The 101601-nt window shown below is 55.9% G+C and overlaps 5 protein-coding genes across 11 annotated transcripts; 1 reads left to right on the forward strand and 4 right to left on the reverse strand.

Moving 5' to 3' along the window:
• On the reverse strand, nt 930–34385 carry SAP30BP (SAP30 binding protein). 5 transcript variants are annotated; one of them, XM_005694130.2, is made up of 12 exons: nt 33659–34385; nt 32340–32449; nt 29975–30022; nt 13408–13450; nt 8694–8782; nt 6572–6663; nt 5731–5791; nt 4998–5049; nt 3966–4024; nt 3126–3206; nt 2757–2841; nt 930–2540 (listed from the first exon to the last, which is right to left on the reverse strand). In XM_005694130.2, the coding sequence occupies exons 1-12, from the start codon at nt 33762–33764 to the stop codon at nt 2359–2361; spliced, it is 1008 nt and encodes a 335-aa protein (XP_005694187.1). In that variant the 5' UTR covers nt 33765–34385; the 3' UTR covers nt 930–2358. The 5 variants fall into 5 exon arrangements, with proteins under 5 accessions (XP_005694187.1, XP_013827917.1, XP_005694188.1 ...); XM_013972463.2 differs by having other exon boundaries at nt 33622–33777; XM_005694131.2 differs by lacking the exon at nt 3126–3206.
• Nucleotides 33986–63829, forward strand: RECQL5 (RecQ like helicase 5). Its single transcript, XM_018063805.1, has 20 exons — nt 33986–34114; nt 34627–34764; nt 35764–35885; nt 36878–37396; nt 38337–38439; nt 39140–39251; nt 40393–40555; nt 42104–42183; nt 59314–59532; nt 59771–59870; nt 60002–60038; nt 60160–60218; nt 60305–60378; nt 60906–60999; nt 61226–61360; nt 61608–62158; nt 62302–62392; nt 62588–62806; nt 62985–63054; nt 63144–63829. The coding sequence occupies exons 2-20, from the start codon at nt 34638–34640 to the stop codon at nt 63242–63244; spliced, it is 2976 nt and encodes a 991-aa protein (XP_017919294.1). The 5' UTR covers nt 33986–34114; nt 34627–34637; the 3' UTR covers nt 63245–63829.
• SMIM6 (small integral membrane protein 6) lies at nt 44482–46009 on the reverse strand. Its single transcript, XM_005694137.3, has 3 exons — nt 45880–46009; nt 45726–45801; nt 44482–44765 (listed from the first exon to the last, which is right to left on the reverse strand). The coding sequence occupies exon 3, from the start codon at nt 44757–44759 to the stop codon at nt 44580–44582; it is 180 nt and encodes a 59-aa protein (XP_005694194.1). The 5' UTR covers nt 44760–44765; nt 45726–45801; nt 45880–46009; the 3' UTR covers nt 44482–44579.
• On the reverse strand, nt 49396–57995 carry SMIM5 (small integral membrane protein 5). Of its 3 annotated transcripts, none has more exons than XM_018063808.1 (3): nt 56989–57995; nt 51585–51744; nt 49396–51167 (listed from the first exon to the last, which is right to left on the reverse strand). In XM_018063808.1, exons 2-3 carry the CDS (start codon nt 51709–51711, stop codon nt 51058–51060), a joined length of 237 nt encoding a protein of 78 aa, XP_017919297.1. In that variant the 5' UTR covers nt 51712–51744; nt 56989–57995; the 3' UTR covers nt 49396–51057. The 3 variants fall into 3 exon arrangements, with proteins under 3 accessions (XP_017919297.1, XP_017919295.1, XP_017919296.1); XM_018063806.1 differs by lacking the exon at nt 56989–57995 and adding an exon at nt 53267–56220; XM_018063807.1 differs by lacking the exon at nt 56989–57995 and adding an exon at nt 52634–52791.
• Nucleotides 63832–94613, reverse strand: MYO15B (myosin XVB). Its single transcript, XM_018064023.1, has 64 exons — nt 92290–94613; nt 91797–91860; nt 91521–91630; nt 91275–91349; nt 90858–90954; nt 90502–90605; nt 90275–90338; nt 90008–90121; nt 89706–89867; nt 88673–88786; nt 88502–88560; nt 88294–88426; nt 87195–87290; nt 86817–86948; nt 85745–85870; nt 84549–84626; nt 84226–84344; nt 84092–84137; nt 83828–83952; nt 83313–83430; nt 82915–83078; nt 79718–79811; nt 79007–79063; nt 78641–78698; nt 78309–78439; nt 77229–77324; nt 76891–77126; nt 76627–76805; nt 76326–76398; nt 75688–75849; nt 75301–75401; nt 75129–75205; nt 74930–75014; nt 74651–74740; nt 74381–74484; nt 74016–74282; nt 73706–73787; nt 73225–73332; nt 72888–73146; nt 72681–72771; nt 72348–72567; nt 71783–71895; nt 71503–71562; nt 70685–70760; nt 70433–70551; nt 70179–70297; nt 69952–70093; nt 69636–69747; nt 69375–69532; nt 68823–68968; nt 68590–68650; nt 68421–68493; nt 67982–68058; nt 66688–66764; nt 66471–66586; nt 66284–66378; nt 66105–66182; nt 65877–65973; nt 65548–65693; nt 65291–65406; nt 64892–65037; nt 64647–64780; nt 64425–64565; nt 63832–64256 (listed from the first exon to the last, which is right to left on the reverse strand). The coding sequence occupies exons 1-64, from the start codon at nt 94344–94346 to the stop codon at nt 64197–64199; spliced, it is 9189 nt and encodes a 3062-aa protein (XP_017919512.1). The 5' UTR covers nt 94347–94613; the 3' UTR covers nt 63832–64196.

Below are 101601 nucleotides of genomic sequence, written 5' to 3' on the forward strand. Positions count from 1 at the left end.
GTGACTTTGTAAGAGCTGGGGGGCAGGAAGATGCTGGCCAGACTGGAGCTTGGATGGAAGAGTTCCGAGTCAGCAGATGAGGCGGGAGCAATTGGGGGCCGGGGCAGCAGCGACAAAGATGGGGAGGGGTTCCTGAAGTGACCCACAGGATGCGGGGAGAGCACGGGGGACCAGGGTGCAGCAGTGAGCCCGGGGTAATCCCGATGTCATCACCCAAGATGGGGACCTTGGGGAGAGGGTGGGGATGTGTGGGTGGGCGGGAGTAGAGTTCAGCTTGGACAGACTGTGAGCAAGGACAGGGCACTTTGGGACACCCAGCCTTCAGAGAAGGCAGAGAACCTGCCCCTGTGGCTCCCTCAGTGGGACTGCGGTGGGCAGGCACTAAACCTCATTCACAGGAGAGCTAAGCGAAATTCAGCAGGACTAATGGCCTTCACCCACTCACCAGGCTAGTACGTGGAGCAGCTCTAACTCCGGGCTGTACAACTCCCAGACTTCTCTCCCCAGGGCCCTTGCGACTCGGGCCCTGAGGGGGAATAGCCATTACTGATCGGATGGCTCGGTCTGGGAGTGCCTGGAAGAGTCGAAGGCCATGATCCAGGTTGATTTTATCATCTCTAGAGGGTGCTTCCCTCCTTGATCTAAAACAAGGAGGAGCTGGACTGACCAACAGCAAGCCTGGGGAGAGTACTCTATAAATGTATCCCTGGTGGCTCAGTGGTAAATTAGCCACTAGTGCCTGCTAATGCAGCAGACACAAGTTCAATTCCTGGGCTGGGAAGATCCCCTGGAGAACAAAATGGCAACCCACTCCAGTATTCTTGGCTGGGAAACCGCGTGGACAGAGGAGCCTGGTGGGCTATAGTCTGCGGGGCTGCAGAGTCAGACATGCCTGAGCAACAGCAGCGATGCATAAATCATCTCGTAGATTGCTCACAACCAGCTCAAAAGGCTTTATTACCATGATTTGAGAGAAGAGTTACAGAGCAAAGGGCCTGAGACACACACGACTCAAACACAGTCTGTTTTAACCTGGGCTCCAGAGCAGAGGTGCTGATTCCGAGGTCCCAGCTGCCGCCACATGAGCTCCCTGGGGCCCTGGCGGAGGCTGCAGGCAGGAAGCCCTCTCTCTCTCTCTCTCTCTCTCTCTCTCTCTCTCTCTCTCGGGCTGCGAAGTTCCTCAAAGGACAGGGAGACCTGATCTCTTCTGCAGCTGAGGATGTGTTTGGGGGGAGAGCGCAGGGGTGGCTCCATCTCTGCTCTGGGGGCCACAGGGCTGGGTTGTCACACTCCCCCAGTTATGCACCAGCATCCGGTGCCTCCTGGGGACCACTTTTCTGAACCCCTGCCCGCTCCGGGGAAGCAGGTCAGCTCTTCACAGCCTGGCTTCCTTCTCTGACGCGCGGCCCTTCCGCTGGCGGGGAAAGAGCTGCCCAAGAGCAGGAAAAGCACTCTTTCCCTCCAGACCTGGGACTCCAGGCCTGCCAGCTGCTGGGAAATCTGTTCTGGCCCCAGAGGAGCCCAGCAGCCACTGGAGCTGCCCGAGGGCTGCTGTGGGGCAGAGATAACAGGCGCAGGAAGGGTGGGGTGGCGGATCCTCCCAGGAGCTGGACTTTACGTAAACAATGAATGGCTGCCCAGCCAGGCCAGGAGGTGATTCATCTCCCCACTGCGACCTGCCCTCTCCCTGCGTGGGCCAGGGGTCAGCTCCCGCCCTTCTGGTGACTGGTGATACTTCAAAGGCCAGGGTGTGTCCAAGAGGTGGTTGGAGGAGGGCTCAACTGCGCCCAGGGGAGGACAGGCTGGGCTCCTGCCTGACAACTGGTGGGGTTCAGAGCTCCAGAACCAGGGCAGCGGGAGCCCGGGCCTTCCCCCCTCTCAGGACCCCTGCCTGCCCGCGCCAAGAGACATTCACTGGGAATGACCGAGGTGACTTCTCGGGCCACCCTCTCTGAGCCGGCTGCAGGCTGCGGTCACCCGCTGTGCCTGAGGTGAGGATCCCAACCAAAAAGATGAGAGGACACTTGAGTTTTCACATTCGCCTGAAAACAGACTGTAGAAGAGACCAGGGCGTCCGAGACGCCGAGATGTGAGGACGCAGCACTTTTAATTGGGCGCAGACCCCGCGGGGGGCGCTGTCCACAGAGCCCTGCTCCTGTGCAGCCCCGTCTCTTCCAGGCCAAACGCCACCTGGAGCTCCTCGCAGGCAGGAGGGAGGGGAACGGGTCCCAATCCTGAAACGTACAATGGGGAACCTCCCAGGAGGCCGAGGTCTCATCAGGTCCCAGAGTGGCTCCTCCCCTCCATGGAGGGGAGACTGTCCGAGCCACCCTACGCCGGTCCCTGGGGTCCCTTGCGTCACTGCTTGGCCTTCTTCACGATGGTGCCCACGGCAGAGATAACGGTGGTCTTGGAGCCGCTGGCGCTGGTGGTCACGGTGACAACAGCTGGCAGGGTGGCCGTGGTGGTGAGGATGGTGGGCTGGGCTATCGTCGTCACCGGGATGGCTGAGTCCCACTTGCTCTTTCTCTTCTGGGCGTCTGGGGACGAGGCCAGAGAGAAGTCAGGACCCACCTAGGCCAGTGGTCTGAGACCAGGGAGCAGAAACGGCAGGCCACAGCCCCAGGAAGCCGAGGGCAGCCGGGGAGCCAGGACCCACCCCAGGCCCGCAGCGCCATGGCCCTGCTCCCGCAGATACGGCAGGGAGGCCCTGGCTGTGTCTGCGGGAGGTGGGGGGGGGGGGGAGCCGCCCATACCTGCGACGGCTGTGCTGGCCGTGGTGGTGGTGGTGGCCGGGGCGTTGGTCGTGGTACCCTTCTTGGTGCCCGTCACAAACTCAATCTGGGGGCAAGAGGGATGAGCGTGCGTTAGGACCTGCGCCTAACGTGCATCCACGTCTTTTTGCCAGCTGTCTGCTCCTGGGGGGACAGGAGGCAACCTGGCACCGCACGAGGGAAGCACTGAGAACCAGCTGTGACTGTCGAGCGGGGGAGGCACTGGAGAGGCGCCTGGAGAGGACGGTTACTCCTCGGAAGAGAGCTTCCCGCAGACACCGGGCCCCTCCCGCCATGGCCATCTCTGTGCGTGCTGGGGCACCCCTGCCCGCCCAGGCCCCGCCCTCACACCTCGGGGGAGGCGGTGCCCGTGCGCACAGGGGAAGGACAGCTCCGGCCCCCAGGTGCTGCAGACACGTCCCTGCAACAAGCCTGGGGTTTGGAAAGGGGGAAGGAGAGAGAGTTGGGAAATTCAATCAAGGGTTAAGACTGAGGACCCCTGATCGCCCCAGCACCATCTCCCAGAGGGATCAACCCTGTGGCCCCGGGGAAGGGGGTGGGGGACACACGTCCTGGAGGCCACATGTGCTACGGGAGGAGGACCAGGCTAAACTGCAGGTGGAAGGGCGGGCGTCCTGCGGCTGTGTTTTCTCTCTCAGACTCCAGTCAAAAAGGGCACAGCCCAGAGGACTTGGTCTCATGGCCAAGTCTCCATCCCCTGAAGGACCCAGGCCAGAGGCAAGCAGCATGCTCAGGGTCCTGGCGTGAGGGTCCACCTGGCCATGGAGACACACAGAAACGCTCAGGCGGGCTGCAGAGGCCAGTGCTGGGAACCAAGGACGGCACAGACCAGAGCGCCCGTTCTCTGTTCAGGCCGAGGAGACTGCCAATGGGCCCAAAGGGAGAAAGCCCCCAGGGCTCGGCAGCAGTAAGGGTGTGTATCGGGAGGGGAGGGGACACAATGCAGCCAACATTAAGACCCCGAGAAATCAAGTGGAAGCAGCCCGGGAAGCGTCTTCAGGCTGAGTCATGGAGGCTTAAAATCCAGCACATCTAAGGCTGCTCAGAGCGTGGCTGGGTGATGAACCGCGGTGGGGGGCTGGGGGTGAGGGAAGCCCCCTGGCTCAGCCTGCAGGACCCGTGTGCCCCAGACAGCTGCCCGCTTCATCAGGACATCCACACATCACTTACTTTGGTTCGCTCCTTTTTGGCCTTTTCCAACTTGTCCATTTCAATCTTCTGGGCTTTGGCTATGAAGACAGGACAGGCAGTTACAGAGCAGCTGATTAAACAAGGTAATTCAGGCCAAAGAACCCCAGACTGCCGCCTGCCACTCTCCCGGGGCTGCTGTTTGCAGCATCTCTTTGTGATCGGCAGAGTCACGAGCCAGCACGAAGCCGGGCCTCACAGTCCAAAGGCCCTGAAGCTGGGGCTGCGCACCCCGTCTGGAGGGGTGAACTGCTCCTGGGCTCCAGCAGGCTGCAGCCACGGGGTAATGCTGGCCTAGAGAAACCACCTTCTCAGCAACCGGGTCTTAGATTTGCATCGTTTCTTTCCTGGCCTGGCTGCACGGCACGTGGGATCTTACTACCCCGACCAGGGAATCGAACTCGAGCCCCCTAGAGTGGAGGTGCGGAGTCTTAAGCACCTGACCACCAGAGAAGTCTCTGGACTTTTAGATAAAACACTAGCGGTGAATTCAAATTAAAGCAAGACAGAACTTACAGGGGCCCAACCACACATGCCTGCGGGCCAGATCTGGTGGTCCACAGGCCACTGGTTTGGGACCTGGCACCCGAGGGAGTGGGCCCCTTGAAACTCCTCCCAGTTCTCGCAGCCAGGCCCCTGCACAGAGCGCTGCACTCCTGCCGGCCCCCTGCCTGGGACCCGTCCACACCTGCTCGGCCAGCCTCTGTGCACCTTCAGACCTCGTTCAGACATGGTGTCCTCCACGAGGCTGCCCACCCTGCCCCGGGCCCCGGTGAGGTGGCCCAGCCTGCATCCTCATCACTCCACTTGTTATTCCCGGAATCTCTCCTTTGATCCTGTCTTCTTCGCTGTGTTGCAAGCTTAAGTCAGGGACGGGGGTCTGGATGGTTCAAGGCCGCATACTCAGCTCCTCAGACATGGCCGAACACGGAGGTGACCCTGAAACCTGTGTTGCCTAATGACTGGAGAGACAGACAGACGGATGGGTGAGCGGGCAGATGAACGGCTACCCACCTAATGCCTCATAGTAGGAGTCTTCAGACCAGCCATGGGGGTCAAACATATCCTGAAAAAGAAAAGTTCAAAGTTGCTGCTGCTGCTAAGTCGCTTCAGTCGTGTCCGACTCTGGGCGACCCCTGAGACAGCAGCCCACCAGGCTCCCCCGTCCTTGGGATTTTCCAGGCAAGAACACTGGAATGGGTTGCCATTTCCTTCTCCAATGCATGAAAGTGAAAAGTGAAAGTGAAGTCGCTCAGTCATGTCTGACTCCTAGCGACCCCATGGACTACAGCCTACTGGGCTCCTCCGCCCATGGGATTTTCCAGGCAAGAGTATTGGAGTGGGTGCCACAGCCTTCTCCATCAAAGGTGCAGAAAGGGCCAATAAATGGAAATGACTCAGAAACCACATGCTTCTCCCCACGTCTTTCCACGGATCTTCCTGGGCTGGAATCTCTGGCCTTCAAGGGCCGGGAGGCTCAGATGCTATCCCGTCTCCAGCCAACCCTTCTTAGGACAGTGAGGGCAGAGAAGCACTGTGGACAGGCTGATCTACAGGGCACGGCGAGTCCACGCTAGCCCCTAACCAAGCAGAGGCCCCGGGGCTCAAACAAGAGAGATGGGGACGGCTCTCCTCTGCTGGCAGCGTGCCACACGGACCTTTCAGTGGGTCCAGGTTGAAGCCAGTGGGGAGGGCACAGGGCCCTGGGTCCCCTCCCTCACCCACTGCCTCTGCAGGTGGCGCATACCTTTGGATAGTTGGTGCCGAGTTCATCAATAGCACAGAACTGGATGAGCTTCTCATAGATGCTGAAAGAAGAAGGCCACAGGGTGCTGAGTGGGCCCGAGCCCGAGGCCCTGCGCAGCACCGGATCACAGGAGGTCAGAGCCACTTAGCACTTGTGTGCAGACCAAGTCTTTAGCCCAGGTGAACTGTTCTAAACAAGTTTCCAAATGGGAGGGCAAATGTCCGCTGACTTGACATTAAAAGTCACTTCTGGCCTTCCAACCTTCCACAGAGAGGGACTGGGGCCAGTGGGCAGAGCGAGTATGGTGTCAAGATGAGGTTTCAACTGGACGTCAGACCTTCAGTCTGTGGGGCTGGTTGGAGCATCCCCACTTAGGCCCACAGGGGCAAGGGCAGCTCTCGCCCTGGGCTCTTTCCTGGGTGTGTCACTTGCTTGAACGTTGGAGAGAGTGAGACCCAGACACAGGTCTGTTTGTCAACCCTGCATAGAGTCGACACCTTTCTAGAGGTAGGAGGACCTGGGGTGACCATCTAGACAATCTCCTCCTCGTACAGCTGAGGACACTAAGGCCTCAGGTCATGCGCTCCAGGAGGAGAGAGGGAATGAGAGCCCAGGCAGGCCCCACCCAGCCCACGTCTTGCGGCTTCCCCTCTGCACCTGCTGCCTGGCTCTTCAACGGCAGATGAAGCCTCAGTGAGGTTAACGCAGTCCGGGTGATGGTCTCTCTGGGCTCAGATGGGATCTGAGCCAGGCTTCTCCCTGCACCTCTCTGGAGGCATTCTTATCCCCAGTCCAACATCACTCCTCCCTCCGCCCCCCTGCTGGCTCATGGAAAACTCACCTAGGATTCCGAAATTCCTTCTTCCTCTGGATAATGTAGTTCATGTCCATCCCCTCCTTTATCTTCCGCTCATACAGCTTCTGGATCTTGTCCTACGGAAGGGAGACAGAAAGACGATGGTGACGGAACCTCTTGCAATCCCAGCCTGTGGTCACGTGCTGTGGACACGAGGACCTGGAGGAGTCGCGTGAAGCCCTGCTCCGGCCAGATGGTCTTCCTCCACCCAGCGCAGACGAGACAGATGGAGACCAGCCTGCTTTCGCTGTGCTTTCTCCTGATCCCCTCTGGGTGGTCAGCAGCGGGAGGAATAAGAAGGTGGAGCTAGAGAAGCCATGGCGAAGACAGTGAACAAACCCTCACTTGGGGATCAGCTGCTGAATCATCTGAAGAGGAGTTTCAAGAGTTAGTGTTGACAGGTGGGGGCTGAATGCTGGATTTTAATTTTAACACGGGGTTAGTCAGACCCAGCAGGAGACCTGGGAAGGCAGGAGGAGAGGTGTCACAAGCCTCCCCAGTGTCCTCTGAGGGGAGGCTCACTGCTGGCCGGTCCTTGCCACTTTACCAAGAGGCATTGCTGGGGGTCAAGAGCCAAGCCCTGCTCTGGCTCAATGGGAAACCAGAGAACCACCTGGCGGGGTCCAGGCCAGTGTAACAGGTGTCCCCAGGCCCACAGAGATGATGCTGGCAACAGATGGCGTCATGGCTGCCCAGGGAGTTGAAGAGGCCCCAGGAATCCGAGCCTCAGGGCAGGGCCACCTCTGAGGAGGGGCAGGCTTACCCAGCGAGGCTGGCGCTAGCCCAGGGCAGGGTCTCTCGGCAGCCTCCCCCACCAGTGGCAGCTAAACAGACTGTCCAGGAGGAAACCACTTGGAGTGCTCTTCACCTGCAAGAGGAGGTGGGCGGGGGGCGGGGGGGTGGCGCGCCTGAGCGAGGTCCTCTGGAACATCAGGAAAGGTGACTCACTCCTGTCAGGAGTCAAGACTGCCCAGGGAAAGCACTGAGCTGGGGAGAGAGGTCTCTAACACGCTTGCCAGGAAGAGAAAAGCCGAGCGCATGCCTCCGTGTCCTCGCTCTGTGGGTGATGGAGGCAGGCCTTCCCGGGAGGCTCAGCAGGTGGAAGCACCGCTGTATCTTACAGATGACTTCTGTGTGTGCCCTCGGCCGTCAGGCGGGTTCTCCTACCTCGGGGAACTAAAACCTTTGCTCATGGTTTCTGCCACTAGCAGGATCTAAAAAGGAGAAACATTTTGATCTTGAAGGCTGGGGCTGGCTATCTCTGCCTGGTGGCTGCTGGACTGTCCTTACAGGCTGCGGCTTGCTGCCTGGAGTGTGAGCGACACGGGGCCGGGGGTGGGGTGCTATGTGGTGGTGATGGGGAGACGACTCAGCACAGGGAACGGATTTCCAGGAAGAGAAGGGACTGTGTGCTGCAGCCCTGCCCCGCTCGGCACCCACCCAGGTTGCCGCATTTCCAGCCCCAGGCCCCGTTAGTCACCCCTCCGTCAGCGTGTGTGAGGGCTTGCGGCGTAGCCAGAGGCCCCACTTGGGGGCAGCTGTGGGTGTCTGCCCTACTATAAGGTCCCCTTCAAAGGGGAACACGCAGAGGGACAAGGAGAAACCGCCACTGAGGCTGACAGGGAGGAGTAAGGCCAGCTGTTCCCTGTGGGCCTGCTCCCGAGGTGACCGCACTCCACACTCCATCCCCACAAGTCAGGGATCATCAGACAAGAAGCCCATGAACCGCCATTTCCGGAAAACGAGGGCTGAAGTGTATGCATTCACATGCTATGCATTTGCATTCCTACTTGTTTCCTGAACATTCTGATGACCCCTCAGGTTCTTAGCCAAGTTCCTTCGGAGACATTCCCTGAGCTCAGGGATGCCCAGAAAAGGCATGTTGTTTGCTCTGCTGGCAGTGTCCCGGGGCAGCCGGGGGCCCGGCTGAGGCTGCAGAGGCAGCCGGGGGTAGGGCGCCGGCTGCTGGGAGCGGCCTAAGCGAGGTCACCAGGACTGCAGGCTCCTTCCCACTTGGGCTGTTTCTTTTCCAGAAGCCACTTAAAGTCAGACCCAGCCAGACACCCGCCCAGTCTGCATGGGCCTCAGCAGCTGAGCATGTGCGTACCTGTAAGTGGTTTGAGCACCGGCCGGGGGGTTCCGGAGGGATCTTGATCTCATCAGGTGACATGTTCCGGACTCTTTCAGAAAAGGAGGCTGTGGAGAGAACAGAGGAGTTCTGTGGGTGCGCGGGAGGGTCAGGGTGGGGGCCCGACATGGACAATAAAAAACCCTTCAAGACAAGAAAGGCACAGAAAGCATTTTCAAGGAGGGATCACACACTATAAAATAGTAAAACAGGGCATGCGGAGTGGCTCTCAGAGGGTGCATCTGAGTTGAACTTAAATGACCTGAAGGAACCGGTAGGTGCAGTGGGGAAAGAAGTTCAGGCAGAGGGCATGAGCGGCCACATCACAGCCGGGCCCAGAGGAAAGACTGTGTTCTGGGGGTGCTGGTGAGCGTTTAACACCAGCTGGGAAGTTGGAGGGGCAGACCCACGACCTGAAGCATCTGCCCCTTTCTCTGGTGTAAATTCTCCCGTCATGGCCAATCAATTTCAAGCTACCAGTGTGAAGTCATGAGCTCAGGGCTGGGAAGACATGCACACACGGCTGTGCCTCCCACGGGCTCTGCCCCTGCAACACCCTCCCAGGATCCCGGGGACTCAGAGCTGCTTGGTGCTGTCCTCCCACCTCAGGCTCTGCTACCCAGGGTCCACCAGAAGCTCAGGGTTCCCTGGGCTTCGGGACTCAGCATTCAAAACTGCTTTGTACATAAATGACATCTATTCAATACAAAATGACCCGCTGGTTATTAGCTTCAGGTCCTTCAGCAGTAAACCAATCAACCCTCCTCACTCGGTCCACTTCACTCCTGGGAACAAAAGGCCTGATTCTGCAGTGAAGACCCACAGCTCCCAAGGGACAATTCCCTTGGCGATGTGCCCCTGCCCACCCAAGTTTCTCTCTCCCTCCATTCCCCTCCCTGCTGCCTCCGGCTACTCTGGCAACTGCAGAGTCGTGCTCTGGATCACCCAGACAATATGCTACTTGTTGTAAGATTCTGTCTGTGCTTTTTAAGACATTCGCTCATGAAAAGGACTATACAATGAGCAAACAGCAGGCGGAGCAGGGTGGGGCAGGATGAAGGCAAAGAATGAACAACCCAGCACCACTAACACCCAGCAAGTACTCACTGGGTACCCAACATGTGCCGGCCCTGGCGGGACTCTCTCAGCCCCCAAGCGGCCACCTGGACTGCCAGCGGATGGCCGGGTGAGCCTGTCCCTTCTCTCCCGGGGCTGGATTAATATTTTCTTAGCAGATAAGGTGCTTTGATTTCTGCTTTGAGCTTTACTTCTCAGCTGCTGCCAAATGAGCCAGCACACACTGCGGCTGGAGCTCAAGCCCAGGGACCATCTCCTAACAAGTCGACAAGCGCCGATTCTCACTGTTGGAGGAGCCTCCCTGAATGTGCCCCAGGACAGGGCATCGGTGTGTCATCCTGCTGTGGACCAAGACACCAGTGCAATCTGGGAGCACGTTCCACCATGGGACCGTGTGCTTCTCTTTGCTCAGCCCCTTCTGTCTCCTGTCGCAAGGGTGACACCTTGATCTCATCCTAACTTCCTCCTTCCTCCCAGCCCTGGGAAAGGCAGGAGTCCTAAGCCCGAGGCTCAAGCAGGCTGCAGAGGCCGGCTGAGAGTGGGATTACCTGGGCTGTGCTGGTTCTTGCGTTTTGTAAGCATCAGCACCAAAAGCCAGGAAGGCCAGGGCAGGCTCTGGGTGCACAGCAGTGGGAGACGGCTTCCCTGGGGTGGGGAGTGTGTCTGTGCACGTGACAGAGAGACAAAGAGTGCCCTTTGGCATTTGCCAGGAAAGCCTTTTGGAAAAACAGGGTGTGACGCTGTTGCCATTAGCAACCCAACCACCCAAGTGGTACAGTGTCACGGGGAGGGGAAGAGGTCCTCCCAAGCTTGTGGGCTAGAACTGGGCTGGGAACAGGAGAGTTCCTCTCTGGAGCAACAGCGAATGAAGGGACACATTCAGGAAACGCGGTAAAAGTTTCTCTTGCAGATTTCAGGAGCAATCTTCCTGCAACTCTGTTCTTCCTCTCAGAATGCATCTAAAGCAGAAGACATCAGACCCGCACATAGGGTGGTTGGAGCCGCCACAGAGCCTCAAATCAATCTCCCTGGAAACACATCGAGATGTGTGTCCAGGCCCTCAGGGGCAGCCCAGGTCTGTGGCTGCTCTGGGTCTGCTGGGGTGTTCTGGGCGGGCACCATACTCAGGCTCTGAGAAGGGTGACGTCAGGGTGATTCACCCTGGGTGCACGCCCACCTCACAAAGCAGCGCAGGTATCCACAGCTGCCAGGCATGGATTTGCACAGGAGCGGCTCGTCAGCGGGGCGTGTTTAACGGTGGGAGTGAAGGCACGCCTGGTGGATGCTGTGGGGCTGGAAGCAGGAGGCAGTGGAGTGTCTCTGCCTCACCAGAGACACAGAGAACTCGAGTGGATGACCGCCCATGGGGATCCTGGAGGGGAGGACTGGGTGTCCGCTCACCTGTCAAGCAGCTACAGTGCTGGGGAGCCCTCAGCCAGCTTCTCTGCTCCCCTTTGCTCCATTAAACCTGGGCCTGTCTACACAAGTGAAAACGCTGTCCACACCAGCGGAGCAACCTGAGTCCTCCAGCCAGAGGCACGGATGGAAGGAGCTGGGCCCAGAGAAAGGGGGGACAACCAGGGCGCCATGAGCGGAAGCCACTCTGCAGGTTGTCCACCATCTCCTCAGTGAGAAATGGGAACAGGAATCCAAACTATGAGGCTTCAAGTTTCACCCATGTTTTCTATGGGAGAATGGATCCAAGAAACTGGTGTAACCCCACAATGAAATATTACCAATCAAAAAACAAAACAAAACAAAAAACTACGGATATGCTCAAAAACATGGAAGGGTCTCAAGAACATTATGGGAAATGAAGAAGCCAGACAAAACAAACAAACAATGAGTCCGTCTGTATTAATGGTTCCTGGGCAGGGGCAATTTTGCCTCCAAGCTGACATTTGGCAAGATCTAGAATCATTTTTTGTTGCCGTACTTGGCAGGGAGAGGAGATGCTATTGGCCTCTAGTGGGTAGAGAAAAAGGAAGCTGCTAAGCACTGCGTAGCTCACAGGCCAGGCCGCCACGACAAAGGGCCACCCAGCCCCGAGGGCCCAAAGCGCCGAGGCCAACAAAGAAACCAACGTATGAGAAACTCTAAAGAGACAAAACTATACTGATCACTGCTGCCTGAGGCCAGAGGAGGAAACGTGTGCAAGGGACACTCTACAGTCAGAGACCTCTTCAGGACTGCGGCGGGGGTTCCATGCTATGTAAGCGGCACCTCACAAAGCTGCTTTCAAACAGTGACAAGGAGAGGAAAAGTCAAAGCTGTTTACGGGTGACTTTAGGGCCGAGATGGCTGGAGCCCACGCACATTCCTGCCCAGCAAGTGCCGCTAGGAGGAGCAGAGAGTGCTGCCTGGCTGCGTTCCTGGGGGGAGGCTCTGCCCCGACCCTGGCTGCAGTGAACAGCAGGGACAGGCAGCGGGGAGTGCGAGGCTGCAGTCCAGGGCCGCCCCGCAGACCGCCTGCTTGGGGAAGGCCACAGGCTTCCCGGGGGGCTTGCTCTGCTCCCTCTGCCTGTGAAGCCAACTGCGCCACCCCTATGGCACCATTTTCCCAAGATCAGGCTCTTTGGTTTTAGGAAAATTTGTTGTTTTTTTTTAATAGGAGAGGAAAGACTCATACCCCATTCATCAGAAAACCCCGGGCTGAAGGGCAGAATCCCGCTGAGCATCTAGGCTGCTCCACGTGGTCAAGGTCCTACCCAGTCCTTCCCTCAGGAGACAAACATAACGAATGACGTTCAGTTCTTTCAGTCACGATAACCAGAATGAGTCCCCACCTGCCATCCCTGCTGAAGGCATCTTGTCCAGAAAAAGGACAGGTCGGAGGGGCTGCCGGATACAGCATTTCCAGCCTGGGGCTCCCCCGGGCAGGGCGAGTGAGCCGCAAAGGCGCCATCTGGGAGAGGGGAGCAGGAACTCCGCTTTGTGAGGATTAATGGAGCGGGAGGGAAGAGACGGGCAGTCTTGCCACGGAGGGGGAGGGCCAACCCCCCAAAATGTGAGGCTGGGCCAGGCCTCGGGGGAGCCCTGACAAAGTCCATGGCAGAAATGAAAGGAGTCAAGAGACCTTCTGAAAGGCTGCAGAGGGTGGGCTAACCCAGGGCTGGGATGACACGTGGGCTGTGTTCCAGAACCATAACCGCCCTAGCCAGTTACACAAAGGGCCCCAGGCTCCAGGGCTGGGAGGCATGCTCCCTCCCAGGGACAGAGCAGCATGCCAGCAGAGGCCACATGCTTGCATCCTGAGCCCGTGAATATGCCAGCGGGGAGGCTTGGGGGGTCCAAGGCCGGAGGCCAGGCGCAGAGCACAAGGAGAACAAGCTCCCAGCTAGAGGGGCCCGAGTCCCTCTTGACAACACTGGCAACTTACCAAAGCTCTGTGAGATGCACCATAAATACGGTTTTCAAAGAACTGTTCCCTGGGTGTCTCACCCAGACGTCTTAGGAAATGCCAAAGGCCCTGAGAGTTAAGGTCCGGAGACAGGCTCGCAGCTGAGCTGCTGCCTCGGCAGCAGCAGAGAGAAGCCACCTGCGTGGCTGGAAGCCAGCTGGCTCTGGGTGAGGCTCAGAGACCTGCCCCTGGCACCTTCCACCCCAGGGTACTCACCAACTAATTCCTGGGGATCTCGCTTTTCTACTTCCGGGTTATCCTGTAAGAGAAAAAAGAAAAACACAAGGAGTTAAGTGTGGGGCTCCCGACCCAGAGTCACTCTCCTTACTGACACCACTCAGAATTATTTTAGGAAGGAGAAAAGGTGGAAGCATTGCAAGGAACCTGGAGAGCGAGCCGACATTTTGGGGGTCCTGAGACCCCTGAACCTCCAAATATCCCTTCTTCCTTCATCAGAGCAGCTGGGATGCTTGAGCCACCTGCTTCAGTCTCTCCTCCACGGCCTAAAGCAGTGACCAGCACCCCTAATGCCAAGGAGAGCAACCAGCAGCCAGCCAGCCATCACCTGCAAACCCGCACCATGCCCAGGGCTCCCCCGGGCCTGGCAAGCCGCCCCAGAACACAGCACCTCCGCCTGGCGCCCAGGAAGCAAGAGGTGGCTAGAGAATCTCAAGACCAAAATGCAAGACACTATCTCCTCCCAAGAGATTTTTCTCACTTTCAGGTTCAGCAAAAAAGGGAGGCTTTATCACAAGGGGGCAGTTCACGGAACTGGGAGCAGGCAGGCAGCAGACCTTCAGGGAGTCACACACCGCCCTCAGGACAGCCCAGTTCAAGGCACATGGCTCTGTCTCCCAGCTCACCTGCTGGTTCTCTTTACACTAGCTCAGTCTCTCCAAAGAAAGCTCTCTCTAACCCTTCATGCAAGCCCCTGCCCCCAGCACCCACTTCCACGCTGTGTCCTCTGTTCTGGAGGTATACAGAGCCCTAGGGGCAAAGTTTTCTCATCAGACCACTCCGGATCTCACTGCTCAAAGGCTTCCCTGCTGATCCAGTCGTTCCAATGCAGGGCGCACGGGTTCAATCCCTGGTTGGGGAACTAAGACCCCCATGTGATCCAGTTCTGGCCACGGTCACATGGCTAGGCACCTACTTTCCTTGCTTCTGCTGCCCCAAACACACAATGGTAAAAACATACCTGCTCTCCCCATTTCTGGAGAAACCGAGCCCCTCAGCACAGGTCGGGGTCTCAGGTGCCATGACATGGTAATGATCACAATGGCAGAAGCTGTGCTCTCGAGGCTGGACCTTGTGTCCCCTCCCTTTGGTCAGCAAGGGAGGAGATAAGACAGCAACAATCGTGGACCCGATGAGCACGTGGAGGGGGCTGGGCAGTGCTGTGTATGCCACTCACACGATACGACTTGACACCAAGGTGACGTCTCAGAAGGCAGGCACAGGGAGGCCACCAACTCCCCACCCCCCAGGCTCTAAGACCAGAATAGCAGTTCTTAACCCCCTTCTCCAAAAAGTCCCTAGGATAGGCCAAAACCCCCTCATTCTTTGGAACACTGCAGCTATTCATTCGACCTGGATGGGCATAACGTCCAGGCCAGGCTGCTTAGCAACGATCGCCCCCAGTCACCCGCCCCCTGCCAATCAGGTGGGCAAAGTGGAGGCAGCCCCAGAGGGCTGCCGCACCAAATTCAGGTTGGTCATCAATCAGCTGCTCCACAGAAAGTGGGTCTCGGCGGGCCCCACAACGATCCCTTTGTAGCTGTGACTCTGGGGGAACCCATGCTGAAGAGTGTGGCACACTGGGCTGTAAAAGGCCCTTCATTCTCCCTCCAGGGGACAGCTGTCTGGGTGCTCACTGTGGGAAAACATCACTTGGACACATCCTACCTCCCCTCTGGGGCCATCTGGCTGGTCCCACAGGCCTGATGCATTAACCCTTCAAAGGCGTCCTAGGGCTCTTTCCCAAAGTGCTGCCCTGGGCCCTTTGGAGGCCAAAATGCAGAGCAGCAAGGAAGGAGGCAAGCCAGCCACGTGGGAATTCTGCTGCCTACTCCGGGGGCACAGGAAGTTAGTCACAAGTGAGAAGTCTCTTCAAAGGAGAAAGGACCGGTTCCTCGTAAGATTAAAAGGTGTGAGGTTCCTGGGCCTGCCTTTGCCCGGTGATGGGAGGTGGAGTGGGTGGGCAGAGGCGGGGATTCCTGCATTTCACAAGGGCCTGGGCTGGCTTAGCTGAGCTTTATTTAGTCACATCTTGGGGAGAAAAAGAGATGATGGGGCAAAATCACACACAGGAAGTCTTTTTTCTACTACTTTCAGGCTTTCCTTTTTTGACCTGGCTCCTCATTTTCTCCTAGATTTATCTTTCTATACATGTTCCCCTCCCCAAATTAACCTGGTAGTTGGTTTCAATAGGACTAGTCTCTGCTTTTCTACTCTCACAGCGTGCACTTCAAGTCCCATGAAACTACGGCCTCTTATTTAATTCCAAACCAGCACCCCCGGAAAGAAGTTCTGCACCCTCGCCCCTTCCCAGCTGGACTCCTGCTCCACATTTTCTGCAAGCACAGGGACCCGACGGAAAGCAAAGACCCTCCTGCCTTGAGACAACCCCAAAAGCCAAACACCTAACTGAGCCTCCGCAGGCTGGGAGCCACAAACTACAGCAAGGCTTTGGAATCTCTGCTTGTTGAGATCCCCAACTTGCGTCACAGGCACCTGTGTGATTCCTAAGGCCCTGGAGAATCCGACAATGGGACTCTGTGCCTCCTGGTGGCCACACCTTGTTACACTTCAGCAGGGAATTCCTCTGCCCTCTGACGTGGACCAGAGGGCTGTGGGTTTGCTGAGCTCCTGGGCATTTGGCTTGGTACCAAGGTGCCCCGGAAGAAGAAAGCCGATGACCCAAGTGCTTCCAGATCCGAAAGGAGCCTGACCCCCCGCTGCCCCAACGTGAGCCTGAGAGGGGCTGTACTAGATGTCATAAGGACCTGGAGCCATGGCAACACATGTTCTCGGAATGGAGTTGGCTGCAGGACATTAGGGGATGCTGAAGGAAGTCCAGCAAGGAAGGAGAGTCAGGGCATCCGGTGAGACCACTGAGGACAGGCATCAAATACCCCAGAGATGCTTTTTAGAACCACGTATGCTCAACTGTCCATCGAGGCAACTTTCATCCAATGAAAGCTGCTTTAGGGGTGAGAACGGGGCTCCACATTCAACCCAAAGACCCATAGGGACAGTCATGCCTCAGATACCAGGAATTTAGCACAAAAATGAACAAAGTGCAGGATAGTTATCTTGGAAGCCAGCCATGGTGCTGGAAAAAACAACTGATGAAGTATTTAAAAGGGCTATCTCCTTAGGAGATTGAAGGAAGGTTCACACATTAAACTGCCAGCAGTTCAAGAAACCGGTTTGACAAAACCTGCTAGCGAGAGACTTGGTATATCCTTAAAGAGGCAGGAGGGGAGCAGGAGAGGACACGAGCAAAAAGCAACAAAAACCCACTGTTCCTTTCCTTCCCTCAAAGCAGGGTTTCAGAAGGCTCAAAAGACACCTGCCTTGACTTGCACGAATCCACCCTCCCTGGCCTCCAGGTGGATATTCCGTTGGCCACAGAAATGAACTCAGCCTGGAGATCCAGTTATCAGACAGATGACTGTCTGCATCAGCCGGGAGGCATGAGTCTCAGAGACCTGGACAGACCTGGCGTGACAGCACACGCCCCCTCAGACACCCTGGGGGGCTTTTCACCCGGTTCCTCAGGAAAGTGGAGACAGGGCGTCCTGCCTGGGAGAGCACTGCACACAGCAGTTCCCAGGGGGAGAGGCCAGGCAAACCTGGTTTCTGCTCTCCAGTTCAGGTCCGGTTCAGAAAAACAAAGCAAAACAAAATCCGCATCATCCCGTGGAGCCAAGTGAGAGAGGAAGGAGAACCCTGACGCCTCTCTTCAGACCATCTGCACCCCCTACTCTCCCAGGGCTTAAGTCCCTCTGACCAGGGTGTGAGGCAGCTGCCGTGGGCTGGGGCCGTCCCGGGAGGGCTGTGATCTGAACCTCACAATTTTGGTTTTGCAGTTAATCGTGTCTGAGACTTGGAAGAATCTAACAGCCTTGTGGCAGGGGCTGCATTTTTAGGAATTACGGAATCTGAGATGTGGTTCCCCCTGCAGAGAATGTAAAACTCCAGCCACCAGCAAAACTGTGACCAGAGCAGAGGAAGGAAGTGAAAACAATATGGCTCCATGACGCGCAACAACCAGCCACAGGAGCTGGAGGGTTTACTCAGCAGAGGAGCGGCAGCTCCTGGTGACAAGGATGGAGGTTTATTTACAGCCAACACTTCATGAACCCTTCTGAGAGCCAGCCCCACAAAGTGCACTCGAAGCTCTGGGGTCCAGCCTGAGACAAGGCAAGCTGGCAGCTGGATTCCGCCAAATCTAAACTCTGCCTCTTCTCCCCACGTTCGGGAGCACTATGCACAGAGAAAACCCTCTGAGCAGAGGGCAAAGGACAGCCGCGCCCCACTCCAGGGGAAAGAATGTTCCAGACTAGGTTTTCTGGCCGATGATGAAATGTTGCATCTTAAAAGTAGGGGGCAGCTGGGGAGGCAGATCAGAGAAACAAAGCCTCCCAAATCTTCTGTCCTCTCAGACCTGGGGCTCCTGAGCAGTTACAAAGCCCTGGTGACGTCGCACTCCATGAGCAGAGATCCCACTTAAAAAGAACCCTCACTGTGGCCTGAGGCCCCGGGCACGCTCTGCTGGCCATGTTGGCCTCCTCCCCTGCACCAGGCTCCCGGCAAGGCAGCTCCCTGGATCATCCCATCCCCCACTCCAGCCTAGGAAGCCCCCTTTAGACTTCAGACCTCCACTCAAGGAAGCAGGCCTCCACCCCACCCCCATCTGGCCAACGAGAGGACACCTGCCCAGTTCTGTGTTCTGTCTTATTTACCACTGTGTTCCCAGCACCTGCAACAGTCAGTGCCCTGCCTATAACAGGTGCTCAAACACTGATCACACACACACACCCCGCCACACACCCTCCCCTCCTCCCCGCCGCCACCCACGCGTAACCAGCCAGTGGTCAGTTTTTCTTCAGTCCAGTTTAGGGTTTCAAAGCAAACATCACCTGCAGTGCTTGAACCCCCAGACTCCAAACCTGTTCAAGTCCACAGGGGGTTTCAACGTGTGGACTCGACATCAGAAAGAAAGGTAGCAGAGGAGCTAAAGGAGCAGAACTGCAACAGAGGCTGGCGACGGGATAGGCAGGGAGGCGTGTGTGTGGCGGGGGCACGCACCAATACCGAATTTAAAACACCTCAAGTCTACCTTGTTGCTTCTGATCTGAAGGCAAAAAAAAAAAAAGAATTACTGTAAAATTAATTCATCTACTTATTCCACAAATAACTTATCAAGCATTTATTACATACCAGGCAATGGGCCAAACACTGGGCATGTGAATCGAACAGAACTCAGCCTTGGAGAATAATGTTAGGTATCATGCTAAGCACTTCAGTGAAAGATCTCATTTAGTTCTCATGACAGCCTCGTGAACTTGTGGGCAGACAATCCTGCTGTTTCAAGAGCCAAGGAAGCCCCGAGAAGGCTGCCTGGAGGCTTCAAGCTGATGGACAAACGAGGTTTTCTGTGACACCTGAGTCACTTCAGGATGCCCAGAAAGCAGCCATTCCAAATGGCTCCAAGCTCCAGAATAAAATCATCGTGGTCTGACGGTGTTGGGGGCATGGACCGAGAGGCAGGAACCCCAAGACTCAGCGGCCGTCACTGAACCCAGCGCTGACTGGGGGCAGCCCCCTGAGGTGCAGACCCCCTGGCAGGGGTTGCTTTACCTACACACCCAGGAGAGCCCAGGAGAAAGCCCATTTCCTTCAGTTGTATCCTGATGGTTAGGATTGGGCCACTGCCACGGCAGGCTGCCTGCCTGCGGATGGAAACACTCAACTTATCAGAAAAATGGGCGGAAGCTAGTGGGGCCATTTCGGATTCAATGGACTTGCCTTCACCCCCAGCTCACTGCTGGGAAGGCTCAGCTCCACAAGCAGAGAGGTTTTTACAGGAAAGGGTTAAACAGGCGTCTGCCAAGACAAACTAAGCCAGCTCCAGGGCTGGCCTTGGAGATGGAAGCAAAGGCAGGGAAGGGGGAGGAACAGGCTCTCTGAAATCCTGGCTTTGGCAATGCCCATGGCTCCGCATGGTGCTGAGCCTCTGTCACGTGGACCCACGCAGGCTCCATGTGAAGGCAAGCTCTGGCTGGAGCCACCTCCCAAGGGGAGACTATGCTGACTATTTCAAGCGAAACCACAGATCTGATTCAAGACACTTGAAGACGCAGAGGGGGGATTCTTTACCACCTAGGAAGCCCAATTTTAATACAAATGAGTAAAATCCTATCAAACCCAGGAATCCTACAGTAGCACCTCAAGGGACATGGACTGAAGCAATAAACAGAGGTGAGAAGTGCCGGATCCCTAAAGACAGGCAGCTTCCCTTCTACAACATAAATTTCGAAAAGCTAAGTCCTCACTGGGGAAGGAGGCACCCAGCCACACCTTGGTTAGAAATCCGTGGCATGTGGCCCCGAAGGGAAGGAAGTCTGCTGGGGCCTGCTCGGCTAATGGGCGGGTGGACCGGGCATGCAGCGGCTCCTTGGATGCAGAACCGCGCAGGGGCAGGGTGGGGCTCCTGGGAGTCTCCACTTCAGCTGAGCGGGGCAAGTGCAGTCAAGAAGGTCCTGCTGGCAGCTGCAGGGCTGCCAGGATGGGGGGTGAGAGGGACAGTAGTGGTCCTTCTTCCCTTTGCAGGAGATCACAACTCCCAGCAACCGCAACGTTTCTCCCAGAGGTGTTTCGGCTACACATGTAGCCAAGCTGCCTTCTGAAGGCGGCGAGACAAAGGACCTACCTTGAATTTCTTTCAATCTGGACAACAGAACTATTTGCACAGCTCGCCCTGCCTCTGTCCTTCTGTCTGCTGCTCAGATCAGATCATCACCCAAATGGACTTGCAGACCCTAGCCTGGGGTGGGTGGGTTCTCCCTGGTGTGCAAATTCTGTCACTTACTCTGTGAAGACCACCCCTGCCTTGTTCAAGAGCAGCCCAAAAGAAGGCCAAATGGCCACTCACTGTGGTGAGAGCAAGGCAATGCTGGTGGTAAATAGGCCTGGGTATTTTCAACAGTTCAAAGGCCAAATACAACAGCCAGAAGACAAGACTGGATGGCTCACAAGCCGGGAATGGTCAAGGGCCATTTCCTTCTCTGCGCTTAGGTGAGTCATACTTTTTTTTTTCTTTCTAATCAGTACTTAAAAGGATCATGAAGCCACAACACTGGGGCAGGCAGGAAATGAAAACCAAGAAGGAGGGACCAAGCATATATCCTCCTCCTCATACCCTAGACAGAACTCACCAAACATTAACATACATCCATCAAGTCTCATAACACCACCGTAAGGCAAACTATTATTTCCATTTCACAGAGGAGCAAACCAAGGCAAAATACAATGAAGTAGTTTCTTGCCTGTAAATGTCAACGTTGGAATTCAAACCCCAGACTGACTGCAAAGCCTACAAATACCATTTCCCAACTTACTGCCTCCTCCTTTGAGACTAGGAGGCTGTGAATAGCCACAATTTCTATGAAACCCTTGGTTCAACCATTGGAAAAAGTGAAAGTGTTAGTTGTTCAGTTAAGTCCGACTATTTATGACCCCATGAACTAGAGATAGCCAGGCTGCTCTGTCCATGGAATTCTCCAGGCAAGAATACTGGAGTGGGTAGCCATTCCCTTCTCCAGGGGATCTTCCTGACCCAGGGATTGAACCTGGGTCTCCTCCTGCATTGCAGGCAAGATTCTTACTATCTGGGCCACCCAACATTGAAGAGCCAGGAGGTGAAATTCCTCTCCAGCAATGACTCCACAGCAGGTCACAGGCAGGCAGGTATTACACCCTCCACTTAAGGAAAAGACGGCCAGATCTATTATCTTTTAACTACAGTGATCAGGGGAAACAGCTCAAGAATTCATGGTGCCCCAGTGAGTAATGTCTGAGTTTACGTGAACGGAAGGGCAGGTCCTGAGGACTTAATCACCTACACACTGGGTGCTGCCACCCCGTCCTTAGCCTAGAGACTTCCTGGGCGCTTACAGAAGAAATGCTACTAAATCCTAAATCCTACTGAACCAGCCTCCCTTACTGGGTGAACAATCCCGCAGACTTCCAACGAGAACTTACATTTTAAAGAATGAATTATTTCTTGAGACTTGTGTGAAGAGCACGGCACATTTCCTGTCTGTCAGGGACTCTCACTGAAAAGAAATTGCCTATACAACACTTTAGCCAACAACTACAAAAATACTTTCATATTTTGCTATTCTGATGTGCCATTTCTGGATTTTATCTTAGCTGAATATATGAGAAGGACTAAGAGAATTGGTGTGAAAAAATGTGTTGTTACTACTAGAACAAACGTTGGTGAATCTCAACCTCGTCATCATTCTCCACTTGTTGAAGGTATTTAGAAAACTATAAAAACAATCTTTCCTAAAGCAGTTCTATTGAGATATAAAACCCACCTGAAATTCTCAGGTGTAATTTTTCATTTATGTCATGCTATTATAGAATTAGGTTTCCCAGGTGGCTCAGAGGTAAAAAAAATCCACCTGCCAATGCAGAAGACACAGGTTCGATCCCTGGGTCAGGAAGATTTCCTGGAGAAGGAAATGGCAACCCACTCCAGGATTCTTGCCTGAGAAATCCCATGGACAGACGAGCCTGATGGACTAGTCCATGGGGTCGCAAAAGAGTCAGACTAAAACAACATTATAGAATTACCCAGACTACTGCAACACTGAAGATGTTTATAATACAAACGAGAACAAAACCGGATACAAAATAGTTACCCTATTACACAGGCAAACCAACAAAGATGGAAGAATGAAAATGGCTACACTGTCAGGATCATGGTATTAGGTGATTTTTTTTCTTTCATTAAATATTTAGTCTTGCTATTATGATAGTCTGACAACAAGATACACACAAAAACAAAACCCTGACAAGATAACCACCAGAAAAAGTGCCATATGACCCTTTCCATGTCAAAGACCTCTAAGAGGCCCACATTTAAACTCTAACAAGATAACCTTTGCTCTCCCATCCTGAAAAAGAATTCTCAGTAGAACAATCCACAAGGGAGGCTTCCCCAGAAGCTCACCAAGCAAAGGCACACAATGGCCCATCTCCGCTGGCTGCAAAGACCCTCTGGTTCCTCTGCCACCCCCACAGCCTGTCTCTGGAGTATCCTTCAGGATGACTAGAACCCTATGCTGCTTGTTCATGAAAAGTCTGGCGTCTCCCTTTCTGATTCCAGAGGTATAGCCAACAGACCCAAAGCCTAGGGAGGAAAGCATCTTGCTCTGCACAGATCCTGCGGAAGCTGGCGCCTCTTTCCTTGCGTGGTCACTAAGAGAATGCTGGCAGGCTCCTGAAGTTTTTCCTAGAATGGGTGTCAACAACAAACTCCTGGGAAACAAGCTCTGTGGGCAGCTTTCAGTCTCCAGGCCTTTGATTCTGCCATTTTCAAAGATCATTAATAATGCTGGGCTGGGGAGAAGTGGCTGGAGAGGACAGGAAGAGTACAAGTTATTGAGTCAGTTCTGCCCTAGGCAAATCCTTCATCTCCATTCCAGGTCAATTAATAACACTTGGTGACGAGGACGCTGGTTCTTCTTGAGGGAGTTCAGGTGTGTACATGCAGCCACTGAAGGCAGAAGCCCACTCACCCTGCTGAGCCAGGCCTCCACCAAGCCCCACCGCTCTGAAACTATGAGTATCCACCAACGCAGCAGTGCCACACTGCCAAACTGTCCATCAAGGCACCCCAGGAAGTGGCCATGAAATTTATAAATTTCAAGGGAAACAGCAATTACTCGACATCTTGTCTGATACCACACTAATTTATGGGTTGTTTTTCCAACGAGGCTACACTAAATTGTGGGGCTTTCCAGGTGGCTCCGTGGTAAAGAACCTGACTGCCACTGCAGGAGACACAGGTTCAATTCCTGGGTTGGCAAGATTGCCTGGAGACAGAAACAGCAACCCACTCCAGTATCCTTGCCTGGGAAATCCCAGAGGAGCCTGGCGGGCTACAGTCAAGAGTTAGCCACCGAACAGTAACACATTAAATCACGAGGACACTGATGCTGACTGTTTGGAGAACATTACTTACTGAACAGAACTGTTATTTCTTTTGGCCTACGAGTTCTGTGAAAAATTCCCGTGACACCAAGGATGCTGTGAACTGAGAAACTATAGTAACTTCTGACCTCCAGGATGGGGACGTAGAATCAGACTGCCGAACATTGCTCAAAACTCCATCTTAGGCTGAGAAAGAAGACATTCCTACACATTCTCCCCTATCGCTGCCACCACTGCCTGGTATCACAGCCCTGACTTCAGACGTGCCCAGAGTGGTTGAAGTTTGCCTGTTGGCCCACAACTGGATGGAAGCCACGCCAGTGCTCAACCCAGGTCTTCCGACTCCAAACCCACTAGACTGGCTCTGGGTTGTGAATTCCCCATTTTTGCACTACTTTTGGGGTTTAAAGGATTATTGAAATGCTTTCTCTGAACTGGGGTTGTTCACGCCTTTTAAAAAATGCTGGAACAATTTTTTTCTCCACCCAATGTCACCTTCTTGACCCAGAAACACTATTTTGTTTTGACAGATGTTTGCTCCTTGGGCTTGGAGGATTCCTTCCCCGGGTCAAAGCCTGGACCAGCGCGCCTCGCCCCGCAATGGGAGGCTGGGCCTCCCAGTGAGTTGCCCACAGGCTGCTCCAGCTCACCTGTGCCAGCTCATCAGTGCCCGTGTTTTGTTTGCAGAGGAAGACAGCGTGTCAGGGACAGTGGGTTGAGTGGAAATACCTTTATCTACAGGAACAGTGGGAGTGGGGAAAAAATAAACAAGGGGAAAAGTTCCAGGGCAACCAAGGTAAAACAAGGACAAAGGAGGGTGGAGAAAGGGAAACTTGTGGGCCAAGGGCAAACAGATGGAGGAAGCACTTGAGCTTCGGGGGCCCACCCCTGCGGTGAGGAGCCAGAGGGCTGCCCCGCCCAGTCTGCCTCTGTCTAGGACAGCAGCGCCACCTTCTGTTCAGTAACCAGAACACCTGAGTCTGGCTGCTTGCTGAGGCGAGGTGAGAACAAGATCTGATAAGTGCCCGTGTCCTGCTTCCTGCGGGACACTCTGCCACCTCCTCCAAGCCCCTCTTCTCTGGTTTGGGGCCAACCCCAGGGCCCGATCCCTGCCACCCTGGGCTGATGGATCAGGAACACATGCTCCCTCTGTTGAGGGAGTACGGGGGTGGGGGGCAGTGGGACCTGGAGAGTCTCATTTCTTCCTCAAACTCCCAAATATGGGATTCTGCACTCATAGGTCAGAGAAAGCAATGGCACCCCACTCCAGTACTCTTGCCTGGAAAATCCCACGGACGGAGGAGCCTGGTGGGCTGCAGTCCATGGGGTTGGTAAGAGTCGGACACGACTGAGCGACTTCACTTTCACTTTTCACTTTCATGCACTGGAAAAGGAAATGCCAACCCACTCCAGTGTTCTTGCCTGGAGAATCCCAGGGACGGGGAAGCCTGGTGGGCTGCCATCTATGGGGTCGCAGAGTCGGACACGACTGAAGTGACTTAGAAGCAGCAGCACTCATAGGTAACTCCAAACATCAGCGGGATAAAAATGAGGGCCGTTTCCAGTCTCCGTATTCTACTTTTGTATTCCCAAAGTCAACAGATAATAAAGTTGGAAAATACGCAACTTTGCTTATCCACAATGCCAAGTCCTTTCCAAAGAAGCACCTTGGGGGTTTACTCCAACTCAAACCCTCACATTTCTTTTAGGGCACTGGTGACTAGTGGTTTCATAAAAGGCCCAGAAATAGAGTTCACTACCTCCTGAAGCAGCTTGACCCACTTTTGGCCTGAGAAGATGGGTGGTTCTTTGTTCAGTTCAGTCGCTCAGTCGTGTCTGACTCTTTGCGACCCCATGGGCTGCAGCATGCCAGGCTTCCTTGTTCATCTCTAACTCCAGGAGTTTACTCAAATTCATGTCCATTGAGTCAGTGATGCCATCCAACCATCTCATCCTCTGTTGTCCCCTTCTCCTCCCACCTTCAATCTTTCCCAGCATCAGGGTCTTCAAATGAGTGAGTTCTTCGCATCAGCTTCAGCATCAGTCCTTTCAATAAATATTCAGGACTGATTACCTTTAGGATGAAGTGGTTGGATCTCTCTCTAGTCCAAGGAACTCTCAAAGAGTCTTCTCCAACACCACAGTTTAAAAGCATCAATTCTTTGGTGCTCAGCTTTCTTTATGGTCCAACTCTCACAACCATACATGACTACTGGAAAAACCATAGCTTTGACTAGATAAACCTTTGTCGACAAAGTAATGTCTCTGCTTTTTAATATGCTGTCTAGGTTGGTCATGACTTTTCTTCCAAGGAGCAAGTGTCTTTTAATTTCATGGCTGCAATCACCATCTGCAGTGATTTTGGAGCCCCCCAAAATAAAGTCTGTCACTGTTTCCCCATCTATTTGCCATGAAGTAATGGGCCAGATGCCATGATCTTAGTTTTCTGAATGTTGAGTTTTAAGCCAACCTTTTCACTTTCCTCTTCATCAAGAGTCTCTTTAGTTCTTCGCTTTCTGGCATAAGGATGGAGTCATCTGCATATCTGAGATTACTGATATTTCTCCTGGCAATCTTAAATCCAGCTTGTGCTTCATTCAGTACAGCATTTCTCATGATGTACTCTGCATATAAGTTAAACAAGCAGGGTGACAATATACAGTCTTGACGTACTCCTTTCCCGATTTGGAACCAGTCTGCTGTTCCATGTCCAGTTTTAAGTGTTGCTTCCTGACCTGCATACAGATTTCTCAAAAGGCAGGTCAGGTGGTCTGGTATTCCCATCTCTTTAAGAATTTTCCACAGTTTATGGTGATCCACACAGTCAAAGGCTTTGGCACAGTCAATAAAGCAGATGTTTTTCTGAACTCTTGCTTTTTCGATGATCCAGTGGATGTTGGCAATTTCATATCTGTTCCTCTGCCATTTCTAAATCCAGCTTGAACACCTGGAAGTTCACAGTTCACGTATTGTTGAAGCCTGGCTTGGAGAATTTTGATCATTACTAACATGTGAGATGAGTGCTACTGTGTAGTAGTTTGAGCATTCTTTGGGACTGGAATGAAAACTGACCCTTTCCAGTCCTGTGGCCACTGCTGAGTTTTCCAAATTTGCTGGCATATTGAGTGCAGTACTTTCACAGCATCATCTTTTAGGATTTGAAATGGAAGCCCAACTGGAATTCCATTACCTCCACTAGCTTTGTTCGCAGTGATGCTTCCTAAGGCCCACTTGACTTCATTACGTGAAGGCAAACATCTTCCCTGAAATTCTCTGCATTCCTTGAGTTCCGCATGGGGCTGCCACCACCCTGCCCTCATCAGACCTTCAAACAGACAAAACTTCCAGCAATGCCCTGGTCTTCCCTCTCCCAGCTCCTTAACTTTCTCCACCTGACGTCATTTTAAGTCCCCTCACCTCTGCTCTCCTCAGAGAGAGCACACTCCGGTTTAAAATGCGGCTTCCAAAATCCCAAAACAAGCCCAGTGACACGTGCGGCTGGCCTGGGAAGCGAGCCAAGGGGGCGCTGGTCATCACAACTAACTACTGAAAGCTAAGTGTTACATTTTGTTAATCCTCATGAAACAAATGAGGCAGATTTGATGATGCAGGTTTATCATCCTTGGGATGCTCTGCTGCCCTCAACATGGCTCAAGACCCCCATGAGGCTAGCAGCCAATGGACACGCAGAGGGCAATGAAAGCAGCTATCAGTTAACTAACATTACCCACCTCAGATTTTTGGTTTTGAAGAACAGTGGTTCTCAAAGTTGATCTGTGGACCCCTGGGGGTCTACAGGGTCAAAACTCCTTTGTATAACACTGAGTAAGATATTTATTTGCCCTTTTCACTGTTACAGGACTTCCCTGGTGGCTCAGATGGTAAAGTGTCTGCCTACAATGAGAGACCCGGGTTCAATCCTTGGGTCAGGAAGATCTCCTGGAGAAGGAAATGGCAACCCACTCCAGTATTCTTGCCTGGAAAATCCCCTGGATGGAGGCGCTTTAGTAGGCTAAAGTCCATGGGGTCGCAAAGAGTGGGACATGACTGAGCAACTTCACTTTCACTGTTACATTTACAGAAGTAACAATGTAACTTGTTGTCCCTTTAGAATAAACTGAGGCAGCGACACAGAGTTAGTAATAGTTAATTTTCGATTAAAAAAAATCAATTTTATTTAGGAATATCCCTGGTGAAGCAGTAAAAATGATTAACCTTGATCCTTGACCTGAGTTGTTTTGTTTTTTTTTTTAACATTTTGTGTGACTGGGTTACAAGCTGAACAAGCTGCTTTCTTCATGGAACATCATTTCCGCTTGAAAAAGTAACTGACAAACTAGTTATTCAGACTTACGTAGTTGGCAGGCATTTTCTTAAAGACTAAATCTGTCACTCTCTCATGGTTATTTACTGGCGATAAGATTCACATTCTCTAGCAAAGACTAGAATCTGAGAAAATACCTACTTCCCACTGTGAGCATGATCGCTGTCTGATATTTATTGACTTGTCTGATGAGATCAGTAACGTTGTTAACAAATAAGCATCTTTTTTTGACACTGTAGAACAAAATGTGTCAACATTTAGGGGACCCACATAATGCAGTGAGCCGACACTGTCCAAATCACCAGTGTTTAATGATGTGATATCAAGCAGGAGAAAAACAGGCATTTATAGTGGGAGAGACCCAAGGATTTTAACGAAGCAGAGAACGAACAGTTCATTGATAAGGATTCACATTCCTGATGCAACTAATCTTTAGGAAACTACCATCTGCTGAGTTTTGATGAAGCGTCAGAATATACCCACAAGGACTTGTAGGGCTACCAAAATACTGTTTTCCAATGACCTGCCTGCATCAAGCCAGAGTTTCCTCAAATTCTTCAACCAAAACATAAGGCAACAGACCGAACACAGAAGTAGCTATAAGAACCTATTAATAGCTGCCTATTCAACTAGACATTAGACATTAAGGAGACTTGTAAAATGCTAAAATTTTGTTCTTTTTTTTGGTGATAATTTCTCATAAAAATGTTACTTATGTTAGTATGTAATAGGTTTGTTATTTTAAAATTAAAAAAATGTATTTAAAACATCAAAAGATAAAACCAAAATGAACAGAAGTTCTTTGGGATTCTTGCTTTTGACTGTGTAAAGAAACCAAATTGGTGGGTGGGTGGGAGGTTCAAGAGGGAGGGAATATATGTATACTTATAGCTGATTCACACTGTTGTACAGCATAAAATAACACAACACTGTAAAGATTATCCTCCAATTAAAAAAAATACTTTTGAAAAGTGCTATAGTAAAAAATTAAAAGCAGATCTTAAAAAGCCAATGTAGGAAGAAGGGCCATCTAGTGGAAAAGAGAGTTATGACATCAACTCATTTGCTGACAGAATAAAATGACATCTCCAGTGACACATCCTAACACTAGAAACTTCACATACTTAGGCAGAAATATGCAAAATGGTTTGAAAAGCAAAAGTATTGTTAAATATTGACCGAAATAAAACTTAAATGTGACAGAAAAATTCCTGAAGAGGGAGGGGTGGGAAGGGTTTGAGGCGGAGACTAAGACCTGGAAGACAGTGTGACGCCAGCTTAGGCAGAAGAGGAAGCTGAGCAGGACGAAGCACAGGGAACACAGGAAACGCATGCTGGGGACCGTCTCTAGTCCTGGGAGATGCCACAGGGACTCGGTCTTTCTGCCCCACCCCCATTCCGGGGCCTCTGCTGGCCACTGGGGACCAGAGGACATCTGAGCTGGTGGAGCTCAGTCTGGTTCCGACGCTCACTCTCCACGAGGACTGCGTCAGATCACCCCGAAGGCTGGGTTTTGTGTTGTGTCTGAGCTGGTGGAGCTCAGTCTGGTTCCGACGCTCACCCTCCACAAGAACTGCATCGGGTCACCCTGAAAGCTGGGTTTTGTGTTGATTTCCAAGGGCTCCCTAGCATGGGGGATGGGGGCAGGCTGTGTGTCTGTGTCTTAACCTTTATCACAATGGGGTCAAAGATGTGTGAATTACTCTCAGCTGCTACTGGGATGAAAAATAAGAAATGACCATGCTGTTTCAAAACAAACCATTCTGTATGGTTTACTGGAGGGTGGAAGGGCACTTGCTTGGAAAAACAAGGCTTAGGCTCAACATCCCCAATAGCTGGGAGAGGTCTCATTTTGTCTGGCCCTCTACGGCCCTTCTTCACATCTGGACAACTAAAGAGAACCCACAGTGCATGAGGCAGCCCTTGTGGCTTCCTGACTCTAAAAACATTCCCACACCTAACCCACCTGATGGGGCACAGACCCCACAAAGCCCGCCTAGATTTGGAGAACAGGTAGGGGGCTGCAAATTAAGCTGCCTCAAGACAGTCCAGGGTGGTCTCCAGTTCTCTTAAAGCTGGGTTGATCCCCACCCCCACCCCCTCAAATCACACTGGTTGCATGGTATGTTAGTGGGACAGATCTGGAACCAGACATATGAACTGAGCCATAATGTTAAAAATGCCTTGTTCATATCCAGCCACCCCACCACAGCCAACACCAAATACCTTTGGGTCATCAGCCTCAGGTTTTTCAGTCTCTGAATCGTCATCTTCCTACAAGACAAAGAATTTAGAGGATTAAGCTTAAAGGAGTGGGCCTGAGGTTCTCACATGCACAACTAGGGTATGGAACAAATTTACCCAGCCTGGGTCGTCCCACCAAGAATCCCTCCCCTACCATATGACCCAGGCTCCAGAGAAAGAGGAGGGGAAAAAGAGATGTTCTGGGTAGGAAAAACAGAACATCAGCCGCTCAAAGTCCTTAGTCCAGCAGGGCCATAGTCTATATCAATGAAAATGCCTGAGATTAAAGACTACACACACAAAAACGGAGAAAGGTTGTAATACACTTGAGAAAAGAAGATCAGGCCCCACAAGATAAAGCAGGCATGGAGCTGCCAATGAAATACCCATGATTTCAAAGTACAGGAATCCTTTTTTCCTTCTTTGCCTTTCATGTACACAAAGACATCAGACTCTGAGATCCCGGGACAGCACCTCCCTGAGTGCCATGACCTTTCACCTAAACGCTATACCCGAGCGCGTCAACCCAGCAATATCTGCATCAGCATGAACAGTAGGAAGGCAGGCATCAAATGACCAGGGCAAGTGATCTGGGAAAGGCAGGACTGTCCTGGGATCCAGCTGAGGGGACTACGCCTCCATCCAGGCTTTTGGAGAACTAACCCATTCTAGGCAGCCTTGTTCCTTATCCAAATGGCCTGCCTGACACGGAGCACCATGTTGGCATGACATTTTCCAATGTGTGCCCCAGCCTCACACAAGCTAGTCCACCATTCCACTGAAACCCAATGAAGGTCAAAAATCAGCTACCCTGTCAGGCAGCTGTCTCCTGTGTCTGTTCCACCATGAGCACACCCCAATGCACGGGAGCTGTAATTTCACATCCAATGGAAAGTTTCATTTGAAAATGCTGTTTTCAGTCACTCTAAATGACCCCCTCCCCATATGAAAGAGCACACCAGATGTGAATATAACCACCACCTGAGAGACTTCAACTAGCCTGATGGTTCTGAGATTGAATTGTTCTGCAAGGTGTCAAGAGAGCCACAGCTTTTAAATACAATCTGCTGCAAATGAAATCCATCAGGCCAAATAATCAGAGATGTAGCTCAGCTAAATACAGGCACGTTTTAGAATTATACATTGGGACTGGATGCGAGGATTTTACTAAAATGTGAAATAAAGCTTAAATATGGTGAAAATTCTATGCAAAGTAAATGCAGAAGAACACCTCAAAAACACACATCATGCAAATTTCCTGAAGAAAATAGTTACTGGATGTTAAGCCAGTATGTACTCACTTAAGAGCAGTCAGGAAAATGGAACAACTTACAAAGCTTTTCTAAACAACTTTAGTCAATTCTGAATTATCAGCAATAATGGGGGAGGGGAAACCTCAAGGGATAAAAATATCTTCCAAAAGAACAGAATATACAAAAGGTGTTTTTTGTTTAATTTGTAAAGCATTTTAACTCTAACGTTTATGTAGCAATGCGTAACATTTTCAAACAAATAATACAGAACATTCAGTTCAGTTCAGTCGCTCAGTCATGTCCGACTCTTTGCGACCCCATGGACAGCAGACGCCAGGCTTCCCTATCCATCACCAATTCATTAGGTGTTTTAATTGAAGCTGTTGCTAACCAGCCAGATTTTAAACTGAGATACAAGTTTGTATGTCTGTGTTAAGCACCAGTCTGAATCCTTGTTTTTCTCTAGAGTTAAGTTCTCCAAACTTTTAAATTTTAGGTGACAGTGTATCTAAAGTCTTTCTGGTTAAATTAAGATGCAAGTTCTTTTCTTTGCTAGTCAGCACATACTAAACTTTAAGCAAGATTTGATGATCAAGAACACTCTGATAAAAAGTGCCAAGTAGAACATCAAGAAAGGATTTAATAAATATCAAATCACAAATAACGGTCCTTCCCAGTCTTTTTAATAAACTGAAAGATTCGAATGAGCCCCAACCGAGATTACAAATAACACAGAATTGACTGCAGATATAAATGATACATCAGTTGGAATGAATGCACTGTTTCAAATGGAATAAATTATCTAAGCAGGGAAAACCAACATTAAACACCTATTGATATCTGGGTTAAATAAAACTGTCCACAATTGTTGCCTCCAAGTTTCAATACAAAGGCTAATACAAAATGGTTCAGGTGAAAAAAATTAGATTTTCAAAGAGAACTACAGATATCCAATCCAATTCTCTCAACTGATACTAAACACACCAAAAAAGGAGGGGAGGGGGAAATGGAACACTGTTGGTACAGGTCAGAAAGTTTCCGACAAATGAAATGATGCTTTGAGCAGCTGTGGATCTGGGAACAGATTTACCTACCGACGGTTTGCTGTTCTCATCCTCCTCCTCTTCATAACCATCTTCATCACCTGCAAGGCGAGAGAAGTCATCCTCTCCATAGGCTTCGGATACCAAGCCGCCTTTCTCCTCTTAAACAAAAGAGAAAAATTAGATGAATGACTGGGAAAAAGAATGGAGAAAAACACTTGAGTCATTTGAGTGGCCAGGACTATCTCTTAAGAGACAAGGAAAACCTAAATCTCATTTAAGTGACCTCTGGCCCAGATTCCGTTTTGGGGAAGACTACAAAATTTAGTGTACAAATTCATTAAAAGAACAGGAAAGAAAACCAAGTAATATTAAATTTCATTTTTAATGCTTCCAATCCACCTATGCCAACTGAAGCATACTTTCCTCTCAACTGTTATATCGCTTTGTTTAAGCCCCTCTTTTGATCTGCCTATGTCTACTTTGTATAACAGGCACCAATGAATTAGTCTTCTCATACAAGATGAGGACTCTGTCATCCTCATTTTTGTGAGTCCTCCCCTAGGAACTGGATCTTAAAACAGGGGTGCCTTGAGAGGTTCCCAATCATATCTACTTGAGAAACAAAATATTTTTCTATGTTTAAAACAAAAACAACAACCCCCGCCAAACAATGCAAATTACCAGCAGAGAACTTCCAGACAGGCCAAGACCACTTGCACTGAGAAGCTAACAGTCCAAGCCCCTCCATCACTTCCCGATGAGGAAACCAAGGCTCAAATATGTTGGGTAACTTGCTGCCTCTCTTCACTCCCATATAAATCTGTTCCCACTTCTTACTACTGTTATTCTCAACGTGAGTACGGTAACAAAATATTGATGGGCTTTGAACAACTCACAAAGTAACGGAATCGCCAAGAAGCCTTGGAAGGATCACAAACGCTCAGGTCCTTCCCCAGATTTACTGAATTAAGACTCTCTCGCGGTGGAGACCGGAGGTACAAAGCTCCAAGGTATGTCTAGGGCATATTATCAATTAAAAGATTCCTTCTTCCCCACAAACAAGCCCGGAGAAAACAGGTAGTGGTTCAGTAGCCTTGGATCCTCTCTCCCCTTTGTCCATCCTTCTGCCCAGCACCATGCCAAGCACGGAGACTTTAAGTAAATTACGGAAGGATAATCGAATCCAAGGAAGGAGACGGTCCATTAGTGCTACAGAGCGTATAACGCTCGGTCTAGCCCAGGATCCTGAGCGCCCTTTAGGGCTCCGGGGCCCGATACTTGGGGTACAATGACCATCTCTTTCCCTCCCGCCGGCTAGGGGAGCAGTAACCTGATTCTCCCTTTCCGGTTCCCTTCTCGGGCCTCACCAGCCGCGCTGCCTGCCGTTTCAACTCCAGCCTCTCCGTCAGACTCGGGCTCTGAATCTTCCGCGTAAACTGCCAGAGACGACAGAACATTCTTCTTCCCCGCCATCTTATTTCCACAGCCCCGGTGTGGCTCACTTCTATGACTCCAAAGAGCCGACTTCCGCCCAGAAAGGCGACTTCTTCCGGATCCCAGGAGACCCCGCGCCCCTTCCAGACCGGGAACCAATCAAAACGGCTCTTTCGGCGCCTGGCTCCGCCCCTCGTGCCAACGCTTGCATGACGTCATCACTGCGCGACGGACACAAGCTTCTGTGGGATTTACCTGACACTGCTTTCCCAGCAGTTTGGCTTTTCAGTTACCTGAGGCGTATGAGGGTCTTCGAGTAGTTCCCGAGCCAGCGGGCATCAGCGGCCCGACAAGAGCCCTTCGCTTCTCGGAGCCCACGGCCGGCTCTGATATCTTGGGGTTAAGAGAGGGAGGCTTTCGCTGGGGAAGGGAGAAATGAGCAGATCTGAGGCTGAGTAAAGGGGAGAGCTGCCCTCCGGGGGGTGGGGGAGAGGGTGATGGGAAGAAGGGGTCAGGTCCCAGAGGAAGAATGGTTGTCAGTGGCAGTGCTTATGGAGTAGAGGGTGGATCTTAGGGAAAAAATTCCATCTTCTCCAAACTGTTCCTGACATTTGTGTTTCTTCTCGTGATCTGATTTCTAGCTCTGCGCTGTACGGTGCCCTGGGATAGTTCGAAGATTTTATTTTCACTGAGCATAAAAATAGAGATGTTAATTACTCAAGAATGTATTGCTCCAGGCTCTTCACCTGGAGCTATATAACTTGAAAATAGTGCATTGTTTGAGTATAATAAAGCAAATTTATACTCATAGAGATTATAAAATAAGCAGTCTTTTAAAAGCAGAACAGAGGTTTCTAGTTGCAACCATATGATCATCACCTTTGCCTTAACCTTTGGCCACTGTTGGTAAAGATGAGTTCCCACCCTTCCTCTCCTTTTGACCCTGAGCGTCGAGTCCGGAGCATGTTGAAAAAGGTCTTTGGGTTTGACTCTTTTAAGACGCCTTTGCAGGAGAGGGCGATCATGGCTGTAGTGAAAGGTAACGTTACCAAACTACCTGTGTTTACATTTGTGCTGCTGCAGAGCACTTTCCTTTTTTAAAAATATTTATTTTTATTTATTTGGCTGCATAGAGTCTTAGTTGTAGTTGTGGCACATGGGAACTAGTTCCCTGACCAGGGATCGAACCCAGCCCCCCTGTATCGGGAGTACAGAGGCTTAGCCACTGGACCACCAGGGAATTCCCTGCAGAGCACTTTCCTTCTGACCCTTCCTACCTCCCCGCCTTTGGGCCATATTTGGTTTTGGAGATGTAGACGTGTCACCCTAAACTTACAGTTTTATCGGCAGAACTACCCAACTGTTCTGATTCTGATAGTTCATAGTCAGAGCTAAGGTTGTCTTTGAAAACACTATAAATTTCCATTCTCTTTTGTTTGGTGTAGACAGCAGTATGTGTGTGTGTGGGGTGGGGGTGTAGTTGGCAGGAATAGTCTTAAGGCAGTCATCTTCCAGGTAATTTTTTTGTTGAAGATAGAGTGGCTTGGGTCCCTGGTAGGGAAGGAGTAATAACATTATAAACCGGAGCTGTGTTGATAGATGAAGATTGTCAAGGGGGGAGCAGGAATGTAATGTCAGTGATACTGTAACATTTATAAACAAAATCCCTCTAAGTGATGTTGTATCCATGTCTACACAGATACACTCACCCATCCAGAAGGATTCAGCTTTCGTTGAATCCTGATTCAGCTCAACCTGATTCAGTGCAGCCATCCGTGTCCCAGCAGACTCCGACTCCTTACCCTTGTAGTTGTTACCGGTTCTGGAAATGATTGGCTGGCATTGCTGAATCTCCCTGGATCGCTGCCCTTTTCCTAGAAAGGATGGGAAGGGAATTGCAATTATATTGAGACCCTTCCATGTGCCAGACACTCTACTAGGGGTTTTTCTTACATTATCCTTTAATTGTCAACAGCCTTGATGAGGGGAATATATAAAAGGCAGGAGCGTTGAGATGTTGTCCTCTTGTCTTTTGCAGGTGATAAGGATGTCTTTGTGTGCATGCCCACTGGAGCAGGAAAGTCCCTCTGCTATCAGCTCCCTGCTCTGTTGGCTAAAGGCATCACCATCGTGGTCTCTCCTCTCATTGCTTTGATTCAGGTGAGGCTCAGGTGAATGAAGATGGCAGGCCAGAAAGTTTAGGGGACTTTTTTCTTTTTTGGTAGCTGGAAGTTTTACTTCTTTCACTGGTCTTTTGCCTCTTGCTTTTCTTTGATTTGTCTTTGTCCCTCTGTATTGGGTTTCTGAATTGCCTAAGTGTGGGGTTCTCCACTAGTGCATATCACTCTGGTGGGTTATGATTGAGTCCTCTCTGTTTTGATGGCCTGAGGTTCTTACCTTCCTTTGTAACTTTTTGTCTGGAGGAACATGGAACTGTATGTGTATGTACACATACATTCTCATATGTATACACGTGCACTGTTGATGTTCTAGAAGATATAGATGGGTAGAGAGGTAAATTGATATGGGGGAATCCCTGGTATGTTCTGCTTGCTTCTGGTGGGCACACAGCTGTGAGACAGAAAAACAGATGAGAAACTTGTTGGGATGTTGTTAACTGTACTTCTGGCTATATTTAAAGCCTGCAGCTGGGCTGGTAGAATCAGAAATGAGGAAGTGTGGCTGTGTGGGTAAGAGCCATCCACCATGAGGAAAAGGAGAAAGAGAGCAGGCAAGACAGAGAACAACAGTGACCGTGCTTCGTGAGTGTGCCCTAGTCTCAGGCTTTGTGCTAAGTGCCTTCGGGGTGTCAACTTCCCTCTGAGGCATAAAAGTTCATTTAATCCTTGCAGCAATCCTATTAGGTAGTTTAACTCTTTTTATAGTAAAGAGAAAGAAAATGAGAAAGTTGAAAGTTTAAGGACCAGCTGAAGACCATGCGGTAATTGAGCTGGGATTAAAGCCGTGTCTGTCTAGCTCCACACTTCCACGACTTCCTCTTTACCTCTTTTATGCAGAGAAGACACGTTGGAGGGTGGAAGGAGGATAATTTATGCCTGTGAACTACCCTCAGGGAGTCACGGAGACATTTACCTCTGAGTCCTGAGGGCCACTTACTGTCTGCTCTGGGCCTCTCCCCCTTCTGCCTTCAGGACCAGGTGGACCACTTGCTGGCTCTGAAGGTCCGAGTGAGTTCCCTGAACTCGAAGCTGTCGGTGCAGGAGAGGAAGGAGCTGCTCTCCGACCTGGAGCAGGAAAAGCCCCAGACCAAGCTTCTGTACATCACGCCAGAGATGGCGGCTTCCACCTCCTTCCAGCCCACCCTGAACTCCCTGGTGTCTCGCCAGCTGCTCTCCTACCTGGTGGTGGATGAAGCTCATTGTGTTTCCCAGTGGGGGCACGACTTCCGCCCTGACTACTTGCGTCTGGGAGCCCTGCGCTCCCGCCTGGCAGACGCCCCGTGCGTGGCTCTGACCGCCACGGCCACCCCGCAGGTCCGAGAGGATGTGTTTGCTGCCCTGCACCTGAAGCAGCCAGTTGCTATCTTCAAGACTCCCTGCTTCCGGGCCAACCTCTTCTATGACGTGCAGTTCAAGGAACTGCTTCCTGATCCTTATGGGAACCTGAGGGACTTCTGCCTTAAGGCTCTTGGACAGAAGGCTGATAAAGGGGTGAGGGCACCGAAGTCAGGGGTTGAAGGGCCAGCAGGGTGCTAGCAGCAGCATAGAGATAGATTCTCGTTTCTAAAAACTTTGTTTTTTTCCAGCTTTCTTAGCCAGGACTAGCTGTAGCTTCTTTTTTTGAGGGGTTGCACTATGTGGTGCAGAAGGCAATGGCACCCCACTCCAGTACTCTTGCTTGGAAAATCCCACGGATGGAGAAGCCTAGAAGGCTGCAGTCCATGGGGTCACTAAGAGTCGGACACGACGGAGCGACTTTACTTTCACGCATTGGAGAAGGAAATGGCAACCCACTCCAGTAGTCTTGGCTGGAAAATCCCATGGACGGAGGAGCCTGGTGGGCTACAGTCCATGGGGTCACTAAGAGTCGGACACTGAGTGACTTCACTTTCACTTTTCACTTTCATGCATTGGAGAAGGAAATGGCAACCCACTCCAGTGTTCTTGCCTGGAGAATCCCAGGGACGGGGGAGCCTGGCAGGCTGCCGTCTGTGGGGTCGCCCAGAGTCGGACACGACTGAAGGGACTTAGCAGCAGCAGCAGCAGCAGCAGCACTGTGTGGCATGGAGCATCTTAGTTCCCTGAGTAGGGCACAAACCTGTGCTCCTTGCGGTGGAAGCCCCAGCTGTAGCTTCTTAAAACTCTCACACAAGCGTTTTGGTTTCCTGGCATTGTTTCACCTACTGGGGTTCCTGGACTCCTCCTTTGCAGACCTATCCAGGGCTTGAGGGGAGGAGGCAGAAAGGTTGGAAAGGTTGAGTTCTGAGCCAGTGTGGTCCCGCCTTGTTAGAAAGTGGCGGGGCTGTGCTAGGTGGTCTGCCTCAGAGGAGACCATGAGGCTGAAAGAGCCACTTCTGAAGTGGCCATAGTGCGATGGGCTGAGTGTTTTGTTTTCCCAATGCTTGTTTTCTCCCTGTGTCTCCACATTCAGTTGTCCGGCGGCGGCATCATCTACTGCAGAACCAGAGAGGCCTGTGAACAGCTGGCCATAGAGCTTAGTTACAGGGGCGTGAACGCCAAGGCATACCACGCAGGTAAGGGGCGCCTGGGCTCCGTGGCTCTCCTCACTCAGAGAAGCCTCTTAGCCAGTCTCTTATTCCTTAAGAATCCTGGCTGATCAGACGGTCCATCATCTAGTTCCAGATACCCAGGCAGAGCTAAAATGATTCACTTAAATCCACAAAAAGGTGCCTAGACATGAATGAGATGTAAAAGGACCTCCTGAACTCTTGTCGTCACCCTGTGCCCACCCAGCAGCAGGTGATGAGTTTTTTTAGTCCAGGAATTGGTGCTGTGGCAAGAGCACAGGCTCTGGAGGCCAGCAACGACGTGGGTGTTTGGGGGTTGCTTTTTGTCATATTTATTTGGCTGCACTGGGTGTTAGTCGTGGCACTTCCTTGTGGCATGCGAACTCTCAGTTGTGTCATGTGGAATCTAGCTGCTGACTAGGATCGAACTCAGGCCCCCTGCATTGGAAGCACAGAATCTTAGCCACTGCACCACCAGGGAAGTCCCTGGACTTGGGTTTGAATCCTGGCTCTCACATTTATGAGAGAACCTTTGCCACGTACAGGCCAGGGTCTTTATGTTGACTGGCTCAGGCTCGGCGGCTTAAGTGCCTGACCCAAGGTCATACACCTGGTGGGTGATGGTTTCACAGTGTGTGTGCAGGTAGGCCCCAGGGGAAACCCACAAGAGATGCACCCTCCCTGTTCCTCACTCTCTCTGTTCTAGGGCTGAAGGCTCCTGAAAGAACACTGGTGCAGAACGAGTGGATGGAGGAGAAGGTCCCTGTAATTGTGGCGACCATTAGTTTTGGGATGGGAGTGGACAAAGCCAATGTCAGGTGAGTTCTGGTTCTTGTCTGACTCTGCCATTCGGGCCCTGGCTCAGGGTAGGGGCAAGCCACCTGGTGCTCTGCCTGGAGGACCAGGACTCTGTGTCCTTCTAGGGCCGGGGGGAGGGTGCGGGGAATGGAGGCCCCGGGACAGCATCCCTGGTACATAGTCCAGATGCTGACAGTCCTTGTGTGGTCTGCCGCCTGGCGGCAGAGAAGCATGGCCAACCCTCAGGCTCACCCTTTAACACAGTCCCGCTCACTTTCATCTTAGCAACTGGAGCTTGTGAGAGAGTGGAATGAAGTATCTTAAAGCCACTCCCTATGGGAAGGCAAAGGCAAAGATCCTGTTACTGTCTCCCCTTCTTGCTGCTTACTGGACAGTCCAGCAGAGATGGGTGCGTCCCAGCCTCCTAGCCCCACACTGGCCACTGTTGGGGTATCTTTTACCTCCAGCCACTCTTGACCTTCTGGAGACATTATGAGCTACAGCCCCAAGTCCTTTGCTCAGATTAATACCAACAGCAATGCCTTGTGTGCTTACAGAGCACTTCTGCACATTTGGTCTCATTAAGCCTCACAGTGACCCTGCCTTGGTCAGGGTAGGAATTAGACCATGAACTACACTTGAGAGAACATGGACTTTGGAATCAGGGCTTGAACCTTGGGTCAGCTGTGTCTTGTTAGGGGCCAGCTTTGGAAGCAGACACCCCTAGACTCAAATCCTAGCTCTACCATCCCCTAGTACGAATTTACTTTTCTGAATCCCAAGTTTATTGTCTATAAAATGAGGCTAGCTCACGTGGTGATGACTGTAATGATTAAACAAGACAAACATGTACACTGGCTCATAGTAGGTATTTAGTAAGTGTTATCTTTTTTGCTCTTCAAAGATGTTGTCGAGGACTTATCCAGCTCCTAAGTGTCCTAATCTTATTTAAATCCACCACTTTTTCTATGGGCTGCTCCACGGCAGGGAGGCCTGCTGGCAGGCTGCAGGTGTCCTAGCCTTGTTACTCTGGGGTCCCCTCTCTCCCTGCCAGCCTCCCCACTCCTGGTACCTGTGAAGGGCCCTGCTCAGCCATCCCAGAGTCTCTCCTCCCCTCGGCTTCCCCACCACATCTCATGCTGGTTGTCCCTTGGATCCTAGGTTTGTTGCCCACTGGAATATTGCCAAGTCTATGGCTGGGTACTACCAGGAGTCTGGCCGGGCGGGCAGAGATGGAAAGCCTTCCTGGTGCCGCCTCTACTACTCCAGGAGCGACCGCGACCAAGTCAGCTTCCTGATCAGGAAGGAAGTCGCAAAACTCCAGGTGAGTCCTGGACAGTAAGAGCCCTTCCTGCCCGAACCCACCGCTCCACCATTTCACACAGCGTATTTCTGAACCCAGATGGAGCTTCTGTAATCTGGAGGGGTGCTTCTGAGGCTCGAAAGTACAAGGGGGCGAATGCGGTGTTGTTGGTAGATAGCTTGTAACAAGGTTAGACTTTTTTCTTTATACTTAGTTTATCTTTGTACAGTCTGTTGTGTGTGTGTTATTTTATATAGAAAGAAAGTGAAGTCACTCAGTCGTGTCCAACTCTTTGCGACCCCATGGACTAGTAGCCTACCAGGCTCCTCCCTCCATGGGATTCTCCAGGCAAGAGTACTGGAGTGGGTTGCCATTTCCTTCCCCAGGGGATTTTCCTGACCCAGGGATCGAACCTGGGTCTCCCGCATTCCAGGCAGACACTTTAACCTCTGAGCCCATAGTCAGGATCAATCCTGCCTTGGTGGTCCAATGGTTAGCACTTGGTGCTTTCACTGCCATGGCCCCAGGTTCAGTCCCTGGTCAAGAAATTAAGGTCCTAAAAACTGTGTGGTCCAAAGAAAAAGGATTAACATTAGTCCTGTGTGTCACCTGGGGCTGGAGATCCGGTGAAGATACTTTTGTAATGTAAATTAAACATCCACAAAGCTACCTTTTCAAAAAACCAAATACTTGGATACATAAATAATCTTAAATTTTATAAATCCTGAACCTATGGAAAAATTCTGTGTGGTGAAGGTACCATCAAGAGAGGCAATAGATAAATAATAGACCTGGAAAAATATTTAATGTAAAAGGTAAACCAAAGGTTAAAGTGGGCAATTAATAGAGAGCTTTCCCCAACTGACAAGAAAAAATAAAGGATATGAAACAAAAATTCCCAGAAAAACTTATGAAATAATATATCCAAAGATGTTAAAATCTGGTAGTAGTCAAGGAGGTGCAAATCAAACTTAAGTCTGACACATGTGTAAAGAGCTCAAACCCTGCTGCTAGTGGGCACACGTAGGAAGGAGTGTCTACACTTTGCCAGGAGAAAAATGCAGGGTTACAGTCTTTTGCAGAGGGAAGCAATCTGGCAATATCTATTTAAATTTTAAAATACAGGTCAGGAATTCCCTGGTGGTCCGGTGGTTAAGACTCTGGTCCAGTGGTTAAGACTCTGTGCTTCCACCACAAGGGGTGAGGTTTGATCCCTTGTCTAGGAATTAAGATCCCACATGCCAAAAAAAAAGATAAAGAGTATATATACATATGTACATACTTAGGTATGTATAGGTACCCCTTAAGCGAGATAGCCTATTTCTGGAACTGAGTCACCTGAAATTGCTTTAAAAAAGTGACTGGGACCTGCCCTGACTAGAGCTGGAACTTTGGGGAATTTCTGTTTTCCAAAAGCTGCTCAGGTGATGCGTGGTCAGGTGTGGAGGAGGCTGTTTTGTGAATGTCTTAATTAGTGTCCATTGCTGTTTTTCTGTCTCATCATTTGTTGGGCTGTGTGGTCATCCAATTATGTGAGACTTTTGCTGAACAGTTGTTTCTTGTCTCCAGGAAAAGAGAGGGAACAAAGCATCTGATAAAGCTGCAGTCTTGGCCTTTGATGCCCTGGTGGCCTTCTGCGAAGAGTCAGGGTGAGTGACGTATCTCATGTGTGGAGCCAAGTGTTGAGACCTTTCCCTCCCCCATCACCATGCGTTAACCAGCTCATGCAGGGAGCTCCTGGGCCAGCAAGGGACCCCTGCCTGCTGAAGGCCGTCGTGTGGGATGTTTCCTGTCAGGGAGCATGGAAGGTGGTACCGCCCACTTTTCCATGGACAGCCTCAGAAACTCTGGCCCTGTGAGGATTCGTTGCGTAATTTGGGCGGTCACCCATCCATCCCACTCTACCCACTTCCAGAGTGGCTGGCCCCGTGAATGACTCAGTTCCAAGAGATGCGACCAGTTCTGCGCCACTGGCGTTGTGGTTGTCACGTGCCGTGGAGCTGGACCACTGGCTTCACTTGTAGGGTAGTCAGTCTCATCCCAGACCCAAACAGAAACATGTGGCTCAGCTTATCTCTTAGGGGGTGGAGGGGGCGGTATTGTGCTTGGAGAGACACCATATTTCTAATGTAACAGCAGCCTGCCCACTTTGGAAACCACGTATCTGTTTGATCCACATCTTCTGCCAGAGGGGCTATAAAAGAGCCTGATAGCTGCTCAGGGTGGGTGCCGGGCACGAGCAGCTGGGGGCACACTGTGTGAGGGACATCCAGGAGCATTCGAGACAGGCTGGGAGCCCTGGCATTTGTATAGCGCTTGGCTCAAGAAAGCTCTTTGATTCCTCTGCTCACTGGTTAGATCTCATTGGACAACCTGTAAGGTAGATGCAGAGCTGATGGCTTCAGACTTCGAGTGGACCAGAGAGGTCGTGGTCACGAAGCTCACAGTAGGACAGATGCTAATCCCCATCTTCTGATTGTCAGGGACGCGCACGTTTTCATATACACACGCCATCTTGGAAGCACGGAGCTGATTAAGTGCACGATACTCGTGTCCAGCAGAGGTTTGAGGGTTTCCTCTGGAGACCAGAGAGGCTCTTACTTGGGCCATATGTTCTGACTCTCACCCTCTCCTCCTCACTGATGAGTTGGTGGCCCCTGGGTTGAAGCTGTTCCCTTCTCTAAGCGGCCATTTCTCATTTGGCCTCGCAAGACCACGCCCAGCAGAGGTGGTCAGGACCCTTGCCCACAGCCCCTGTGACCAGAGCCCTTTGTAGGCACCCATACTATGAACTGCTAAATTAGGCCTCCTTCAGCTTCTTGAGTGAAGCGCTTGTCCTGAAAGGGCTCTGTGTCCTTGCTGGGTATCAGAGTCCCCTGTGCTGGAAAGCGCCCTGGCTGGGTTCTTGTTGGGGATGAGTCTGAGGCTCTGCAAGGCTGTCCGGAGGCTTAGCTCTGCCACCTCTAGGTTGCAGCAGCTCACCACACAAGAGGCCAGGTCCTCCCAGGGGCCTCTGCCTTCTATCTCAGCCCAGGGAAGTGGGGCCTCTTAATGTGTCAGGGGCCGGGCATTGGGGGGCTTCCTGTTGCCCTGTAAGCCGCCTTATCTCCTGTCTCTCTTGTTGCATGTGAGGGTGTCTGATGCCAGGACTTCCAGGCCCTGGGATGGAGTCAGCATGGCTGGTGTGGCTAGATTTGAAATTGCTCTTTGAATGAAAGAGAATGTCTCCTTATTTCACAAATGGTACATAGCACAAAGGCAAAGCCCCTTCTCCACCAGACATTTGCCGCTTTTCTAAGAATAGCCTGGTTTGAGGTTGACATTGAAGCAGCTGTTTGCGAAGGGAGGGCACCTGGCAGCAAGGGGCAGGCCAGCCTGATGGCGTCAGCAGAGGCGGGGACATGTCTACAAAGGCTGCATTGTAGGGGGTGCATGGGGGCTGGGGGGCTCTGCGAGGGATACCTGGGCGCCTCTGGGACCAAGAGAAAAGACATGCAGGCCATATGAAGGCCAGTGTGGGGCATCCAGCCGGCTGCTTCCTCTCTTCTGTGTGCAGCTACTTTCTCTGAGCACGACCATGAAATGCATTTGATTACTGATGACGTGGCCAAATTTACCTTTGAGTGTAAAAAGGAATAGTAATTAGGTGGAAAGTAACCTCTGGCCTAGAGGCCTCTGCACCCTGAGATAGGAAGAACTGCTTTGGTTCAGGCCTAGATTATACTGGGCTCTGCTGTCTCCCAGGGTCTCCAGACTCAGAGAGCCAACAGTTCAGGCGTTCCTCTGTTTATCCATTCCTTTGCTCGTTTGTTCAACCAGCAAACATTGATTGGTACTGACTCTGGGCAAGGCACACCAGAAAAGGGGGTACAGTGGGGAACAGAAAGAGACCCAGCCCCTGCTTTCCGGTACTTGAACCAGTGGGGAAGACAGGTATTTATCAGATAATCATATGAAAAATGTTTAATTCCAGACTGTTAAAGGGCTTTGAAGAAAGAGTACATAGTGTTTTGAGAGTGGCCCCCTTGGCCTGCAGAAAGTCAGGTCACGACTCTTCATTCTGGTTGGTCGTTTTGGTCATGGGGAGGAAACCAAAGATAATAGCAAACAAGATGAGAGACAGGACCGTGGTGAAGAACAGGATGATCACTGCCAGGCCCCCCAGGTCCCAGGGGTTCTGCCAGAACTCCATCTTCCAGGAGTATTTCGATAGCATTCTGTCCATTTGAACCTGGAAGGTGGGGACAGACGCCCTGAATGCCGGGGCTTCTCCACAGCCCTCCCCATGTGCTACTCCCTACTCCCCTAACTTCATTCTCTGGTGCCATCTCAGAACAGCAGCCACCTCTGCAGTTAGTGGGCATTGAAGGGACGCTGGGTCATGGGGCTCGGTGCCTCCGGCAGGCAGCAAGTGGACTTTCCTCCTCCGCAAAAGCGAAAGCAGGGACTGGCACCAAGGGCAGGGGTGGGGGTGGTCCGGTGCGCTCTGCCTTCCCCAGGCCTTTCCTGAACAGCCCTGCTGTGATCAGGGACTTTCTCTCCCATCCCTGAGACCTGCTCAGTCAGAACCTGAAAAGCACTGCTGTAGGGCCTTCCCTGGTGGCCTAGTGGTTAAGACTCTAATCCTGACCCCAGTGTAGGGGGCACAGGTTTGATCCCTGGTCAGGGAGTTAAGAGTCTGCACACCATGTGACATGGCCAAAAAATAAGTGAAAAGCACTGATATAGACCCTTCCCGGTTTTCCTGCCTCAGTTGTGAACTGAGAGGTCTGCACTGGAGCCAAGGCGTGGACAGACTCAAGCTGGGAGCTCAGCCGGCTTCCTCAGAGGCAGGACCAACTCGTCATCTTGAAACACGGCTGAGCCGGGCAGGCTACAAGCTGGTAGCCAGTTGAAGGGAGTGAGGGCGGAGAAGGGAGGTGCCATTACCCGGCTCTGCTGCTCTCGCTCTGTGTCTTAAGAGAGGGTGGGTCAGGGGAAGCCTTCAGAGCCACGCTTTGCGGGGCCTAGCTGAAGACACTGCCAGGAGACTAGAGCTCTGCCCCGACTCAGAGAAGCAACTTTTGGGAGGAAAAGGGGTCACTCTGATGGCTGGCCCTGACCAGACCTGCCTGCTGTCACCAGAGCAGACAAAGGTGGCCTAGGGCCTGTTGCCGAGCAACCGCATTCCCTTTCAGCCTTTCCCACTTACCCCTTCTGCTGTGTTCTGCCCTCTTGCGATGCTGTTTTGGAGGGCTGCTCAGGGCGTGTGGGTTGAAGTGTCCTGGCTGAGACAAATCAGAATTGGAGTCGGGGGGAAGAGAATGGCTCCAGGGCCCTTGCCCCAGGCCACCTGTCCCCCTCACCTGTGTCCACTGAAAGGACCTGCCCAGGAGGCCCCAGGGCTGGGGCGCCACCCATGGCTGCTTGCTTTCCATGGCACCAGGTAGATGATTAACCACAGCTCCTGCTGGCACCTCCTGGAACCAGCATGAGGGTGTTTATCACCAGCGAGGCCCTGGCTTTCTGCGGAGCCCTGACTTCTCCCTTGGTATCTTTGCCTCTCAGGCCTGGCCTCAGCTGTTTCTTGTGGGTTCCCACCCATGGTGTGATGGAGCGGCCAGGAAGTGGGAGTGGGGCCTGTGCCCTGGTGCGTGGAACCTGGTGGCCGCCATCCCTCCTTAAAAGACGGGAGTCAAGTGTCCACAGTGGCCAGGAACTGCGCTGGGCACCTTGTGTCCAGTTGTGAGCAAGAGAAACAGGCTCTGCCCCTCCAGGGGTTCCTTTCTACGGCCTGTTAGAGTCATGTGGGAGTATTTCTGAAGGCCTGTGCCCAGGCCCCTCCTCTGGGTGTGTTAGAACCCTGTGCTTGGTAAAGCTCACCAGGTGATTCTCACGTGCAGCTGGAGCTGGAGAAGGTGGTGGCCGAGTTCCGTGAAGTCCTTCTTAACTTTCCTGGCCTCATTGACCCGGGCTCACCTGCTGCCTCGCATTTCCTTCTATAAAACACACTGACTAATGAATGCCCTTGGCCTGCCGGGGTCTAAGCACACCCTTGGGCTTCCACTCCATCAGCTTAGTTGGATTCTTATCAAGAGTCAGCTATTTGTTCCCCAGCCTGTTTTGTGGCAGCTGTAGTTGTTATTATAATTACATAATTGCACTTAACATTACATGAAAAGGAAGCAATGGTAATAGCCGAAACCCCAGTTTTACAACCAGGGAACAGGCACGGAGCAGTTAGGTAGCTTACCCAAGGTCACACAACTAAGAAGTTACTGCTCTGAGGGTTGGACCCAGCTGTTCCACTCAGCTGCACAATCTGAGCTCTGAAGCACTATGTTGGACCTCAGAACAAGCAGAGAGGGAGCGTATTTCTTTCTGTAAATACTACTTGACCACTTTAGAATCATTCAGATGGCATTTCTGTCAAAAATAGATGTGGACAAGACAGCTGTAAACAGTTCCTGAAAATGCAGAAGGATTTCACAGTCAGGGTTCTTTGCAGATGCCTGTTTTTAGAAAGCCGAGTTTTACTTTTTTAATTTAAAGCGTTATTTGCTTGTTTGACCGTGTCGGGTCTTAGTTGAGTCACATGGGATCTTTTGCTGCAGTGCATGGACTCTCTGGTTGTGGTGCACAGGCTCAGAAGTTGTGGCACGTGGGATTAGTTGCTCCGAGGCAATGTGGGGTCTTAGTTCCCTGATCAGGGATCGACCCTGAGTCCCCAGCATTGCAGGGTGGATTCTTAACCACTGGACCACCAGGGAAGTCCCCTTATTCTGCCTCAAAGAAAGAAAAATTAGCAAATAGACAAGTCAGGAGACCTGATCAGCAAACCCACACTCAGAGAAAAGATGTGTGTGTCTGTGTTTCTTTCCATCTCAAATGAGGAGTGTAGAGTATGTATGTCTCATATACGCAATCATTGCTTTAATTGACTTTTTCTATTAATTGCTGGCCCAGGTCAAAAAATTCTTCTGAAATAATCACCAGGAAGGGAGTGATATGATAGGAAGAGGTAGAGAATGCTGTTGGTGCCCTTGGCATGGCCTGGGGCCCAGGGGACTCCCCTGGGAGGAGCAATGATTAAGTTGAGATGTGAAGATGATGTAAGAGTTAGAATTAGGGGACAGCAGCCAGCTGCTTCCCAAGGAGAGTGAAGAAACATTTTCTAAGTACAGAATTATTTTGTTTTCGGTAATTTTTTAAATGATCATTTTGTTGTTGTTTATATCATGTGGCTTGCAGAATCTCAGGAACCTAACCCAGGGGGTTAATCAGGAACTGGATCTGGACCACGGCAGTGAAAGTCCAGAATCCTAACCACTAGGCCACCAGGGAACTCCCTGTCCTCTGTTTTTTAGGCTGTGGAATTTGTTGTTACCCACAAGCAAATATATTGTCCTGAAGGTTGTTATTTGTAGATTGCTTTCAAACATTAAGGTTCAGGAAAACAGATTTCAGAGAAAACAGTGTTGTGTGGCCTCTGCTAATGAGATTCTTGCACTGGTGGCTTGACTGTAGTTTCTGAGGTGTGATGTCTGGACAGTGAACTGTGCAGATCCGAAGCAGGGAGTGAAAAACCCTTGTGAGACACTGAGAGCACAATCGTGGGCATTGTTGGAGCAGAGGCCACAGGCAGGGGCTGCGGCATGAAGAGGCGCGGAGATCAGCGCCGAGACGGCGGGGACGCTGCGGCAGGGACCAGGGACCACAGGCAGATGCGGCTGGCAGCCTGGTCCAGGGTGGCACGGCGGTGGGAGCGGAGAGGTCTGGTCACCAGCATCAGCCGGGTGTTCTCTGGGCTTGGACGGCCTGACAGCGCCTCTTTCCTGGCCCCCAGCTGCCTTGTTGTACCTCCTTGTATATTCCTTCCTACAATAGAGGGGGATTGCTGTCTCCTCTCCATGCCTATCTTCCCCAGAGGGCCGATCAGAGTGTGTCAGGCTGCTGTTGTGCGCAAGGAGGTTTGGTTGGTTGAGCCGTGGGGGCTTGGAGCCTGCTTGGGACCTGACCGGACAGCTGCGGGGGAGCCACTGGTGGCGGGGCTGTGCTCCTGGAAGCCCGCGAGGGCGGGGACGGCATCTTATTTGGACTCGGCAGTTAAGTGCTGCCTGGCCTGGAGGAGGAAAACACGAGTGAACTTCCTGTCCACCTGCAGGTGGCCAGGGCTGCCCATGGTCCCCAGTTCTTGGCAGCTGCACCCAGGAGCCTGAATCTTTTCTAGAAAAGAGGCTCAGTGTCAGTTACCCTGACGAAGGATGTTCTCGATGCTGATGAACCTGCTGAAGGAAGATCACACTGGGCTGTGTCTTCTGAACCGACGCCTTCCTGGGGAGCCTCCAGCTTCGGGTGCTAGGCCCCGAAAAGGCAGGGCTTCACATGTTCCCGCCTTCCCTGTGTTTTTCTTCTGGGAGGGAGCCGAAGGTGGGCCCCACCCCAGCTCTTAACTCCTAGGCCACACCTGCTCACAGGGAAGGGTGTGGGGTGCGGCTCTTTGGGGCCTGAGATTGTTAGGTGGTGGGTGATGGAGTGGAGCCTTATCAGCGCTGCAGCTGGAGGCCTGGGTGTGGTGAGCCAAGGCCCCGGAGCCAGACAGGCGGGTCCTGCCACTGTTCAGCTGGTCCAGTTTAGGCAAGTTACCTACTTCCTCACCTTTGAAAAGGGGATCAGAATGGTCCCGTTGGCATTAGGTTGTTGTGACAATTAAATGGATTTATCTGTGTCAAAAGGCTTCAGACACGCCTGCGGGTGGGATGAGCCCTGGGTGCATTTTAGCTGCCTCTGTCCTCACTGTTATTGTTGTTACTATCATCACTATTATTCTGACCCCATTCTTTCCTGATGGTGGTAGAAGGGTAGAGTGCACAGACAGATTCTTGCATTTCTTTTATTTTCTGTGGAACCATTTCCTCTCTGGGACTTCCACCCAAACCAAACCCGTTAGACAAGTCCCTGGACACTGGGGAGGGAAACCAACCAGGGAGAGGGCTTCTGCCGGCCTGCCATCTGGAGATGGTGGAGTGGCGGGGGCTGGCATCCCCTCTCCCCTCCCTGTTTCCCGAGTGGCTGGGGCTCTGCCTCCAGGCAACCAGGGCAGGCTGCACAGGCCGAGACGATGGAGGTGTGTAAAGAACACGGGGCTCTTCATGGCTCTGATGGACCGGTATTGGGGGAGGGCAGCAGGTACTGTGAGAGCCTCTGCCTCCCCTACGCTCATTCCTGGGTTTGTAGCTCTACCTGGAAAGTTCTGTGGAGAGAAAGTAAACTGGAGGGCAGGAGGCGGGCAGTGCTGCGTGTCAGCAGGAGCAGTCCTTTAAACGGGTCCACGTTGCTCTGGCTCAGCCCCCCAAATGGAGGGGCAAATAAGGATGCTTCATATCGGTGGAGCTCTTAGGATATGCCCAGTGTTGGGCCAGGTCATCGTGCCAAGGCCATCTTGGTTTATCCTCACAGGCTTACCCGAGGAGGAGGGTACCAGGATTGTCCCCATTTCACAGGGGAAGGAAACATGGCCTTGGAAGGTCGAGTCACATCTGTTCATGTAGCTGGTCGGGGGTGGGGGGTGGTGGTGAGGATTGGAACCCAGACCGTCTGGCCCACTGGGGAGAGGATGTTGCGGTCGGGAGGCAGGTTATGGACGACAGTAGGGACCTCACCTCTCTTATTCCGGAAGTTTGAGGGGACCTGCTAGGACAGGGCATGCCGCCTACAATTAATAGCCGTGGTGACTGTGGCGTGGCATTCTTGAGCCCGGCACCTGCCTGGGGCGGATGCAGCCTCCGTCGCGGCCGACCAGGCATCTGGGAGGCGGCGCTCGGCAGGAGGGCAGCCCTCCCCTGGTTCCTGAGTCTTGCCCCCTTGCCCCCTTCCCCCCAACGTGGCATTCTTGCCTGCGTGTTTCTCCAGCTTCTGTGGGCACAAGGAGAGCAGAGGCTGCAAGGAAAAGTCACTGGCCACACCCCGGGGCTCCTGGCACGCTGCCCTGCCGATGCACAGGGCCCAGCCCAGGGAGTGGGGCACCGCAGAAAGACATAACCAGAAAGCCTTTACTGGAAAGAAGCAGGCAAACACTGAAAAGAAGCAGGCAAACCCTGGAATAGAACACTGACATGTTCCCCACTCTGGGGGGCGCTTGGGACCCAGTAGCTCCTGCACAGAGCCCCTCTGATTGGCCTGCTGCTCTCTGGCATGGGACCCCCGAGGGCCAGCTCCCCACAGATGCGGGCTGTTCTCCAAGTACGGGGACCACGCTCTGTGCTTTGTTAAAAAACTCAGGTTGGCAAAGAATCCCTGGTGGTTTTCTATCTTCGAAACCATCGATCCCTCCTGGGCACCTTGCAGGTGAGAGTTCTGTGGCTGAAACAGCCCGTTTCCTTGCTGAGGCTCCAGGTCTCTCAGTCAGCGTCCGGGTCCCTGGGATCAGCCAGGGCTGAGCCGTGGGTCTTTGTCTTGAGGGGTGAGGGCTGCGGGGCCAGGCTGACACCTGGGTCGAGGCGTCGGCAGTCTCCTCTCCGGCTTCTCGGCCATCTCCCTGGCCCTCAGGGTAGGGTCATGGGTCCCACCTGGGTCCTCCTGCCTCTCCGCCTGGGCCAGCAGTACTGACAGCAGCAGAAGCCGCAGGCAATCAGTAGCAGCAGCACTACAGTGGCTGGAGAGGGTGGGGAGACAGCAGAGAGCACGGGAAACTCAGACCGGGTAGGGGAGAAAGCGCGCACCTCACTTCGGAAGAAGCCCCCTTGGGGGCCTGGAGGACCTTCCCCAAAGGTCTGCTAACGGGTCAGAAGCACCGAGAATCTGGGGAGAGGAGTGACTGTCCCCACGCCGGCCCCCAGAGCTTTTGCTCCCTTCACCCCTGGGCCCTGGTTTTCAGCACACCCCATCCCCAGGCACAGCATGTCGGAGAATAGGGGGAGATTCCCTGCCCCCCACCCCACCCTCTGGAGACATCTGCTGCTCCTCCTCTGTCTGGGGAACCACCCAGCCCTCCGACTGGCACCGTGGTTTCCTCTCCCAGACGCAAGGAAGAGCCCTGGGTGCCGAGGAGACTCCGGGAGCCCCGGCTTACCTGTGAAAACCACCAGGACCGAGAAGGCCAGGACCTCCACGGGCTCGGCCTGCGGCAGCCTCTGCAGCTTGAGCAGCAGCCTGTCCCCGATGGAGTGTATCTCCTGCATGAGCTTGCTGGCTGCCATGCTGCGCCGGGCCCCTGCTGGGTGCCTCCTGGGCTGCAGAGCAGAGAGAGGTCCTGGCGTCCCCGCAGAGCTGGCTCCCGAGAGTCCGCCCTCTCACCCACCCCGGCCCGCAGAACGAGTTTGTCAGGTCTCGCCCATCAGAGTCCGGTGGCTCACCAGGGAGGAAGCGAGCCGTGGGGCCCCTCGCTCAGCGCTGGCACTGCTCCGGCCAGGGACACGGGGGAGCCTGAGGCCCCGCCGGGCACAGCCAGCCCCAGGAGGGCTCTGCCAGCAGCCAGGGTCAGCCACACTTGCTGGCCGTGAAGGTGACTGCCCTGTTCCACTCCTTTGTTTTGAGACACAACTCCTAGGTGTTGTCAGGGTGTCTGGTATGGACACAGCTCCCCGGATGGTTTCCCGGTAGGGACACGGGGCTCTGGGATCCCAGCCTGGCACCCTTCCCTTTCGTCACTTTTGGGGATAGCGGGTTGGCTTCTCCCGGGAGCAGGCTGTTGGGGGCTGCTGGCCAGGGTCGGCCAGAGGTGAGCGCTGACTGAGGGGGCGGTCTGAGGCCCCCTGGGGTCCCCACCCCTCTCATCAGCCCCGTTTCTTTCCTCATTCGGTGTCTTCCTGTGAGAAGGTGGGGTGACACCGTGCTCCTCCAGTTTTCCCCAAGGAGTCTTCTTTCAGGATGGGACCAGGCGTCCCAGGGAGGGTGTAAGCACCCCGCTCTTACTGGCTGGGACCTGCTCTTCTGGCTCTCAAGAGGGTCCTCTTTCCCCCCCACACCCCCCGTCCCCCTGAGTGGCTGGTCAGCCTCCAGGCCCCCTGACCCAGGGCTTCCTCCGACCCGTCCTGCCTGAGGGGCCGAAGGTGAAGGCCCAGGCCAAGTCAGTGAGTCAAGGCACGTTATACCCGAGACTTTCTTCCCCTAGCGCCTTACCGGTGGGCATGAGGGAGCCAGTGCCTCTTGAGAGAGGGCTCAGAGACAGCCTGGGCCAACCCAGCCTCAACCTGTTCACCGAGGCGGGGCCTGCGCCAGGCCTTAAGCTCTTGTTGCCACCGCCCCGTCCCTGATCTCTGCCTGGCAGGTTCTCCCAGTGCGGGCTGTGGTCACCCCCGGCCCTGCCACTGCAGCGGAGCGTCCTTAGAGCCGCCTGGAAGGTCGTCCGCCGGGCCCTCCGCGCTGCCCTTGGCTCCTTGCCCTCTCTGGCATGCGGCCTTTGCTCGAAGAGGGGATTCCCCCTCCTGCCCAGCCCTTCCTTCTTGGGCAGCTCTGGTCGTTAGAGGGTGGGACCTCCTGGAGGCCTCATAAGCCCCACCTGTGGTCACTTAGGCCACTTCTGCCCCCCCACCCCCGTCCGCCTCGTGGTCCTTCAGGGCCTGGATGGTGGCTGGCACAGGTGCCTCCTCCACAGGGTTCCTGCTCCCGTCTGGCCAGCCGGCCCTGTAGCACAGCATTTGAATCATCCTGGGTTTGATGCTGCCGGCCTCCTCCCTGCTTTTGTGACTCGGAGTCACTTTGTCTCTCTGGGTCTATTCCTCCCCTCATTTTACATGAAGACGGGGTGCCCACCTTGAGGCTCTCAGGAGGGAGGGTTGGGCCCAGCGCCGGGCTCCGGGAGTGCCCAGGGCACGTGGTTCCGTTCTGGGTGGGGAGAGGCCAGACGGCCTTTGGGTGCAGTCACGGCTCCCTCCCTGCGCACGCCTTCCTCCAGCACCTTTGGGGAGTGTCGTCTGCGTCCTTCACACCAGGATGTCTGTGGTGTGTGAGGTGAAGGAAGGTGGTGGGGGCCGGCTGGAGGCAGGGAGCTGTGTTGTAAGTGATGATGCTACCGCAGGCAGGTGGCGATGGCTCCGTGGAGGACTGGATGGTGTTCTGTCAGAGGGCAAAGCTCCTGGAGTCAGAGCCCCCCAGCTTCTCCCATGCCGCAGCCCAGGGTCTGCACCTTTCTACAGAGGAGATCAGGAGCCCAGTCTTCCAATGTCCTGGGAGGCATAAGATTCTAGAATGCCATGCGTCATCCCCTTCTGCCTCCTTTCTTTTGCACCTGGGGACCCTGAGACTGGAGAGAGGAAGGGACCTCTCCGCGGTCACACTGTGCCTCCCTGGGCGCCTGTCCTGGGAAGCCTGATCTTTGCAGACAAGATCAGGAGCCGTGCACCGAGGGCCTGGCCCGTGTGACAGGCTCAGCACAGGACCAGGGCCGCGGAGACCAGCCCCACCCACACATGGGAGTCTGGAGCACAGCGTCTTCACTCACCGGGCCGCGCCTGCTCTTTGAGAACCTCCTGTGACTTGTCACCAAAGGGCAGATCTTTCTGCGAGTCTTTCTGTGTCAAGTTCACGAGGACCCCTTTCCTCAGGTCACGCCGAGCAGACCTCCTCCCCCTGACCCGTGGAGCAGGTGTGCACAGGAGCGTGGTCCTGGGCCCCTGGGCATCCCACACCCCGGGTTTCCTGGAGGATGAGAGGCTGCCTGCCTGGCCCATTCCAGTGGGCCGACTGAAGCCCTCAGGGAGCGTGCACCAGGCTCCAGGGCTGGGCTGCTCTCGCCTCCCTTCTTTAGCTGCACGTGGCCTGTCTTTCTCAGCTTGATTGGCCCAGGGCCTGCATTGCCTAATGGAGCCATCAGAGACACTCCTTCAGAGGAAGCAGGGAGCGCAGGCTGGCAGGGGGGCTTTTCCACTTGTGCCCCCACGCCTAAAGGCTCAGGAGGGATTGCAGAGGGGGTGGCTCCGCTTCTGAGCGAGAGGTTGCCTGGAGACCCTGGTCAGTCGGGGTGCAGAGGGGGTGCAGGTGTGATCCCCAAAGCAGGGAGGAGGAAGGTGGAGCGGAGGCTGAACTGCTGTGCAGGAAAGGCGGGGCCTGTTGGCCCTTCAGGGCTTAGGAAGTGAGAAAGCTGCAGACTCATGCCCTGGGGGCCCGGGCCCCACTCTGGGAAGAGCGTCCGTCCACGCCAGCTGCGGGCCACAGACTCGCACGGCCGGGGCCTGTGGGGACCGGAATCAGCCAGCTGCGCCTGGGTCAGCCCCGGGGGTGCCCGTGGGATCCCGTCTGCACTGGGGACAGGCGTGGATCTGCCCCGAAGACCGGAGCCCCCTTTGCTCTCCAGTTGCTATTTCATCCTTTCCAGCTTGGCCTTGAGTGAAAGGAGCCTTAGTGGGCCCCATGGGGGAGTTGGAGGGGGCTTGTACTCCTAGAGGGTGGAGGCACATTCCAGCAGGTCCCGGGCGGGCTTCCCAGCACACTATTTAAAGCAAGGCCAAGGGTGCCTGACGCCGGGTGCCTGATATAACCAGCCGTCGTCAGGTGACCGTGTGGCCGTGGCCCAGCTGTTGCTCAACAGGGAGCCCTCAGCGTTCCCAGGTGTGGCCCGGGAAGAGGGGGCCCTCCAGGGAGGGCTGCCTCTTGTCCCTTTAACCTTCCTCCCATGTTTGGAGGGAGATGGGAAGGGAAGCCCTGTGGGCCTCTCTCTATGTTTTGCCAGTCTTCCTAGCTCAGTTCCACCACACTCCTTCCCAGACTGTACTTCCTGCCTGTGAACCAAGGAAGCTAGAGTATCTCCCAGCCCCACGCCCGGTAGCACCTCAGTTAGGAACAGCCAGAACAAGTGGTGGCTTTCCCTGGCTCTCGGCCCGTATGGCCCTTCATGGCCCTGCCCCAGCCAGAGGGGCAGCCTGCAGAGCAGGGAGATGTGCCAGGCTGAGGGAAGGCTGGCAGAGCTGGAGGGACTAGGACACGTGCCTTTGGGTGGCATCTCCTGGCACAGAGGGCCTTGCAACTGAGCAGCAGGCGTCCTGCAGGCCAGACAGCTGCCACCTGGTACTGAAGTGGCCCTGTTTCCTTCTTGCCAAACTGACGCTCCAAGTCCAGGCACAGCTGTTTGGTGACTGATAAGGGCGTGTTGGTGCCTCAAGGGTCCAAGGGCTTCTTGCCCTGCCTCGTTATTTTATCAAGGTGGGTTCATCCACCCTTACTTGTTGGAGAAACAACCGGAATGAGGCATAACTGAAGGCCGTGGGTGTCTTAGCAGATTCCCGAAGCCTAACCAGCGAGGCAGAGGTGCCCACTGTGTGCTGCGCTTCCAGCCTTAGCCCCACCTTGCGGTGGAAGGGAGACACTTGAGCCCTCAGCAGCCCAGGGTCTCCAGCCCCATAGCTCTGCTTGCTGCTGCTGACTCTTCCCAGTCCCAGAGCTGGGCATCACCCTTGTGTCCCTGCTCAGGGACTTGTGTTTGAGGGGCCCCGTCCACTTGCGTCCTCTGGGCCTGCAGACTCTAATCCCCACCTGCCTGCCTGGGCCATCTTGCGGTGGCTCACCGCTGCGTCCCTCCCTCGCTCGGCGTCTGTCCCCTCTCTCTGTCATCACTGCCCATCGCTGCAGGGCTTTTAAGCCTCCCCAGCCTGCAGCCCAGGCCAGTTCCTACAGCCTCAGTGGAGCCAGGAACACACAGGCTGATGTTTGGTTTCCACCATAACCTGGGTGGTTGTTTTCCTTCCTAGGTAGATGTGGGCTTGTTTGCCTTGGGGAAGACATCTGGGGGGTAGGGGTGGGGGTGGCTGGGGAGGGAGCCTTTAATGCTGCTTGTGTGAGGACAGGGGAGGCTGGAGCAGTGTGTGTGGAGGGGTCCGCACTGTGGGCCCAGTACTGGGGTAGGGCAGTCCCCCCCCCCAGCTTCACTTCTACCCCACCCTGGGGTTAGGGCCCTCAAGCACTAGCCTGGTGCTCAGGGAGATTTGGGGGCTCCTGAAGATCTCAGTGGGCACTGGGAGGAGGACCTGGGCCTAGCCCCCGCCAGCCAACAACACCAAGCGTCCCCCTATAAGAGGTGGGAGCTGCTGCTCTTGTTCAGGACATCCACATCCTGGGTGGTTTGAACTGGCTGGGCCTCAACTGGGAGAAAGCAGGTACTTGATCCCAGGGGAAAAGGGAGGCTCAGTGGGCAGGCGAGAGCTCCCTCCCCGGCCAGGCCAGCCAAATCCCTTGTTTAAGCCCCCTGAATAGAAAGAGCTTAAACTAACTTTTGTCGAGTAAGCAGGCTCCCCAGGGCCCTCTGCCTGCTCAGCAAACAGAGAAAACCACCCTGCGACGAGGGCTGTAGCCTCAGCCCCGGGGCCGTGCTGGGTCCCAGCGGGAGAAGGGAGAGCCCAGGCTCGAAGGGGACGCTGTCTGGAGACTGTGCCCTAGTGTGTCCCCCAGGACCCTCTTCTCCGTGTTCGTGGTGGATCCACCCTCGAGGCAGGGGACCCTGGCGGCGCCCTTCCCTCCTCCCCACTCTGTGACCGGCCACTCACCTGCGAGTCAGGTGCGGCGGGGGGCGGCCACAGGTGCAGGGCAGCCCAGCGGCCTCGAGTGTCTCTCCTCCCTGCCTCCCCCGGCCAGCCCCGGCCGGGCTCACACCTCTTCCTTCCTTTGCGGATGCGTCTTTCCTGACCCGCGGCTGCGCCCCGGGTGCCTCTGCTCAGCGGAGCTCCTGGCTGTTGACAGCCAGCTGCTGTCTCGGCCTCCGCTTTTTTGTTGTTGGTCGTCCTGGAGATTCAAGTGTCAAATTACTCGGGGCGGCCGCTCAAGTGGGGAGCCAGTGCCCCTGCTGTGCCCAGAGGGAATCCCTGCCGGGAGGGCGTCCTGCAGGCTTCCTCTGCCTGCTCCCTGCCCCGAGGTCTGCCCTCCTGTTCCTCCTCCTCTTCCTCTCCTCCCTCCTGGCTGGTGTGGGCTGGGCCTGGGCTGTGAGCTGATGAAAGAGGAGGGCGACTCGCACGTTCCCTGGCAAGGATGACCTCTGGGAGGCTCCACCTGAGCGGCGAAGTCGGGAGGGAGGGGGCTTGCACTTCTCCAGCCGTTGGCACCCCACGGCCCCCTTGGGGGACCCATGTCCCTCAGCCCCCAGTCTGTCCTTCAGGCGACTCCCCAGCAGGCCCCCCGTCCTCTCTTCTCCTGGGAAAGAGAGAGGGGGAGCTGCCGGACCACCCAGGCTGTCAGCCCTCTGGCGCGACATCTCGGGGAAGGACTCGGGAGTCCCGAGTGACCGGGGAGTAGCCCAGGCTTAGCCCGTCCCTCGGGAGGTGGCCCCGGAGGAGAGAGGACGCTGCTGTTCTTTTCTCGACAGTGTCTGCTGGGGCTGTCTCCACACTCCCGGCCCGGCCAGCAGGGATGGGCTCCACAGAAGCCCAGTGGCCAGCAGGGCCATTTGACATTTGGCTGGTCATGCCACCCCAGCAGACCAGGCGGTGCCCAGAGCAGGACAGGGGCCGACCCTAGCCCGCATCTGCGAGCTGTCAATGGAGCCCTTTGAGTGTGAGCACAAAACACCAGTGAGTCAGGGCTTGGGGGAGGGTGCGGGGAAGGAAGCCAGGCTTGTGGCCTCACCACTTGGATGCCAGAGTGTCCCAGAGGCCAGGCAGGCGGCACGGACTTGGGCGGCGGGGTGAGCAGCGTGGGTTTGGGTGCGGCGGGGATGGCGCCCTCTGGTGGCCGTGCAGCCAGCCCACCTTTCCTCGGGGCGGTGTTCTCCGAGCTGGCCTGGGGTCTCCGCTCCTCAGCCTGTTCCTTGCAGCCCCAGGCAGTGCTTGTGTTTAAGTCGTGTCCCAGCTAGAGCAGTGGTGCCAGCTCTTCTTGTCTTTGGGATGTAGTACCCGGATGCCCTTGCCTCTGCCCTGGCCTCTCCAGAGGCTTCGCCCACCCTGTGCTGCACGCCTGCTGCAGGGACCATTGTTTGTAATGACCCGGATGGAGCTGTGCCCTCCCCCCCACCCCTGGTCTCTACATCTGCCCCAGTGATCCACTGGGCCCCCACAGGAGAGACTGCTGGAGGCTGGCACCCCAAGGGGGCTGTGGTGGGTCAGGGCAGAGGAAGATGTGAGGAGGAAGACCACAGCCAAGGCTGTGCTCACCAGTGCCCGGCATGGGATGCCAGCCCAGAGCTGCCTGGTTCCTGTTCTCAAGCAGTCTCTCGGTTCCGGGCCGTGTACACTGGGTCAGGCAGAGGCTTGTTAGGGACAACAGGGAGGAGTCGCCAGGAGACAGAAGCAGAGCAGAGCGCCAGGTGGGGTAGGGCTACTTCCTGCTGTTCCCTCTCCCACTCAGCAGAGAGTGAGGAGCGGTAATAAGAGCCCTAAGTGCTGAGTGCTGTGGCGCACTCCGCAGCGCTGTCTTGGCTCTTACGCTGCCCGAGGGGCCAGGGCTCTCCTTGTACCATGTTGTAGGCGTGTTATGCTCGAGGTGCCTAAGCTTCATTTCAGGAGGTCAGACGCTTTCCCCAAGGACACAGCCTCAGCTGCAGAGTCAAGAGTCTGCACCCAGAGACGATGCTCCTCCCAGGGCGCCCCACTACCGGAGGATGGAGAGGGTGCCGGGGCCTGGAGCCCAGAGGAGTGCCCCATGGAGAAACAGAGCGGGTTCGTGCCCTGGCTCCCCTGGGCACATGTGTTACATGGCTTTGAGGAATCTCCTTCAGCTCGTTGTCCTCATCTATAAAATGGGCACCCCACCCAGCCCAGTGATGCCTTGTGAGGCTTGCCTGAGATGCTGGCCGCAGTGCCAGACAGCCATGCTCAGGCAGAGTTTGGGGGCTGGGTGAACAAACGCTGGCCCGAGCAGGTCCCTTACCACCCCTGCTCCAGGTGCCGCCATGCAGCTATTGCCAAGTACTTCGGGGACTTGCCCCCTGCCTGCACCAAAGGCTGTGACTGCTGCCAGAACCCCGCAGGTGTGCGGAAGCAGCTGGACGCTTTGGAGCAGAGAAGCAGCTGGAACAAGACCTGCATTGGGCCCTCCCAAGGGAACGGCTATGACCCCGAGCTGTACGAAGGAGGCCGCAGGGGTTACGGGGGCTTTAGCAGGTAAGGGGCCATGAGGCCAGGGCCCCCCAACCCACTAGAAAGAGTCTGGCATTCTCTCCTTGGGGCCAAGGCCAGATCAGAAGTGATGCATGCCCCCGCCCCGAGGGCCACACTGGGGCCAGGACATCAGCGTTGCCCCCAAGCATCCAGGGCATCAGAGACATCACTGCCCTACCAGACGTGTGATGGGAGGGCAAAGCCCAGACCCAGGACGGCTCACGCCCAGCCTGTCGCCTAGGTATGACGAAGGGTCTGGAGGCAGCGGGGACGAGGGCAGAGATGAGGCCCAGAAGCGGGAATGGAATCTCTTCTACCAGAAGCAGATGCGTCTGCGCAAGGTGAAGGGGGCAGGGTTCAGGTGGCTCTGGGTGGCCCCTGTTCACACCCTCTCAGCTCCTCGCTTATGCTAGACTCGGAGCTGTGTTGCTATGGGATAGGATGACTCACAGGACTTCATGTCATCTTCCAGGGCAAAGACCCCAAGACAGAAGAATTCATACCCCCAGGTCAGTACAGAAACGTCCCCTGGGCTGGTCCCAGGGTGTGGGTGGAGGATAGCTCGTTGGGGGGTCAGGGACCCGAGAGAGCAGGCAGTAGGGTGGAAGGACTCGCCTCTCCTCCCCGCAGATGAGGACTGTCCCCTGAGAGAGGCTGCCAGTAGGAAGATCCCCAGGCTCACTGTGAAGGTAGGAGGTGGGCAGCTCCTCACACCTGCCCTCAGGCTCCTCCCCCCACCTGGGACCTGTGTGACCACCTTCCTGCCCTGATGCAGGCCCGTGAGCACTGCCTGGGGCTCCTGGAGGAGGCGCTGAGCAGTAACCACCAGGCCGCAGGTTCCGCTGACGGGTGAGTGTTGTCAGCCCCCCCGGCTTGTTTGGGCGTGCGTGCTCTGTCCCTCAGTCGTGTCCAACTTTCTGCGGCCCCATGGACCGTATGTAGCCCACCAGGTTCCTCTCTCCATGGGATTCTCCAGGCAGGAATACTGGAGTGGGTTGCTGTTTCGTCCTCCAGGGGATCTCCCCGACCCAGGGATCAAACCCGCGTTCCTGTGTCTCCTGCATTGGCAGGCAGGTTCTCTACCACTGAGCCACCTAGGAAGCCCAGTTTATTTGGGCACCTCTCCCCAAACTGTGACTCATCTTCTTCCCAAGGGGGTGTGGGTCTTCACACAGCCCCACCGGGGGCAGGCTGGGCCATGACAGGCTGCCAGGAACTGCCGAAGGACAGTAAGCCACAGCGGCCCAGACAGTCCAGGCTGGAATCCCTGTGCTCAAGGCCATTCCCACCAGGCCCTGAAGCCATCTCCAGGGTCCCCTGCAGGAATCACAGGGCTGACCTCAGGCCTGACACCTTAATCCCATTGCTGCCCTCAGACTTGACCTCCAGGCCAAGGCAGTGGAGCTGGAACACGAGACATTCCGCAGTGCCAAGGTGGCCAACCTGTACAAGGCCAGCGTGCTGAAGAAGGTGGGCGCCAGGCAGGGGCCGGGGGGGGCGGCTCCCCACCCAGGGGGCCACTCATGTAGGGGGAAGCCCGGCTCCCCCCCTTCCCTGGCTGCAGGGATTTCTAGCCAGCCCTGTGGGGCTAGAACTTGTCCAGTGTCCAGTTGCCTGCAAGCGTGAGCCACAGAAGCCGCTCATGGGAAGCCTGGAGCTAGCGGGTGCCAGCCAGGGCGTTCCCCCCCTGCCCCAGGTGGCTGAGATCCACAGAGCCTCGAAGGAGGGGCAGCTATACTGTGTGGGAGGCAGCACCAGCAGCTGCAGCGCCCAGGCCGAGCCCCCGGAACCCACCGAGCACGACATCCTGCCTGCCTCCCAGGTATACTCGGTGAGTCTACCACGCCACCAGCGCCCCGGCCCCTCGCCCTTCATATTAGCACCGTCCTTGCTCCTCCTGGCATCACAGCCCTGACCCTTGCTCTCCCCTGCCCTGGAGCCCCCCAGCACCTCTCACCAGCCCAACACCCAAGCCTTGGCCTGCCCAGCCTTGCCTTCCCCGGCCCCCGCGGCCACACCTGGACCTGCCAGCGAGTGCTGGAGGGACCTGTGGTCAGCAGCCTCTTTCCTCCTTGCAGCTCAAGCCCAAGCGGGTGGGAGCTGGTTTCCCCAAAGGCTCCTGCCTGTTCCAGACGGCCACAGAGCTGATGGAGAAGACGTGGGTCCCGGAGCAAGAGCCCCGGCCTGAGCAGGGTGGTGAGCAGGGTGGTGAGCAGGGGGCCCCCAGCCAGCCCTGTGACCGCCAGGGTACGGAGTGCGCCGAGCCCCTCCCCGGGCTCCGAGGAGAGGCCCCCAGGAGCGATGCTGTTTGTCGGGGGCCCTCCCCCGAGGAGGAGAGAGGCCCTGCCCGGGGCAGCCCCACTGCCAAGGTCCGGGTCAATAAGAAGCAGCAGCTCCTGGCCGCCGCGGCACTCAAGGACTCTCAGAACATCACCCGGTTCTTCTGCCGAAGGACCAAGAGCCCGCCCCCACTCACTGCAGCCCTAGGGGCAGATAGTGCCAGCCCCTCCCGAGATGGGGTGTGGAGATCCCTGACACTCCTGGAGAAGGGCTCAGGGCAGGAGGATGGAGCCGTGGGGCGTTTGGCTGCCCGCCCCGATACCAAGGAGTGCGCTGAGGAGGGGCCGAGGTGAGCATGTGGGCAGTCTTGGCATCCCCTTGGCTCCCTGGGCCTCTGCAGTGGGGCTGGCTCCTGCCACGGGCTTCGCGGGGCTGCCCGGGCTGAGGGGGTGGAGGCGACTGGACCCTGATGCCTGCTCCCCCTCCGGCCAGTGCCTGCCCGCTCAGAGACCAGAGGCCCCCCGAAGGCCAGCCCAGCCCCACAGAGGAGGCACAGAGAGGCAAGCGGCCCAGACCCCAGCAGGTACCGAGAGGCACGAGGCTGCCATGCTGGAGCCTGCTTGGGGGCCCCGAGACAGTTGTCTCCACTGTCCACACCCCAGGGCAGATGGGCCGGGCCAGAGGGAGCCAGCGGACGCAGAGGCCCCGTCTTCCAGAAGGAAGGAAGGGGCCCAGAACAGGGGACCCCAGAGTGACCCTCCGCTGTGGCCCTGCCCAGGAGAACGCGGGGAGCCAGGCTCAGAAGAGGCCACGTCCCTCAGCCAAGGCCTCCATCCTAGCTGAGGCAAAGGGCAGCGTCTCAGCCAGCGACCAGAGGCCCCCTAGCCCCCAAGGCTCCTGCCAGCTCTCAGCACCCAGCATTTCCCTGAAGGAGGCTGCGAGTGTGGTGGTCAAGTGTCTGACCCCCTTCTACAAGGAGGGCAAGTTTGCATCCAAGGTATGGTAGGTGGATGGGCCCTGTTCTCCCCTGAGTCTGGAGCACTGGGGTGCAGACGGAGTGGGGGAAGCGTGAGTCCAGGACAAGAAAGGTGGAAGCCCGCGGCCCCCTCCAGGGTCTGCCTTGCCCTGGGTCCTGGCATGGGTGCTCCTGGCTTCTCCCCACCCTCTCTCTCCAGGAACTGTTTAAAGCCTTCGCCCGCCACCTCTCACACTCACTGACCCAGAACCTCTGTCCAGGAAGAAGCGGTGAGTGTGAGCGGCACCGGCCGGGAGGGACTTGTGGGGGCTCTGCCGGGAGGGGACTGGCCCTCACGCCCCCTCCCCCCCAAATCTAGTGAAGGAAGAGGCACAGGACGTCATCAAGCAGTTGTTCCGCGGCCGAGCCCGGTGCGAGAGTGAAGCCGACTGGCACGGCCTGTGTGGCCTGCAGAGATGACCGATGGGGCCCACGTTCCTGCCTGCCCCCCAGACTCCAGCGTGGCCCACCCCGGCCTCGCTCAGGACCAGGGAGGGTGGGCGGCCTGCTCCCAGGCTCTCCCCGCTTCCAGCCACACCTCACTTTGGAAATGGGCCTGGACACCTCCCAAAGCGCGGTCAGCCCACCTTTCTTTTTGCTCGCAAAGCCTGAGGCCCTCTTTCTCCTTGCCTGCCTGCCTTCCTGGCCCTCGCAGTTGGGTTTTCTGGGCCAGATCCCCAGGTGAGAAAGGGGCATATGGTGTGGTGGCTGCCAGAGGAGCAGAAAGAAAACAGTTCCTCCACCTCTTAAAACACTTTAAACTCAGGGCGAGGCCCAGCAGGCCAAGGCCATGGAGCCAATTCAGGAGGAGCCCCTGCTGCCCTTGGTCCACCCCCACCGCCCTCTCCCCCCACGATGCCGCCTGCAGCCCAGCCCAGAGGCAGAGCTCATGCCAAGAAGGGCAGCAGCCCGTCCTGCCCCTGCTCAGCTCCTGGTCAGGAAGGCCGGGCGGGACATCAGCATTTACAGGAGAATAAAGTGTCCAGTTGGACACGCACGCGTGCAGCCCCGTTCTCTCAGGAGTTTTATTTCCTCAGCAGCCGCTCCTCCCAGGTCTGGGCACATGCTGATGTGGGGCCAGGGCCCAGGTGGACATCTCTCCCAGGCTGGGTGACCCCCCAGACACCCAAGCCGAGTTCCTGCAGTCCCCACCACAGGCCCACCCCAGAGCGAGGCTCGCAGAACTTCCCCATTTGAAGTCCCTGTAGCAGCCCCACTCTGGGCCATGCTGCAGTGGATTCCAGGACAGCCAGGTGCTGAAGTCCAAACCAGACTGGCCTCACCACACCCAGAGGAGATTGTCGAGGTGAGACATGGGCCGGGGAGGGGTCCCGTCTCCATCTCTGCCCCCGCCTTGGGTGCAGCACGGCCCCTAACTGGAAGGAGGGTTGCCGTCCAGCAGGAAGGTGATGGTGTCCTTCAGCTCCTGGGCCTGTGCAGGTGTGGCACATGAGGGCAGGGCTCCCCTGCCAGCCCCCGCCTTTGTCCCCCAGCCCCGCCATGCCAGAGCCCTGCGCAGCAGCCTGGGCCCAGGCGGCCGGGCACACCGGGCCTGGGTGAGGCACTTACCACCTTTTCAGGGCACGCGGAGGCCACCCACCTGTGGAAGCTCAAACCAGATGGTCTGGGGGTTGTCCGCTGAGCCGTAGTTGAGTTCCAGGCCAGGGGAGCCCTCTGGCTCCAGTGGGCTCAGCAGGTGGAGCCGCTGCAGGTCCCTCAGGGCAATGGAGCAGCACAGTTCCTGGGGGGCGGGGTCAGTGTCGGGGGGAGCCCAGTGCCCCGAGGGTGCCCAGGCCAGCACGGGGGCAGGAGCCCGGCCCACCTGGGAGCTGGGGTCCACGAGGACGAGGTGCTGGCGGTTCAGCCCCAGGAGGCCGGGGCTGGGCAGGGCCGGACTGCTCACTCGCTGCACCGGGTAGACCGTGAACCCGAAGAGCGGCAGCTCGCTCACGGCCTCTGCAGACGGAGAGCAGGGCTGGTGGGGAAGCTGCTTAGCCCCTCTACCCTTGCCCCTCCTTCCTGGGTGCCCCCTTCCCCCTCCCTGGCCGCCCCCTGCCCCAGACCCACTGATGAAGCTGATCTGCGCTTCCTGGGAGCTGTATCCTTGTAGCTGCCTCAGTTCCCGGCCCATCAGGCTCTTCACGGTGGCCACGTTCATCTGCCATTGCTGCTGCCACTGCGGCTTCCTCGGCAAGTAAGCCAGGAGGTCTTGCCTAGGACACAGCCTGGTCAGGCGAGGCTGGGCAAACAGCTGGTGCTAAATCAATGAACCAGTGGCTACCGTGGGTGAGACCAGGGATCCAGACACATGGATGAGGTGTGGGCCCTGCCCTGGAGGAGTGTGGGGTAGGATGGGGGACAGGTGTACACAGCCCGCTGGGTTAGGGTCATGAAGGGCACCAGTGGCCTTGACTTTGGAGGAGGGGGTAAGGGGGTGACAGGCATGGGGGCTGCGTTCATGCTCACTCTGAGGGGGGCTCCTCCTTGTTCCTGCTGAGCTGCTGCAAGGCAGCCAATCTGGCAAGTCGGGTGTCTTCCTGGGGGCTGAGCCCCAGCTTCCCCTGCAGGTAGTCCCGCAGCACCTGAGCAGGACGGGGGCAGCAAGGGGGTTGCTCCTGAGCCTCAAGCCCACTGCTGGCACCCTCCCTTCTCCTTTGAGGGCAGGGATTCTTGGAGGGCCCCTGCCCAGTCAGCTGAGGCTGGTACTACTGTGCAAGGCAGACCTGGCTGTAGTGGGTGCTGATGTAGGTGGGATTGTCAAAGTGCAGCCGGGTCTCCCAGCCGAGCCGCCGGCTGTGCAGGCTCACGTCCGGACCCCCCAGCACACTGTTGAGGTACTCCTGGGGCCACAGGGGCCGCACCAGCTCACCTGCACCGAGAGTCCAGGTTCCCAACCTGAACAGGCTTACCAGGGCCAGCCCAAGCCCTGCCCACGGCCCGCCCAAGCCCCGCCCATGGCCCGGCCAGCCCCAAGCATGGGAACTGCCTCCCTCAAGGCCACAGCAGTGGAATCCACCCTGACCGTGCTTCCTCCCTAGGCCAGGTGGCTCACTGTCCCCTTTGATGAGGAAGAGGGCAAACTCCTGCACTTCCTGGGGGTCCGTGATGCCCATCTGCCTGCACAACTCCTCCAGCACCTCTGCTGCCACCTAGACATGTGGACAGAGCCGTGATGGGGGTGCTGGGGAAGGAACAGGACTTTGGGGGTTGGGGGGGTTCCCAGATTTGAGACCCACGGCTTCCCCTGTCTCCCCGCCCCCTGCTGTGGCCCTGCACTCACCGTGAAAGTGCGGATATTGGTCTTGTAATCCACACCCCCAGGCAAATGAATTAGGACCAGGTGGACTACTTGTCCTTTCTGCCAGGACAAGCGCAGGGTCAGTCCACCCGTGAAAGAGGCCCCAGCTCCTGCCACCCACTGGGAATCCTGGAAAACTGCCCGGCCTGCACCCCCAGTACCAGGAAGGCCTGCATCTCGCCTGGGGAGGGCAGCCGCCGGCGACCCCCATACTTGACTGTGCGCTGGAGGTGCTCTTGGCTGCTCTGGGCCAGCTCTGCAGAGAGGAGCCAGGCCGGGCTGTGAGCATCTCCCTGCCCCTCCCTGAGCAGCCAAGACCCCAGCCCAGAAGCCCCTCCCTGCCAGCACCTTGGTGAGGACCCCAGTCCTGCAGAAACTTGGTCACGTAGGGCATCAGCGTGTTTGACGGGGGGACGCAGCCCGTGAGGAGGCTGAGGAAGCGCCAGCCTCTCGTGCAGAGTTTCCTGCAGGGCAGAGAGCCTGGGCCTCAGGCTGGCCAGGCCGCGGTGCTGTGCTTTCCCTGAGAGGCCCACCCCTGCCCCCCCCACCCCCATCCCCCACTCACGGCCGGGGGTGTCCTGTGACCTGCTTGATGGCCTGGCAGTAAACCTCGTCCCTGAGATCCTCCTTCTCCTGGCAGAGCTGTGGGGACAGGAGGGGCAAGGCGGTGGGGCTGGGATGGCGTGGAATCTGAGGTCAGAGAGATCCTGCTAATGGCCACGGGCAGGGGCCAGGTTGGGGTGACAGCGACAGTCCTCTTTCAGGCTTGGTCTCACTCGGCTCAACAGCATCTGTACCGCTGGCCATTCACCAAGTCACCAACTTCACCCGCTTCCAGGCTGAGCTGGGTCCTGTCCTCTTTCTCTGGTCCCTCTGTCCCAGTCATCTCAGCTGACTCCCCTCACCACCGGGACCTCTAGAGGCTGCAGTGACCTTGGGCCTCTGTCTGCACTCATGACACCCTGGGCCTGCCTCCAGCCCAGGCATCTCCCCTGAAGCCCAGACCCTCCACTTGAAGGCTGGGACTTCAGACTTCAACAGATTCCGCCACAGGCCAGCCCTGCTCCCTCACTCAGGCATCCTTGTGGGAGACCAGCCAGTGCCCTGACCAAAGCCTTGGTGTCATCCTTGGCCGCTCTCTCACACCCCACATGCATTTTATAGCAAACCCTTCCTGCTGCCTCTGGGCTTGAGCCAGCACCATGTCTAACCTAGGATCATGGCAGTAACCCTTCCCTTGCCCTTAAACTCCCAGAATCACAGACAATAGCCAGAGCAAACCCATGAATTGTAAGACACGTCTGTCTTTCAAACTCTCCAGTGCTTTCCCCAATCTTGAAAACTCAGACGTCCTGACAGTGGAGGGCAAGGCCTCCACACTCTGGACCCACCGCCCTTCCCGGTTCTCACTCCACTCCCCCTCACTCGCTGGCACCAGTCTCCTTCCCCTCCCCCCCCAACCCCCCCGCCACCCACTCACACGCATTGCCCTGAGGCACGCAGGCCTCACTCCCTGGCCTCCTTCAGGCCTCTGCTCCAGGATCACCTTGTCACCAAGCCTGCTGCACCACAGCAGTCCCGCCCCTGCTCTCTCTCTCTCCAAGGCACTCTTGGCCCCGGGCATGTTGCATGATGGTTTACCAACCGTCTCCTCTGTAACTAGGTTGTAAACTCTGTGGGGGCTTGACCAACTTGGCCCAGTTGTCCTGGGCCCAGCATGTAACAGCTGCTCGATGAACATTACTGGATGATTTGAACATGTAAAGGGGATGCCCTGGAGGCCCAGCAGGAAGATCGAGAGGGGCCCCCAGGGCTCACTGTCTCCCCTGCAGCTTCCGGCACATTCAGCCCGTGCTCACCTTCAGCAGCCCATAGAGGAGATCCAGCTCGTTCTTGCCCCGCGGCTTGGACAGGTCCCCCATAAACTGCATCAGAGCTGTGGGCAAGACAAGATGCATGGTGAGCCATGGCTGGTGCCATCGCTACATGGGGCCATCTCGTGCCTTGCTGTCAAGATGCATGGGAGCCAAGCGGGGTGGCAGTCCCAGCCTTACCAGTGAGACAAGGTTCAGGGATGCTGTGGGCCCCAGGGCTACGCAGAGCGCATAGTGAGCTGGACCCACCACTGCCTTCCAGCGCAGACCCCATACAAGCCACAACCCCTTGAGCATGAGTGGAAGTGGGGAGGGCCATGCGGCGCAGGAGCCACCAGTGCGCCTCCCTGAGAAGGCAAACTCAGGAAGGCGACTGGACTCCTAGGTCACAGGCACAGGGACCCAAGAGGCTGTGGCCACTCACCCTGGAAGCTCTCCACAGCTTGCCTGTTCGTGTCCTCGTCACTGAAGCTGATGAGCGATTTCTGGATGGGAGCCTGCAGCCAAAGAGGCTGGGCTGTAGGTCTGGGGCCGGCGGGGCAGGGCCAGAGGGCAGGTCCGCGGGCTTGGCTGCCCCCCACCGTCCCCTTTACCTTGCTGTACTGCACCAGGCTGGCCGTGGCCTTCTCAGCATCTCCACTGGTCTGGGCTGGCCTGAGGGGGGATGGGGGAGTACACCCCTGCTTGCTCAGCCCTCCCACCCCCCAATCCCAGGCCGGGTCTAGAGGGTACAGAAAGCCCTGGCTCGGGGGCTTCAAGCAGGGAGGCCCACTTCAGGGGGACTGAGGATGGGCTGGCGCGGGGTGGGGGCAGGAAGGGCACTCACAGGGTCTGGGGTTTCCGGAAGTAGCGCAGGGCAAACTCCTGCATGGTGTAGTCAGAGTCCGTGGGCAGGGCCACATAGGCCACGGAGGGGGACAGGCTGGTGGCCGAGTTGTCACTGCGCGCCTGGCTCCAGGGGTGGGTGGGGAACTTGGAAACACAGGAGACCTGGTGCCACCTAAGGGTCCACTGGCCTGTCCCGAGGCCCTGCCCCAGCCCCCAGCCCCGCCCACCCCAAGAGGAGCAGGCAGAGCAGCTGCAGTGAGCACACCACCAGAAACCAGAAGGTCAAGAGCCATTTATTGAGCATTTTTCAGGCGCCACCGTACTAGGTACCACGAGGGCCGCATGAGGGGCGGACAGCCCCGCCCTGGCCCACAGGGAGCTCAGTCTTGCTGCGGAGTGGCAGGGCAAGAAACCAGGAGCGGGCGGAGGGGCGGCACCAGGCCAAGCGCTGCCTGCCAGGCAGGGGGGTGGTCCTTGGCTGCCTGGGGCCACGGAGCCCTTTCCTTGGCTCCTACTGAGGCCTTGCCTTGGCCTCTCCCGTCTTCCTCACCTCCGATGCCCTATCCCACTCTCTGCGCTGCAGCTGACCCTTGTGCCCCTGGCTGCTCCTCTGCTCCGTCGAGAAGAAAGAGTCCGGAGCAGCTGCCGGCTGCACGACGTCAGCAGGGAAGAGTCCAGAGCGGCCGCCCGTGGAGCCGAACTGCCAGCCTAGAGACGCCCAAGGACAGAGACTCATCCACGCGCCACCCCGCACCGTGCCCACTGGAGGCGCCGCCTCATCTGCCTGCCACCCTGCTTGCCCCGCAGATACCTGGCTCCAGGGTGGCCACCGGCAGCAGCTTGATGAGGTCCCCACGTTGGAAGCTGAGGAGGCTGTGGTCATCGGTGATGTAGCTTCGCAGGGCGATGACATAGCCAGAGTCCTGCAGGTGGGCAGGCAGGTGAGGGGCCAGCCTGTTGTGACCCCTTCCTACCTGTCCCCCCTGCTCCCTTGCTGGCCTCACCCTCCACCCAGCGTCCCCGGCTCCAGGCGGCTCAAAGGAGCATGGCTGACAGCCCCGAGACCAGCCAAGGCACGCTGGGCAGCAGGCAGCAGTGGTGGAGGCCCCCAGCCAGCCCACACTTGCCTTCTTGAGCTCGCTCAGGAAGAGCTCGACCATGGCCTTGATGGCTCCCGCCCGAGCCGTGTGCAGCACCAGCTGTTCACTCCTCAGCGACAGCTCCAGGGTGGAGCCAGCCGGGCACTCCACGCCCAGCACCTCAGCAAAGCTGCACCCAGGGTGAGGGCATGAGCCAGGGGGCCGTCTCACCAGCCCACCCCCGCCCCCAGCCCCAGCCCTGGCCTCCGCTATACCTGTATGAGCAGAGAGTCTTCAGCTGGTCGGGGTGCAGGCTGGGGCCCTGGGTCATCTTGAGCAGTCTCAGCCCCCGGTGGGACACAGCCAGCAGCTGCACGTCGCTGCCGCTCTCGCCCTGCTCGGAAGGCGGTTGGGTCACAGCCCGGCTCCCAGCTCTAGGCCACCGTCCACCCAGCCCGCCCCAGCTCTCATCCTGCTCCCGAGGGATCCAGCTGGCACCCAGCCCGCTGCCATCCCCAGCCTCACTGACCGAGACAGGGAAGATGCGGGAGAAGTAATTGGCCCAGTTGTCCCTGGCGGCCACCACGATGCGCTTCTTGACACCGTCCTCAGCCATGTCCAGTGAGTCCAGGCCCACCTCCAGGTCTCCTGTGGCAGGAAGAGCCCCAGCCTGTCCCCAGGCTCCTTCACAGTGGGGACCCCAGGGTTTACTCCCTCCCTCTGGACAGGCCCAACCCCCGTCACCCAGCTCTCTGAGCCTCCTGCAGTCCCTGGACCCTACCCAGCAAGTCTTTCATCTTGCGCCTCTCGTCCTGGGAGATACGGATGCAGGACTCAGCAAAGGTGTCCCTCAGGATCTGGGGGGCAAGCCAGGCAGTCACCACCCGGTCCTGAGGCCTCAGCGCACCCCAGATGCAGCCATGCACAGAGGAAAAGCTGCAGAGCCCCGTGGGCGCGACACTGAGGGACGCAGGGGCTTCCAAGCTCAGGGCCGTGTCCACCCAGAGCTCCCACCTGCCCCCCCAGCTGCCTGCACTAGTCGAGCTGCTATTCCTCCTTCAGCTAAGCATTCCTGAAAGAACAGACCTGGGGGAGGAGGGGTGCTGTAGAACTGGGGGGAGCAAACCCGAGCCTCTGGGAGCATCCACAGGCGGCAGGCAGGCGCCGGCAAGCACCTGCTTGTGCCTGGCCTGTGCTGGGTGCTGCATACGCTTCATTTTGAATCCTCGTTATGAGTCAAAAAGGGGTTTCCCTGCTGGCTCAAACAGTAAAGAGTCTGCCTGCAATGCGGGAGACCCGGGTTCGATTTCTGGGTTGGGAAGATCCCCCGGAGGAGGGCATGGCAACCCACTCCAGTGTTCTTGCCTTGGAGAATCCCATGGACAGCGGAGCCTGGCGGGCCATGGAGTTACAAAGAATTGGACAGGACTGAGAGACTAACACACAGAAGTCAAAAACGGTCCTCATTCAGAAGGATGTTGTGAGGAATAAATAAAGGAAGGCAGGGCTTGAAGCATGCCAGCGCCCCACGGTGGTAACCTGGCCAGGGGTGGGGAGCGCGGTCTGTCTGCACATACCCCTGTGGGGCGGGGTGCTCACCTGCTCACAGAGGAGCCTGAGGCAGTAGGGGTGGCCGAAGTTCTCCCGGGGGTAGAACACCTGGATGGGGGCACAGGAGACCGAGAGTGGCCGGGGTGGTCCCACGCCAGCCTGGCTCCCACCCCACCTCGTCTCCTGGGCTCAGACAAAACCAGGCCAGGAGGTGGGCAGTAGGGAGCTGACGCTGGGGTCCCAGGCTGGCTCCTCCACAGCCTGTGCCCCGCCCCCCACCCAGAGCGGCTGGATTGAAGCCCACCCTGGTGCCCACCCTGGTGCCCACCTCCTTGCGCAGGAACAGCCTCCAGGGGGCGCTGGCGTAGGAGAAGCACACGCTGCCGGAGGGCGCGAGCAGCTGGGTGGAGACCCCCTCGTCCCCCATGGGCTCCACCAAGCCTGGCAGATGGAGGGGCCGAAGAGCATTGGGTGTGGACCTGCCTGGGGGCATGGGGTGATGAGGGCACAGGCAGAGAAGACCCTCCTCCCCAGAGCCCCGCACGCCCGGCCAGCTTCACCTCTGCCGCTTCCCTCCCACTCGCCGTCCCAACTCTCGCCTCCAGCTGTCCCAGATGTGCGTGGGGCCTCCCTAACCACATCAGCAGGGCCACTAAATTCCTGCCGGGGCCAATGCCCTGTGTGTGACAGTCCATCTGTGCCAGACAGGCCCCGGGGGTGCCCCGGCCCTGCCCCCCGCGGGAACGCGGAAGCTGGGGCTTCTCGCCCACGGCTCCAAAGTCCAGAAGCCCAAGCCGCTGACCTCGGCGCTGTGAGCTCGGAGAGGTCTTTGGAAATCCCCCCCCCACCGCGCCCCCCCAAAGCCCACCGCGCAGGAATGTGGGGTTTCTTACTGCGGGGCTCAGCTGGAGGGCTCGCTGGCTCCCAGGGCGGAGGCAGTGGAGGTGCTGGCGGAGGGGGCAGTTTCTGGGCAGTGGGTGGGTTCTGGCCAAACAGCTCTTGAAGGGGCCCCTGCTTCTCCTTGATGGAGCTGGAGGGCATCAGCCGTGGTCGGGCCCTGGGTCGAGGGGCCACGGGTGGTGGTGGGGCCTTCCCTGGGCTGGGGGACAGTGTCTGGGGAGGCAGGGAACACACAGAGGCTGTGACTCGGGGCCAAGTTTACCCCGGGGAGCCTCAGGAGGATTCCAGAATGGAGCGGCCATGCTCTGGACCAGAGGGCACCTCACCTGAGGGGGCGAGGAGGCACCATTGATCCCCAGCTTAGCCAGAGCCTCATCCTTAGGGTTGTTTTTCTTTAGAAAACTGTGGGGGGGCTTCCTGAAAGAAGGAAGAGGTCATGAGTTCACAGGGTGACTCTCTGGGGAGCGGTTAGCCCCTCCTCCCCCTCCCCTCTTTCCTCTCCCCTCCTCCCTCCCCTCCCCTTCCCCTGGCACCTCGCCGGCTGCACGGGCACAGGCACGGGGCCGGGGCGGCTCTGGTACATGCGGATGATGTTGCGGATCTCCCTGCTGGGTTCTGCCCGGCAGGGCTCAGGGTCCGAGCTACGCACCACAGCTTTGCCCCCGGCCGGCCTGTGCCCCCTGCCAGGCCCCAGCTCCGTGGCCGGCTCAGCCTCAGCCTCCTGGGCAGCTCTGGCTGCACCTCGCGACGGTGGCAGCTTCTTCAGCACCGGGGGAGGCGGAGGTGAGGGCCCTGCCCAGGAGGAGAGGAAAGACATGAGACCCTGGGCAGAACCCCAGAGGCCCAGCCTGCCCCCCGCCTCCTCACTACCTGCTCTCTCTTCCTCCTCTTCTGGCTCCTCGTCCTGCACCGCCTCTGCCTGGGGGATCGCCACCTTGGCTGGAGGCTTCGTGGTCTTCACCTTGCTCGGCTGCTGCCCTGTAAATGCCCCCCAGTTGGTCCTGTCTATTACCTTCCACTTGGCCCGCCCCTCTGAGCTTCCCTGGTGGCTCAGATGGTAGTGAATCCTGCCTGCAATGCAGGAGACCTGGGTTCAATCTCTGGGTTGGAAAGATCCCCTGGAGCAGGGCATGGCAACCCACTCCAGTATCCTTCCTTGGAGAATCCCCATGGACAGAGGAGCCTGGCAGGCTACAGTCCGTGGGGTCGCGAAGAGTTGCACGTGACTGAGCGACTAAGCACATTGGGCTCCTGGACAGGCCACCCGGACCAGAGGGCAACCCCCATCCCCTGGCCAGTCTGGGGTGGTGTCTGAGTCTCTGTGTCTGATTGCCTCCCCAAGGGCGCTCACCCAACTTCTGGAAATAGTCTCGTTTCTGTTGGAAGCTCCTGGGCCGTGGGTGCCTGTCTTCAGCCTCCTGCGGGGCCTCCTGCTGGCAGGAAGGGGAACAGAAGGAGCAGCCTTGCTGGCCAAGTTGCCGCTCGCACAGCGCACCCACTCGGACCTGCGGGGCTGAGGCCGGGCAGCATCTTTTCTGCATCGCCCTGCGGCCCCATCCCCAACCCCCTGTCTCCCACGTCTGCAGCCTTGAAGCCAGCTGTCCATCCCAGGCCCTGCCATCTCCCCAGCCTTGGCTCCTCACTGTCAGGCGGGCACCTACCAACTCCAGGCCACTCTCTGGCTCCTTCTGCCGGGTGGGTGTCTTCTTGGGCTTGTGGGTGATGGCCGGAGGAGGTGAGGTCGGGGAAGCTGCTCTGGGGGCTGGGGCCGGGGCCGCGGCTGGGGCTAGAGCTGCGGCTGGAGCTAGAGCTGCGGCTGGAGCTGTGGCTGGGGCTGGGGCCAGGGCCAGGGCCTGACTCTGCTTCTGGAGTTGCTTTGCCTGCTGCTCCAGGGACAAGGTCATGGCCTGGGTGGTCATCTGCTGGGCCTGATGGACAGGGCGTGATGCGCCGGATGAGAGCCAGCCTCGCCTCTCCCTGCAGGCTGGTACCCACGAGGCAATCCGTGGGCCCTGCCCATCCTCACCAGGATCCGCGCCTGCTGGTTGATGAAGTCCTGCTGCTGGGCCGCCAGCTGCCTCGCGTCCACGCTGGGAAGCACGGGCTGTGGCTGTGGTGGTACCACCATGGCTGGGGTGTGGCGGGCAGGCAGGCAGTCAGGGCGGGTTAGCGCCATGGCCGAGCTCCTAGCCCCTGCCCACTGTGCCCTCCAGGTGGGACCTTCCCTCCTCCAGGCCCGGTCCACCACACCCCCACCCCCCGAAGAAGGGACCGGGCGGCCACAGTCCATTCTTACCTGGGACTGGCCCCATGGCTGGCATCATGGGCATGGGTGCTGGCATCATGGCTGGCTGGTAGCTGGGCATCTGCACCATCCCTGGGTACACTGTAGGGACAGGGTCCTCCCACGTCAGTGCCCACCTGGACAGCCTCCCTCTAGCCCCAGGCAAGGAGATGAGCACAGGCCACCGGGGTGTGGGCTGGAGCTCTGACGGCAGCTGCGTGGGAAGCCCGGGCCACGCCTCGCCCCGTCCGTGGGCAGGGAGACCCCAGATGGGCTCAGCCCCGCACTCACCCATGGGGTAGCTGCCTTGCTGCATGGGCCCCATGGCACCCCCTCCCTTCATGCGGCCAGTCAGAGCCCTGCCTTGCTCCAGATCCTGTGAAGGCAAAGGTCACAGGTCAAAAGGTCAGAGCTAGAGTCCTAGGAGGGCTGGGAGGGGCAGCAGAGGCCCCGGGAGGGACTGGGCTGGGCTGGGGCGCAGGACACTCACGCTGAGGCCGGGGGATAGGACGGGTTCGAACAGGTGGTCCAGGAAGCCATCCAGGCTCCCTGAGGTCCGGGACTCACCTACGGAGGGCTGGCGTCACCTGCTGGGGGCAGGGGCTTCCTGCAAACCCATTCTCATCGCCCTGCCCACCTGAGTGTGCCCACACCCACCTTACCTGTGCGCCCCCTGCTGGGCAGTGTTGGGGCTGGACCCGGAGGTGGGCCTGGGGGCAATGAGGGGGCCTGGATGCTGGGGGCCAGGGGGATGTTCTCGGCTCTGCAGGAGACAGTGGGCCCAGCTAAGGGGTTCACGGGGCCACCTCCAGCCATGGAGGCCCAGCTAAGGAGGTGGGGTGCCCAGGCTGAGGCAAGGTGTAGAAGCTGCTGTGGAGAGGGGTGGCGGGGGGGGGGGGTGTCGGGGTCATCCCCGCAGGATGGGAGGAGGCTTGGGGGCTGGACCTGCGGCAGCACCAGGGAACCCCAGGGTATGACAGGGTGGCGGTGGGGTCACCTACGACAGGATAGGGACAGGAGCAGGCCAGGGGTGCTGGGGTGGCACCTACAGGCCACGGGGGGCGATGGGGTAACTATGGGGCCTGGCCGGGTCCCCCGGGTCCTCGGTCTGGCCGATCAAGTCCAGCACGAAGTCGCAGCCGGCCAAGTCCCTCCAGGAGTCCCTGCAGTGCAGTGACACAGACCAGCCGCGCGGGGGCGGGTCCAGGCCTCTGGGCGAGACAGGGGCAGGGAGGACAGGGTGGTCAGCCAGGCAGGTGACCATCCAGAAGCGGCAAGGACCTGGGGGTGCGGCGGGGGGAGGCGCTTGCAGAGGGGGGTGAGAGGACCCGGTTTCCGTTCTTTTTCTGCAAAAAAGGCCCCCTACCTCTGCGTTGGCTCTCATGTATTTGTTTTTGTTTGTTTTTATGTATTTTTCTCCTGTATTTATTTTACCAATTTGATCAGAATCTGGGCCAAATCTAGCAGGAATACTCCCTACTCACTCTCCATCTGGAATCTGCTGTCTAGACCCTGCCCGCCAACCCGCACACCTCGCCCCCACCCCTTGGGCTGCAGGCCTTGGCCTGCAGAAGCAGCCGCAGAAGGTGCTCAGTGGGACAGCAGGCTGGGAGGGTGAGGAGGACTCAGAAGGAGGATGGGACAACGGTCAGTGTCGGCCAGACTCCCACATCCCTGGCCCCCAGACCTGCTCTGTAGAATCCACCCGGCGAACTGCTCCCCCGTGGTCCAGGACTCCACCTCGGCTGAGTAGCACTCCTCTGCAAGGAGAAGGGGCAGCGGTGAGAGTGAGGGACAGCAGGGTCCACCCTGACGGGGAAAGGGGTGCTGTCCCATTGGGGTCCCACCAGCAGGATGACAGGGAGGTCAAGATCACATAGGGAGGTCAGGATCACATCGGGAGGGCTGAGGTGGGAAGGGGGTCAGGGGAGGGCGAGGGTGCTGGGCAGACTCTGTCGTGGGAGCCCTGAGCAGGACGCGCGCCTCACCGCTGAAGGTGGACACATCCAGCGCCATGCGGCCCCGCCTCCATCCAGCTGTCCACTCGAGCTGGGTGGGTGGGTGGGCACGGGCAGACCCAGGGTCCAGCTGCGTCTGCTCCAGGGCCCCCAGCAGCTTGTGTTGGCACAGCGCTGCCATGCCCCTGGGGGCCTGGTCAGAGACAAACCTGCGGGCACAGCAGAGGGCCGCTGTGAGCCTGGGGTGGCCTGCTGACCCCGTCTGCGGGGGCCCCCACCCACTGAGCCCCCTACTTGAGCAGTGGCTTCTGCAGAGTGTGCATCGGAGGGAAGGCGCTGAGCAGGACGGCCATGAGGGCCCAGCCGCGCTGGCTCTGCTGCTCGTCGGGGTTGCGCCAGAGCTGGGCCACCAGCTGGCTGAAGAGCTCGTCGCGCAGCCCCGGTCGGCGCTGCCCCTGCCGCACCAGGTACTGGCCCATGGTCTGCTCCTGCCAGGGTGCCAGCGACCCGTCCCCCAGCAGCCACAGCATCTGCGGACACCAAGCCAGGGGAGGCAGGTCGTGCAGGGCTCCCTGTGCCCGCCAGCACCCCGGCACAGGCCCACCCTGTCCCCTCCCCGCTGGGTCACTCACCACCTTGTTGATATCCAGGGCATGCTGAGGGTTCTCACCGTCCAGCTGGGTGAGGGGCTTGGTCAGCAGCTGCCCAGGGTGGGGCAAGGAGGGCTCCTGCAAGGAATGGGGGGTGCCACGTGCCTGAGCAGAGGCTGATCCGTGCTGACCTGCCAGACACAGGGCAGGGGGAGCCCTGAAGGAACCTACGAGAGGAAGATGGGCTGGAGAGGAAAAGTGCCTTAAAAATACACCTTGATTGGGCTTCCCTGGTGGTCCAGTGGTTAAGAAGCCACTTGCCAATGTAGGGGGCACTGGTTTGTTCCCTGGTCCAGGAAGATCCCACGTGCCACGGGGCCACTAACCCCATGGGTCACAACTCCTGAGCCCGCGCACCGCAACTGCTGAAGCCTGCACCCTAGAGCCTCTGTTTCGTAACGAGAAGAGCCACCGCAATGAGAAGCCTGCTCGCTGCAACCCGGGAAAGCTCCCTCAGCGCCAAAGATGCAGCACAGCCAAAACAAAAATAAATATTGAAAACCATACACCTAAATTACTCTTTCTGATTAGAAAACTAAAGCCCGTGCATATGGAAAACTCATAAAACAGGGAAAAGGATGAAGAATAAAAACCACCATCAATATGCCACTGCGAGGTATAACCAGAGTTAACATTTTCACCTCTTTCTTCCTAGTCTTACTTCCTGTGTGAAGGTACACACATCATCTCCCCACCCACCCAGCTGTTGCCTGGAACATCGGGACCGTGCTCGATGGGCACTTTTGAATCTTGCTTTTGTTTCCAACTCTGTTGCCTGGACACTCTGCTTTGTCATTAAACACGCTTTAAAGGCACAACTTCAGCGTTCACTGGCAGGGCAATGCCGCAGGTGTAACAAAGGTGTGGCATCACTAAGCAACAACAGACTGAGATGTGGGTTCAACGGATTTTCCGAGCAACGCAGTTGCATCCACAATCCCCACAACAGGAGATGGAGGGGAAGGTTGGAGAAAGGACAAACACAGCTTTTGCCTGTGTTTGGGGGCTCGTGTCTGGGGAAATTTGGGCAGCAGCCAGCAGAGCTGAGGCCTGGAAGCCCACCTGAAAGCCGATGGAGATGAAGCTGGAGAAGGGGAACTGGTTGATGTCAGGTGGGAGGGTCAGGCTGGGCCGGGCGGGAACTTCCGGGGGCATGGCCTCGGTGATGCTCTGGACCCGGGTGTGCTGACAGCCTGGGGTGACACGGGAGGCAGCCCAGAAACGCCCAGGTAAGGCGACTGGCTCTGGTGTCGCCTCCACCTCCCAGCATCAGCCCCTGGCTCCAGTGCAGAGGGAGCCGGGCAGTGAGCTGGGGGCACCCAGAGAGAGCATCAGAGGGAGTGGCTACCGGGAGAGGAAGGGGTTGTGGAAGAATGAGGCCCATCACGACTCACCTTCCGCTGTCTTCAGCATGGCAGCGAGCTCAGCCGGGATCTCCAAGCGCCCCAGCTCCTGGTGGAGGGGAGCAATTGACCAGAACTCAGGGAGGGGCACAGGGACCCAGGGGCCCTCCTCACCCCCGGGGCTATAAGCTTCCCCTCCAGAGACCAAGAATTCTAGTCCTGGGCACTCCAGTGGGGCCCCTTGAGCCCTCAGAGGGAAACCAAGGGCACCCAGGCCTCTTCTTGGGGGGCACAATGGATGGGCCTGAGGACAGGACCCATCTCGGCACCCCTGGGACCCCACGCTCCCCCTCAAGCCAGGCCAGGTTCAGCAGGCTCACAATCTAGCAGACACTCTCCAGCTTCCAGGCCACCTACCATGCTTGGCACCGTCTCGAAGGCCCCGATGCTGTGCCAGCTGTGCCGACGCCCAAGCTGTTGGGGGAGATGTGGGAGGAGATGGTGTCCCCGTGAAGCGTCACCCCAAGCTCCCTCGATGTTCCCTCCTTGCTGGGCAGTTCAGCTGACCCCTCCTCCTCCCAGGAGGCCTGGGCACCAGCAGAACAGGTGTGGATGGACCCCAGGGGGCTGGCGTCTGCCCCTCGCCCTCCAGAGCCCTCACCAGCTGAAGCGCTGTGGGTGTTGCTGCCCGTCTGCCAGGACCGGGAAGAGGGCAGCAGGAAGGGAAGAAATGGTCCCTGGGGGACAAAGTCCAGGCAGGGAGGGGCAGGAGAGAGGGCGGCGTGTAGGCATTGACCTTCGAGCTGCTTTATGGCCCTCACGTCGGAGTCATCGGGCAAGACAGGGAGCAGCCCAAGGGGCCCCTGGAGGGGATGGAGGCACCCCAGCTGGCAGAGAGAGTCAGGCCCTGGCATGAAGGAAGGCGATGAGCTCCCAGAGGCCCCAGGCTGCCCCAGCCAGGCAGCGGGGATGGGACGCTCCACCAGCAGTGGTCCCTGAGGCCTCGCCCCTTGTGTGGCTGGGCATGGACGGTGGTCACTGTCTTCATTCGGCCAGCTTGACCGGCAAAGGCTGGCTTGGGTTCTCCCCTGAGCACACCCCAGGCAGCACCCCACCCGTGGGCTTCACCTGTGGTCTCCACCGTCTCCAGAGCAGGGGCCGGGCCGCCAGCACGATGGTGTTCAGCTGCCCCAGAGCTGCCCTCCGCCGGAGGTAACGCTTCCTGGAGGTCGGGAAGGGGGCTAGTGAGGAGTCCGCGTTCACACCCAATACTCAGATCCTCCAAGTCAAGACATGAGTGTAAAACCAGACCCCAGTGAAGCGCCCAGCTGCCCAACAAGCAACAGGGAAAGGACAGGACAGAAGAGCAAGTGAACCCAGAGGCTGCTGTGCACAGGGGGTTGAGGCCTGAGGCTCTGGAGCCGGCCACCCGGGCGCGTCCCTCTGCTGTTTCGTCACAGCAGTCTTGGATAAGGTCTTTACCTCTCTGGGTTTTGGGATTTTTTTTGAATATGCTCGTGGCTTGTAGGATCTTAGGTCCCCAACCAGGGATTGAACCCACACCCTTGACAGTGAAGTGCTGAGTCCTAACCACTGGACCACCGGAGAATTCCCTACTTGACCTCTTTGTGTTTTATTTTCATCACCTCTAAAAGGAGAATTATTGGATTGTCTGCTCCACAAGAAGATGAAATGAATTAAGAGGTGTGTTTGGAATAGAGTCTGACACATTACTATTTAAGAAGCAGAACTTTTTTCCCCTCCCCACAAGAAGAACTCCTAAAAATGAAAAAAATTACACCTCGGGAAGTCTAATAGATCCCTGAAGAGACAATATCTTTGAGAATTTTCCAGATATAAGAAAGATCAGACTTCTCAAGGAAGCAGCCCTGAGCATCATAAATATTTAAAAATTAATCTATATACACTGCTGCTGCTAAGTCGCTTCAGTCGTGTCCAACCCTGTGCGACCCCAGAGATGGCAGCCCACCAGGCTCCGCCATCCCTGGAATTCTCCAGGCAAGAACATTGGAGTGGGTTGCCGTTTCCTTCTCCAATGCATGAAAGTGAAAAGTGAAAGAAGTCGCTCAGTCATGTCTGACTCTTTGCAACCCCATGGACTGCAGCCCACCAGCCTCCTCCATCCATGGGATTTTCCAGGCAAGAGTACTGGAGTGGGATGCCATTGCCTTCTCCACTATATACACTACTAGATATGAAATAGATAAACAACAAGGATCTTATTTTTTATTGAAATATATTGGTTTACAACATTGCTGGTATATAGCAAAGGAATTCAGTTACAAATGTATACATACATATATATCTATATAGAACATATAATAGAATAATATTCACTATCTTATAATTACCTATTGTGGAAAAGAATCTGTAAAAGAATATATAGAGAGATATATGTGCATGTATATATTTGTAACGGAATTACTTTGCTATATACCTGCAACATTGTAAACCAATATACTTCAATAAAAAATAAATCTATAGCTTTTTTTTTTACATCAAAGTACACTATCAAGAGAGGAGACTAAAGAGAATAGATACATAAAAAAGAGAGAGGAGACTGCTTGTAAATCAAATATTTAATAAGAGTTCAGTATCCATAATATATAAAGAACGCCTACAACTCAATAAGAAACAAACCACCCAATTAAAAATCAAGCAGAGGACTTGAGTAGTTGTTTCTCCAGAGAGACACACAGATGGCCCAGGAGAACCTGAAAAGACGCTCAGCACCACTAGTTGTTAGAGAAACGCAAATCAAAACCACAAGGAAATGCCACTTCATATCCACTGCTGCTGCTGCTGCTAAGTGGCTTCAGTCGTGTCCAACTCTGTGCAACCCCACAGACAGCAGCCCAGCAGGCTCCCCCATTCCTGGGGTTCTCCAGGCAGGAACACTGGAGTGGCTTGCCATTTCTTTCTCCAATGCATGAAAAGAGAAAAGAGAAAGTGAAGTCGCTCAATCGTCTCCGACTCACATCCTCTAGGTTGGCGATAATTTAAACTGCAGAAAATAACAAGTCTTGGCAAGGATGCAATGAAACTGGAAGGTGCACACACTGCTGGTAAGAAGGCGAAATGGTGCAGCCACCATGGAGAACAATCTGGCAGTTCCTCAAAAAGGTAAAGACAATTACCAGATAACTTGGAATTCCACTCCAAAGTAAAGACCCAAAAGAACTGAAAGCAGAGATTTGAACTGTACCTTGCATGCTCATGTTTATAGCAGCCTTATTTTCAATAAGCCCAAAGGCAGAAACAACCCACATGCACACTCAACAGATACATGGATAAACGGCTGTGGTCCACTCACACAATGGAACAATTTCCAGGTGTAAAAAAATATATGATGTTCTGACATACGTTATAAAAGGGACAAACCCTGAAAATATGTTTAGTGCAATAACCCAGATGTAAAGGGAGATACTGTATGAGTCAACTTAGGTGACATGTCTGGAATAGGCAAATTCACAGAAACAGAAGGTATACTGGGAGTTACCAGGGGCTGGAGGGAAGGGGCCGCGGGGTATGACTGTTGAACAGGTACAGAGTTCTTGCTGGTGATGAAACGATTTGGAGGGACTTCCCTGGTGGCTCAGACAGTAAAGAATCTGCCTGCGATGCAGGAGACCTGGGTGTGACCCCTGGTCAGGGAGCTATTAATAGATTCCACATGCCACAACCAATGATTCTGCATGCTTCAATTAAGACCCATTGCAGCCAAAAAAAAAAAAAAAAGAGAGAGAGAGAGAGTATTCTTGCTGCAGGGTGGAGAATGGACAAGAAGAAAGGACAGTTGGACTTCCCTGGGGTCCAGTGGTTAAGAATCTGCCCACCAGTGTGAGGGATATGGGATCAATCCAGGAAGGAAGATCCCACATACCACTGAGCAGCTGAGCCCATGAGCCACAACTACTGAAGCCTGCGTTTGTACTCTAGCCCGCGCTCCGCAACAAGAGAAGCCGCGGCCACAAGAAGCCGTTGCAGCACAACGAAGAGCAGCGCCTGCTTATTGCAACCAAAGAAAACCCACATGCAGCAATGAAGACCCAATGTAGACCAAAAAAATGCAAACCACTAGTCAAGGAGTCAGGACAGCAGGTTTGAGTAGCCTCAGCAGGTAATGAGCTCCTCGTGGCTGGGGGCATTCAAGAAGAGACAGCAGAGGTATGGGCAGGGGTGTCGGCAAGAAGAGTCCAGTGCCGATGGGATGCAGGCAGACAGACTTGCGTCGAGGCCCTATGTCTCCCAGAGCCTGCCCTGCCACGTTGAGGAGGCCTACAGTCTCAGCGCCCCCCGCACACCTGGCCTGGAGCCCACGCACATGAGCCTGCTTCCGTGGCAGGAGGTGGAGGCGCTGGTGGGAGATGCAGACACGGAGGCCTCGGTGCAGGGTCAGCAGGGCCTGGGCGCGCTGCTGGGCCCGGCACTGCTCCAGCTGCTGCCAGCCCGGCTCCCGCAGCAGTACCTGGGGGCAGAGGTGTGGGCTGGAGGCAGGCCAGGTGTGCAGGCGGGGACCACCCTGCCCTTCTCCCGAGGCCTCAGCCTCCTTCCAGGCAACCCGTTCTCCTGGGGTGCCCGGGACACCCAGCCCACTCTGTCTCCCCACCACCTGGAAGGACCACTGGATTCTGAGAGGATCCCAGAATGCTCCTCCTACTTGCCAGCCCTCCCTGCCTCTCTGCACACACACACCACCCACCTGGGTGGCTCCCAGGTGACAGAGGGGTGACTCAGCCGCTAGCACCTGGTTCAGGATGATGCCACACCTTTCCCGGTCAGAGAGCTCGCCCTGCTCCTCAGTCCCCAGGGCCCGGAACCTGCCCAGGGATAGATAACTCAAGTCAGAACAAGCACACGAGCACCTCTCCCCACACTCATTTGATCCCCGAGCCCCTTGGGTCCATTCAGTCTGTAAGTCATTCAACAATGATTATGGAAAGCACCTACTATGTGCCAGACACCCAGGAGAGTTTTGCTAAGAGGAGGAGAGATACCTGAATGCACAGAGGCATGCAGAGGCGTGGGGGTGACCGATGAATACTGGAAGGAGACACAGATGGAGGGAGAGAAGGAGAGAGAGAATGGAAGAAGGGTCCCTGGGAAAGTGGGTCCGTCTTCCCCAGAAGGAGCCCCAGGTCTGGCAGCCACTCCAGGGGGGCCTGCCTAGTGAGTCCTGGCCCTGAGGTGCCTGCTTCCCCCCATCCTGGGCCCTACCTGTCCAGGAAGGCCTGGAAGGGCAGGCGAATGGGGAAGTTGGCGCTGCGGGTACACACTGCCTCCAGGATGCCCGCCTGGCGCAGTTGTTCTGCCACATGATCCACGTCGAAGAGGCCTGGAAGCTGTGGCCACACAGCATGGCAGAGCCAAGGATATGGAGTCGAGGGGCTCACAGCCGTGGGGAGCACAGGAGGGGCGGGGGTGCTGAGAGGGCAGGGCAGGGACTGGAGGGCTCTGCAGCCAGGTGCTGGGAGGGCTCACCTTTCCTGGATTGGGGTTGAGGCACTGGATGAAGTAGACATGGCTCCTTGTGGGTGGAAAGGGGAGTCACGTGAGCACAGACTGGCCCCCTATTCAAACTCCCGGGGGGTCAGGTATGGGGGCACTATTCTCACCTGCCAAGCTGGGCTAGGAGGTCCCCCAGGGACTTCTGGAAGTGAGCGGCCAGCGTGGGTTTGCCCGGTCCTCCTCCGAACTCATCAGGCTCTGCTTCCTGGAACAGGCGGCTCACCAGCTGCGGGGTGAGACAGGGACTGCGCCGGCTCGCAGGGCCTGTTGATAGCCCAGCCTGCCCCCCATCCCCACTCCCTGGGGCACTGGGGTGGGCCAGCCAAAGGTTCAAGGTGCCAGGATCTTGAAGGCCAGCCCCTTGGGCAAGACTGTCTGGGCGAGGAGGACAGAATAGGGTCGGGGGATATAGGACGGCCAGCAGGGGCACCTGGAGCTGGCTCTGGGCAAGCATCTCCACCACGGCAGGGTCAAGATGATCCCGGTTTCTGTTTAGAAACTTGTGAACCTGCGAGAGACAATGTGAGGTGGGGAGGGGAAGTCAAGGAGAGAAGGCGGTGGAAGCCAGTCCCTTTGGCAAGTGACCCAGCCTCTTCCCTCTGTTAACAGTCCAACTTCAAAGGTGGCCTTTCATCTCACACCGTGTACCAAAATCAACTCAAAATAGAAGGATCAAAGACCTAAATGTAAGACATGAAACCATAAGACTCTTAGAAGAAAACAAAGGGAGAAAGCTTCATGACACTGGATTTGGCAATGATTTCCTGAATAGACACAAAAAAGCACAGGGAACAAAGGAAAAATAAACTGGATTTCATTAAAATGAAAACCTCTTGTGCATCAGAATACAGTGCTGAGAGTGAAAAGAGAGCCCACAAAATGGAAGGAAATATCACATATCAGATAAGGGATTAATATTTAGATTAATATCCAGAACTCCTACAGTTCAGTTTAAAAAAACAACACAATTAAAAAATGGACAAAGGAATTGAATAGATATTTCTCTAGGAAAGATACACAAATGACCAAGGAGCACATGAAGAGATGCTCAACATCATTAATCACTAGAGAAATGCAAATCAAAACCACAATGAGATACCACTTCCCACCCACAAGGATGACTTCCTCCACCCCAAACCAGTCACCCGAATATACCATTTATACCAGGCCCCCACCCCCTTGAAGCTCTCCTCCTAGGTAGGTGTGGAGTCATCATGAAACTCAGAAGGGGGAGAGGATGTCCCTTTACTGAGTACCCGGATGTGCCAGGCACCTGTCCCACCACTTCCATGTAATTACATTAATCCTCAGGACAATGCTATAGGACAGGTTCCCCTTCCCATTTTACAGATGAGGACAATGGAGGCACAGAAGGAGAAGCAGACTCCTTGAGGTCATCAGAGCCAGGTCCCATGCATATGCTCTGCCCCTCTGGGTCTGGAAGATCCCAAGGCCTTGACTCCCCCATCCCACAATGCTTGCCCAGAGCTCAGTGAGTCATGCACTAGGTGAGGCAGAGGGGCCCAGGCAGAGAGAGATGGTTAAAGCCTTGGAAGAGGTCTCCCTACACTTACCCCACTCACCCATCAGGTGACTCCCCAGGGTCACTCTGCCCTCACCCGATACCTGGTAGGTGACAGTCCCGGCATAATGTCGCACGGTGAAGATGGGAAGGGGCAGCTGGGGCTTGGTGTAGCACGGGTGGTCGCCGTGGTGATAGTGGCACTTCTGCAGAAAGGTGTGGTCCGTGGCCTGATGAGAGGAAGAGATGCTCAGGCCTCTGCCGGTGCGGCTCCCCTGGTGGGGCTGTGCCTCTCTCCCCTGCCCCCCAAAACCACAGACACTGAACACACGGCGAGCTTTGGTTTGGTTCCCAAGCTTTTTTAGAAAGTCGCTCCATATCTGAGTCTTTATAAAGGGCACAACCTCTTTCCCAGGGACTATTTTGAACAATCAAGAAAAAACATGGAAGACTTGCACACCTCAGTCAATAAGATTTGGCGGCTTAGAGACGTTTGATAAAATAATTTAAAAGAAATGGGGCTGGGGGACTTGAAGGCAGTTTTGGCAATGACTCCTGGGAGACTGGTCTCACAGTTACAGGTGTTTCTGAGCAAGTTTTTTAGATACTTTTAAGAACCCATCCAGGAACTTCCCTGGTGGGCCAGTGGTTAAGAGTCTGTGCTTCCAATGCGAGGAGTGTGGGTTTGATCCCTGGTCAGGGAAGTAGGATCCCACATGCCTTGTAGTGTGGCCAAGAAAATAAAAACGGGGAAGGATACAGTACATTTAAGTGAAACATTAAACAGATGGGATGTGTTTTTTTTTTTAAAGATTCACATATATAAAAAGTCATCCAGTAAGAGGCTATTTTATGGAGTTTAAGAACTTAAAACAAGACTCTTGATGAAACCCCAAGCCCCTCGCGCAGCCTGCACAGTCCGCACCACCCAGCCCCTCAGGCACGATGGTCCCCCTCCTGCAGTGAGGCCTCTCAGAGAGGTCAGCACTTCACTCAGGATTATCCAGAGACTAGAGATCTGAACCCAGTGTGGCCACTGCCTTCCCAAGCTGTGCTGAGGGCCTGTGGGCAAGGTCCCAGGACCTCAGACTTTATTTCTCCCCTGAGAGGCCCTGCTGGCCCTGGCCTGGTCACCAGGCACCCCCCACTCCTTGTCCCCCAACACGAGGGGCTCACCTGGGACAGCCATGTCTGGGCATCCAGGATACTCAGGAGGCTGTGTGGCTGGTCTACCAGGAAGTCCAGGCAGGACTCCTGCAGGGCCTGGGGGATGGGCACCCAGGGCAGCAACTCCCTCCGACACTCCTCCTGGGAACAGCAAGCACTTGGTTTGTGGAGACCACCCGTGTCCATGGGGGGCCTCACCCGAGCCAGAGCAGGGCTGACCCTCCCATTGTACAGATGAGTAAACTGAGGCTCGGAAGGACTGAGATGGCCTACAGCAAGGGGGCTCTGGGGCGGGCTCTCAGTGCAATGCTCTCTCTCCCCCAGGGATGGCTTCTGTTCTAGGAAACAGCTGGGCATCCTCGGCCTCCTCCAAGCCCAGTCCTGTACCTCCTCCTGGGCGAGCAGCAGCCGGTTGTACCACAGCTGCAGGCGCTCACTGCCCAGGTTGTTGTACAGCTGCTCCAGACCGTTGACCCGCAAGGCCTGGGGGCACGTGAGCAGTGAGGTGGGCACCAACATGAGGTGGGGGGTCCGGGGCAGCTAGGGGGGCCAGCACACAGGCCTGGTGCCCTTCTCCCCGCTCCCACCGCTGCCCACATTCTCCCAGCACCAGGCAGGATGCTGCCCCAGGGCTGATGCTGCCGCCTCCAGGGTCAAGTCCAAAGACCCTGGCCCAGGGTGCGGCCGCCTCAGTGCTGCCCCAGCCCCAGCCGGGCCTCCCCTCCAGCAAGCTGTCCCCCTGCCTTCTGCCTCAGCACTGCTGTGAGCCTTCGGGCCTCTGATCACAGCCGTCCTGTGGTCTGGAAGGCACCTTTTCGTACAGCCTAGCTCAGGGACTATCCGAATGCCACATTCTCATAAGCAGAGTTCCAGGCTGCCGCTTCCAAGAAGCCTTCCAGGAGTCCTCCTGTTAGAATTCCAGGCTCCTTCCTCTGTGTCCCCAACACCTGGCCAGCAAGCCTAGCAGAGCCCCTGCTTCATGCAGCTTTGTACAGAGTTTTGTACATGCTCGAAAATACACACAAGTGTGCATATGAATATACACACACACACAGGTGCCGTGGAGAGGAGGCAAGAGCAGAGGACAGTGACTGGTGCCCATCTCATCCCTCTTCCCTGGCCTGATGGGGCCGGATATTCTGGGAAGGGGTGATGAGTTTATGGAAACTCAGGGTGATTTGGGGGAGTCCCCTTCTCCCCCCACCTCTTGGACACAGGAAGTGAGGCTGACTCATCCTGAGGTCTTTCACCGTCTCAAGGCTCCATGAGACTCTGCAACAAAGCCAAGCAGGCAGGGCTCTCCAGAGGTGACATCACGCCTGGACAGGGCAGGCAGCTGTACCTACGAGCGCACAGCTGTCTCATGGACCATCGTATGGTCAGAGAGGCAAGCAGCGCATGAGTGTGCCCCACAGAGCTGCTGGGGTCCCCAGGAATATCCAGGATGAGGTGGACACCCCTTTCTGGACCCCACCCCCGGGGTGACCTCAAAGCCGTAGACATCAACGACAGAGATGGTAACCGTGCTGCCTGCCTCCGCAGGGGACGCCAGACGCGCGTTGGCTGTCCTCAGAAGCCAGGTGAAGAGCCGTGCGTACAGGGCCTTGGCCAGGGTGTCCCTGGGAGCGTGGTGAGTGAGCCCCGTGCAGCAGGGGCCAGGCCCACTCCCGGCTCTCTCCTGTCCTCAGGGCTACCTGGCATCGATGGCGCTTTCCATCGGTAGGGATCTCGAGACGTGGCCATAGGGCGTCTCCTGAGGGCGGAGAATGCGCAGCTGGTGCGCCAGGCCCAAGGCCCACCCCGGGGCTCCCCAAGCCTTTGGGTGGTCTGCTCAGGCCCCCCTTGCCTAGGACCCCCAGGCTCACCGTGACCCTCCGGGTGACCGCTCCCTCCAGGCGCTCGGGTGGCACCCGCAGCAGCCGGGCTGCAGCGTGGATCTCAGCCCAGCTGGACACGGCGGCCACCTCCTGGGACTCCCTCTGGACAGAGGCGGGAGGGAGCAGGGAGCGCTCTGCTTGTGGACTGGCTGCTTCCCACGGGCGGGGGCAGAGCCACGCTCAGACCGGCAAGGTGCCCATGACCCCCTCCTCCCGGGGGAGGAGCTGGCTCTGAAGTCTGAGGGCCTAAGTGTGAATCCGACTTTACCTCTGTGCTAGCTGGTGGCCCCGACAAGTCTTTTCCCCTCTCTGAGCCTCCACTGTCTTGTCGTTAGAGGGAAAATAATAAGCTTTATGTGATGGTGTTCTCTGGAGCACTAAATGGACTTCCCAGTGGCTTAGACTCCATGCTCCCAATGCAAGGGGCCTAGGTTTGATCCCTGGTCAGGGAACTAGATCCCTCATGCCATAACTAAGACCTGGTGCAACCAAATAAATATTAAAAAAAAAAAAAAAAAAAGAAACTCTATGTAGGGAATTCCCTGATGGTCCAGTGGTTAGGACTCTGCTCTATCACTGCTGAGGGTGTAAGTTTGATCTCTGGTTGGGGAACTAAGATCATGCAAACTGCTCGGTGTAGACCCCCCACCCAAATACACACACACACACACACACACACACACACACATATATGTGAAGCCCCAGGTACATCATAGCTGCTCAGGTAACACCAAGCACCCGTCTTAGGGTGGTGCCTTAGTGGGATGGGATTAGTATAGAGGCAGAAGACCCTAGTCTCAGTTTTCTCATTTATAAGATGGAAATCCAAAACCATTACAATATTGTAACGTAATTAGCCTCCAATTAAAATGAATAAATTTATATTTAAAAAAAAAGATGGAAATCCATCCACTTTCCGGGACAGCGGTGAGGCCCTGTGGGTGGCCTCCCACACTCTGAGGTTACTGCTGATGATGCAGACGAGCCAAACCACCGATCCAGCATCTCGGCGGAAGCTCACCTCTGACGAGGAGAAGCAGATGTTGCCCAGCTGCAGGATGGAGGCCAGCACAGCCCAGACGGCGGTCAGCTCCTCGGTGCACAAGCCCAGCGCCTGCAGGGCGCTCACCAGTCCTCTGAAGTCCTGGGCATCGTCCTTGTCCTGGAGCCTGCAGGCGCGGCCCTGCCAAGCACAGCAGAGCTCAAGGGTGAGGGGCCGGGGATGAGGACGGGCCTCCCATGGCCTCCCTCACCTACACCCCGAGCGGGGACCCCTCCCTAGGCAGGCCCTGTCGCCTGGCACCAGGGAGTGCCTCCCCTCACCTGGTTGAGGTAGTAGTAGGTCTCTGGCCCCTGCAGGGAGAGCTGTTCCCGTTCCACAGGGTCCAGCCCCGCCAGCAGCTCATAAAAAACATGGAAGCTCCGCTCAGCCTGGGCCTCGGGGGAGAAGGACTGGCTTAGGGGGAGCGGCAGCCTGGTCTTGTGCCCCGGGAAGCAAGGACAAGCCCCCAGGGGAAGGCGGGCCGGGGGAATGAGGGGTCACAGCGCCTCCCTCTCCCCCGCGCTGGGAGCAGCGGGCCGGGGTCATACCTGAAACACCACCCTCGAGGTCTCGAGTAGATGATGTGACACAGAAGCGCCCACGATGACCCCACTGTGGGCACAGGGCACAGTGAGGGTACCCAGGGCACACATGGCCCGGGGCCCCTGCTCGGGTGGGACCCACCAAGGGCTGGACCCAAGGGTGGCAGTCTCAGGTTCCCAATCTGGGGAACCAGCCGTGGGTGCCCCTGCCCACCTGGACCCCCGTCACTCACCGCTGCAGGCAGAGGCACAGGACCTGGCCGAAGCGGCTGGCATTGGCGTTGAGGACTGTCTTGGCATGGCCAAAGCTGCTGAGCAGGGGCAGCACGGTGTCCAGCTGGGTGGGAGAGGGGGACATTCAAGTATCTCTGGGCGCAGCAGCCCCTGATGAGGCATCCCAGACGAGGATACTACGTAGGGGCTCTGTCAGGCCACGGAGGGGTCAGTCTCCCCAGCCCACCCTCCCCGCAGCAGGCCATGGCTGGGGCTGCCCCTGAGGAGAAGCCAGAGGCCTGAAGACCACTCTCCTGGCCCAGAGGAGTGGGAAGGTCCCTCTTGGACCCCTGGGCAATGGTGAGCTGCCCCTCACCCGACACCCTCTCTCCCTCGTCTGCTCCCACTCCAGGCTGTGTAGGAACTGCACCATCTTTTTGGCTGCCTCCGTCTTCCCAGAGCCGCTGTGCCCACTGCAGGAGAGAAAGGCTGGCAGGGCCTCCAGGAAGGGGCACATAGGGTGACCCCAAATGAGCCCCAAAGCGGGGATGTGCCCACCTGGAAGTGACACCCACCCTAAGAGAGGCTCCCAGAAATGCAGAAACACAGATCCAGGGCAAGGAGCCCAAACAGAAAAAAAAGGTACCAAGATGCCTCCCTGTTCAAGGGGCACGGTCTTAGCAAGTCCAGAGCTCCTGCCCAGCAGTGGACCGGACGGGCAGTTTCAGATACGGACCTCACATAGCCCTCCTCCTGGCCCTCAGCGTGGCCTGAGGGCTCAGCCACCACTCACCCCAGAAGGATGCAGGTGGCCTGCCCCGTGCTCTCAGACAGGCTATACGCCGATGCCACAACAGCAAAAATGTGTCTGGGGGAGGAGAGTGGAAGCAGATGAGAGAGAAGGTTACTAGCGATGGGCACCCTGCGGTCTCCTGGGTGTAGGCAGGTCTTGCCCACAGTCCCCTGGACCTCAGTCAGTGTGACGTGCTGGGGTAGCCACCCGGTGGAAGCAGAGGCCTGGTGGGGCAAGTTCACATACGGGGTGGTGTTGGGGGTCTTCCCAGGGCGGTAGCTGGCTAGGACCTCAGGTGCGTAGAGAGGCAGGGCCCGGTGGGGGTTCAGAGCTAGCAGGAGGGGCCCCCCGAAGGTCTGGGAAGAAAGTGAAAGCTCTCATCAGAATGTGGAGGGAGCAGGGTTCAGGACCCAGCCCAGGGAGGATGGAGGGGGACACTCTGGGTAGGGTATGCCCAGAGGGCCCTCTGACCCCAGGGGAAAGGGAATGCCAGCCCACCACCCCCTGCTGTGTCCCCCATACGTAGATTCGGCCCAGGTGAAACCTCTTCTTCAGACACAGCAGCACGGAGCTGTCGCACACTGGCCTACGGGGCCGGCCGTGGGGTGGAGGAGAGGGGAGTTGGGAGCAGAAAGAGGTTCTGGATTAGCGCCCCCGCTGGCTGCAGAGACACCTCCACCAAGTCCCGCACCCTCTCCAAGCTGGTCCATACCACAGCCCTCCCCACCCCTCCAAGCCGGTCCATAACACAGCCCTCCCCCCGCCGACCCTGCTGAATAAGAGATCCCACCGTGGGCGCAATAGGCAGGACTAGGCTGCTGACTCAGAAGGAAGCTTTGTGCCAATTAGAGAAAAAAAGGGCATCTGGATTCTCACCCCTCTCCTGCCCCTTCCAGCCTGACGACCCTGTATGGCAAAACCCCTTCGAAGGAGACCCTCCATAAAAATCGGAGGTAAGGTGGGATAGGAGAAGGTGTGACCCAGGCAGGGCAGGTTTGGAACCGCGCCCACTCACCGCAGCCGGGCCAGGTCCTCGGTGTCTTCCAGGCCCTCCCCCACGCTCCAGCCGTCGGCGCAGCCGGGAAAAGGAGGCTCCTCCGGGCCGGGCACGAGGCTCAGCTCCAGGTCCCTCTCCAGCGCCTCCTCCACCTCGTCCTCTGGCTCCCACCGATCCCTCAAGGACCCGCGGGGGCCAGGGCTCCCCTCCGACCGCCGGCGGGTCTCCAAGGTGAGTCGGGGCAGCAGTGTTTCGGTGCCAAGCCCGGGGCCCTTGTGAGGGCCAGAGCCCTGCGCCCAATGCACCGGAGCCGCGGCTCCCAAGCTCTCGGGCTCCGCTTCGCTGGTGGAGCCCGTCTCGTCGAGCGGGGGCTCTTCGTGGGGATTCGGGCCGAGAGAGCCGCGGGGAGACTCCGCCACCCCTTCGACACTGGCCCTGCGCCCTGCACTGTCCGCAGACGCCCCCGCACAGGACCAACCGCGCCCCTCCCCGGCGGGGGCGTCCGCGAACCCTTCCTCTGAGCTCCGGCGGCTCGAGGTCCTCCCTGCCCCGTGGATCCTGGGGAACACGACTGCGAACTTGGGATCTGGAGTCGCGTGCTCGTCCTCCGATGGATCGTGAGCTGGGCTTTCTGCAACCTGCGGGGAACTCGGGCCGCCGCCAGGGGGAGGCCTTGGTCGCCCCCACAGCCCCGCGACGCCCGCCAGGCTCAGCGCTAGACGGCGGCGGCGCGGCCCCGGCCCGCGGCTCGTCCCCTCGCTGCTCCCGGGGCCCCGCGCGCCGCCCGCGCGCCCCTGGAGCCTCAGCCGCAGCCACCGCAGAAGCCCCAGGGCCCGCACTACGCGCACGAGCCGGTCCTTGAGGCTGCCGCGGCGGGGACCGGCGACCTGGGGAGCAGGGCCTGGCGGGGGCCTCGCGCGGAGCCTGCGGAGCGCCACTAGGGCGGCCAGCGGCGCTGGGGCCCGCGGCCCGTCTCCCCGAGACCCCTCGTCCCTCACGCCCACCGCCTCGTGCGCCTTCCCCACCACCTTTCCAATCTGGCGGCGCTGACCCCGGGCGGTCGAGGCCTCGGCTCTTTCGGGCGGGGCGCCCCTCGGCTCAGCTTCGGACTGCACCCCATCGTCTCTTGCATCCCCGCCCTGCCTGGGGTCCTGAGAACCCCACGAGCTCCGGGGGATGCAGCTCTCGAGGAGGCTGGAAGCTGCGGCTTTTCTACCCTGGTCAGCCTCGCCAGCCTCGAGGGCCCCGCGGGTCGTTGCTGGGGCTGCTCCTGGGCTCCGGCACGGCCCGGCTCCCTCCTGACTCGAGTCTGGGTCTGTCCCGGAATCCTCGGTCTCTCCTTGGGGCCTCGCCTCCGACGATCCTGCTGGGCTCTGGGGCCGCGAGGGGGGCTTGTCACTGCCTCTGTCGTCGCTGCTGCTCGGCCTGTCGCTGTTCCGGGGAGCTCCTGGCGCCTCCAGCGCTGACTCTGCACTGGTTTGAGTGCCCCCCGAGGCCATGTCCGTTTGCTCCAAGTTGAGCCTCCGCTCTGGGGTCCCACCACCTTGGCTGCGGCTCTCCTGGGCCTCGTGGGCTTCGCTGTCCAGGCAGGAGCTGGCCCCGTCTCCGCCCGACGTGTCCCTGTCGAGGCTCCGTGTCTCCCGGCGGCCACGCTGAGCCGAGCGTCCCCGTCGTTTTCCTCTCCTTCTGCTGCGGTCCTGCTCCCGTGTCCTTCCTCCTCTTCGGAGACCCTTCTGCTCCAGGCGCCCCCCGTGGCCGTCCCCCAGCTTGCTGCTCTCCTTAGTCTGGCATCCCCCATGAGCATGCCCGCTGCCTCGTCTGCCCTCGGCCTCCGGCGGCGGCCCCACCTCTGCTTGTCTGCAGTCCCTGTTCTCCCCTCCAGTGGGCTTCCTTTGGGCACCGGGAGGCTCCTGGCCTCGCCCGGCGCTGGGCTCCCTGTGTGCCTTACGATGGCCCTTTCGGTGTCCCTGGCTGGGCACGCTGTCTGCGCTGGCAGACCCGGATTCCTGCTCCCCCGAGGGGGGCCTCCCGGGTCCCTCCAGGTGCTGGGGCGCTTTGCCCTTGCTCCTGCCCATGGCTTCCTGGTGGCTGTCTCCTCTTCTTGCCCCAGGAGCTGGCTGCCCACAGGCGTGCCCTCAGCAGCACACCACACAGGCTCTGCGCTAATGGGGGCTACAGGCTCCATCTACCCGCCCCCCACATCTCCCGCCTTACCCGAGGGCATCAATAATGCAGGTGGCTGCCGGCCCTGACCTCCAAGGCCAACAATAGCGAGGAGGCCAATCAGGAAAGAAGAGCTGCAGGTGCGGACAAAGGCCGTGGACAGGGCAACCGTGTGGCCCTGAGTTGCTGCCAGCCTGGCACCGGGCCCGACCGAGGGGGCCCATGCTCTGCTCCTGCCTCACTACTTTGGCATCAGGGGGTGGGGGCGGGTGCCAAAAGAACCTGTTCGGGTCATCCTCCTTGTCCTGGGGGGCTCTAGGGGACCCACCCTCCTCCCTTAACCCCTTGGAGGCTGGAACCAGGCTGACCTTGGTGCAGGGCCAGAAGCCAGTGAGGGTTGTTAGTTTTGTTATTGTTCTAGATTGTGAAATATAATTTAAAGAAAACTGCCTAAAACATAAATGTACACCTCGGACTGGTGTAAAGTAAGTAAATGCTTCTTAGTCACGGAACATAATCGGACCCCAATAAATTCCTGAGCACCCAGATGTGTGTGTTGCTCTAATATTTAATTTTTTTTGAACAGGTAGTCCAGAAGATGAAAGTTTCCCATTCCTGACCCACAGCTATTCATTGTCCCCTGAGGTTACCCATTTCTTGTATTTCCTTCCAGAGCTATCCAGGCAGAGAAAAGCAAGTATTATTTTTCCCTTTGAGAACAGGTGGAAGCTCTTCTAGCTCATGGTGCTCCACTCTAACAGATTAACTTGGAGATTTCATAATAGTAAAAATCTTCTTTTTTTTTTACAACTTTGTAATATTCCAGCAGATGAATGTGCCAGAGTTTAACCAATTCTTTATTGATAGTGCAAAAATTAATAAAGGAAACGCTCACTAAATGGAGGCCAGAGGCCAGAAGGGGGAGTCCTTATACACTTAACCAGTTCACCTCGATATAGAGCCCAAGAGAAAAAAATGTACTTTGGATGTCAGGCAGGAAGTGACACGACTTTACTACTGCCAGCTGGAGGAAGAAAGTTTTTCCCCTTGCCTGCCAATAGCTCAGCCAATGAGAAACTGTCAAACTAAGCCAATGAAAACCTGCTATACTTCAAACTCCCAATTTCCTCCTATGGACTTTTTGTTTATAACAGCCTCTCCCAGCTTCCCCTTTTCCTCTATAAGAGAGCTTCCTTTATAAAAAGTTTTCCTTCCTGCAGAGGTGTGTGTAGTTGGCATTAATTGCTGTCCCATGTTGTAATTCGTTGCTGGAAAAATAATTGGCTCTTAAAATTATTTTAGGTTAACAGACTTTTACGACTGAAATGGAGGCTGCCTTCATCTAACCTTTTGCTTCAATTACAGACAACATTGATTCCCTCTGTGTCCAGGCCGAATCAATTCCTAGAAGTGGAATTGCAGGGGTATAGGGTGTGTGCTTTTGTATAACTTGGAGTGCTCCAAATTTTCCTCCGTGGAGGCTGTACCAGTTTACACTCCCACCAACAAGAGAGGAGACCACCCATCTTCACATGGCACCAAGGCAGGATATCATCCAACATTTTTTCCCCTCTGAAACATGACAAATCTAAGTGCCCCCACAGGACTCCTGTGCCCCTGCTGACCTCTGACCTCTCCTCAACCGGCAGCCCCACCCAGAATCAAAGTGGGGGAAGTTGGCATTCCAGGTTGTGGCGCTTTCCTTGGAGGGCTCTCCAGTTAGCTCCTACCTACCTCACACCACTAGACCATGCAGGTGTGACCTAAATCAAGTCCCTTAAGATTATACAGTGAAAGTGAGAAATAGACTTAAGGGACTAGATCTGATAGCCAGAGTGCCTGATGAACTATGGATGGAGGTTCCTGACATTGTACAGGAGACAAGCATCAGGACCATTCCCAAGAAAAAGAAATGCAAAAAAGCAAAGTGGCTGTCCGAGGAGGCCTTACAAATAGCTGTGAAAAGAAGAGAAGCGAAAAGCAAAGGAGAAAAGGAATGATATACCCATTGAATGCAGAGTTCCAAAGAATAGCAGGGAGAGATAAGAAAGCCTTCCTCAGTGATCAATGCAAAGAAATAGAGGAAAACAACAGAACGGGAAAGACTAGAGATCTCTTCAAGAAAATTAGATATACCAAGGGAACATTTCATACAAAGATGGGCTCGATAAAGGACAGAAATGGTACGGACCAAACAGAAGCAGAAGATGTTAAGAAGAGGTGGCAAGAATACACAGAACTACACAAAAAAGATCTTCATGACCCAGATAATCACAATGGTGTGATCACTCACCTAGAGCCAGACATCCTGGAATGTGAAGTCAAGTGGACCTTAGGAAGCATCACTACAAAGCTAGTGGAGGTGGTGGAATTCCAGTTGAGCTATTTCAATCCTAAAAGATGATGTTGTGAAAGTGCTGCACTCAATATGCCAGCAAATTTGGAAAACTCAACAGTGGCCACAGGACTGGAAAATGTCAGTTTTCATTCCAATCCCAAAGAATGCTCAAACTACCACAAATTGCACTCATCTTACACTCTAGCAAAGTAATGCTCAAAATTCTCCAAGCCAGACTTCAGGAATACATGAACTGAGAACTTCCAGATGTTCAAGCTGGTTTTCAAAAACGCAGAGGAACCAGAGATCAAATTGCCAACATCCGCTGGATCATCAAAAAAGCAAGAGAGTTCCAGAAAAAAACGTCTATTTCTGCTTTATTGACTATGCCAAAGCCTTTGACTGTGTGGATCATCACAAACTGTGGAAAATTCTGAAAGGGATGGGAATACCAGACCACCTGACCTGCCTCTTGAGAAGTCTGTATGCAGGTCAGGAAACAGCAGTTAGAACGGGACATGGAACAACAGACTGGTTCCAAATAGGAAAAGGAGTATGTCAAGGCTGTATATTGTCACCCTGCTTATTTAACTTCTATGCAGAGTACATCATGAGAAACGCTGGGCTGGATGAAGCACAAGCTGGAATCAAGATTGCTGGGAGAAATATCAATTTCCTCAGATATGCAGATGACACCACCCTTATGGCAGAAAGCAAAGAAGAACTAAAAAGCCTCTTGATGCAAGTGAAAGAGGAAAGTGAAAAAGTTGGCTTAAAGCTCAACATTCAGAAAACGAAGATCATGGCATTTGGTCCCATCACTTCATGGCAAATAGATGGGGAAACAGTGTCAGACTTTATTTTGGGGGCCTCCAAAATCACTGCAGATGGTGACTGCAGCCATGAAATTAAAAGACGCTTACTCCTTGGAAGGAAAGTTATGACCAACCTAGACAGCATATTAAAAAGCAGAGACATTACTTTGCCAACAAAGGTCCATCTCATCAAGGCTATGGTTTTTCCAGTAGTCATGTATGAATGTGATAGTTAAAGAAAGCTGAGCACCGAAGAACTGATGCTTTTGAACTGTGGTGTTGGAGAAGACTCTTGAGGGTCCCCTTGAACTGCAAGGAGATCCAACTAGTTCATCCTGAAGGAAATCAGTCCTGAGTGTTCACTGGAAGATCTGAGGTTGAAGCTGAAACTCCAATACTTTGGCTACCTGATGCAAAGAGCTGACTCATTTGAACACACCCTGATGCTGGGAAAGATTGAAGGCGGGAGGAGAAGGGGACGACAGAGGATGAGATGGTTGGATGGCATCACTGCCTCAGTGGAGATGAGTTTGAGTAAACTCCAGGAGTTGGTGCTGTACAGGGAGGCCTGGCGTGCTGTGGTCCATGGGGTCACGAAGAGTCGGACACGACTGAGCAGCTGAACTGAACTGCCTCACACCCACCTCTCTGCACATCTGGAGCCAACCTGGGTGGAGCTGCCACAAGAACTCATGTTACCTAGGAGGGCCACTCATGCCCAGATGCCTGGTTTGAGCAAGGAGTTGAAAGTGCCTTGGCCTTTGCCAAGGAAGCAGCTGTCCTGAAGGAACACAAACAAACGGGTAACATTGGTTACATTTGACTCATAAAACTGGAGTCTTTAAAAGTCTGTACACTCTGCTTCCCCACCACCAGTGCTGAGCAAGGCAATGGCCAATCAGGTTCAGAGGGCTCCTTTCACCTGCCAAAAGCAGATAACGATTGATCAGTTGTCACATTGATAACGGCATACCACTGTCAGCAATATACCTGGGTTATTTCACAAAACATGATGGTGAGTGAAGAAACCAGTCGTGAAAGAGTTATAGAATTCACTGTCTGATTCTATTTATATAAAGGACAAAAAGAGGAAACTGAGCTAAGTTAGTTACAGGGCGGTGCCTGGGTTAGGGGTTGGGAGGTTGGTAGTGACTAGGAGGGTCACAAGGAAGCCTCCGTGGGTGCTACTGTTCAGTCTGTGAAGATTTTTTGGGTTGTACTCCTTTGACTTGTGTTATTCTGTATGTGTTTTATAATAAATAGCATAGAGAAAGAGCTCTGTTTTGTCCTGGACTAATAATGATGATAATAATAAAAATAATAAAAAATAGCTAACACTTCAGGGCTTACTGTATGACAAGCATTGTTCTACATACTTTACTACAAATTCAATTAACTCTTTGTTGCTGTTTAGTTGCTAAATCGTATCTAACTGTTTTGCTGATTGTAGCCCACCAGGCTCCTCTTTCCATGGGATTTCCCAGGCAAGAATCCTGGAGTGGGTTGCCATTTCCTTCTGCAGGGGATCTTCTCTACCCAGTGATTGAACCCAAGTCTCCTGCATTGGCAGGAGGGTTCCTAACCACTGAACCCGCAGGGAAGCCTTTGTTTAACTCTTAGGAGCACTCCAAGGGATGGGTGGTATACGGATTCCCATTTCATGGATGATAAGACTGAGGCACACAGCTGAGTGTCAGAACTGGGATGCCCACTCAGTCTGGCTCCCAAGACCTGGCAGGAGAGCTACCAGCTATACATGGAACTTCAATTTGTCCAACCCATTACAATGTGTCCTGTGAGCACTGGAGCAGACAGAGAGCTCCATACTCCCATCTCCAGTCTCCAGCCTTCTCCTGGGCCCTCCTCTCTCTCCTGTTGATCCAGGTCAGCACTTGTTTCTCATTCAGCTGGGACTTCCTGGTGGCTCAGAGGTTAAAGCGTCTGCCTGCAATGTGGGAGACCTGGGTTCGATCCCTGGGTTGGGAAGATCCCTTGGAGAAGGAAGTGGCAACCCACTCCAGTATTCTTGCCTGGAGAATCCCATGGATGGGGAGCCTGGCAGGCCACAGTCCCTGGGGTCACAAAATGTTGGACATGACTGAGCGACCAGCACATAGCTGGGAAGGCAAGGCCGCCTCTGATCCCTTGAGCCTCAGCTCCCTTCCCAAGCTTCATTTCATCCAAACCTCCCCAAACCTTAGGAAGGGGATATGGTCTCATTTCATAGATGGGGAAATGGCTCAGAGAGGTTAAGTGGCTTAAGGACATGTAGGCAGTAAGTGAGGAACTGGGGACCCAATTCGAGGGTCCTGCCATGCTGCTCCACGGCACTTCTGCTGGGATTGGCTTTGGAACCAGACAGGCTTGGTTCCCCATGCCCTCCACCTCCTGGCTGTGTGGTTTCCAACAGCCTCCAGGGAAGCCCTCAGACAAACCAGGGGAGAGGGGCGCAACCCCCGCCTCCTCCTTCCCACCTGTCCTCCTTCTGCTTTGCTCACAAGGGCTGTGACCACCTCCTCCACCTGTGCGAGTCCTCTTCTGGCTCCGCACACACTCCCTCCCTCCCTCCTAAGCGACCTCCTCCTCTCCTGGCCTCACTCACCTCACAATAACCTTCACCTCCTTTGTTTAGGTCTTAACTGGGAGCCCAGTCCTGCGGGATGTTCCAGATTCTCATTGAATCCTTACCGTCCTCTGAGGTCCGCCCTATTATTACAGCCCATTTTAAAGATAAGTAAACAAAGGTGCAGGAGTGAGGCCAGATGACCTGCAAGGTCACACAGCCAGTCACAGACAAAGCCAGTGATAAAGGGTAGGACTGGCCTGACTTTCAAACATATAATGCCGAAGGCCCTCAGAACTAAGTCTCCAGACCAACTGTGTCCAAGGCCCTTGGAATTGGCAGTGACCCTCCCGCTCATGCATCCTGTCCATCTGGCAGCCTTCCTGGTCAACTCACCCTCTCAGTGACTGCTTCGCTCTTTCTGGACACCCCACTCCTCCACCGGGATTAATCCCCTTTCCAGAGGGCACCAAGTGCTTCCGTGTGTGCCTGCCTAGCCACACAAATTGCCGCTCATGTTCCCAAGATGACAATGTTTTCTTCGGAACTGAAAGTTGAACCACCACCATAAGCTCACTCTTAGAAGTGCTTAAGGCCAAGCTTATCCTTAATGGGCACAGGGTTAATCCATTTTCAAAATTTCCAAAGAGATCTCTAGGTATTTTCAGGTGTGTGTACTTGCTATTGACTTCCTGTTCAAGCTGATTAACTGGATCATTGCTGCAGCCACAAAGCCCCTCTGAGCCATGGAAGTGTTGGCTCTGCCATTTTCTTCTGGTTTATTGGTGTTTGCATTAGTAGTAGTATCTCTAATCCTTAGTTACTTGGCAGGAAACTTCATGTCGCTTGTCCATTTGTGTGAGTTAACTTAGCTAAATGGATAAAACATACGGAAGCCCCCATAAATGGGCAGTCACAAAAGCATGCCTTCTTCCTAGGCAGGGGAAGGGCCGCCCAGCTCCCCCAGTGTGATGGTCCCACTCCTTCCTTGGTACCCACTTTTGGTGCAGGATCCTGACCCACAGACTGAAGATCCCGGTGCCAACCCAAGTTTGAAACAGCAAAGCTTAATTTGTGGTGAAAGATAAAGACGTCTTGGACTTCCCTGTGGTCCAGTGGCTAAGACTCTGCATTCTCAATGCAGGGGGTTCGGGTTTGATCCTTGTTCGGGGAACTAGAGCCCACAGGCCACAACGAACAGTTCGCATGACGCATGTGAAGATCCCACATGCTGCAACTAAGACCCGGCGCAGCCAAATAAAAAAGGATAAAGACATCCTGTGCATCAAACTCTTATGATGTTTTCCCTGATCCTAGCAGAATGTGGTCCACTGGAGAAGAGAATGGCAAGCCACTTCAGTATTCTTGCCTTGAGAACCCCATGAACAGTATGAAAAGGCAAAATGATAGGTTACCAAAAGAGGAACTCCCCCAGGTGATTAGGTGCCCAA

The sequence above is a fragment of the Capra hircus genome, chromosome 19 (genome assembly GCF_001704415.2).
Source record: "Capra hircus breed San Clemente chromosome 19, ASM170441v1, whole genome shotgun sequence".
Taxonomy (NCBI): domain Eukaryota; kingdom Metazoa; phylum Chordata; class Mammalia; order Artiodactyla; family Bovidae; genus Capra; species Capra hircus.

Excerpts from the sequence above, each read along its gene's own strand:
- SAP30BP (XM_013972463.2), bottom strand. The coding sequence starts at position 33,748 with ATGTTCTGTCGTCTCTGGCAGTTTACGCGGAAGATTCAGAGCCCGAGT. Across the intron at positions 30,023-32,339 it reads ATGAGAACAGCAAACCGTCG|GAAGATGACGATTCAGAGAC; the intron begins GTAGGTAAATCT and ends TTTGTCTTGTAG. Across the intron at positions 4,025-4,997 it reads CTCCTACTATGAGGCATTAG|CCAAAGCCCAGAAGATTGAA; the intron begins GTGGGTAGCCGT and ends CTGTCTTCATAG.
- RECQL5 (XM_018063805.1), top strand. The coding sequence starts at position 34,638 with ATGAGTTCCCACCCTTCCTCTCCTTTTGACCCTGAGCGTCGAGTCCGG. Across the intron at positions 59,533-59,770 it reads GGTTACGGGGGCTTTAGCAG|GTATGACGAAGGGTCTGGAG; the intron begins GTAAGGGGCCAT and ends CCTGTCGCCTAG. Across the intron at positions 59,871-60,001 it reads AGCAGATGCGTCTGCGCAAG|GGCAAAGACCCCAAGACAGA; the intron begins GTGAAGGGGGCA and ends GTCATCTTCCAG.
- SMIM6 (XM_005694137.3), bottom strand. The coding sequence starts at position 44,759 with ATGGACAGAATGCTATCGAAATACTCCTGGAAGATGGAGTTCTGGCAG.
- SMIM5 (XM_018063808.1), bottom strand. The coding sequence starts at position 51,711 with ATGGCAGCCAGCAAGCTCATGCAGGAGATACACTCCATCGGGGACAGG. Across the intron at positions 51,168-51,584 it reads GGTCCTGGTGGTTTTCACAG|CCACTGTAGTGCTGCTGCTA; the intron begins GTAAGCCGGGGC and ends CACCCTCTCCAG.
- MYO15B (XM_018064023.1), bottom strand. The coding sequence starts at position 94,346 with ATGGGCAGGAGCAAGGGCAAAGCGCCCCAGCACCTGGAGGGACCCGGG. Across the intron at positions 88,787-89,705 it reads TCTGCTTCTCCTCGTCAGAG|AGGGAGTCCCAGGAGGTGGC; the intron begins GTGAGCTTCCGC and ends GCCTCTGTCCAG. Across the intron at positions 77,325-78,308 it reads TCATCTCCATCGGCTTTCAG|GAGCCCTCCTTGCCCCACCC; the intron begins GTGGGCTTCCAG and ends CATTCCTTGCAG.